Source organism: Neoarius graeffei, chromosome 4 (genome assembly GCF_027579695.1).
Source record: "Neoarius graeffei isolate fNeoGra1 chromosome 4, fNeoGra1.pri, whole genome shotgun sequence".
In the NCBI taxonomy this organism is placed as follows: domain Eukaryota; kingdom Metazoa; phylum Chordata; class Actinopteri; order Siluriformes; family Ariidae; genus Neoarius; species Neoarius graeffei.
Window position 1 is genome coordinate 17995255 of NC_083572.1, and position 144179 is coordinate 18139433.

Below are 144179 nucleotides of genomic sequence, written 5' to 3' on the forward strand. Positions count from 1 at the left end.
CAACGTAAGTAAATGATGCTAACTAGTCTGGCCCTAATTCACATTCATTGTTTTTTTTTTTTTCAGACCCTCCCTCCACACACACAAGCTGTGCTGGCTCACAGAAAGAGTAGGTCATCCTCATTATGGTCAAGGCTTCCTATAGCAGGTTCAGCAACTGAGGAAGCTGTCTTAAATGAGTAAGCAGCTGATGTGCCAAAGAGCTGCAAAACATCATCAGGCAGCTTGTGCTCAAAGCAAGCCTCACCAGACAGCTTCAGACCAAATCGGACATACAGCATGGAGTTAAGGGTCTGCAAGGACATCCGATTTCTAAGTTTGCTTTTTACCACACTCATCTGGCTGAATAATCTCTCAACTTCAGCATTCGAGTGTGGCAAAGACAACACAGACACAGCAGCCATGGCAAGTTCCTGAAACAGGTTGATATCAGCTGCATCCCTGAACTTCCAAATCTCACTCCAGAAGCCTACTGTGTTTTTTGTTTCATTCCACTTACTAAGATGGATGACACGCCATTGCTGGACAATCTTGTCCATCTGTGCAGGAGAGTAGCCAAGGAGCTTGGCTATTTTTTTATTTCTCCCAGGCTCTTATTGTGCTTCAGAGTTTCCTCTACATTGAAAACTGACATGTACTGCAATGCTTCGATGTTGTCCGGCAGTCTCACCCTCAACTCATTAGTGAGGGAGATGGTGAAGGCTACACACCACTTTCGGACATTGTCCTTCTCCTCAGGCGCAAGATGGAGCTCAGCTGCCTTTGACTCAAAAAGGTAACCAAGGTACGGTTTGGGACTGATGTATCCATCAATTGGCTCTTTGAGCACATCAATATTTGTCAGTGGATTCAGCACCCTGTTACTCATAGACTATCAGGCTAACCAAGCTGTCAAGAAGTTTAAGAGGATCTACCTGCTCTCCCTCAAAAGCCTTGATGGCCAACTGTACCTCACCCAGCACTGACTTAAAAAAAGTCAGATACAAGATGTTTTGAGGATCATTGTACATGGAGTATAAAACCTCAGCCATGTAGCAGTGTTCACTGACTTGGTGACTGCGAAATGCAGTTTAAGCGCTTCCCACTGGTCCAAAATGCGTGAAACCGCTGGTTCAATGGAGAGCCAACGTGTAGCACACACCTTGGTTATTTGTAAGGGTTTCTCCCCACAGTTGATGGTCTCATATAGTGCTTTGTAGGCCTCCCTGTGCTTTGGAGACACTGAAAACCAGTTATAAGTCTCCCATACCAAGTACTCCACACTACGGGGGATGGTGTCATTGAAAGCATGGCTCACAGCAAGCTGCAGAGAGTGACATACACAGCGAATAAGAACCAGATCTTTAAGGCCATACTCCTCCTTCAGCACTTTATGAACCCCATTGTTAATCCCCGTCATAACGGAGGCATTGTCAGTCCCTATCCCCAGGAGTTTCTCTTTTTTAAGACAACACTTCTCCAGGAAAGCCCCTCCAACTCAACTATCCCCAGAAATGTTGAGACAATTGTGTGTTTGGTATCACTGAAGTACCTTATCACAACCCCCAAGTACTTAGAAACACTTACATCCGTGGACTCATCGAGGAGGAGGCTGAAACGCTGGTCACCCACATCTGCAACCAACTTTTTTAGAAAGTATGGTTCTAGAACACCATTAATCATTTCCGTGCACTTTGTCCTGTGCATTTTGAAGTGAGTAGCAGCAGTGGAGTCTGAGAAAGCAGCTTTACATGCTCCCCCAATGTGATCACATGCCAGCAGGGAACAGTGTTCAGCAATAGCTAATGCCATGGTGGCTTCAGTCTTTTTTGCAGAGTCAATTTTTTTACACATTAATGGCAGCTTGCGTTGGGTGGAACTGTTATAAGGCTTTGCCTTTTGAGTGTTTTTGAGTTGCCATGTGCTTGTTTATGTCACAAAGTTTGGCATAGAAATCAGCCTTACAATACAGGGAGTATGCCCGTGTATCCTCCGCAATAAACTGTTTCAACCAGTCTTTGAATTCAGGGTTTGATTCCCACTCCTTTCTGTATTTCTGAGCATACAGTTTAGACTGAGACATGATGAGCTAGCTGCGTGCGCCTCAAACAGCATCTGACAACTAAGTCCAACTTCTGGCCTGATCATGTGGCTTAGCCTCTAAGTCCAGCGGAACTGCTTTTACTGACAGGAGAAGGGGCGAAGGCAGGTTTCTGGTGCCTCAAAACCAGATGCTTCAGGTAGACGGAGCTTGCCAGCCTTGGTAGGCAGTCCATCTAGGAGAAGGAAAACTCAAATTTCAAACTTTGCGGCCATATCCAGTTATGGAAAAGGCTTCAGGAGTAAACCTCGAGGAAAAATCCAGAGTCAGAGCCCCTAAGGCAGTTCATAGTTGTTGTCAACCTTGTTCTGGCAGCTCCTGCGATGGCGCTGGTGCCAAACTGTAGCAGCCCTGCTGCTCCTTTGGATCCATCAGTGACGAGGAGAGGGGGGACATGCTGCATGGGCGACAGTCTGTCCTCCATATCACACGGTTAACATCCATCAACCCACACCTGGAGAGGCCACTCCAGCTACAGTGGTGCTTGAAAGTTTGTGAACCCTTTAGAATTTTCTATATTTCTGCATAAATATGACCTAAAACATCATCAGATTTTCACACAAGTCCTAAAAGTAGATAAAGAGAACCCAGTTAAACAAATGAGACAAAAATATTATACTTGGTCATTTATTTATTGAGGAAAATGATCCAATATTACATATCTGTGAGTGGCAAAAATTTGTGAACCTTTGCTTTCAGTATCTGGTATGACCCTCTTGTGCAGCAATAACTGCAACTAAACGTTTCTGCTAACTGTTGATCAGTTCCTGCTTGGAGGAATTTTAGCCCATTCCTCCATAGAGAACAGCTTCAACTCTGGGATGTTGGTGGGTTTCCTCACATGAATGGCTCGCTTCAGGTCCTTCCACAACATTTTGATTGGATTAAGGTCAGGACTTTGACTTGGCCATTTCAAAACATTAACTTTATTCTTCTTTAACCCTTCTTTGGTAGAACGACTTGTGTGTTTAGGGTCACTGTCTTGCTGCATGACCCACCTTCTCTTGAGATTCAGTTCATGGACAGATGTCCTGACATTTTCCTTTAGAATTCGCTGGTATAATTCAGAATTCATTGTTCCATCAATGATGGCAAGCTGTCCTGGCCCAGATGCGGCAAAACAGGCTCAAACCATGACACTACCACCACCATGTTTCACAGATGGGAAAGGGTTCTTATGCTGGAATGCAGTGTTTTCCTTTCTCCAAACATAACGCTTCTCATTTAAACCAAAAAATTCTATTTTGGTCTCATCCATCCACAAAACATTTTTCCAATCACCTTCTGGCTTGTCCACGTGATCTTTAGCAAACTGCAGATGAGCAGCAATGTTCTTTTTAGAGAGCAGTGGCTTTTTCCTTGCAACCCTGCCATGCATACCATTGTTGTTCAGTGTTCTCCTGATGGTGGACTCATGAACATTAACATTAGCCAATGTGAAAGAGGCCTTCAGTTGCTTAGAAGTTACCCTGGGGTCCTTTGTAACCTCACTGACTATTACACCTGTTGCTGTTGGAGTGATCTTTGTTGGTTGACCACTCCTGGGGAGGATAACAATGGTCTTGAATTTCCTCCATTTATACACAATCTGTCTGACTGTGGATTGGTGGAGTCCAAACTCTTTAGTGATGGATTTGTAAGCTTTTCCAGCCTGATGAGCATCAACAACACTTTTTCTGAGGTCCTCGGAAATTTCCTTTGTTCATGCAATGATACATTTCCACAAACGTGTTGTGAAGCTCAGACTTTGATAGATCCCTGTTCTTTAAATAAAACAGGGTGCCCACTTACACGTGATTGTCATCCCATTGATTGAAAACACCTGACTCTAATTTCACCTTCAAATTAACTGCTAATCCTAGAGGTTCACATACTTTTGCCACTCACAGATATGTAATATTGGGTCATTTCCCTCAATAAATAAATGACCAAGTATAATATTTTTGTCTCATTTGTTTAACTGGGTTCTCTTTATCTACTTTTAGGACTTGTGTGAAAATATGTTTTCAGTCATATTTATGCAGAAATATAGAAAATTCTAAAGGGTTCACAAACTTTCAAGCACCACTGTATGCCTTTGGCATCGACACAACATGGGGAGCAACAGTCACTGCTTATAAGCCATTGCTTGATTTGCGTAGAGCTCGGTGCCAGGGGTTGCTCTCGACGGTGGGAGAGACCCTTGGATCTCACTGGACAGCTACCGCCCGCCTCCAGCTGGGCAGCCCCCAGCCAGTAAGGTGTTGTCTTGCCACAGTCTGCTTTCTTCATTGGGTGCATGGAGATTAGGAATTATCTGAACAGTAGACTGCAATTATCGCACCAAGCAAGAAGAGAAAAATTAGACAAAAGAGACCAGCTCTAAAACTGGGAAGTTGGAATGTCTGGACAATGTTGACCGGCCTCTCCAAAAATCTGCAAGACATCAGTGACATCAGAAAGACTGCTGTCATAAATGATAAGCTCAAGAGACTAAATGTTGACATAGCTGCCCTTCAAGAAATATGGCTACCTGAATCAGGCACACTGAAGGAAAAAAGCTACATTTTTTTCTGGCAGGAGAAGAGCTCAGATGAACCAAGAAAACATGGAGTAGGCTTCGCAGTCAGGAATGGCCTAGTGTGTATGGTAAAACCTGGTAGCAACAGCACAGCATAACTTTACTCTCTGCCTCAACACCACTGATGGCCCTTTGTCAGCATGTATGCCCCGACACTGTCTTCCATCCCAGATGCAAAAGATGAGTTCTGTGAGAATCTCGCATCCATCATCAGGAGCATCCCTAGCCATGAGCAACTTGTTCTCCTGGGCGACTTTAATGCCAGAGTGGGTGCAGACCATGACTCGTGGCCTTCCTGCCTCGGCCAGTTTGGACTAGGCAGGATGAATGAGAATGGACAATGACTGTTAGAGAAGTGCACCTACCACGACCTGTGCATTGCCAACTCCTATTTCAAAACAAAGCCTCAACACAAGGTATCCTGGAGACACCCGTGATGAAGTCGACTGCCACGTGGGACCAGGGACACCGGGGAATGGTCAGAGGATGCAGGAGACCCTGGGGATGCTGACATGGGTTCTTGCTTCTGGTGCACACTTCGCAGGAAAGGACGAATGACCTCACTTCCTTCTCCATGCTAGGCCACCAGAAGCGTCTTCTCAAAAAGTCCAGGGTCCTTCGAGCTCCCGGGTGGGCGGTGAGAGGGGACGAGTGACCCCACTGGAGAACCTTGGCCTGGGCTTGATGTGGGATGTACAAGAGGCCCGGTGGCCCCGTCCCAGGACCGGGGTCCTGGCGTTGGGCTCGTCGGACGGCCTCCTCAATACCCCAGCAGACAGGGGCCACAATCCGGGACACTGGGATAATAGGCCCAACTTCGCTGTCCCTGCTGGTGGGAGCGAACAGCCTGGAAAGTGCGTCAGGTTTGGTATTTTTGGAGCCGGGACGGTATGATAGGGTAAAGTCGAACCGACTGAAAAATAAGGCCCACCTAGCCTGTCGTGGATTGAGTCTCTTTGCCTGCTGGAGGTACTCCAGGTTCTTGTGGTCCATCCAGACAATAAATGGATGTTGCACTCCCTCCAGCCAGTGCCTCCACTCCTCAAGGGCCAGTTTAACTGCTAGCAGTTCTCGATCCCCCACGTCATACCGGGACTCCGCAGAACTCAGGCGGTGGGAGAAGTATGCGCAGGGGTGCAACCTTCCTTCCGAGCGTTGAGAGAGGACTGCGCCGACGCCACTGTCCAAGGTGTCCACCTCGACGACGAAGGGTTGCGAAGGGTCCGGGAGGACCAGAATGGGTGCCGTGCAGAAGCGGTGCTTGAGATCTTTGAACGCCTTTTCCGCCTGAGGAGATCAGACATATGATCCACCAGTCCCTTTGGTGAAGTCCGATATAGGCGCTGCTACAGAACTAAAGTTCCTGATGAACTTGTGGTAGAAGTTAGCAAATCCTAAGAACCGCTGAACCTCTTTGACGGACTTGGGGGTGGGTCAGTCCCGGACGGCCAGGGTCTTGGCTGGATCCATCTGGAGTTGGCCTGTCCATACAATAAAACCCAGAAAGGAGACCGCGGGAACATGAAATTCGCATTTCTGGGCCTTAGCGAACAGATTGTTCTGTAGCAGCCTCTGGAGAACCTGGCAGACATGGTGGCGGTGCTCCTGCACGGTCTTGGAAAAGATTAAGATGTCATCGAGGTAGACAAAAACGTACAGGTTAATCATGTCCCTCAAGACGTCATTGATTAGGGCCTGAAAAACAGCTGGTGCGTTGGTGAGTCCGAAGGGCATCACCTGGTACTCGTAGTGCCCAGACGGGGTGTTAAAGGCAGTCTTCCACTCGTCTCCCTGTCGGATACGGATGAGGTGGTATGCGTTCCATAAGTCCAATTTGGTGAAGACAGTGGCACCTTGGAGCAGATCAAACGCTGTAGACATCATTGGAAGGGGATAGCGGTTGCGTACAGTGATCTTGTTCAGACCCCTGTAATCAATACATGGCCGGAGCCCCCCATCTTTCTTGCCAACAAAGAAGAAGCCGGCACCAGCGGGTGAGGTGGAGGGTCGAATGAACCCAGAGGCCAAGGCTTCCTTGATGTACTCTTCCATGGCCTTGCATTCTGGCTGAGAGAGGGAAAACAGTCTGCCACGAGGAGGGTTAGTCCTAGAGAGCAAGTCGATGGCACAGTCGTAGGAATGGTGCGGAGGGAGAACGGCGGCCCTGCTCTTACTGAAAACTTCCTTGAGATCCCAGTACTCTGTGGGAACTTGAGATAACTCAGTGAGATCAGGAGGCTCGGCAGGAGACACAGGAGAGCTAGAGAGCAGACAAGAGGCATAGCAAGCGGGACCCCACTCCACAACCTGGCTAGTGACCCAGTCTATACGAGGGTTGTGGTGGGTAAGCCAAGGAAGACCTAGAATAACTGGGAACTCAGGTGAAGGAATCAGGTGCAGGGATATTTCTTCCTTGTGACCTTGAGACTGGAGGAAGACTGGAGAAGTTACTTGGGTGACTCTTCTGTCACCTAAGGCTTGGCCATCCAGGGCAGACACAGACAGTGGGACTTCAAGAGGTGCAGTCAAAACATTGATACTTTGGCGGTCCTTTTCCCGAGAGCTCGGGACAAGATGCTCAGAAATGGCCAGGCTTGCCACAGTAGATGCAGCACTTGTCCCTCCTTCTGCGCTCCCTTTCAGGTGTGGAGAGATGAGTACGGCCAACTTGCATGGGCTCTGGACAGTCACTGGAGGAGGTAGACAGGCTCCAGGTTGAGGCAGTGAGACCGGGGAAGCTCAGGACTCGGCGGCGCTCTCTAATCCTGTTGTCACGACGAGTAGAATGTGAGATCAGAGTTTCAAGGTCACTTGGGCATCTGATAGAGGCCAGGCCGTCTTTGATGGGGTCAGACAAACCATGGTGAAAGGCTGAAACCAGGGCAGTCTCATTCCATCCATTTACTGCTGCGAGCGTCCAGAACGAGATGGCATAGTCTGCGACGCTTCCTCCTTGCCGGATGGACATGAGCTTTCTGGCTGCGTCTGTACTGATGTCTGCTTGATCGAAGACCCGAAGCATCTCCTCTGTAAACAGCTGGAAATCAGAGCACTCGGATCCCTCTCTCTGCCAGATGGCCGTTGCCCAAGCCTTACCAGCTAACAAGGTAACAAAGGCAATCTTGCGGCAATCTGTAGTGTAGGCTGAAGCTCAAAGGTGAGTTGGCACTGGGTAAGGAACTCCTGGCACTCACCGTGCTTGCCATCATACCTCTATGGTGCAGGAAGGCTGGGTTCGTGAGGTGAAGGAGACAGCGTGGCGGGAGGCACTGGAGCGGGAGCCGGATCAGGAGATGTGGGCAGAGGTGTCAGCTGTGCCAGGGTTTTCCCAATTTGCTGAAGCAGTACCTCGTGGCAAGCAAGGACCTCACGTTGGCTTGTGAGCGTTCGTCCATGAGTGTCCATGGTCACTCCGAAGCGTGTCGGAGCTGCCATAATTCCCTGAAGGTTGGCCGGGTAGACAGTTGAAGCAGCCTCTGCTGAGTCGGTCATGACGGAGTCTTTCTGTTAGGGTTTTGCTGGGATTCGAACCCGGGTCACTGGTGTGATAATCCAGCAAACCCCCACTAGGCCGAGTGGAGAGGCAGAGGAGTGCAGAGGCAAGTGCAAAGTGCATGTGCAGAGGCATGAGGAGTAGGTAGAGTATCAAAAAACAGTTTATTTACAATATATACAATCTGTTGGAAAAAACAAAAAGAAAATCCAAAAGCTCAGATGTACGAGAAAAATAAAAAATCCAAAAGTTCAAAGTCAAAACAAAAAGCCAAAGATAAGAAAAGAAAAGGCAAAAATCCAAATGCTCAGAAGATCAAAAATACAAAGTCCAAAGAAAGCAAAAACATCAAAAACACAAGGACACAGGCAAGATACATGGGAGAGAGGAAACTAGCACTAGGCAACATAGCATAAAGACTCCGTGACTAGGGAACAAACAGAGGGGTATTTATACGCAAACTAATAAAGGAACAGGGCGGGGCAGGAAACAAGCAATCAAGACAAACACAAAACACAGTGGCGGCCTCTAGAGGCCAAAACAAACATGACAAGTTAAACATAACAGCGGCCTCTAGAGGCCAAAACAGTCCCAGTCCTAACATAAAAAGCGTATACACAAAACAAACAAACAAACAAAAAAAATGGTGCAATGGAGCACTTGCATGTGACGTCACAGCCGATCCAGATTGTGACAGCCGCCATCTTGTAGGTCAAACGCCATATTCCGCCTTCTACTTCTACTTCTGGTCCTACTTCTGCTTTTACTTCTACCTTTTCTTCTGGAAAACCCTACTATATACAATTCTACTACAATGGCTGCGGCTACAAGCTCTCCCTACCTGTGCACGTTTTTTATGTTTTTTGTGTGTTGTTCGTCTGTACTGGACTTCAATATCCACTACAACCATATGGACTTACTGGACATTGGTTTCCAGCAGAAAATGACGGTTTGTAGCGATTTCCATCGCATGCACAACATTCCGGACGAGATAGCAAGACCAGCGGGGTCTCCGTGGATTGTTATCGGAAGCAAAGCGAAGGAGGCGGCGTCGGGAGAGGAAGCAAAACCGAGGCTGTAGAGCCGGCCTGTTGACTAAGCTCAGAAAACAGCCACTCAAACCTCCACTGCCAAGCCTCTACCTCTCCAACGCCAGATCCATGTAAACAAGACGGACGATTTGGAATTACAGCTGGAATTACCTTATTCTATTCTATAATCGTCTGGTCAGTGCTATACTCAATACTTAAGTGACTTACAAAAAAAAAAAACTTAAGTGACTTACCCATCCAATGAGGATTCTTGTTTACAAGATGCCACATCTGAGTCGCTGACAAATCCTGAATTTCTGTAAAGATAACTGTCCAGAGATTTATAAGCACGCAGTGCTTAACCACTGAACAGTGAGGGAAAGTTAATAAGGTAATTATACACGTCTGGGTATTCCGCTGGCAGTTCAAAATCCGGTCGTGAAAACTCCGTCCGGTAAGCCATAAGGGTCACTAATCTGTAGATCGTTTATTTTAGACATATATCTAGTTATCTGTTCATTAGAAAAATGAGCCGTGTAGTCCATCGGTTGAAATTGATCCATTCTGTACACGAGTGCAGCAGTATTCAGCGGTTTTTTTGACCGACAAGATGGCGGTTGTGTACTTTCTGGTCACGTGACTGCAAGATCTCTATTGGTGCATAGTGCAAAGTAATCCAAGTAAGTCAAGTATGGAATAGATAAATATAAAGTATACAGTGTGCACAGAATTACGGTATGAGTGTGCAGATATTTTAAAAGTGATATTATTGATATATGAATCTGGATTTTAGCTGTTCATCACAGAAACGATTTTCCCTTTTGGTGCAATATAGTGCATAGTGCAAAGATGAAATAGTACAACCCTGATTCCAAAAAAGTTGGGACAAAGTACAAATTGTAAATAAAAATGGAATGCAATAATTTACAAATCTCAAAAACTGATATTGTATTCACAATAGAACATAGACAACATATCAAATGTCGAAAGTGAGACATTTTGAAATTTCATGCCAAATATTGCCTCATTTGAAATTTCATGACAGCAACACATCTCAAAAAAGTTGGGACAGGGGCAATAAGAGGCTGGAAAAGTTAAAGGTACAAAAAAGGAACAGCTGGAGGACCAAATTGCAACTCATTAGGTCAATTGGCAATAGGTCATTAACATGACTGGGTATAAAAAGTGCATCTTGGAGTGGCAGCGGCTCTCAGAAGTAAAGATGGGAAGAGGATCACCAATCCCCCTAATTCTGCGCCGACAAATAGTGGAGCAATATCAGAAAGGAGTTCAACAGTGTAAAATTGCAAAGAGTTTGAACATATCATCATCTATAGTGCATAATATCATCAAAAGATTCAGAGAATCTGGAAGAATCTCTGTGCGTAAGGGTCAAGGCCGGAAAACCATACTGGGTGCCCGTGATGTTCGGGCCCTTAGACGGCACTGCATCACATACAGGCATGCTTCTGTATTGGAAATCACAAAATGGGCTCAGGAATATTTCCAGAGAACATTATCTGTGAACATAATTCACCGTGCCATCCGCCGTTGCCAGCTAAAACTCTATAGTTCAAAGAAGAAGCCGTATCTAAACATGATCCAGAAGCGCAGACGTCTTCTCTGGGCCAAGGCTCATTTAAAATGGACTGTGGCAAAGTGGAAAACTGTTCTGTGGTCAGATGAATCAAAATTTGAAGTTCTTTATGGAAATCAGGGACGCTGTGTCATTCGGACTAAAGAGGAGAAGGACGACCCGAGTTGTTATCAGCGCTCAGTTCAGAAGCCTGCTTCTCTGATGGTATGGGGTTGCATTAGTGCGTGTGGCGTGGGCAGCTTACACATCTGGAAAGACACCATCAATGCTGAAAGGTATATCCAGGTTCTAGAGCAACATATGCTCCCATCCAGACGAAGTCTCTTTCAAGGAAGACCTTGCATTTTCCAACATGACAATGCCAAACCGCATACTGCATCAATTACAGCATCATGGCTGCGTAGAAGAAGGGTCCGGGTACTGAACTGGCCAGCCTGCAGTCCAGATCTTTCACCCATAGAAAACATTTGGTGCATCATAAAACGGAAGATACAACAAAAAAGACCTAAGACAGTTGAGCAACTAGAATCCTACATTCGACAAGAATGGGTTAACATTCCGATCCCTAAACTTGAGCAACTTGTCTCCTCAGTCCCCAGACGTTTACAGACTGTTGTAAAGAGAAAAGGGGATGTCTCACAGTGGTAAACATGGCCTTGTCCCAACTTTTTTGAGATGTGGTGTTGTCATGAAATTTAAAATCACCTAATTTTTCTCTTTAAATGATACATTTTCTCACTTTAAACATTTGATATGTCATCTATGTTCAATTCTGAATAAAATATGAAATTTTGAAACTTCCACATCATTGCATTCTGTTTTTATTTACAATTTGTATTTTGTCCCAACTTTTTTGGAATCGGGGTTGTAAATATAAATAAGTATAAATATAAATATGAGTAACAATGAGCACAGAATGACAGTATGAGTGTGCAGATATATTGCAAGTGATATTACTGATTTCCGGTATGAATCTGGATTTTAGCTGTTCATCACAGAGACAGCCTGAGGGAAAAAACTATTCTTGTGTCTGGTTGTTTTTGCATACAGTAGTCTATATCGCCTCCCTGAGGGGAGAAGATTAAACAGATTGTGACCAGGGTGTGATGAGTCCGCAGAGATGTTACCTGCCCATTTCCTGACTCTGGACAGGTATAGGTCTTGGATGGAGGGCAGGTTGACACCAATCATTTTCTCTGCAGACCTTATTGTCCATTGCAGTCTGTTCTTCTCCTGTTTGGTGACTGATCCAAACCAAACAGTGATGGAAGAGCAAAGAACAGACTGAATGATGGCAGAGTAGAATTGTGTCAGCAGCTCCTTAGGCAGGTTGAGCTTCCTGAGCTAGCGCAGAAAGTGCAACCTCTGCTGAGCCTTTTTGATGATAGTGACTGTGTTGGTCTCCCACTTCAAGTCCCGAGAGATTGTGGAACCCAGAAACCTGAAGCTTTCAACAGCAGTCACAGTGTTGTTGGTGATGGGCAGCAGAGTGTGTGTGTGTGTGGGGGGGGGGGGGCTCCTCCTAAAATCCACTGTCATCTCCACAGTTTTGAGCATGTTCAGTTCCAGATTGTTCTGACTGCACCCCCAGACCAGCCATTCAACCTCCTGTCTGTATGCAGACTCATCACCATCTTGGATGAGGCCAATGACCATTGTATTGTCCGCAAATTTCAGGAGTTTAACAGATGGATTTCTTGAGGTGCAGTCATTGGTATAAAGGGAGAAGAGCAGTGGGGAAAGCACACACCTTTGGGGGGCGCCAGTGCTGATAGACCGAGTGCTGGATAAGATGCTCCCCATCCTCACCTGCTGCTTCCTGTCAGTCAGGAAGTTTGTAATCCACTGACAGGTGGAGGAGAGCACAGTGAGCTGGGTGAGCTTGGTGTGGAGGATGTCTGGAACAATCATGTTGAATGCCGAACTGAAGTCCATGAACAGGATCCTGGCATACGTCCCTGCAGTGTCAAGGTGTTGCAGGATGTAGTGTAGACCCATATTTATTGCATCATCCACTGACCTGTTTGCCCAGTAGGCAAACTGCAGGGGGTCCAGCAGGGGTTCTGTGATGTCCTTCAGGTATGACAACACCAGTCTCTCAAAGGACTTCATGACTACAGATGTGAGGGCAACAGGCTTGTAGTCATTCAGTCCTGTGATATTGGTTTTCTTAGGAACTGGAATTATTGTGGAGCATTTGAAGCATGAGGGGACTTCACACAGCTCCAGGGATCTATTAAAGATCTGGGTGAAGATGGGAGCCAGCTGGTCAGCACAGACCTTTAGACAAGAGGGTGACACACCATCTGGGCCAGGTGCCTTCCTGATCTTCTGTTTGTGGAAAAGCTGACAGACATCCTCTTCACAGATCTTGAGTCCTGGTGGGGGGGGTCAGAGGCGGGGGGTGGCAGAATGGCAGGGGGTGTAAATGGGTCATTAATGACTGAAGGCGGGAGAGGTGTGAATGTGTCGAATCTGCAGTAAAACACATTCAGCTCGTCAGCCAGTTGATGGTTCACTGCAGTGTTGGTGGATGGTCTCCTATAGTTAGTAATGTTCTGCAGGCTTCTCCACACTGATGTTGGATCATTTGCTGAAAGGCTGTTTTTAATCTTATCAGCATAGCTCCTCTTAGCTGCTTTCACCTCCATTGTCAGTCAGTACGTTTACATGCGCATCCAAATCGAGCTGCTGTCGGTAATCGAGCAAAGGGTCCCAGCAGGGGTGCCAGAGAAATCCAATCCTACATGCATACTGTGAAATCGAGCTATTGTGTGAGGTGCATTGTGCACCCGGGCCACAGGTGGCGCTACACGCCCCATCGTGTTGGTACACTTCTGGTTGTCGTCATGAAGAAGAGCTATTCAAGAGTATAAACAAAGGGACTACAGGCGGAAATTAGCATGTACTGCTATAACCTGGTACAGACATCTGTCCTTACCACAAGGATAATGTTTAATTTGTACACTGTCCCTTTTAAAAATAAAATAAACTCTAAACTCTAAGAATAGTGTTTGTAGTTTGTATGTACGAACAGAAGTGTTCCTAATAAAGTGGGCGGCTAAGGTGAAGTGTCATGCCGACCGAGGCTGTTTTTTTTTTTTTTCCGACCGAGGCTGTTGTGTTTCCCGCTTGTGGTCTCGTCACTTGTCACTTCCGGAAGGGGCAGTGCTGAAGTAAGTAGCTGGACTACGTAGCTCGATAGGGTATACATGCACTAAGTAGCTCGGCAAAAATCGCATAATCTAGGTCGTGTAGCTCGATTCCGAGAAATCAAGTTCGGTTCAATTTCAGCCGAGCTAAGGTGTTTACATGCCATTTAGAACTTCGATTTCAGACGAGCAACGGCAGAAATTCGATTTTCTGTATGTGCATGTAAACACACTGAGTGTGTTTCTGGTCTGATTATACAGAACTCTGTCTCCACTTTTGTAGGCCTCTTCTTTGTTCTGGTGAAGTTGCCTGAGTTTTGCAGTGAACCAGGGTTTATTGTTGTTGTATATGGGGAAGGTTTTGGTAGGCACACACATATCCTCACAAAAACTGATGTAAGATGTCACAATACTTCTCCGGAGTATGTGACCAGCGAAGGAGTGCAAAAAACACAACAAATACACAAAAACATAGAAAGTACGAGAGAGCGAAGTACCGAGGCAACCGTCCGCGGCGTCACCTTGGAAGAAGAAGTGACAAAACCAACCAAACAAAAAATACTAGCATTAATGAGTTCAGAGATCATGACAAGTTCAATTGCCACAGCCATCTGTGGCCTAAGACAGCAAAATTGGGCCTTCCACTCTCAGGGAGAAATGGGTGGCATACTCTCTCCAACAGTAGCCACACTAACCAATCATGGGTGTCTGTGAGCTCAAGGATGCAGAGGTGGGCGGATAGTGTTTTCCTCTGACTGTGTTGCATTGCATGAGCAGCAGTTCAAAAAGTTACGGTTGGCTGGTGTCACGTACCTTGTTCCTTGGAAGAAGGTGCCTTCACTAGTTGGTAACTATTGTGTGATAGGGGAGAGCTGTCTTGGGCAGGATTTGGCTATGACTAAAGAAGTGTTGTCACAAATGGTCACAAATAACCATGAATAATCAAAATCAATAATAAAATTGATCGAGATATCTGTTTAGCATGCTTGAAACTGGTACATGTTGTTCTGATTGCTACTTGTTTTGGCTAGTTAAATTCGTGAGATTTATCTTCGCTTGCGCATCTGCTCACTGCTTATTTAAGGTTATCTTGACCAATAATGTCTCTCTTCTTTCATAAGGTTATCTTGACCAGTGATGCTTCATCACCCATTTACATGATACATAGATAACTTAGCTTCGTCAATCACATCATCATCATCATCATCATCATCATCATCATCATCCAATCACATAGCTACAACACACTCTTGAATGTGAACATATACTCATGTTTGTCCTACAATAAACTGAGAAACACCTCTGAACAGCTGTGTCTGTGTCAGTGACTGTTGCTCCTGGATTCATGAGGTAGAATCTTCTAGGCGGTAGAAGTCTACATTCCTAGATCACACTTTGTCAATTCAACCTCCTTTAGAACAGACAGATCAAAATCTATCAAAAATCATATTTCAGTGAGATGAAATTTGGGGGAGTTCGACTTTAAAGAGCAACTAAAGCAATTTACAGTCCTATTAGCTGGACACAGGGGACAATCTGAAATATTGTTGCAAAGCAATTGCAAAATTTGATGTGTACGTGACCCTCAATGTTTATTGCATGAAGAAATTTCTGGAATTTATACTTTGAAATGTCTACAATTTGTGTCCATGCAGTTTTAATTAAGTATGTAATGATGGATTAAAAAACCTGGGCTCTCTGTATGTTTTAGATCACATGTATGTAATTCCTTTCAATAATTTCACTTGTGTTACTCTTTAAACCTAAATTGATTGTTTTATGCAAGTATTTGTGGTGCTTGATGACAGAAGACAGGAGGAGAATGACAGGTGCATTAAAGTGGAGTAAGCTGACCATTGTGGTAAATATTTAAACGGCAGGTAATACAAACCAGGTAAGGATGTGTGGCTTGTTGTCGACTGGAAAAGACCACAAACAAAATAAGAAGTGTGAGGAGGAGAAGACACGCTGCTGTTTTCAGAGCTCCTGGGGTAAAAAAAAAAAGTAAGTCAAAGAAGCTGTTTATTAAACTAAATGTATTTATCAGCTTTAATTTTTTCACTGTATCTGTTAAGTTAATTTCCATGGCATCCATTAATCATGTAGTAATAACATTCTAACAACCACTTAAATGTAACATTTAAGTGTTTTTAACATTAATTAACTCACCTCAGTCATCATGGGGATAATCTGTGGTGTCAGTAAAACAACCCGGATACAAAGCAAGATGTCTTCTATGATATTAATGTAACTGTTGTGTGTCGGTTTGTTCACTTGTTTCTTTCTGGAAACAAAGCTGGAATAATTCAAACTCCATGCCTCCGCCTTGTCTAACACTTTATTATTTAGTTTAGCCAAACTTTCAGGGAACCTCAAGTCACTCACTGGACATCAAAGATGGAGTCTGGAGTAAGGTTGATGATATTTGAATTCAACGGCTGGCCAAACAAATACGAACTTCCCTTCAATGGTTCTTCAGAAGCTCCACTCCGCATTCTATGACACACTTGGGCTCGCTGCCAAAACAGATGAGCATAGAAGAGGTAGCATAAAAAATAATAAATCTGTAAAAGAATAAGAACATAAATCTTGAAAAATAATAAAATAAAAAAGGAAAATAAATACAGAAATAAAAATAAAAGAATAAGAAAATAAATAAAAATAAAAGAATAGGAGAATAAATGCAAAAATAAAAGAATAAGAAAATAAAATAAGAATAAAAGAATAGGAAAATAAATGCAGAAATAAAAATAGAAGAAGAATAAGTAGCTGTTATTTGTCACATGTACACTCAAGCAAAGTGAAATTCATCCTCTGCATTTAACCCATCTGAAGCAGTAAACACATGCATGCATGCACACACACAAGTGAGCAATGAGCACACACACATACCCAGAGTAGTGGGCAGCTATGCTACAGAGCCCAAGGAGCAGTTGGGGGTTAGGTGCCTTGCTCAAGGGCACTTCAGCCCAAGGCCGCCCCATGTTAGCCTAACCTGCATGTCTTTGGACTGTGGGGAAACCGGAGCACCCAGAGGAAACCCACACAAACACAGGGAGAGCATGCAAACTCCACACAGAAAGGCCACTGGGCTCGAACCCAGAACCTTCTTGCTGTGAGGTGACAGTGCGAACCACTACATCAAATAAATAAAATAATAAGAAAATAAATAAAAGTAAAAGAATAGGAAAATAAATGCAGAAATAAAAATAAAGAATAAGAACAGAAATTAAGAATAAATTAATCGGAAAATAAATGCAGAAATAAGAAAATAAATAAAAGTAAAAGAATAGGAAAATCAGTGCAGAAATAAAATAATAATTTCTTATTCTTTTACAGATTTATTGTTTTATGGCATGCCTATGACTCCATACCTTTTGGACAAAGACAGAGTGGCAATGCTTGACATGGGCAGTGCAGATGGTCTCGACCTTCCAGCCTTATACAGTGTGGAAGTGGATGTATCTTTTTCATAACTGAAGCAAAACAAACAATATAATATAAAACATCAAACGAATGATGTGTGTCTGTGTATAAGAAGGACAAGCACACATTGCAAAGTATAAAACCATATAGCCTACTGTAAATGGTATTTCATAAACTTGTACAGTACTTTTGATGTCACCACATTGTTCATCATGAAATACAGATTAAATTGATACCAAATATGGACTGATCTAAGTCATCAGATTCATTCCACGTAATCTCTCTCACCTCCATTCTGAACAGTTTTAATCTGACCAGTCCAGAATCAATTTACTGCCACAATTTGTACATTTTCTACAAGATAATCAAGAAAGAAACAACTGTTTTATCCAGTTACCAACAATGTAATGGATAATCCCTAGTTGCATGGATTAACAAATCCCTCATTTTGGTTTTCCTTTCTTTCTTTTTTTAAAAAAAAAGATAACAAACCTAACAGATATTTTAATTTGTGTCTAAACCTACGAATAAAAACAGGCCTACTTTTAAGAGTTACTGCAATGGATCTGGATGGAATAGGTGAGTTTGATAAGTCTACACTGTGCTGATTGGTTGCTTTGTGTGGAATGAAAGCCTGTGTATTTCTGCTATTTACATTATAAGAGAATGTGCCTAGTGTGTATCTGAGTGTGACATATTCAATAGACAGCCTGAGATGTTGTAGGATTCACTGCTATTCCATATCCTAGTTACGTTGACTGTGTTTTATAACACAAGGATTTAGTCCTCTTAGTTGGTATATAGTGCTCTGTGTGGGTGTCTTTGAAATATAAAGAGCTGCTTTTAAACTGTGGTTCTGGTTTCCTTTCCTATAGAAGGCCTGAACGATGCCTGTCCTGCAGTTTACCGTGCTGCAATGAAGCTTCGTTCCCTGCAGAAACTATGCCACAGTAAGTTATCTCTTAGTGTGTGTAAACACATTTGGAGAGTGGAATCATGTTTTCTTTACATAACACTCAGGATCATATGAGTATTGTTCCAACTGTAAAAAATAAAACATTCTATATGTTTTATATGTCATTATATAATATGAACACGAGTGTTTTACTAGGAAATACGCCACTCATATTTTTCACATGAGCTACATCCGGTACATGGAGAACCAAAACCGTGACATAAATCTCCATATGTCACTTGTGAGGAAATAAATGAATTGTTTTGATAAATTTGGGTTCTTTTTGTTTGTGAATGTGTCTATATAATAAAAAGAATACCACACGTTGGCTTGAAGATATGAAGTTTATCTTCTCATGTTGAAAAACTCACATTTTTCATTCAAAATACATCATGGATCTGAGTGACATATTTAAATAATATTGGCTGGCATTGAGTGGTATATCAGATATGTTCCATTCAGCTAGCATGATATTGAAAGAGTTGAAGACGAATTCAATATCATGCTAGCTGAATGAAACATATCTGATATACCACAAAAAAAGCCAGCCAATATTATTATTATACATGCTCCAGAGGGGCAGCACGGTGGTGTAGTGGTTAGTGCTGTCACCTCACAGCAAGAAGGTCCGGGTTTGAACCCCGTGGCCGGCGAGGGCCTTTCTGTGCGGAGTTTGCATGTTGTCTGTGTGGGTTTCCTCCAGGTACTCTGGTTTCCCCCACAGTCCAAAGACATGCAGGTTAGGTTAACTGGTGACTCTAAATTGACCGTAGGTGTGAATGGTTGTCTGTGTCTATGTGTCAGCTCTGTGATGACCTGGCGACTTGTCCAGGGTGTACCCCACCTTTCGCCTGTAGTCAGCTGGGATAGGCTCCAGCTTGCCTGCGACCCTGTAGAACAGGATAAAGTGGTTAGAGATACTGAGATGAGATGAATTTCATTATAATTATTCTCTTCTAATTTTAACTTGGCCTCATTTTCTATCAAATTTGCTTCAGAAATGAAAGGGTTACTGTCCTGAAAACATTAAAATAGAGTTATCCAATGAGATTTTTTTTGTTTGTTGTCTGTAGGCTGAGAAGAGTTTAGAGCTGGCTCACTCATTGGTTAGGACTTCATTGCCAGGACAGAAGGCCATGGCAGTATATGTTTATGTAGGAAGTGACAGATGAATTAACCAATCAGATTTTTTTGATTTATAGTGAGAGGGACCAAAAATGTATCACCCTAAGCATTCTCGAAGGCCAACGCGAGCTTAACCGTGAGTCTGCGCCTTCAGTGCAGCAGTGAAGTCACCTTCCAGCTAGTGTAGCGTTCATCAGTAGTGTTAGTGAATGCTAGTAGCAAGTAGCACAGACTAATGACTAAGAAACTAAGATTTCTGTCTCCAGACTCTTCTTCCACACACGCTCACCACAGTATTTTTCACTCAGACTTAAGTATTCATTTCCCTCTGTAGTTTATTGAATTACTTTTAAAATCAACATCGACAACTACACACAACAGAGCTGCCTGGCAGCCTGCCACTAATCCCTTACAAAATCCTTTGTCCTATTGCTTTTTTGGTGTCTGGCTAAGTTTTGATTGAGCTGAAGTCCCAGCTCTAATATTAACGCTTTGCCACTTCCATACATACTCTCTTTTCCAGTTTTTCGATGTCAGTTGGTATGTTTTTCTCTTGTAAGTGTGCGTGAAGAATATCTAATGAAGTTTTGGTTGCCTTTCAGGTGTTCAACATGTCTTTAGTTTCAGTTTTCAGTTTGTTTATTTATTTAGTGCTTAATTATAGTTTGCTAATCCTAGCACTGGATTAGCCTAGTCTTTCTCTTTCCCAGCGAACAAAGAAATGCTTCCGTGCATGTGCAGCAGAAAACTTTCTCATTGGATATTTGCATCAGCTCCGATGTGTGACATCATGTTGTCTTGACAACGTGCAATATCATACACCATATTGAATGCTCATTCTCCATTGGGTAGAGTGACATAATACATGTAGAATAAGCGATATGCTAACAATATTGCATGCTATAGAACCAAATGAATGAAACCCACTAGAAGGGAATAGAACACATGATTTTATTCCATGGAAGAAGTGTCCTGTATGGATAATAATTCCCGATATTTCACTCCAATGATGTTACTCCAAGTATTTTCCCGCTGACTAGACATGTGTTGTCAAAATGGCGAACCAGTTAAAAATAAAAATTCATTTGATTAATTTGCATATTTTTTGTGGCTGTGTCCATATCATATAAAGAACATGACATGGTGGTGTGAAGATATGAAGTTTATCTTTGTGTTGAAAAATATAGCACTCATTTGCTTTGCTCACTCATGATATATACATTCACCACTCAAAGATAAACTTCGTATCTTCACGCCACCGTGTAATATTCTCTACATATTTTACAATTTTTATACATTGGCAAAGTATTGCAGGCTTGTTATTAGTTATTATTAGTGATGATGTGTATCTGTGGCAAAATGTCAGGGGTGCGGTGTTAGGACTGGGACTGTTTTGGCCTCTAGAGGCCACTGTTATTTCCTGTTTTTTGTCTATGTTTGTTTTGGCCTCTAGAGGTCGCCACTGTGTCCTGTGTTTTGGGTTGGTGTTGATTGCCTGTTTTCATTAGTGTCACCTGTTTCCAATTTATTTTGTGTATTTATACCCCCTGAGTTCAGTCCTCTTGTCACGGAGTCTTTGTGCTGTTATGTTTAAGCTCCAGTTACCTCTGTTCCGATTTCCTCGTCTATGTCCTTGTGTTCTTTGTATTTTTGCTTTCTTTTGGACTTTGTGGATTTTGTTTTTGACTATGTGGATCTTCTGAGCGTTTGGTATTTTTGCCTTTTCTTTTCTAGTTTTTTTGGCTTTTGTATTGACTTTGAACTTTTGGATTTTTTATTTTTTCCCTTAGATCTTCTGAGCTTTTTGGATTATACTTTTTGGATTTTTTGTAAATATTGTAAATAAACCTTTTGATACTTTTTCTACTTCCGCCTCACGCCTCTGCATTTGAGTCATTCCCCTGGTGGCCTAGTGGGGGTTTGCTGGATTATCACACCAGCAAACCAGGTTTGAATCCCAGCAAAACCCTAACAGAAAGACTCTGTCATGACCGACTCAGCAGAGGCTGCTTCAACTGTCTATCCGGCCAACCTTCAGGGAATTATGGCAGCTCCGACATGCTTCGGAGTGACCATGAACGCTCACCAGCCAACGTGAGGCCCTTGCTCGCCCCGAGGAACTGCTTCAGCAAATTGGGAAAACCCTGGCACAGCTGACACCTCTGCCTGCATCTCCTCATCCTGATCCAGCTCCTGTTCCTGCTCCAGTGCCTCCCGCCACACTGTCTCCTTCACCTCGTGAACCCAGCCTTCCTGCACCACAGAGGTATGACGGCAAGCACGGTGAGTGCCGGGAGTTCCTTACCCAGTGCCAACTCACCTTTGAGCTCCAGTCTACCACCTACACTATGGATCACCGCAAGATCGCCTTTGTGATAACCTTGTGAGCTGGTAAGGCACGAGCTTGGGCAACAGCTATCTGGCAGAGATGGGGACCCGAGTGTTCTGATTTTGGACTATTTACTGAAGAGATGCTTCGGGTCTTCGACCAGGCGGACATCAGTACGACGCAGCCAGAAAGCTCATGTCCATCCGGCAAGGAGGAAGCGTCGCAGATTACGCCATCTCATTCCGGACGCTCGCAGCAGTAAGTGGATGGAATGAGACTGCCCTGGTGTCAGCCTTCCACCATGGTCTGTCTGACCCCATCAAGGATGGCCTGGCCTCTATTGGATGCCCAAGTGACCTCGAAACTCTCATCTCACATTCTACTCGTCTGGACAACAGGATGAGAGAACGCCGCCAAGTCCTGAGCCCCCCCAGCCTCCCTACCTCTACCTGGAGCCCGTCTACCTCCTCCAGTGACTGTCCAGAACCCATGCAAGTGGGTCGTACTCGCCTCTCCGCATCTGAGAGGGAGTGCAGAAGGAGGGACAAGTGCTGCATCTACTGTGGCAAGTCTGGTCACTTCCGAGCATCGTGTCCTGAACTCTCGGGAAAAGGACCACCCCGTCCAGCCGAGGGAGGGTTGTGATGGGGCCTACCCTCTCTCCCGGACTCCCTGGCCAAGGAATCTACATCCCGGTCTCCATCTCCTGGGGTGAGTCTGTCCACTCTTGTCAAGCTTTGTTAGACTCAGGGGTGGCTGGGAACTTTATGGATATTCACTTCGCCCAAAGTATCAATGTCCCGACTGCACCTCTTGAAGTCCCACTGTCTGTGTCTGCCCTCGATGGCCAAGCATTAGGTGATGGAAGAGTCACCCAAGTTACTTCTCCAGTCTTCCTCCAGTCTCAAGGTCACAAGGAAGAAATATCCCTGCACCTGATTCCTTCACCTGAGTTCCCAGTTATTCTAGGCCTTCCTTGGCTTACTCGCCACAACCCTCGCATAGACTGGGTAACAAGCCAGGTTGTGGAATGGGGCCCTGCATGCCATGCCTCTTGTCTGCTCTCTAGCTCTCCTGTGTCTCCTGCTGAGCCCCCTGATCTCATCGAGTTATCTCAAGTTCCCACAGGGTACTGGAATCTCAAGGAGGTCTTCAGCAAGAGCAGGGACGCCGTTCTTCCTCCGCACCGGGCCTACGACTGTGCCATCGACTTGCTCCCTGGGACTACCCCTCCTCGTGGCAGACTGTTTTCCCTCTCTCAGCCAGAATGCAAGGCCATGGAGGAATACCTCAAAGACACCCTGGTCTCTGGGTTCATTCAACCCTCCACCTCACCTGCTGGTGCCGGCTTCTTCTTTGTCGGCAAGAAGGATGGGGGGCTCCGACCATGTATTGACTACAGGGGCCTGAACAAGATCACTGTGCGCAACCGATATCCCCTTCCGCTGATGTCCACAGCTTTCGACCTGCTCCAAGGCGCCACCGTCTTCACCAAGTTGGACCTACGGAACGCATACCACCTCATCCGTATCCGACAGGGAGACGAGTGGAAGACTGCCTTTAACACCCCGTCTGGGCACTACGAATACCAGGCGATGCCCTTCGGACTCACCAATGCACCAGCTGGTTTTCAGGCCCTAATCAACGACGTCTTGAGGGACATGATTAACCTGTACGTTTTTGTCTACCTTGATGACATCCTTATCTTTTCCAAGACCGTGCAGGAGCACCGCCACCATGTCCGCCAGGTTCTCCAGAGGCTGCTACAGAACAATCTGTTTGCTAAGGCCCAGAAATGCGAATTTCATGTTCCCGATGTCTCCTTTCTGGGTTTTATTGTACGGACAGGCCAACTCCAAATGGACCCAGCCAAGACCCTGGCCGTCCGGGACTGGCCCACTCCCAAGTCCGTCAAAGAGGTCCAGCGGTTCTTAGGATTTGCTAATTTCTACCGCAAGTTTATCAGGAACTTTAGTTCTGTAGCAGCACCCATGTCGGACCTCACCAAAGGGACAGGTGGATCATATGTCTGGTCTCCTCAGGCGGAAAAGGCGTTCAAAGACCTCAAGGACCACTTCTGCACGGCATCCATTCTGGTCCTCCCGGACACCTCCCAACCATTCATCGTGGAGGTGGACGCCTTGGACAGTGGTGTCGGCGCGGTGCTCTCTCAACATTCGGAAGGAAAGCTGCAGCCCTGCGCTTACTTCTCCCACCGCCTGAGTCCTGCAGAGTCCCGGTACGATGTGGGGGATCGAGAACTACTAGCGGTCAAATTGGCCCTTGAGGAGTGGAGGCACTGGCTGGAGGGAGCGCAACATCCATTCCTGGTTTGGACTGACCACAAGAACCTGGAGTACCTCCAGCAAGCCAAGAGACTGAACCCACGACAGGCTAGGTGGGCCCTGTTTTTCAGTCGGTTTGACTTCACCCTCTCGTACCGCCCCGGCTCCAAGAACACCAAACCTGATGCACTGTCCAGGCTGTTCTCTGCCACTAACAGGGAGAGTGAAGTCGGGCCTATTATCCCTGTGTCCCGGATTGTGGCCCCTGTCCGCTGGGGTATTGAGGAGGCCGTCCGACGAGCCCAACGCCAGGACCCTGGTCCTGGGACGGGGCCACCGGGCCTCTTGTACGTCCCACATCAAGCCCGGGCCAAGGTTCTCCAGTGGGGTCACTCTTCCCCTCTCACCGCCCACCTGGGAGCTCGGAGGACCCTGGACTTCCTGAAAAGACGCTTCTGGTGGCCTAACATGGAGAAGGAAGTAAGGTCATTTGTCCTGTCCTGTGAGGTTTGCACCAGAACCAAGAACCTGCGACAGCGTCCCCAGGGTCTCCTGCATCCTCTGCCTATTCCCCGGCGTCCCTGGTCCCACGTGGCGGTCGACTTCATCACGGGTCTCTCTGAGTCTCAAGGTAACACTGTTATTTTGGTCATTGTGGACAGATTCTCCAAGGCCTGCCGCTTTATACCACTGTGCAAGCTCCCTTCTGCTCTTGAAACAGCTAAACTGATGTTTAATCACGTCTTCCGAGTCTTTGGTCTCCCACAGGATATCGTCTCTGACCGGGGGCCCCAGTTCTCCTCCTGAGTGTGGCACGGGTTTTGCAAGGTCATCGGAGCCACTGCCAGCCTCTCCTCTGGTTTCCACCCACAGTCCAATGGCCAGACGGAGAGGCTCAACCAAGACCTGGAAACCACCCTGCGAGGCCTGGCTATGGATAACCCGACATCGTGGAGCACCTGGCTGCCATGGGCTGAGTATGCCCACAACACCCTGCAGTCATCGGCCACCAAGCTGTCGCCATTCCAGTGCCAATTCGGGTTCCAGCCACCTCTGTTCCCGGACCAGGAGGAGGATGCGGGGTTGCCCTCGGTCAACCAATATGTGAGACGGTGTCGCAAGATCTGGAGCAAGGTCAGGAAGACCCTCATCCAGACCTCCAGAACCAACCAGACTCAGGCCAACCGCCATAGAAGACCTGCCCACACTTTCCGCCCTGGGCAGTGGGTTTGGCTGTCCACTAAGGACCTTCCGCTGCGGGTGGAGAACCGCAAGCTGGCTCCTCGCTACATTGGCCCCTTCAAGGTGGTGCACAGGGTGAACCCTGTCTCCTACTGGCTCCAGTTGCCCCGGACTCTGAGGATCAACCCCACATTCCATGTTTCCCTGTTGCGGCCCGTACTGACGTCCACATATGCCCCTGCCCCTAGGAACCCCCCACCCCCCGCATCTTCCAGGGTCAGACTGTGTTCACCGTGCATCGCCTGCTTGACTCCCGCCGGGTCTGCGGCGGGCTGCAATATCTTGTGGACTGGGAGGGCTATGGTCCTGAGGAGCGCTGCTGGGTTCCCGCTCGGGATGTCTTAGATAAAGAACTGTGTCGGGACTTCCATTCGGCCCATCCGGATTGCCCTGGGAACGTCAGGAGACGCTCCTGGGGGGGGTCCTGTTAGGACTGGGACTGTTTTGGCCTCTAGAGTCCGCTGTTATTTCCTGTTTTTTGTCTATGTTTGTTTTGGCCTCTAGAGGTCGCCACTGTGTCCTGTGTTTTGGATTGGTGTTGATTGCCTGTTTTCATTAGTGTCACCTGTTTCCAATTTATTGTGTATTTATACCCCCTGAGTTCAGTCCTCTTGTCACAGAGTCTTTGTGCTGTTATGTTTAAGCTCCAGTTACCTCTGTTCCGATTTCCTCGTCTATGTCCTTGTGTTCTTTGTATTTTTGCTTTCTTTTGGACTTTGTGGATTTTGTTTTTGACTTTGTGGATCTTCTGAGCGTTTGGTATTTTTGCCTTTTCTTTTCTAGTTTTTTTGGCTTTTGTATTGACTTTGAACTTTTGGATTTTTTTATTTTTTCCCTTGGATCTTCTGAGCATTTTGGATTATACTTTTTGGATTTTTTGTAAATATTGTAAATAAACCTTTTGATACTTTTTCTACTTCCGCCTCACGCCTCTGCATTTGAGTCATTCCCCTGGTGGCCTAGTGGGGGTTTGCTGGATTATCACACCAGCGAACTAGGTTCGAATCCCAGCAAAACCCTAACATGCGGTAGGAGACGGATGCAAGTGCAGAAGGAATGTTTATTTACAATAGTGAAAACACACAGGCAAACAATCCAAAATCGGCAGGCAATCTCATAAACATGAAACTAGCAAAAGTTCAGGTGAGACACAAACAAGCTGAATCAGGCAAAGACGAAAACAGGATCGGAAAACCAGGAAACCAACATGGGAATATGAGGCTTGGTAATGCGTGACTGGCGTGGCCTTTTGAGCAAAACATTTGATGAAAAATCAATGTGTATCCAGTGGGCCAGTAAATCATTTGCATAATGAAACACAGTGGCAAATCAATAAATTTTGGTCCATTGAATACACATTGGGCGGCACGGTGGTGTAGTGGTTAGCACTGTCGCCTCACAGCAAGAAGGTCCGGGTTCGAGCCCCGTGGCCTGCGAGGGCCTTTCTGTGCGGAGTTTGCATGTTCTCCCCGTGTCCGCGTGGGTTTCCTCTGGGTGCTCCGGTTTCCCCCACAGTCCAAAGACATGCAGGTTAGGTTAACTGGTGACTCTAAATTGACCGTAGGTGTGAATGTGAGTGTGAATGGTTGTCTGTGTCTATGTGTCAGCCCTGTGATGACCTGGCGACTTGTCCAGGGTGTACCCCGCCTCTCGCCCGTAGTCAGCTGGGATAGGCTCCAGCTTGCCTGCGACCCTGTAGAACAGGATGAGAGGAGATGAATACACATTGACAAAATTTTTGCTCAGTGAACAACTTTATGAGAGTTTGTTCCCCCCCATATTAGCGTGTAGTATTTTCATTATATAAAACAAGAAAACAGTGAGATATGGGAAGAAACAAAGAAACATTCACCAATGGCCAAAATGTACTACATCCCTCATTATTATCATTCATGTCTGTGTTTCAGTGCATATGGTCTTGATCCAGGATTTGCGCTTGGCTCTCTGGACTGTTGGGAACTTGGGGAATATTTCCCAGGAAAGCTTGAAGCAGAGCCTAGAACAGCTCTTCCAGGGGGTTTTACAGAAATTACCTGTTCAGGTGGTACAGGAAGCTACAGAGCAGACTTCCAGTCTTCTCTTCAAACTATATGACAGGTGAGAAAAGCCATCTACCCATTCAGTTAGCTTGAGTATGTATGCGTCATATGGCCATTTAGGTTTGGATATATTTTGTAGGGAGGAGACTGGCTTTGTCCTTCTCAGGTCTGTGGAAGCAGCACTGATAGTGCTTTCAGGAGACACACTTTCAGCCAAACACAGAGGTCTGAATCATGTGTTTAAAATTCATTGGTGTTTTTATCATATATAGCCAATATATGATAAAATTGATATAACTGATGTAATTATACACAACTGTATTTAATATGTACAACCATGAATCATTTTCTTAGTTTTTTTTTTTCTGCAGCTCTGTTCCAGCTAGCTGTCAGCTATAGCAGAATGCAAAGCACAGAGAATGCTTTTGTCAGCCGTGCTGGACTCAGAAACCTTTTGGATGACCTTAGTCAGGTGAGAATCCCTCATTTGTTGTCATCTACAAAATGAAGTCAAGTCAAGTCAGAGTCCCTCCTATGCCAGGACCTGGTCTTCCCAGGCAGTCAAGTCAAGTTTATTTTTTATAGCGCTTTTAACAATAGATATTGTTGCAAAGCAGCTTTACAGAAATTTAAAGACTTTAAATATGAGCTAATTTTATCCCTAATCTATCCCCAATGAGCAAGCCTGTGGAGATGGTGGCAAGGAAAAACTCCCTCAGACAACATGAGGAAAAACCTCAAGAGGAATCAGACTCAAAAGGGAACCCAACCTCATTTGGGTGATAACAGACAATATTATTATAAACAACTTGCTTCTATAACAGTGTCCTATGTAGTCACAAAGTATAACTGTGAAACCAGGAAATTCATTATAGTTTTAACATGAAGTCTGTTTTGCTGAAGTTATAAACTGTTCATTGATGGAAACTTGAGTACAAAACTGTTCATGACAACTGCAATCCTAAAGTTAGCAAGTTAACTGTAGTCCTCAGCCATAAAAGCATTACTGTAAGTGTCCAGAGCATCTTCCAAGTGCGACTTTCGACTGTCCATATAGGCTTGTCCTCCAGAGGAGCAATGTGATGAGACTCCAGCCAGACATAGGGCATTAGGATGGATCAGGCAGGTCCGAGGAGCAGAAGAGGTTAGCATCTCAGTCTCAGGATCGACATGTAAATCAGAGGGACAGACAGAGTGGGGGGGGAAGAGAGAGAGAGAAAACATAGGTTGTTAGGTATGCTCAATGTCACCTAATGAGTAAGAACAGTATACATTTTGCACTGAGTGCAAGAGGAGATTCCGGCAAAACTAATGATGACAGCATAACTAAAAGGGGAGAGCCAGAAGGTGACACAGGCATGAGGGTGCCCTGGGACATAAAGCAGCCAGCCACTACACCGTCAACAAACCCGAGTGAGCGAGTGAGTGGGGGGCTGACAGCATCCATACATCCCAGTTTACCAAAGCACTCTATGCTTGAGGACCCTCCAGATCTACTCCTTTACCTAATAAAACTATTAACAAAAGGCTTGACTAAACAGATATGTTTTCAGCCTAGACTTAAACACTGAGACTGTGTCTGAGTCCCAAACACTACTTGGAAGGTTGTTAGATAACTGTGGAGCTTTGTAAGAAAAGGCTCTGCCCCCTGATGCAGTCTGCCGTCCCAGTACTAACCAGTCTTTTGAGGCACATTGGATAGCACCGATCTCCATTTCTATAACCCTTGGCCTCTTGCCTATTATATAGCTAGGGTTACACCGAGGGTGCTGGTCCTCTGGTAATCATGAGAGTTTGACTCCCTACTTGCATCTCTATTGCAGCATGCCTTGCCAGATGGTACTGTAGTAGGCACCATTTTTATGATGGTCTTTGGTATGACCCGACCACAAGTAGAACTTGCGATCTCCTGGTTGAGAGGTGGACACGCTAACCACTAGGCCAGCTTGCGGTCACAATATGTAGTACCAGTCATCACTTAGAGATATTAGATGCCTGTTATTTGCTTTTATAAAAAGTATAAATAGTGAACTTTCCTAAGGTTCCCTGTCCTCCACCGCCACAGAAGATTGAGAGTGACTTTGACTTGGAGTAACTTCAGAACTACTCAAGTAATCCTGTTGGTTTACTTCCTTTCAGAGTACCAATAGCAACAGTGCCTATGATTGTGATCTTACAAAAATTTCCCTGCTAAAAGCTCTTCCTCAACCTGATGAAGAGAATCACTCACAGTTCTGACACTGTTCCCAAATAAGGATAGAAATCACTCAAAATTCTGATATATTTTTCCATACTTATGCTAAACCATTGACTTCCGTGTCAATTAAGCTCGTCACTGCTTTTTAAGGTGCCAGCTGTAGTTCAGGAGAGCCATGTGTTCGGTCCAGTGGAGGCTGCAATCCAATCCTGCTTCACTGGGGTATGTTCTACTTCTACAAATAGATGTACAGATGCAGACACATGCAGGAGCTCACTGTGTTTGCGACTTTACCTAGGTTATCAGTGGGAAGGCAGGAGAGGAGCATTTTGTGAGCTGGCTGCAAACGGAGCCTCGTTTGCTGTTGTGGCTTTCCACCCTCTTTAGACTCTCAGTGAGTGAGGGAGTACAGCACAGAGTGCGCTGCCACACTTGCAAAGCCTTTCCCATCACAGGCCTCAGGCAAGTTTGTGTGTGTCTGTGTAGTGGTGGATGTGTTTATTTTTGTACAAGGAGACATACAGTATGTCCTACATAAGCATCATGATTTTGTTAATTGAATGTAGTGGTCAAGTTGCTGAAAGGGCAGTGCTAGACATTTGGCATGTGAAGGTAGTAATATTTTGCAAGTGCAAACTTTTTTTTAATCCACTCAAAAGTGGAATCCCAGTCCCAATACACATCTCTAGTGTAGATAATGCCTTCAACTATATGACATGGAGAGTGATTGTGGAACTGAAATGCTGATTATACAATGTTCTTGAATAGTAGGCAGGCGACTGAGAGTTATGGTGTATACAGAAACTTTGTTATGGCAATTTATAGGAAGATAACATGGAAGAAGGTGGAGCTTCTTTAACTCTAGTTAATTTTGTAATTCTATAATGGATCTGTTTGTGTTTTCGCAAACAAAACCCAGAATATTATAAACATACCTTTACCAGCCATCCTTTGTATTTGAATCATTTGTATTTTATCCACACATAGGTGTGCACAGTCACATTTGCCATTGAGGTCTCCTTACACAGGATGCAATGTACACTATATGGCCAAATGTTTGTGGCCACTTGACCACCACACATATGTGAGCCTTCCCTAAACTATTGAAATCACACAATTGTCTAGAACATCTGTGTTTGCTGTAGCTAAAAGATTTCCCTTTACTGGAATTAAGGGGCCCAAACCTGTTCCAGCCTCTTTGCACAAAGTAAGGTTGAAGTGGAAGAACTCTAGTGACCTGCACAGAGCCCTGACCTCATCCTCACTGAATGCCTTTGGGATGAACTGCAGTGTCTATCATGAGTCAGGCCTCAGGCCTAACGTCTTCAGACCATGGAATATTACCTGTGCACTAAGGCTTCTTGCCCAACATCACTACCTGACTTCCAAAATGACTGCAAGTTGGCCTAGTGGTTAGTGTGTCCGCCTCTTGACTGGGAAATCATGAGTTCTACTCGCGGTTGGGTCATTCCAAAGACCATCATAAAAATGGTACCTACTACTATTTGGCAAGGCATGCTGCAATACAGATGCGAGTGGGGAAGTCAAACTCTCATGGTTACCAGAGGACTAGCCCTTCACTGTAACCCAAGCTATATAGGTGAGAGGCAGAGGGCTATCAAAACAGAGATTGGCGCCGCACCCATACACCTTAAAGAGTTGGTTAGTACTGCGACAGGAGACTGCCTGGGAAGACCAGATTCTGGTGTGAGAGGGACTTTGACTTGACATTCCAAAATATAATGGAAAGCCTTCCCAGAAGAGTGAAGCTGTTATAGCAGTAAAGAATGGGACGTTCAATTAGCACCTATGGGTGTGATGGTCAGGTGTCCACATTTTGGCCATATAGTGTATAACAAACCCATATCCAGTGGTGGAATTTACATTTCAAACACTCAAGCTTACCATAGTCTCTTTAAATTATCATATTATTTGTGACTATTGGAGGAGGTTGTAGGTGATGGGCTCACATGTGAAGTGTCTGCATGATGTGCAATTTATTTAACAAAGAATTTCATCCTAGGCATGAAAGGCTAACTGCTCCTTCATTTCCAAATTACTCAGGTTTCCATCCATTGTTGCTCTTCTTCTTAGTTGATTTTAGACTTTGTGTTGTTGCTCCACTATACTAATATTTTAAGTCAGCTGCCTAAAAACATCTAATTTGGTCACAGAATAAATGCATCATCCTCTTTCTCTGTAGTGACCATTCACACAGGAGCCCGACCAATAATTCTGACTCTGGCTTCACACTTCCTGAATAGCTACTGTTAAAATTTCTATGTACAAATGCACATGTACCCAGTTAAGCCTGAGCGTATCATAAGCTGTGGTAAGTTTGTATTTTTTTAACCTTGGGCAAGTGTGATCTCTTTGCAGGTATCGCTGTTTGAAGTGTTTGAATGTCCACCTGTGCCAAAACTGCTTCCTGACCAAGAAACATACAAGGATGCACAAGCCTTCACATCCAGTTCTGGAATATTGCACTCAGGTATTGTTGCCAGTACACTGGAAAAAAAAACATTATTTTATACTCAGCAAAACTAACTTAATACAGTAACTTACTGCCAGCATGGTATCATACGTAATTCCAATATGAAGGAATGCCTTACAGTGCCTTAAAGGAACAGTCCACCGTACTTCCATAATGAAATATGTTCTTTTCTGAATTGAGACGAGCTTATCCGTACCTCTCCAAGCTTTGCGCGACCTCCCAGTCAGTCAGACGTGCTGTCACTCCTGTTTACTCCTGTTAGCAATGTAGCTAGGCTCAGTATGGCCAACGGTATTTTTTGGGGCTGTAGTTAGATGCGACCAAACTCTTCCACGTTTTTCCTGTTTACATAGGTTTATATGACCAGTGACATGAAACAAAGTTCAGTTAAAAAAATTGAAACGTGGCGATTTTCTATGCTATGGAAAGTCCGCACTATAATGACAGGCGTACTAACACTTTCTGCGCGCTTCGACAGCGTATTGATACCTTCACTCAGGAGTGACGGTATCAATGCGCTGTCAAAGCGCGCAGAAGGTGTTAGTATGCCTGTCATTATAGTGCGGACTTTCCATAGCATAGAAAATCGCCACATTTCAATTTTTTTAACTGAACTTTGTTTCATGTCACTGGTCATATAAACCTATGTAAACAGGAAAAACGTGGAAGAGTTTGGTTGCATCTAACTACAGCCCCAAAAAATACCGTTGGCCATACTGAGCCTAGCTACATTGCTAACAGGAGTAAACAGGAGTGACAGCGCGTCTGACTGACTGGGAGGTCGTGCAAAGCTCGGAGAGGTACAGATAAGCTCGTCTCAATTCAGAGAAGAACATATATCATTATGGAAGTACGGTGGAGTGTTCCTTTAATATGTGGAATTCTGTTCTTCATGTCGAAAGACTCACTTAGCATCTTGTATAATTTTCATGAACAGCCCCGATTCCAAAAAAAGTTGGGATGCTGTTTAAAATGTAAATTAAAAAAAAATGATTTGCAAATCATTTTCAACCTATATTCCATTGAATACAATACACAGACAAGATATGTAATATTCAAAGTGATAAACTTTGTTTTTTTGTAAATATACACTTATTCTGAATTATTTGCTGCCTGCAACATGTTCCAAAAATGTTAGGACAGGGGTATGTTTACCACCGTGTTACCTCACTGTGGCAGCTGGGGCATGGTTGAGCATTGGCTGTGAAGGGCAAGGTGTCAGGTTAAACCAGTAGGTAAAGCCTCACTCACAACCCGCCGTAAGTGTTTTGGACACACACGGGTCGCAGGGTTTGGTAGCTCACAGCTGTGCCGCAGGGTCGCAGTGAACCCGGGGGAAAGTTTGGGGGAGGAGTACGGGCAAAGTACTTGTCAAGTACAGGTTGCACACCTGACTTCCTTGAGGCGTGGGAAAAATTGCGCCATAAGCCTGTGGAAAGCGTATATCTGACGCATGTGATCAGTGCGCGTTCAGTGAGTGTGGGGTGTGTGAGACTTGCATTCTACCAATTACCTGCGCTATGAGTTCGGGCCGCACTTGTGAAGCGTGTGTGATGCATATGATTGCATGTTACAATCACTCATAACTTGCGTGTGATGCAAGCCAGGAGTGGGTATAAAACCAACATGTCTGCAGCATTCTGCATCTCTTTTTCGACTGAAGAACATTGGATATTTTGTGGGAAAAATGTAAAAATTTTCAGTTTAAAGTTTAGAAAATGGGACCCAAGAAGAAGCAAGCAAAACTGAAGTAGCCCAGCCTGAAACAGCAAAGGGGGAGAGGGAGGAAGAATTTGTTGATGTAGGTAGCAGCATCGTCAAGCCCTGCACAGACAGGGAGAAGTATGCCTTCAAGCCGGGAGAAGGCACAGCACCCTGTTAGAGGTATTTTCACAGGTAAATACACACGCTTTAAACATTCATTTCAGTATCTATATGCTTATGTGATTAATATTATTGTAGTGAATCCCTGATGTGGGTGGAGTACAGAAGTACAGCAGGCAGGAACTGAAATTCTTACAAACTTATATATTTTTTCAGCTTCACTCACTCCCACACATGCACACACATGCATTCTGGTCAGGAGTCAGCTCTTCTCTGCTTTCCCCCTCCTTTTATGCTCCATCCCTGCAACAAACACACACCCACATTAATTGACACCAGGTGAAATAACTTAGCCACTTACCTTCCCTGGCCCCGCCCTCCATTCACAAACTGCTGCTTGGCCACGCTCCAGTTGCCACATACCCCCACCGCCTGACTCAGGCCAGGGAGCCGTCCAGCCTGAAGCAGACTCCCCCCCCGATGGGACAAGAAGTCCGCCACCACCATCTGCACCCCCGGCCTGTGGACCACCTCGAACTTAAACGGCTGGATGGTGAGATACCAATGAGTGATCTGCGCATTGGCGTCCTTCATGTGGTGGAGCCACTGGAGGGGGGCATGGGCCGAACAGAGAGTGAAAGGGTGCCCCAGCAGGTAGTATCGGAGGACAAGGACCGCCCACTTGATGGCAAGACACTCTTTCTTGATGGTGCTGTACTTGCTTTCACGCATCGAGAGTTTACAACTGATGTACAGCACGGGGCGCTCCTCACCCTCCACCTTCTGGGACAAAATGGCCTCCAGCCCTCTGTCCGATGTGTCAGTCTGCAAAATAAAGGGGAGAGAGAAGTCAGGGGAGTGCAAAAGTGGCCCCTACACAGTGCAGCTTTTACCTCAGAGAAAGCCTGTTGGCACTGCTCTGTCCACTGGACCGGATCTGGAGCCCCATTTTTAGTGAGGTCGGTTATCGGGCTGGTGACATCCGAATAATTGGGTATAAATCTATGATAATAGCCAGCCAGCCCCAGGAACTGTCTCACCTCCTTTTAGGTCTTGGGCCTCAGGCAGGCTGCAATCGCTGCAGTCTTGTTAATTTGGGGACGCAACTGCCCATGACCCAAGTGGAACCCCAGATACCATACTTCCTTCTGCCCCTCGGACCTGCTTGACCCATCCTGGTGCCCTGTGTCTGGTCGGAGTTTTATCGCATTGCTCCTGTGAAGGACGGCCCCGTGAGGACAGTTGAGGGTTATACCTGGAGGATGCTCTGGACTCTTACAGTAATACTTTTATGGCTGAGGACTAAAGTTGACCTGCTAACTTTAGGACTGCAGTTTTGCACTCAAGTTTCCATCAATGAAGAATTATAACATCAACAAAACTGTCCTTATTTTAAAACTGTTAATATTATAGTCATGGTGTCTGTTGTTGCCCAAATGAGGATGGGTTCCCTTTTGAGTTTGGTTCCTCTCGAGGTTTCTTCCTCATGTCATCTGAGGGAGTTTTTCCTTGCCACCGTCGCCACAGGCTTGCTCATTGGGGATAGATTAGGGATAAAATTAGCTCATGTTTTAAGTCGTTCAAATTCTGTAAAGCTGCTTTGCGACAATGTTTGTTAAAAGCACTACACAAATAAACTTGACTTGACTTGACTTGACTTCCACCCGCCCAAACCATCGCACACTTTTTCGGGTTAGCTGTGAGGCCCGCACGCCTCGGTGACTTTAGAATGGCCCTCAGATGTTCCAAGTGCCGTGGCCAATCATGGCTGTAGATTATTATATCATCTAGATATGTGGCCACATAGGCAGTGTGAGGGCGGAGGACCCTGTCCATGAGCTGCTGGAACATAGCGGGTGCCCCAAATAACCCAAAAGGGAGCATGACAAATTGGTGTAATCCAAACAGTGTGGAAAAGGCTGATTTCTCTTGGGATAGAGGAGTCAAGTGTCGAATAAAAGCAAGCAGCGCCTAACCGATCAAGCAACTCATCAATGCGAGGCATTGGGTATGCGTCAAACTTAGACACCGCATTGATCTTTCTATAGTCCACACAGAACCGGACCGACCCGTTGGTCTTGGGAACCAGGACCACTGGGCTGCTCCAGTCACTGTGGGACTCCTTGATTATACCCATTTCGAGCATGGCCTTGAGTTCATCCCGAACCACCTTTTTCTTATGTTCAGGCAAGCGGTAAGGGCGGCTATGGACTACCACCCCCGGGGACGTTTCGATGTGGTGTTCTATGAGGTGGGTATGACCGGGAAGGGGTGAGAACACATCAGAAAATTCCTTTTGCAACTTGGCCACCTCTGTGAGTTGGGCCGGTGAGAGGTGGTCTCCACAAGGGACCGGAGTGGTTCGAGATGTTATCTTTTTTACCTCTGGCTCCAGCTCCACCTTCTCCGGGACTACCGATGCCAACGCCACGGGGACCCCCTCATTCCAGCATTTTAAAAGGTTGAGCTGGTAGATTTGCAATGCCCTGCCCCTATCCATTCGCCTTACCTCATAGTCGACGTCCCTGACTCGCCGTGTGACCTCGAAGGGCCCTTGCCACTTGGCAATTAATTTAGAACTCAACGTGGGCAATAATATGAGCACTTTGTCTCCCAGCGTGAACTCTCTAAGGCACGTGCCCCTGTCATACAGTCGGATTTGAGGTTCTTGTGCCTGCCGCAAATTCTCCTGGGTTAGGTGCGCGAGGGTGTGGAGTTTTGTGCGCAAGTCAAGAATGTACTGAATTTCATTTTTGCTAGGTGAAGGTCCCTCCTCCCAATTTTCTCATAGCACATCCAAAATGCCACGCAGCTTACGCCCATATAATAATTCAAATGGAGAAAACCCTGTGGAGGCTTGCGGGACCTCTCATACTACAAATAACAGGGGCTTGAGCCATTTATCCCAATTATATGCATCTTCACTTACGAATTTCCAGATAATGTTTTTGGGGGTTTGGTTAAAACGCTCCACTAAGCCATCCGTTTGTGGGTGATAGACACTGGTGCGGATAGACTTAATACCCAGTAACCCATACAGCTCACACAGTGTGCGTGACATAAATGTAGTGCCTTGGTCTGTCAGGATTTCTTTCAGAATCCTGACCTGGGACATAATATGGAAGAGCACTTCTGCAATACTGCATGCTGAGATATTGCAGAGAGGCACTGCTTCCGGATATCACATTGCATAGTCCACCAGAACGAAAATAAAGCAATATCCTCATGCTGACCGATCTAATGGCCCGTGCTGACCGATCTAATGGATTTTTCGTGGATTGAGGTCTGATTACAGCCAGAGTCCACCAAAGCCTGATACGTATCCCCTTGGACATTCACCGGTATGCGATATGCTCCGGCCCGATCGAGGGTGGTTCCTGGCAAGTCGGGGATCTGGACCACCGCGCCCACCTCCATTACTGAGCACTGATGCTGGAGGTGCCCTGGCTCCCTGCAGCACCAGCAAACCGGCCCAGGCTCTCTCTCTGCACCGGCGTTCTGGGGCTCACTCACCTGGGGGGGGGGGAGAGACAGACTTGGAAGCTGGAAACAGGAGGGCACCGTGGGTGCGGTGGGCCGGCTGTGAGGGAGCCGGCCCCCGCTTCCGCGGTGGGGGAATGGGGCGAGGACAAGACACAGAAGGGGGGAGAGAGAGAGGAGAGAAGCGAAGAGGGGATCTGTGATCCTGCCATGGGAACAGCCGCCAAATGATCCTCTGCCAACTCGATGGCCTGACCTAGCGACACCGGATGATGGCACTGGACCCACTCTGCGGTCCCTTTGGGAAGTTGTGTGATGAACTGCTCCAGCGCCACCAGATCGACGATTCCTTCAGCGTCGCGGTTGTCAGCCCTCAGCCACCGCCGGCAGGCGTCCCGGAGTTGCTGGCCAAATGCGAATGGGCAGCCAACCTCCTCTAGGCGCAGAGCACAGAAGCGCTGTCGATGTTGTTCTGGAGTGCGCCCCACATGCTGGAGGATGGCCCGGCGCAGGTCCGCTTAAACCAGCCGGCTGTCGGCGGGGAGCTGTAGCACAGCCAGTTGCGCCTCGCCCATTAGCAGGGGGAGGAGGCATGCCGCGTGCTGTTCCACTGGCCAGCCCCAGGCCGTTCGAATAGCCTGCTTGTTCGAATAGCGCAAGGAAGGTCTCGGGGTTGTCATGCGGGCCCATCTTCATTAGGGTGAGGTAGGGAGGGCCCGCGGCGGTGGAGGTGGTGGACCCCGCCGACGCGAGGAGGTGCCAGAACGCCTGACGATCTTCCTGTTGTGCCAGCACCAGGGCCTCGAACCTTTGCTCTTGCTCCTTTTGGAGGGCGACCAGCACCTGGTGCTGGCTCTGTTGGGCCGTGGCGAGGGTGTGGACCAGGTCTGCGAAGGGGGAGGACTCTGTGGGGCTGTTCTCCTCTGTGCTCCAGGTCCCGGGTTTCGGCACCACTGTAGAACTTTGAGCGGGTGGGTGGAGCACAGAAGTACGGCAGGCCAGTACGGAGTTTACAAATTCTCTTTATTGTAGCACTTTTCAGTGTACACACTCTCCCAGACATTCAGACATGCACACACACATCATTTGTCTGGTTGGGGAGAGAGCTCCCTTCCCCCTCTCTCTCCCTCCTTATATAGGGCGCGGTCACTGGGGAAGACACACAAACACAGGTTAATTGACATCAGGTGCAGTGATTCTGCCACTTACCTTCCCTGACTCTGCCCTCCGGTCACAGACCGACGCTTGACCACGCCCCCGCTGCCACAGTGAGCTGCATTGAATACGAGTTCCCTACGGCTCTTTGTTATTAATAATTGGGTTATTTGTTCCCCAGTTTGAGTGTCCTGCATCACTCAGTACAATCTATTTTTAATAATAGCAAAATAAGGGAAGGCCGGTGTCGTGCTTGGCTGAAGAGTTTGACCATCAATTACTCTCACTTGGTCAAACGCATGCCGCAGAGTCTCGTCTCATGACTGCTCTAATGGGAAATCCTCAAGGGAATCCCCGAGAGAGGGAGGAGGAGCGGGCTGCTCCTCACTCTGACGTGGTGCTGACGTAGACGGCTCTGTGACAGCTTCTCCAGTCAATGCCACACTGGGATCTTCCTGTGACCTACTAGTGCAGGACCCACTACGTGTTAAATATTCCATCAGCTTTTTAAACCCTGGTCAATCGGTACCCAAAATCAACGAGTGGGTGAGACGAGGATTAATCGCCACCTTTATTCTATGCATTTGGCCCCGGAATAGAATATGGACAGTGATAATTGTGAACATCCCCGTGTGCACACAACACTTTCACTGCTTGTGCTCTCCCCAATGCCTCACCTTGTACCAGGCGTTGGTGAATTGAGGTCTGATTACAACCAGAATCCACCAAAGCATGATATGTATCCCCTTGAACACTTACCGGTATGCGATACATTCCGGCCTGATTGGGGGCAGTCTCTGGTGCGTCGGGGATCCGGATCACAGCTTCCACCTCCCTTGCAGAGCCCTGATTCTGGAGATGCTCTGGCTCCCCACCGTGCCAGCATACTGGCCCAGGCTTTCCCTCTGCACCGATGTTATGGGCGTCACTCACCTGAGGGGGGAAGGACACAGACACAGAAGAGGGAGACGGGAGGACACCACGGGTGCGACGGGCCGGCTGGGGAGGAATCGGCCCCTGTCTCCATGGTGGGGGAATGGGGGGGAGAAGAGAAACGAGAAGAGGTGCCTTTGTTTCGTCCGCCTGTTGTCAGAACCGCCACCAGATGGTCCTCCACCAACTCGATGGCTCGCTGGAGTGATGCTGGGTGGTAACACTGGACCTATTCCACCATCCTTTCCAGAAGTCGAGAGATGAACTGTTCCAGTGCCACCTGGTCGATGAGCCAGTTGGCGTTGCAGTCTTCCGCCCTCAGCCACCGCCAGCAGGCATCCTGGAGCTGTTGGCCAAATGCGAATGGTTGGCCAGATGCCGGAATGCCTGGCGATCTTCCTGCTGGGCCAGCATCAAGGCTTCAAAGCGTTGTTCTTGGTCCTTCCAGAGGGCGGTCAGCGCTTGATGCTGGTTCTGCTGAACAGCAGTGAGGGCATGGACAAGCTCCATAATTGGGGAGGACTCCATGGGGTGGTTCCCTTCCATACTCATGCCCAGGTTTTGGCACCACTGTAGTGAATCCCTGATGTGGGTGGAGTACAGAAGCACGGCAGGTGGGAACTGAAGTTCTTACAAACTTATATATACATCTTTTCAGCTTCACTCACACCCACACACACACATGCATTCTGGTCAGGAGTCAGCTCTTATCTGCTTTCCCCCTCCTTTTATACTCCATCCCTGCAACACACACACACACACACACACACACACACACACACACACACACACACACACATTAATTGACACCAGGTGAAATGACTTAGCTACTTACCTTCCTTGGCCCCGCCCTCCATTCACAAACTGCTGCTTGGCCACGCCCCTGTTGCCACGATTATATATGCTGATTTTCATGTATGTTTCAGCTAACGACGCCCAGAAGTAAGGACATTGCAATCCCATCATCGCTGTCAGGCCATTGTGCCATGCTCAGTGATAAGGACATCCTGACACCCCATCCCAACACTCAGCAGGAGTAGGAGCAGGACAGTAGTTCGGAGTCAGAGTATGTTTCAGTGCTCAAACTGTTGGGCTATTTAGTTGGGATTTTTTACAGTGTAATAAAATGCGTTATTCCCTTATACTCATGTTTTATTATTTGACATTTGCATGATAAATTAACATATACTCAAATAAAAACAGCAAATGAGGTGGTCTTCTTCCCTTGTACAATGCTACACTCTACATGATCGGTTCCTTGGTTCCTCCCCAATATATATACCCAGAGTCTTGCCCCTCGTGTCGCAGGTCGCGTGCACTGTGTACACACCACACATGGGGTAGAAAGTGAGATGTACTTCTGTCTTGGGGGCTGCACAAATAGCAAGTGTGGAATACTTGTGTAGTACTTCTGAGACACGTCACTCATACAATGACCATGCATCACTCATGAGTCTTACTGTCATTGCAAACAGCCCCTACTAGCCACACTGCTGACTTGGTTCAGGTGTACAAAGGAATACAGGTCCCGTACATAGTGTATGTGTTCTTGATTTGTCGCAAGACCCATAGAATTTCCATGTGCAGGACCAAAAGTCTCCACGGGCAGTCTGCGACCTTCTATGGCGCTGAACACACGCAAGTGTCGCACAAGTCTCAAGCACAATTTTGCCAAATTTTTTACCATAGACTGCCCATAGCAGCCTGTACGGCGGGTTGTGCGTGAGGCTTAACATGTGATGACGTGCACCTGTGTCTAATTCTTGGGTTTCACGTGGCGTCACATCTGCCTCCTTAGTTATTCAAAACTTTAGCTGGTGGTCTACCAAAGCTCAGTTGACAAAGTGTTTGTACAAAGATGGTGCATTACTTGCATGAAAAATGCCTTACACTTGCTTTGTTTTAGGTTGTTCGAATCAATCAAATCATGAAACTGATAAAAGTTTCTTCTAAGTTTCTTCTAAAAGTTCCCTAACTGCCTCCTCTCAGATGAATGCAGGAAACAATAAATGTTTAAAAACTGCTCGTACTAGTTTGAAGGAGTCTTGTGAATAGCGGTATTTCTGCTATTCACAAATTTGTAAATGCGGTCAAAATCTGGGTCAGCCATTGTTGTTGTATTGAAGAAAGAAAGCATGTAGAGCTAGCTGGCAACACCGATGTGGCGCGAAATTTTTAACATGGCGGCTGCCGATTCGTACATTGACAGATCATCATTTTTTCATTTTTAAAAAGTGTACGCCTGGTCATTAACCTCCCCCCCCCACGTACGGTTTGTACGCTCGTGATAATGATGAAAATTATGGATGACCCCTTACCCAGCCACATACAAAAAAGTTGTAAGCCTCCATACTCTTCCATGCTTTCATCTGTTTTGCGGTGTAGAAGGATGTCTGCAACACCAGATAGTTCAAGATGTCGGGGAACTCGACTAAAGGGTAGTTTTCAAGCTCATATGACAAATCCTTCTTTCCCAGACTGTAGGGGTCAATTAACTACGTACTTAACTACGGACACATCAGTGACCGCATAGCCACCATGGACCTATCACTTCCACTTAGAAATGGCAAAACCATAAAATGCCGAATCGTCAATGTATATGGCCCAACATCAGAGAGAGCTCAAGAAAATCCGTCACTAGTAGATACACTCTACAATGAACTGAGCCATGCTATCAAAGTCCCAGCCAGGTGGTCTCTATTCGTATGTGAAGATTTCAATGCTAAACTAGGGAGACTTAGCAAACCTGACAAAGATGCAGGACTAGACTTGTGTATAGGGTCATATGGAATAGGAAAGAGAAATAGCAACGGGGAAGCATTGGCATCCTTCATCAGCGCTAATGGCCTGTTTGCAACAAACACAGCATTCAAGCACCCAGCCCATCATAGAACAACCTGGGTTGGGCACATTGCTGACCACAAGGCAGGAGCAGGTTCCAAAGCCACAAAAGCCATCTTCAACCAAATAGACTTTATACTCTGTAAGTCCAAGAGCAAACCATTACTCAAAGACTCCTGCACATGCGGAGGCACAGATCTCAACTCAGATCACAAACCAGTGGTCACACATATTAGGATGGACAAAATTTATCTGGTCCATAAGAAAACACAGAGTCAGAATAGCCAGGTCAAGTATGACCTAGTGAGACTCATCAACAATGTCGAAACACAAGAACAGTATAAGAAAAGCTTGCAAAAGAAAATAGCTAACACAAACATTGAGCAAAATCCCAACAAAGCATTAAACTCCCTGCAAAAATGCATGGACCTGTCAGCTGCCAGCACCCTAGGAGTGCTAAAAGGCAACAGAGGCAGGAAACACATAGATGACTCTTTGGTAATGGAACTATCAGAGAAGCAAAAAGCACTGAGACTACACATCTACCAAAAAGGCCATGGCCAAAACAAAAGCAACCTCCGTAAAGAACGTAATAACATCCTTCGCAAAATAAACAAACATCTCAAGGAACTTGAGATCGCTACAGCAGACACCCTGGCCAGATCTCATCCACAGATGAATGCCGAAAGATGTTCAAGGCTGTCCGTGCCCTTAAAGTTGGTCTCCCCCAACCAGCGCTATCAGTGCACAACACAGAAGGCCAATTCATTGCTATGGACAGGGGAAAGGCAGAAGCAATCAGAGAGTGGTTCCAGGAACAGTTCACAGACCCAGAAGGCGAACAGCTGGAGCCATTCCAAGGGGAACCCAGACCCCTAGAAGCACCAATCACAGCGCTAGAAGTGAAAAATGCCATAAAGACCCTTAACAATGGATGCTCAGCAGGGCTGGATGGAGTTAGTAATGAACTGTATAAATACAGGAGTGATGCCATATCACCAATCATTACATCCATCATCAATTATGCCTTTGAACATCATCATTCAATTGAATCTATTGGTCAAGGAATCTTGATTGCCCTGCCCAAACCCAAAAAAAACACCTGGTCCACCCATGAATCTTCGCCCTATTGTCCTCCTGAACAGCATAAGGAAAATCCTGTCCACTGTTACACTGCACCGCATCAGGGACAAAATTGACAAGTTTACAGGATCTTATCAGAGTGGGTTCAAGAGGGGATGCAGTTGCGCAGATATCGTGTGGGCCCAGTGAATGCTCATTTCTGTGGTAATGATCAAACATTGGGACTTCTATAAGATGGGTATAGATATGCCTCATGCCTTCGACACCATCAAAAGATCCAAAATCCTGGAAGTGCTAGACCAAGCAGGGTGCAACGAAGATGAACTCCGACTGGTAAGATTTCTACTTGCAGGCACCAAACTGAAGGTTAGAGTCAACACCACCTACTCAGCAGATTTTGAAACAACTATTGGGTCCCCACAAGGAGACAGTCTGTCCCTGGTGCTGTTCATCTGCTGCCTTGCCTCTGCACTGTCATCCATACGGAGAAGTTCTACAAGACCAAACCCTCCAATTTCAGATCTAGGTATGCCACTAGAAATGGAATATGTGGATGACGTGGATTTTGTTGATGAGGAAAAGGACACACTGCAAAGACTCCTTCCAATAGCTGTCAAGAATCTGAAAGATTCAAACCTGTTTGTTAATGAGGGTAAGACAGAATTCACCCACATCTACTTAGCGGATACGAAGGAAAAAGGAGAGGACGACGAACCCCTCCGAGGAGTGGAGAGCTGGAGGAAAAGTAAGATCCTTGGATCCCTACTCTGCAGCTCCTCAGACATAGAAGCATGCTGTATCATGGCTAACATCGCCTTTCAATCCTTTTGGAAGCTATGGATCCATGGATCGAAAATTCCTCTGACAAAAAAGTTGCAAACATATAATGCAACTTGTGTCTCAATAATGCTGTACAACTGCAACAGCTGGGCAGTGCCAAAGACAGCCATGGACAAACTTGATGCCTGTCACCAAAAACATCTGCGCAAAATCACAGGGTATCAGTGGCCGCACAAGATTTCCAACAAGGTACTGTACAAGATGTGTAATACTATCCCACTGTCAACAAAAGTAACCCAACTCAGGTGGTGCATGTTTAGACATATCCTCCGAATGCCAGCAGACACTCCAGCACAAAAAGTGCTGGACTTTGCCATAGTGGGATGCAGCAGGTACCGTATAGGGCGAGAAGAGGAAGACAACTTACTAAGTGTCCTGAGGACAGACCTCAAAAACAAAGGGATGGGAAATCTCAGAACTGCAAAGAAACTCAGAGAGCTACGGCAGCTCGCAAGGAAGAAGACACAGTGGAATGAAAGGAAGAAAGACTGATTGCAGCCAGAAGTTGTTTCGACAGCAATACTGAGCTGCAGAATACAGTGGATCATCATCATCATCAGGGGTCAATTCCATTGCACACAGCAATCTTCTGAAAATATCTAAAGTGAGCAATTGCTTCTAGACTACAGGCATACTCTGATAAGTTATTGCTAGTTGTTTGCACTACAGCAGCCGTTTTGATTTGCTTGACCACCAGTTGTTTTACCGGAAGTGAAACCGGTAAGAAAAGTCACGTGACTGAAACCCAAGAATTACTGGCTGTCTATTAACCTGTGTCTCTGTGTGTCTTTCAGATAGCCAGGAATGAGAGAGAGAGAGAGAGAGAGAGAGAGAGCTGTGACATCTCTTCACGTGTGTTTGTGTTTAGTGTGTGTATGTTTTGTGAATAGCCACTGAAAACTGTGAACAACAAAAAGAACACACCTGTTCTGAAGCCTGCTCACAGTTCCTCTGTCAGAGAGTTGTTACACTCACTTTTTCTTTTAACACTCAGTAAGCGTTTGGGAACTGAGAACACTAATTGTTGAAGTTTTGAAAGTGAAATACTTTCCCATTCTTGCTTGCTATACGACTTCATTTGCTCAACAGTCCAGGGTCTCCACTAATGTATTTTGTGCTTCATAATGCACCACACATTTTCAATGAGAAGCAGTCAGGCCAGTTTAGCACCCGCACTTACTATGAAGTCACACTGTTATAACACGTGCAGAATGTGGCTTGGCATTGTCTTGCAGGACCATCCCTGAAAAAGACTCCATCTCCTGGATGGCAGCATATATTGCTCCAAAATCTGTATGTACCTTTCAGCATTCCTGGAGCCTTCACCAATGTGCAAGTTACCCATGCCATGGGCACTAACATACCCCCATACAATCTGTATGGTCTTTTTCCTCCTTAGCCTGGAAGACACAACAGCCATGATTTCCAAAAACAATTTGAAATGCGGACTTGTCAGATCACAGCACACTTTTCCACTTTGTGTCAGTCCATCTCAGACAAGCTCAGGGTCAGAGTTCTCGGTGGTATTTCTGGATGTTGTTGATATATGGATTTTGCTTTGCATAGGAGATGCAGTGATGAACTGTGTTTACTGACAGTGGTTTTCCCAAAGTGCTCCTGAGCCCAAGTAGTAATGTCCTAGTCATGTTGGTTTTAATGCAGTGCTGCCTGAAGGATCAAAGGTCACGAGGGTTCATTGTTGGTTTTCTTGCCCCTTACATCCAGAAATTTCTCTGGATTCTCTGAATCTTTTGATAATGATATGGATTGTTGACAGTGAAATCCCAAAATTCCTTGCAATTGTACATTGAGGAACATTGTTCTTAAACTGTTAGACTATTTGCCCATGCAGTTTTTCACAAAGTGGGGAACCTTGCCCCATCCTTGCTTGTGAATGACTGAGCCTTTCCAATTACCAACAAACCTGTTTATTTGTAGAATGCTCCAAATAGGTGTCTTTGAGCATTCCACAACTTACCCAGTCTTTTGTGTCCCTGTCCCAACTTTTTTGGAACATGTTGCAGGCATCAAATTCAGAATGAGGATATATTTACAAAAAATGTTTATCAGATTAAACATTAAATATTCTGTCTTTGTTTTGTATTCAATTGAATATAGGTCAAAAAGGATTTGCAAATCATTGCATTCTGATTTTATTTACATTTTACACAACTTCCCACCTTTTTTGCAGTCAGGGTTGTATTTAAATCTTCTTGGTTATGATAAGTATATTATACTTCACACCAGCCCTCATGGAAGGAATCAGTGGTATTATTGGCATCCCGTGCTCGCCATATTCTTCTGCCACGGCGCTACACCAGGAGAGAAACAGAGAGGAAGAGAGCTCTTATAGCTGTATCTAAAGGAAAGACAGATGAGAGGTACATAATAATATATGTTTGTATTCCTTAATGTACATTTTCATTCTTTAAGGTGTCCTCTTTCCTTCAGTAGTCATGTCTCAGGGCTGCAGCAGCAAGAGTATGCTGATAATCTGGAAGGTTTGGACATCACTGTCTCTGAAAATGTCCCTCCTCCTCCTCCTCCTCCTCCTCCGCAACTTAACATGGAGTCAAAATCACTCCAGACAGATGAGTCTGACGCCCAGCCTCAGGTATCACTTTACAAATGCAGCAGGGCTCTCTATTTTTCATTTTTGATGATGTATCTGAAACTAGTTTTGCATGTTACAGAGAAAGATATCATTACTCCAAAAGGACCTAAGCATCACACAAAACACCATGAAAGATCTGCAGAGAGATAAATGGTAGTAATGCTTTTGGACTGAATATTCATTATAGCATGTGTGCCAGTGGTCATATTTGACACTTATGGTGTGTGCCATCAGGCTTCTGGAGAAAGAATTTCAGGTATGGAAAGTAGCTGCACAGTCAGAGCATGACTCTCTGGAAGACAGGTGTACGGAGCTGGAGGCCACTATGGAGGCGCTGATCCAGCACAACCAACAGCTGGAGCAGGAGCTCGGACAAGTCAGACACGTGAGTGAAGAAAATCAGGGAGAGATAAATATGGTGATGATCATTTCAGGTATTTTTTTATGGAGAGGTTAACTATTGTGTATCCTGGTTTGTTCACTTAGCTAGTTAGCACAGAATATCCTAATGGCATAAGCTATTTTCATTAAAGGAATACATCAACAATTTTCATCCTTATTTCTGTCTTCTGTATGTTTTGTATGATTTACTATAGACACAAATTTCAATGGTACTGAAGCTGGTCTGTAGATTTTCCAAATTTCAATTCAGTAAAAAGTAATTAAGATAAGATAAGATAAGATAAGATAAGATAAGATAAGATAAGATAAGATAAGATAAGATAAGATAAGATAAGATAAGATAAGATAAGACTTTATCTTCATTGTAGTTGTACAATGAAACTTAGTTTGGTAGCACTCACAGAAAACAGCAGAAGTAAAAAGAATATAAATAAAATAAATAAAATACAAGATAAAGTAAGTGGGGGAATTGCAGTGTAGGCAGATATTGCACAATTATAATAGGTATATTTACATTCCTATGTGTAAAGTGATCAAGTAAGTACAACCCTGATTCCAAAAAAGTTGGGACAAAGTACAAATTGTAAATAAAAATGGAATGCAATGATGTGGAAGTTTCAAAATTCCATATTTTATTCAGAATAGAACATAGATGACATATCAAATGTTTAAACTGAGAAAATGTATCATTTAAAGAGAAAAATTAGGTGATTTTAAATTTCATGACAACAACACACCTCAAAAAAGTTGGGACAAGGCCATGTTTACCACTGTGAGACATCCCCTTTTCTCTTTACAACAGTCTGTAAATGTCTGGGGACTGAGGAGACAAGTTGCTCAAGTTTAGGGATAGGAATGTTAACCCATCCTTGTCTAATGTAGGATTCTAGTTGCTCAACTGTCTTAGGTCTTTTTTGTCTTATCTTCTGTTTTATGATGCGCCAAATGTTTTCTATGGGTGAAAAATCTGGACTGCAAGCTGGCCAGTTCAGTACCTGGACCCTTATTCTACGCAGCCATGATGCTGTAATTGATGCAATATGTGGTTTGGCATTGTCATGTTGGAAAATGCAAGGTCTTCCCTGAAAGGGACGTCATCTGGATGGGAGCATATGTTGCTCTAGAACCTGGATATACCTTTCAGCATTGATGGTGTCTTTCCAGATATGTAAGCTGCTCATGCCACACGCACTAATGCAACCCCATACCATCAGAGATGCAGGCTTCTGAACTGAGCGCTGATAACAACTTGGGTCATCCTTCTCCTCTTTAGTCCGAATGACACGGCGTCCCTGATTTCCATAAAGAACTTCAAATTTTGATTCGTCTGACCACATAACAGTTTTCCACTTTGCCACAGTCCATTTTAAATGAGCCTTGGCCCAGAGAAGACGTCTGTGCTTCTGAATCGTGTTTAGATACAACTTCTTCTTTGAACTACAGAGTTTTAGCTGGCAACGGCGGATGACACGGTGAATTGTGTTCACAGATAATGTTCTCTGGAAATATTCCTGAGCCCATTTTGTGATTTCCAATACAGAAGCATGCCTGTATGTGATGCAGTGCCGAAAGATCACAGGCACCCAGTATGGTTTTCCGGCCTTGACCCTTACACACAGAGATTCTTCCAGATTCTCTGAATCTTTTGATGATATTATGCACTGTAGATGATGATATGTTCAAACTCTTTGCAATTTTACACTGTTGAACTCCTTTCTGATATTGCTCCAGTATTTGTCGGCGCAGAATTAGGGGGATTGGTGATCCTCTTCCCATCTTTACTTCTGAGAGCCGCTGCCACTCCAAGATGCTCTTTTTATACCCAGTCATGTTAATGACCTATTGCGAATTGACCTAATGAATTGCAATTTGGTCCTCCAGCTGTTCCTTTTTTGTACCTTTAACTTTTCCAGCCTCTTATTGCCCCTGTCCCAACTTTTTTGAGATGTGTTGCTGTCCTGAAATTTCAAATGAGCCAATATTTGGCATGAAATTTCAAAATGTCTCACTTTCGACATTTGATATGTTCTCTTGTGAATACAATATCAGTTTTTGAGATTTGTAAATTATTGCATTCCATTTTTATTTACAATTTGTACTTTGTCCCAACTTTTTTGGAATCGGGGTTGTAAAATAAAGTGCAGTGTAAGAAGATATTGCACAGATTGTAATAATTGTGTTTACAGTCCTGAATGTAAAGTGATCAGTGCATTAGCAGCAACTTGGCAGTGTATTTGTGTGTGTGTGTGTGTGTGTGGGGGGGGGGGGGTTGGGGGTGTAATGGAGGCTACAGCTCTGGGAAAGAAGCTGTTCCTCAGTCTACTTGTGCGTGTTCTGATGGTCCTGTATCTTTTGCCCAATGGGAGGGGGACAAACAGTTTATGACCTGGGTGTGTTGAGTCCTTTTTAATGTTGTTAGCCCTCTTACATAAACGGCTATGTACAGATTTGGTAACTTATGGCCCTTTTCCACTACACTTTTTCAGCTCACTTCAGCTCGCTTCAGCTCACTTCAGCCTGACACGGCTCGCATTTCGACTACCAAAAACCAGCACGACTCAGCTCGCTTCAGCCCTGCTTAGCCCCTAAAACTCACATGGTTTTGGAGTGGGGCTGAAGCAAGCCAAAGCGAGCCGAGTGAGGCTGGGGGCGTGAGCAGACACTCCCCTGTGCGCTGATTGGTGAGGAGGAGTGTCCTCACATGCCCCACGAGCGCGCTGGGATCTGTAAACACCACAATCCCGGAAGGAGAATAATTACGAATTACGAGAATTTCTGAAGCCTTATGCGCCTCGCCTCATCTATACGCTCTTGCCAGTATCTGTCCGCGTTGTCGGTGACAACAAGCCACAGCACCAAGACCACCAACACTAACGACTCCATGTCCTCCATGTTTATTGTTTACTCTCCAGGTTGTGAGACTACCGCTTAAAAGATCACTGATGTCACTGTTTGCGCTGCTTAACGACATCACCTGACGTCCACCCACTTTTGCTAACTCCACCCAATGTGTCCACCCACTTCCAGCCAGCACGGTTCAGCGCGGTTGTAGTCGAAATGCAACTCCAACAGCCCCGTTCAGCCCGACTCAGCATGGCACGGCTCAGCCCGACTCAGCCGCGTTTGTAGTGGAAAAGCGGCATTAGTCCCTACAATCCTCTGTGCAGTCTTAACTATCCGTTCCAAATCTCTCCGGTTCTCTGCAGTACAGCTGGTGTACCAAACTGTGAGACAGTAGCAGAGCAAGCTCTCTATTGTGCTCCTGTAGAAGTTTACTAAGAGCTGAGAGGGGAGTCTGGCTTTTTTAAGCTTTCTCAGGAAAAAAAGCCCCTGTTGAGCTTTCTTCACCAGGTGTGAGGTGTTAAGGGTCCATGTCAGATCCTTTGTGATGTGGAGTCCCAGGAATTTTATGTCACTGACCCTCTCCATTCATGTAGAGGGGGGGAGCTGTTGTTTTCCTGGTTCTCCTGAAGTCAAATCAAATCAAAATCAAATCAAATCAAGTTTATTTGTATAGCGCTTTTAACAATAAACATTGTCGCAAAGCAGCTTTACAGAATTTGAATGACTTAAAACATGAGCTAATTTTATCCCTAATCTATCCCCAATGAGCAAGCCTGTGGCAACGGTGGCAAGGAAAAACTCCCTCAGACGACATGAGGAAGAAACCTCGAGAGGAACCAGACTCAAAAGGGAACCCATCCTCATTTGGGCAACAACAGACAGCCTGACTATAATATTAATAGTTTTAACAGGTATAACCCTCAACTGTCCTCATGGGGCCGTCCTTCACAGGAGCGGTGCGATAAAACTCCGATCAGACACAGGGCACCAGGATGGATCAAGCAGGTCCAAGGGGCAGAAGAGGCCAGCATCTCAATCCCAGGATCAACATGTAACTCAGAGGGACAGATTGGGGGGGGGGAGAGAAAGAAAACACAGGTTGTTAGGTATGCCCTAAAAATGACAAGTATTAAGTCCACAACAACCTCCTTTGTTTTGGTTGTGTTCAGTATCAGGTTACTGTCTGAACACCACTGGATCAAGTGTTGAATCTCCTCACTGTAAGACTTCTCATCATTTTCTGATATCAGTCCCACTCTAGTGGTGTCATCAGCAAACTTCACAATAGTGTTAGAGGAGTGGATGGATGTACAGTCATATGTGAATAGAGTGAAAAGGGCTGGGCTAAGGACATAGCCCTGTGGTACTCCTGTGTTCAGGGTGAGAGTGGATGATATGCGGTTGCCCACCCTGACATTTTGCGGTCTGTTAGTGAGGAAGTCCAAAATCCATGAGCAGAGTGTGGTCATTAATCCCAGGTTGCTGAGCTTGTTTACCAGTTCATGGGGGACTATAAAGTGCAGCTAAAATTGATAAATAGCATCCTGATGTATTTGTTGGGATGCTCTGGTTATTTATGCTTTCCAGAATGATGCACTTATGATCAGACCCATATTACTATGATGATATGCATCATTTCAAATTATACAGAATTAATCATTTCGGAATACCACTGAATGAGTAATTCATAAAAATATTCTACACAAATACATTTCACACATAATTTTTAATGGACTGACATGACTGCTCATGGCGGCACGGTGGTGTGGTGGTTAGTGCTGTTGCCTCACAGCAAGAAGGTCTGGGTTTGAACCCCGTGGCCGGCGAGGGCCTTTCTGTGCAGAGTTTGCATGTTGTCCGCGTGGGTTTCCTCCGGGTGCTCTGGTTTCCCCCACAGTCCAAAGACATGCAGGTTAGGTTAACTGGTGACTCTAAATCAGTGGCGGCTGGTAGTCTTTCAAACAGGGGAGGCTAGTCGGTTACGATATTTCCAGATTTTAAAAGAAAAAACACATCAATTTTGTCCATACTCTTGCCTCTGATCTGGCTGATTGTTGGCAGCGTCACAAACTGTGAAATAACAGGTTCTTTTGGCCCATTAGCCTACTGTCCAATATACATGATGGTGGTGTTGGGGGGAGGGGTATATTTTAACATTTTATATTTTAAAATTGTGGCATGTTGTTTAAAAATTGACCTCGGCTGTGTTTTTGTTTAAAAATGTTTTCCAAATTGTAGCGGTGTTTAATTCATATCCAGAAAAACATATATTCCAATATAATATACTCAGCATAAACATTTGAAATAGATTCTATATTTTTGGTCCATCCATGACATATTACTAAAGTAGCCTATTTATTGTTGTTGATGTGGGTCACTTGCTGTTAGCCAATTCACTTTCTCGTAGGAGAGCTGAAAGGAACGAGTATTATTCCCTACCTTTTTCACCAAGTCAAATTGAGGCGTTGGTCTGCCCTGCTCTTTAATTTTATCCTCGAAAGGAAGACTGGCAAATGGCTTCACCAAAATTAAATCAGCAATGCTTGGCATCCGTGCGCAGCTTTCTTGCTAGCTGACTAGCCCCCTCAAGTTTAGTCACTCAAATAAATGAAATTTCTGGAACTAAGATAGCAAACTTGACAACACTATATTTACACTTTATTTACAATGAAAATATATACAAACTAAAAAAGCTGGTAGAAACCGTATGTAATGAATGAAATCGAAATATAAGCCGATCTCTTACAATACACCACACCACTTGCGAATCCGCATGGGACTGAACTGATGTTGCCAGATACTGCTGACGTTATCCAGCCCAAAATATGTTCAAAACCAGCCAAAATGCACTTAAAACCGCCCAATTGGGCGGGAAATTGCCCAATCTGGCAACACTGTCCGCTGCCTGTCTATAGTTGAAACGAGCTGTCAATCAAAGAAAATATCCGGCCACTTTCACCAATCACCAGTCTCCTCACGGAAACTGCCATGTCCCTCCCATGTGAGGCTCGGAGTCTGTGGGCGGGCATTTTCGCAGTATTTGTCCAATAACCATCTTGCATTTTGAGATTGAAAAGCGCATAGCTCCCAAATGCCATTGAAGTCCATTGAGGCTGGGAGTCCGTGCGACTCCGTGGGCGGGCATTTTCGCAGTATTTGTCCAATAATCGTCTTGCATTTTGAGATTGACAAGCACATAGCTCCCAATCCACTGAGGCTGGGCTGCATCGCGCTGTCACGAGGGGGAAAAACTCACGCACACATTAGGCGAACTGGGGAAAGTTATAAGGGAATGATTTCGCACTGTAGTGGGTTGAGCACATATATTTCTATGATTCTGGATCTGAAATAGCAATGTTATAAGGTCGGCTATAACATAAGCCTAGCACAATTCATCCTACACGATGTTCGTCATTTTTAGAGGAGGCTGAGCCTCCCTCGTTGTCTTAGAGCAATCGCCCGTGCTCTAAATTGACCGTAGGTGTGAATGTGAGTGTGAATGGTTGTCTGTGTCTATGTGTCAGCCCTGTGATGACCTGGTGACTTGTCCAGGGTGTACCCCGCCTTTCGCCCATAGTCAGCTGGGATAGGCTCCAGCTTGCCTGCGACCCTGTAGAACAGGATAAAGCGGCTAGAGATAATGAGATGAGATGAAATGAGATGACTGGTCATTAAAATTCTGTTCTGAGTTTGGAGTCAAATGTTTTTTGTTCTTTACTCAGTATAGAGAAACATGTTGAATTTTGTATTTCACATATGCTACAAATGTTGTAGCTACAGATCAGGATGTACACTGGAGTATTCCTTTAGAACAGTATATTTTATCATTGTCAGTAAATCAGCTGAGAACACCCTGACTATAAACATGGACACCTCAAGCTACAACTCCCAAGTCTCACAGCGACCCCTGTCTCCCGATTATTGAACTCAGCTGACACTCATTTCCCTAATCACCGCTCTCCCCATTTAAGCCTCTCACACATGCCACTTCAGTGCGAAGTATTGTTCTGCTCTTTCCAGTACATACCAAGCCTTGTTTCTCGGACTTTTTATCATTCTCTGACTCTTTTTCTGCCCTTTCTTGTTTTTGCTCTTTGTCTCATCTCTACCAAGTTGTTCGCCGATCGCCCAACCCTCACTAGTCTCCAACCATGATTTCAGTCTCTTGTTTTGGCTTTGTTTACAGTTTGTTTCTCAACTTCTTCTGCCCGTACATCTGTAAGTGCCTGCAATCTGACAACCATCGTATCAATTATTACCCACATTATCTGCGCATAATTTCCTATACTTTCCCTGTGTCCTTGTGGGTTTTCTATGGATTATCTGATTTCCTCCCACCTCCCAAACAACCTGGTAGGTTGCTATCCCATCCAGGGTGTGTTCTTGCCTCATGCTTAGTGTTCCTGGGATAGGCTCCTGAAACACTAGGACCTTGACCAAGGTAAAGGGGTTGCTGAATATGAATGAATGATTTCTGAAAATTGGCACACAAACCTCCTTTATATATTTGAGGTTACTTGATGGCAGGAGATAGATGGGCATGGGACATTGACTAAAAACTTCATATTTATACCAGCCACTTTATTTGGCATTGCTACTCTGAAGCTAAACACAAACTGTGTGTCAGTTGTTAAAGCATTGTGCTACCAAGCAGAAGGTTGTGTGTTTAAATCTCTGCATTACCAAGCTTCCACTGTTGCGACTTGATCAAGGCCCTTAACCTCAATGGCTCAGTATCCTGCCTCACTTGCATGTCAGTTTAGATAGAAGCATCAATAAAATCTAAATGTTTCATCTCAAAGATATTGTAGGTGCAATAGGCTTATCGAATCAGTCTTATGTAAAAAGGGATCAGTATCATTAATCATTAATTCAAGTGTCTAATAGTTTATAGCTAAACTATTAAAATCAATGGAATAACTTAGTGGTGATGCTGCTATAGTTTTAGTGAGTATTGTAGCTCTAATGTAATACGTTTACTCTAGATCTATAACATTCATATAACAACCAAATGGGTGAAGAATTAAAATACTTGTTGGCAGAGGTTGGCACTCAGTGAATGTTGTAGCAATAGACAGGACACAGTTTACTCCAAAGGTACCATTTATTGAAATAGCTGACACAAATTAGCAAACTAATACTGATCAGATATAGCAACAATAGCAGCCAAGGAATAATTCAATATAAATGGTGATACAATGTATACAAGTAATAATCAGTAGTGTATAAAGCAATAGTCAGTAGTAAGTAGAATAAAAATCAGCAGTGAATATGATGATAACCAAGGCACTAATGGTGATCAGAAGTAATGGGCTATACACAAATGTTACAGTGTAGGGAACAAATGAGTGTAGGGGCGAGTGAATGTTAAAATGTGAGAGGGAAATCACGTGTTTATGTATGTCTGTGTGAGAGTGTGTGTGTGAGAGTGTGTGTGTGAGAGTGTAGGCATGTGCATGCGTGTGCACAGCTGCGCACTAATGAGATGAGGATGAGCTAGGAAGAGAGAGTGTGTGCAGGCGCACGACAAGGAGGAGGGGAGTGAGGGAACAAGGCTGTGCGCGGCATGCAGGTGAGAGATAGGTGTGATATGTGAATGTAGTGTGTGAGCCTTTGTGCTAGGCACTGCCTAAAGGGGGATGGGCAACAAGGAGAGCGCACGAGGGAGAGTAACAAAGGATCTGTAACTTAAGAGCTAGTCTCAATTAGGCCTTAAACCCAAACTTCTACCCAACCCTTAGCTACTCCTGAAATCCCAATGTTGAGGGGTGTAGTGCGACGGAGGGAGTTAAAAAGAGAGAGAGAGAGAAAACACATGCATGATCTAACTAATACGAATAGTAAACAAAGCAAATCAAACAACACATGGTCTAAGACCGACTTTCATGTGAATCAAAATGGGTACATTTAAACCATGAATGAATTCAAATAAACAACACTCTTTGCATTAACTAGCCACAGCTAAGACTAACAATTGCCCAGATACCAGCCTTACTTGAGATCGCTCTTGCTTGGCGACTGAAGGTCTTGCTTGTTATCTGAAGACAGCGCAGAATGCAGGAGAAAACAGTTCTGTTCCTTTTGCTTTTACAGCTCATCAGCTGAAGATCTGTGTCCCGTCGGTCGTCTGATGATCTGGAAGGAATCTTGCTTGTAGTTCGTCGACGTTGCGAAAGGGAAAAGGGATCCGGTCGCCTTTTCTCTTTTAAAATACTGCGTGGGCTGCAGTAACTAACCAGTTCAGTTATTATTACAACTATGCGAAGATCAAATACACTGAACTTTGGCTAAAGGTCCGGTATCAATAGCTTGTTCTTTGTTCTTCTTTAGCACAGATGCAATGAAGTCTCTTTCATGCGTGGGGATCCACCACTAGAGAGAAAGAATTTTGATTCCACCGCGGGTTTTAAAGCACAATCGTGTCGTCACTGTATTTGGTATCCGGTATCATCTCTGTATCCAATACCATTACAGTGAGTGTGAGAAGAATGGGCGGAGATAGAACATGGCATCGAGTACAGGGATTGTTGTGTTCAATGCTGTAACAGTGAAAGGGGAGAAGATGGGCCATAAAGTGAATCAGGGAATTGTGGGTACTATGGCTATGACATGGCAGCCCCCTACATTCCCCCCTTTGGTCTCAAGACTGGGGTTCTTCCATAGTCTTTGAGAGCAACAGAAAGCTGTATAGTTCATGTCTGTAGTCCACTCATGCTCTTTCAGTCCTGAAAACATTAGCAGTTTATACAGGCTTTGGCATGTGGGCAAATATAAGGCTGTGAGCATCTGGGCAAATGATTATGTCTAACTATTCGTGTAACTAAGCAATACTAAGTAACTATGAGATATTCCACACTTTAAAAGGTTACATTTCAAATACATTTTCAAACACATTCAACACATTTCAAGTATATTTTCAAGTATACCTGGAAAGAGAAACAAAGAGGTTTCTCTTTGTTATAGGAGTTAGCAAGCCTACTCTTTGGGAAGGTTAGTGGTGGCCTGCAATGAGGGGGTGTACCGGACACTGCAGCACTTCGAGCTGTCGGGTACATTGACTGTGGAGTCAAGTTTGGTTTGTAGTGTTTGTATAGCATGTATGCAATTCCTGCCGTGATGACCCAGCCACTGAGGAGGAGTTCCAGGACAACCAGACTGACAGGGTGTCCTAGATTAGATGACCGTCTGACTAATTGTTTAGAGAATATGGTTTTTAGTCCAGCTGGTTCCAGATTGAACTTTACCGTTTTAGTCCCTTCAGCCAGGAGCTGCTGTTGAAGGGTGTCATCAATGCTTAGGTCATGACCTTGGAATGCATCTATCATTTCAATCTTGGTGTCATATCTATCAGGGTTGAGGTGATGTAATGCAATGTCATCTATATGAATGGTAGCTCCCTGTGGGACATTGAGGAACACCGTCTGGTTGGGAATTTTCATCCTAGTGACTGTGTCATGCCGGGCGTAAGACATCAGGATTTCAGTGTTTGGGGTGTTAACCATCCATCAATTACCTACTCTTTCTACCCTAGTTTCAGCGCTCTCATCCTTGATGGACATACTACCGATGCACTTTTGTTCAGGGGCATCGGTTCTCAGTCCACACTCAGTATGGGCTCAGTTGTGTCCCTAATGAATGGGTTGCTTGGGCAGACCCAGTGTATATCTTTGGTGGAGGTGCACATGTTCAAGTTAGGGATGAGGTAGAGATATGGATTGTCATCGTGGTACACTAACATGGGTGGTGTTTTGATATGTATGTGGATGTTGTCTTTCCAGAAGCCTACATTTAGGATAGATTTCAACCTATAGATGTTCTGTCTCTCAATGATGGGTAGATTAAGTATGAATCCTATTTCCAGGTCTTGCGGGTTAACAAATATGGAAATAGCACTGCCAAGACTATATGCCAGGTGTACTTGTGAGGTATATGTTAGGGTTTTGCTGGGATTCGAACCTGGTTCGTTGGTGTGATAATCCAGCAAACCCCCACTAGGCCACCAGGGGGATGACTCAAATGCAGAGGCGTGAGGCGGAAGTAGAAAAAGAATCAAAAGGTTTATTTAAACTATATACACTATATACAGGGCAAAACAAAAGACAAAAAAAAACCAAAGCGTATAATCCAAAAGAAAAGCAAAGTGCAAAAATTCAAAAGCTTAAGAAGATCAAAAAACACAGTACAAAGGAAACTGGAGATAAACATAACAGCACAAAGACTCCGTGACAAGAGGACTGAACTCAGGGGTATAAATAGACAAACCAATTAAGGACACAGGTGAAGATAATTAGGCAATTAACACAAACACAAAACACAGGAACAGTGGCGGCCTCTAGAGGCCAAAATAAACACGACATGAAAAGGAAATAACAGCGGCCTCTAGAGGCCAAAACAGTCCTAGTCCTAACAGAACCCCCCCCTCTAGGAGCGTCTCCTGACGTTCCCAGGGCGATCCGGATGGGCCGAATGGAAGTCCCGACATAGTTCTTTATCAAGGACATCCCGAGCAGGAACCCAGCAGCGCTCCTCAGGACCATAGCCCTCCCAGTCCACCAGATATTGCAACCCGCCGCGGACCCGGCGGGAGTCAAGCAGGCGATTCACAGTGAACACAGTCTGCCCCTGGAAGATGCGGGGGGGGTGGGGGGTTCCTAGGGGCAGGGGCATACGTAGACGTCAGTACGGGCCGTAACAGGGAAACATGGAAAGTGGGGTTGATCCTCAGAGTCCGGGGCAACTGGAGCCGGTAGGAGACAGGGTTCACCCTGCGCACCACCTTGAAGGGGCCAATGTAGCGAGGAGCAAGCTTGCGGTTCTCCACCCGCAGTGGAAGGTCCTTAGTGGACAGCCAAACACGCTGCCCAGGGCGGAAAGTGTGTGCAGGTCTTCTATGGCGGTTGGCCTGAGTCTGGTTGGTTCTGGAGGTCTGTATGAGGGTCTTCCTGACCTTGCTCCAGGTCTTGCGACACCGTCTCACATATTGGTTGACCGAGGGCACCCCCGCGTCCTCCTCCTGGTCCGGGAACAGAGGTGGCTGGAACCCGAATTGGCACTGGAATGGCGACAGCTTGGTGGCCGATGACTGCAGGGTGTTGTGGGCGTACTCCGCCCATGGCAGCCAGGTGCTCCACGATGTCGGGTTATCCATAGCCAGGCCTCGCAGGGTGGTTTCCAGGTCCTGGTTGAGCCTCTCCGTCTGACCATTGGACTGTGGGTGAAACCCAGAGGAGAGGCTGGCAGTGGCTCCAATGACCTTGCAGAACCCGTGCCACACTCGGGAGGAGAACTGGGGCCCTCGGTCTGAGACGATGTCCTGTGGAAGACCAAAGACTCGGAAGACATGATTAAACAAAAGTTTCGCAGTTTCAAGAGCAGAGGGGAGTTTGCACAGTGGTATGAAGCGGCAGGCCTTGGAGAATCTGTCAACTAAGACCAAAATGACCGTGTTGCCTTGTGACTCAGGGAGACCCGTGATAAAGTCGACTGCCACGTGGGACCAGGGACGCCGGGGAATGGTCAGAGGATGCAGGAGACCCTGGGGACGCTGTCGTGGGTTCTTGGTTCTGGTGCAAACCTCACAGGACAGGACAAATGACCTTACTTCCTTCTCCATGTTAGGCCACCAGAAGCGTCTTTTCAGGAAGTCCAGGGTCCTCCGAGCTCCCGGGTGGGCGGTGAGAGGGGAAGAGTGACCCCACTGGAGAACCTTGGCCCGGGCTTGATGTGGGACGTACAAGAGGCCTGGTGGCCCCGTCCCAGGACTGGGGTCCTGGCGTTGGGCTCGTCGGACAGCCTCCTCAATACCCCAGCGGACAGGGGCCACAATCCGGGACACAGGGATAATAGGCCCGACTTCATTCTCCCTGTTAGTGGCAGAGAACAGTCTGGACAGTGCGTCAGGTTTGGTGTTCTTGGAGCCGGGGCGGTATGAGAGGGTGAAGTCAAACCGACTGAAAAACAGGGCCCACCTAGCCTGTCGAGGGTTCAGTCTCTTGGCTTGCTGGAGGTACTCCAGGTTCTTGTGGTCAGTCCAAACCAGGAATGGATGTTGTGCTCCCTCCAGCCAGTGCCTCCACTCCTCAAGGGCCAGTTTGACCGCTAGCAGTTCTCGATCCCCCACATCGTACCGGGACTCAGCAGGACTCAGGCGGTGGGAGAAGTAAGCGCAGGGGTGCAGCTTTCCTTCCGAACGTTGAGAGAGCACCGCGCCGACACCACTGTCCGAGGCGTCCACCTCCACGATGAATGGTTGGGAGGTGTCCGGGAGAACCAGAATGGGTGCTGTGCAGAAGCGGTCCTTGAGGTCTTTGAACGCCTTTTCTGCCTGAGGAGACCAGCCATAAGATCCACCTGTCCCTTTGGTGAGGTCTGACATGGGTGCTGCCACAGAACTGAAGTTCCTGATGAACTTGCGGTAGAAGTTAGCGAATCCTAAGAACCGCTGAACCTCCTTAACGGACTTGGGAGTAGGCCAATCCCGGACGGCCAGGGTCTTGGCAGGGTCCATTTGGAGTTGGCCTGTCCGTACAATAAATCCCAGAAAGGAGACCTCGGGAACATGAAATTCGCATTTCTGGGCCTTGGCGAACAGATTGTTCTGTAGCAGCCTCTGGAGAACCTGGCGGACATGGTGGCGGTGCTCCTGCACGGTCTTGGAAAAGATAAGGATGTCGTCGAGGTAGACAAAAATGTATAGGTTAATCATGTCCCTTAAGACGTCGTTGATTAGGGCCTGAAAAACAGCTGGTGCGTTGGTGAGTCCGAAGGGCATCACCTGGTATTCGTAGTGCCCAGACGGGGTGTTAAAGGCAGTCTTCCACTCGTCTCCCTGTCGGATACGGATGAGGTGGTATGCGTTCCGTAGGTCCAACTTGGTGAAGACGGTGGCGCCTTGGAGCAGGTCGAAAGCAGTGGACATCAGCGGAAGGGGATATCGGTTGCGCACAGTAATCTTGTTCAGGCCCCTGTAGTCAATACATGGTCGAAGCCCCCCATCCTTCTTGCCAACAAAGAAGAAGCCGGCACCAGCAGGTGAGGTGGAGGGTCGAATGAACCCAGAGACCAGGGCGTCTTTGAGGTATTCCTCCATAGCCTTGCGTTCTGGCTGAGAGAGGGAAAACAGTCTGCCACGAGGAGGGGTAGTCCCAGGGAGCAAGTCGATGGCACAGTCGTAGGCCCGGTGCGGAGGAAGAACGGCGGCCCTGCTCTTGCTGAATACCTCCTTGAGATCCCAGTACTCTGTGGGAACTTGAGATAACTCGGTGAGATCAGGGGGCTCGGCAGGAGACACAGGAGAGCTAGAGAGCAGACAAGAGGCATGGCATGCAGGGCCCCATTCCACAACCTGGCTTGTTACCCAGTCTATGCGAGGGTTGTGGCGAGTAAGCCAAGGAAGGCCTAGAATAACTGGGAACTCAGGTGAAGGAATCAGGTGCAGGGATATTTCTTCCTTGTGACCTTGAGACTGGAGGAAAACTGGAGAAGTAACTTGGGTGACTCTTCCATCACCTAACGCTTGGCCATCGAGGGCAGACACAGACAGTGGGACTTCAAGAGGTGCAGTCGGAATATTGATGCTTTGGGCGAAGTGAATATCCATAAAGTTCCCAGCCGCCCCTGAGTCTATCAAAGCTTGACAAGAGTGGACAGACTCACCCCAGGAGATGGAGACCGGGATGTAGATTCCTTGGCCAGGGAGTCCGGGAGAGAGGGTAGGCCCCGTCACAACCCTCCCTCGGCTGGACGGGGCGGTCCTTTTCCCAAGAGTTCGGGACATGATGCTCGGAAGTGACCAGGCTTGCCACAGTAGATGCAGCACTTGTCCCTCCTTCTGCGCTCCCTCTCAGATGCGGAGAGGCGAGTACGACCCACTTGCATGGGTTCTGGACAGTCACTGAAGGAGGTAGACGGTCTCCAGGTAGAGGTAGGGAGGCTGGGGGGGCTCAAGGCTTGGTGGCGTTCTCTCATCCTGTTGTCCAGACGAATAGCATGTGAGATGAGGGTTTCGAGGTCACTTGGGCATCCAATAGAGGCCAGACCGTCCTTGATGGGGTCAGACAGACCATGGTGGAAGGCTGACACCAGGGCAGTCTCGTTCCATCCACTTACTGCTGCGAGTGTTCGGAACGAGATGGCGTAATCTGCGACGCTTCCTCCTTGCCGGATGGACATGAGCTTTCGGGCTGCGTCGGTACTGATGTCTGCCTGATCGAAGACCCGAAGCATCTCTTCAGAAAACAGCTGGAAATCAAAGCACTCAGGTCCCTGTCTTTGCCAGATAGCAGTAGCCCAGGCTCGCGCCTTACCAGCTAATAAGGTGATCACAAAGGCAATCTTGCGGCGATCCGTAGTGTAGGTGGTAGGCTGAAGCTCAAAGGTGAGTTGACACTGGGTAAGGAACTCTCGGCACTCACTGTGCTTGCCGTCATACCTCTGTGGTGCAGGAAGGCTGGGTTCGCGAGGTGAAGAAGGCAGCATTGCAGGAGGCACTGGAGCAGGAGTGGGAGCTGGATCAGGAGCAGGAACTGGATCAGGAGCAGGAGATGCAGGCAGAGATGTCAGCTGTGCCAGGGTTTTCCCAATTTGCTGAAGCAGTTCCTCGTGGCGAGCGAGGGCCTCACGTTGGCTGGTGAGTGTACGTCCATGAGCGTCCATGGTCGCTCCGAAGCATGTCAAAGCTGCCATAATTCCCTGAAGGTTGGCCGGGTAGACAGTTGAAGCAGCCTCTGCTGAGTCGGTCATGACGGAGTCTTTCTGTTAGGGTTTTGCTGGGATTTGAACCTGGTTCGTTGGTGTGATAATCCAGCAAACCCCCACTAGGCCACCAGGGGGATGACTCAAATGCAGAGGCGTGAGGCGGAAGTAGAAAAAGAATCAAAAGGTTTATTTAAACTATATACACTATATACAGGGCAAAACAAAAGACAAAAAAAAACCAAAGCGTATAATCCAAAAGAAAAGCAAAGTGCAAAAATTCAAAAGCTTAAGAAGATCAAAAAACACAGTACAAAGGAAACTGGAGATAAACATAACAGCACAAAGACTCCGTGACAAGAGGACTGAACTCAGGGGTATAAATAGACAAACCAATTAAGGACACAGGTGAAGATAATTAGGCAATTAACACAAACACAAAACACAGGAACAGTGGCGGCCTCTAGAGGCCAAAATAAACACGACATGAAAAGGAAATAACAGCGGCCTCTAGAGGCCAAAACAGTCCTAGTCCTAACAGTATATACATTAGTGGTGGTAGTAGCTTTCAGTATGTTCTCGACCATGCTAAGAGGAACTAGGTAAGGAGGGATTTTTCCACCACTTAAGTTGTTAACTGAGCTATTAACTTCTCTCAGCAAGTCCTGCATCAGATCTCTAACTACACGCACATAGGTTATATCTGACCGTACAATTCTTGACAATGTGTCTAAAGCATGCAGGGTGTTATTTATTAATGCTGAGTGCATGTTGACTGTGAGAATGATTCCCTGCAGGGTTCTGCCTAGGCCCTGCAGCTGGTCCTGTTGGACAAGCAGCCTCTGTTGGATTTCTGGCATCTCATCCCTAAGAGCGCCCACTTCTCTTCTCTCCTAATAGCACTCAGGCTAACTGAATTGGCTGCAGAGAGACCAACTGAGAACAATGACCCAATCGCAGACACTGCTGTTAGCAGTCCTCCGAGGAATCTTTTCTGGCATTTGTTGCCCCCCAGTTCTTCCTCAGTCACTAAGAATTTCCACAACTGGTCCAGCATCTAGTCAGCTAGATGGCGCGGCTGCGTCCAGATGCCGTCGGGGTCGCTCTGTAGATTTTAACTTTATCTAACCTTATCTTTTTTGTTTTTACCCCTTTTAAGTTTTCACTGACCAGTTTTAAGTATGATTACATATGATCGTGGGACACTTCTAGAAATTAGAAACCAGTGCTTACCTGGCGACATGCCCTTTGACAACAACACGGCATTTCCACCTGAGATACTCTGGCACAGTGATGGGACTCAAGACGCAAGTAGGCCCAAGCGTCGGACCAAGAAACACAGGGGCAGACGAGCAGGCATCCGAAATCGACTGAGAAGTAAGGCAAACCGTCCACCTCTGCCCAGTATCCTGCTAGCTAATGTCCAGTCGTTAGTGAACAAGCTGGACGACTTGAGAGCAAGGATCGCCTTCCAGCGGGACATCAGGGACTGCAATGTTCTGTGTTTAACTGAATCCTGGCTGTCATCTTCAATACCGGATCACTCAATCATGCCTGCCGACCACTTTTCCATCCTTCGCATGGACAGAACCGAGGAGTCTGGGAAATCCAAGGGCGGGGGAGTTTGTTTTATGACCAACAACAGGTGGTGTGAGCCGAGGAACATCACTGTTCTCTCCAATGCCTGTACTCCTAATCAGGAACACTTGTCTATCTTATGCAGACCACACTTTCTGCCCCGTGATTTCACAGCAGTTATTATGACTGCAGTTTATATCCCCCCAAGTGCAAGCACTGATATCGCCATATCTGAGCTACAGGAGGTTATAAATAAACAACAGCATCGTCACCCTGGGGCTGCCTTCATCGTCCTCGGTGACTTCAATAAGGTTAAACTTTCCCGCGGTCTGCCAGAATTCAAGCAACACATCCACTTTCCAACGAGGGGTGATAATATCCTTGATCACTGCTATACTCCGTTTTTAGACTGTTATAAAGCCCTTCCAATGCCCGCTTTTGACAAGTCCGACCACGTTGCGGTTTTCCTAGTACCAAAATATAAACACAAGATCTTGCAGGAAGCGCCAGTGACGAAAGCAGTACAACGTTGGACTGACCAATCAGAAATGTTGCTTCAAGACGCGCTAGAGAACATGGATTGGGAGATTTTCCGGGTATCTTCAAATGACATCAGTGAATATGTGGACGCGGTTGGGAGCTACATTTACTTTCTTATCAATGACATCATACAAACTGTCAAAATAAAAGTTTACCCAAATCAGAAACCCTGGGTAGATAAAACTGTGAGGAAAGCACTTTCAGCTCAAACTGCTTCATATAAGGCTGGCATTCTATCAGGGGACATGACAGGCTATAAAGAAGCAGTTTATGGCCTAAGGAGGACTGTGAGGGCTGCAAAGCTCCGCTACAAGGACAGAGTGGAAGCTGACTTCCAGGCTGGTGATCCTGCCAGTGTGTGGAAGGGCCTTCGGGTCATGACAGATTTTAAAAACAAGCCCAGCTCCATGCATAGCTCTTACCCTTCACTTGCTGATGAGCTAAATACATTCTATGCTCGCTTTGACCTTGCTAACCCCATGGTAGCTGTGACTGAAAAGTCTAGTGGTAACGGGACACCTCCTTTCATTATCAGTGAGAGTGATGTGAGGGGAGTGTTCAGAGGCATAAATGGGAGGAAAGCAACAGGCCCCGATCAGATCCCTGGCAGGATTCTGAGATCCTGCGCTGATCAGCTAGCCCCTGTTTATGCTGAGATCTTCAATATGTCACTGGCTGAAGCCGTGGTTCCATCTTGCTTTAAAAAATCAATCATTGTTCCTGTGCCTAAGAACAGCAAGCTAGCAGGCCTGAATGACTACCGCCCAGTGGCCCTTACATCAGCGGTAATGAAGTGCTTTGAGAGGCTTGTGAAAAAACACATATGCCACACCCTGCCCAGTTCTTTCGATCCTCACCAATTTGCCTACAGAGCAAACAGAAGTAGGGACGATGCCATCTCAAGCCTACTGCACACTACACTGGTCCATCTGGATGAGGGGAGGGGAAATTATGTGAGAATGCTGTTCATAGATTATAGTTCAGCATTTAACACCATAATCCCCCTTCGCCTGGCTGATAAGATGAGGGCGCTGGGATTTAACACCCAGTTGTGCAATTGGGTGCTCAGCTTCCTCACGGATCGCCCCCAAGTGGTCAGATTGGGGGGGTGTCACTTCAGGGAAGTTGACCCTCAACATTGGCTTGCCCCAGGGTTGTGCTTTAAGTCCATTGTTCTATAACATCTACACACACGACTGCACAACCACCAGCAGTTCCACTTCCATCATCAAATTTGCTGACGACACCGTGGTGCTGGGTCTCATCTCACAAAAAAACGAGCAGGCTTACCTGAAGGAGGTGGCTGACCTAGCACTGTGGTGCCAGTCCAACAGCTTGGCCCTGAATGTCAGCAAGACAAAGGTAATGGTGGTGGACTTCAGGAAGGTGCAGAGCAGGACATATACATACACCATTAGCGGGGAGCCTGTGGAGAGGGTCCCCAGCTTCAAGTACCTGGGGGTACATCTGACTGAGAACCTCTCCTGGTCACTACAAACACAACACCTCACAGCGAAATCCAGGCAGCGGCTGTACTTTCTCCATCGACTGAGGAAGTTTAAGGTCTCCCCTTCCATCTTGACCACATTTTACTCCTCAGCGGTGGAGAGTGTCCTAACAGGCTGTATTACGGCCTGGTTTGGGAACTGTACAGCACGTGACCAGAAAGCACTGCAGAGAGTGGTGTGCTCTGCGGAACGGACGATCAGAGCCCCCCTACTGAGTCTGATGGACATATACACAAAGAGGGTGGGAGCTAGGGCCAGGAAAATCATGCAGGATGCCTCACACCCAAACTCTAACCTCTTTACCCTGCTGAATTTGGGCAGACGACTACGAAGTCTCCATGCACGAACAGAGAGACTGAGGAAGAGTTTTTATCCACAGGCAGTTAGACTGCTAAACTCAGTACATTTTAAATAATCCCTTTTACTACAGTTTTTATATCAGTGTTAGAGGACTCATTTTCCTCTTTTTAACTGTGCACATTTCATTTTAATCTTCTTGTTATCCCCAGGCTATTTTAACTTATTCGTTAGTATTTTAGACTTATTTTTTACATGTCATGCTTCAGGAGTCATCTTTTACTTTTCTAGTGCGGTTACTTATTTGCATATGTTGTTTTTATTCTTATTTATTTATTTATTTATTTATTTATTTATTTATTTATATGCTGAGCTGATGACCCCTTTAACATTTCACTACATGTAAAATGTATGTGACAAATAAAAGCACTTGACTTGACTTGACTTGACTTGAGTATGTCAATAGTGGTCCGCCGGGCATGTTCAATGGTATCCTGGGTTTGACCCTTGGGCCTACCTTCGGCCAACTTTGGGGGCACCTTGATATGTTTGCGATACACATCCTAGGGGTCTAAACGAACATATATCCACTGGGTGTAGATATGGCAGTTGGTAAGAAGTAGTCCAAGGGCTTCCTGGAGGGCAATGCCAGTGGGAGGTCCGGGTTCTACCATGTCACTGGACTTGCCCGATCATAGGGTGAGGAGGATGCCAAGGATCCAAGAGAGGTTCATTCTGCAATGAACAAAGGTTTCATTACCTTGAGTTGAGTGGTACTGGGTGAATACTTATCAGTGGGGCATGCCTATGGGGTTAGTGACACATGCAAGAAAAAAAAAGGTGGAGTGAGGCCGCTATGGGTTATCCACCCCCCTTTGGACTGGGGACTGTTTAAAGAGTCTGATTTGATTTATATGGACCCACTTATAAGCCGGTGTCTGGTTTGGTTTTGACATTCTGATACAATATGTGACTGGTGAAAGTTTGGCAGGAACTTTCTCAAGATTCCCACCGGCTTGGTGAAATTGAAGTACAAGACTTTATTACCTATCTGGTATTCGCAATCAGACACTTTCTTGTCATAGTATGCTTTCTGTCCCTTTACACTTGTTTCCAGGTTTTTCTAGGCCCAGGCAAATGTGGACTGAAGATGGTGTCGTAAGTCTACTACATATTGGTTTGCTGTGTATGCAGTGGCCATACTCACATCCTCAGGCCTGTACAAGAGATGCAGTGGGAGAGTCATCTCTCGGTCTGTCATCATTTCAAAAGGTGCGACTCCTGTAGTGCGATGTGGAGTGGATCTAATGGTCATCAGCACCAAGGGAAGTTTCAAATCCCAGTCTTTACCATGGCTGCCAACATACTTCCTGAGCATGCCCATGATTGTTTGATTGGCACGTTCCACCTGACCTGATGACTGAGGGTGGTAGGCAATGTGGAACCTTGCCTCGACACCTAACATTTCCCACAGAACCTTCATCACCCCAGCTGTGAAATGAGTGCCTCTATCTGAATCAACGGAGAGAGGGAGACCCAACCGGCTGAAGACGTGGTTCATCAGCAAGAGAGCTGTGGTTTCACCAGTGTCGTTGGGTGCTGGAAGGCACTCAACCCACTTGGTGAAGACACAAGTGATGGTGAGAACGTATCTGTTACCCCGCGAAGACTTAGTTATGGGACCTATCCAATCCACTTGGAGATTAGACCAAGGAAATATGGTCCCTCTAACCTGTAATGGGGCCCGATTTAACAGCTGATAGGGTCAGAACTGACAGCAGACTAAACACTCTTTGACATACTCAGTAATATCCTTGATCATGGAGGGCCAATAGACTACCTGTTGGAGGGTCTGATACGTGGCCCTGGTGCTCCTATGGCCCTTGCATGGGGTGTCGTGAGCATGCAACATCATGACCCCCCTATGGTCAGTTGGAACGACCCAATGGGATGGTCCCTTGCCATGGGGATGATACACTAGCAACTCTTTCTCCATTTTCAGGCAATGCTGTAAGTTCTGAAAGTGACTTAAATCTGGAGATTGTTGCAGCATGGGTGCCATGATGGGAAACTCCTGGGGGTCTGTGGCAAACTGTCAGATTCTTTGGATCACTAGGTCTTTTTCCTGCAGAGAAACTAAGTCAGCATCACCGGGCTGTCAACCAAGACGGACGGTCTGCAACTTAGTGTCGGAGTTCTTGCGACTCTCTCTGGCTTGTCGGCAGGTAATGGCATTTGCCGCGTAGCTCTGTTTGTCGGGGAGCCATTCCTCTTGAAATTCCCAAGGGGGACCATCCACAGCTCTTGCTTTTGCAAGGTGATCAGCCTCATCATTACCAGTTTTGTCAGGGCCTGGCATCTGAGAGTGTCTCTTTACCTTCTTCCAATACACGGTCATACCATGGTCCGTCACAGTTTTATCACAGGCCAAGAAAAGTTTGGAGTGCTTCACATCCTTGCCCCTGGCATTTTTCATACTGTTCTGCTTTCATATGGGGAAGTGAGAATTGAAGCTATGACGGGCGTAGTTGGAGTCAGAGCACATAACTAGCTGCATGATATCTGCCTTGTAGGCCTGTTGTAACACAATGAGCACTGCTGTGATCTTCACATACTGGCTGGTTTTTGCACTGAGCTGGTACTGTCGTGGTGCATCAACTGTACTATTCACCCAAAGAATGCCCACCCCTGCCTGCACTCTGCTCTCATGGTGGAATGAACAGCCATCTACATAGACCTCTGGGAGGTCCTCACAGGCATTCTCATCATAGTATGATGATTGGAAGGAAGAGAGAGAGCAGTGGCGAGGAGAGTTTGGTCCTCTGGTTTTCCTTCGCAGTCGCAATGGTGGCATCCTGCCAGACCCTGGCCTAAGGCCATCTTGTGGTTCTGAGCATACTTCACCTCAATGTCATAGCCTTATAGCGCCATCATCCATGCAGCGATGTGGCTGTTGGACACTCTCCCTTCCCTCAACCTTTGGCTGTTCAAGAAAGAGACCGGCTGATGGCAAGTTTCAATGAAAACTTTCTGACCACCAATGTAGCTGCAGAAATGCTCGATGGCCCAAACTGTTGTTAGCAGGGCTCTCTCACAGTCTGAGCACTTCAGCTCTATGCTACTCAGGGGGCGACTAGCGTAGGCAATGACCCATCTATCTTGATCATATTTCTGTGACAGGGCAGCACTCAGACTATGGGCCAAGAAGCTAGCTTCCAGATAAAACTCCTTATCGTTGTCAGGATAAGCGAGGCACAGGGCAGAGCAGAGTTTCTGTTTTAGCTCCTGGAAGGCTTGTTTGTGAGAGCTTTCCCATTAGAACACTATCCTTCCGGAGAAGTTCAGTAAAGGGTCTAGTAATCTCAGCATAGTCCTTGATAAACTGTTGAGAGTAGTTACACACACCTAAGAAGCTTCTGAGCTCCGAAATGGTGGTCGGAACCTTGTTATCTTGAATGGCCTGAACTCTCCCTGTTTGGGGTTCAATGCCATTCGCACCAACAAGTAGTCCAACATATTCGACCTTGGTATGGCACCATTGTCCCTTGGTGATTGACAGCTTTGCTCCAGCATTGGCAAGCTGGTTAAGCGCATGTCGGATCTCGATCAAGTGGGCTTTGAATGTTCGTGAGTGTATCAAAAGGTCATCGACATAGATCAAGTTTCCCCGAGCAGCGGTGTCACTCATGGCTTTGTGGAGGAATATGTTGAACTCTGATGGGGAGTTCGAATATCCGAACGGGCACCGATTCCATGTGAACTCTCGGTTGCCAAAGGAGAAGGCCAGCTTATACTGGTCTGTGGGGTCTACCTTCAGGGTCCAAAACCCACTACACACATCGGTGGTAGAGAAGAACTTTGTGTCTCTCACCTTTAAGAATTCCTGATCCAGATGCATCACTGGCCAGCGCAACTTGTTTATTTTAGCTGCCTGTAGTTAATAGTCAGGTGCCATTTACCATTTGGTTTCAGTACTGGCCACAAAGGTGAATTATATGTCGAGTTGCATTCCCGAATGAGCTGCTTCTCCAACAATGTATTTAACGTTTCCTGAATGGAATCATAGGCTGCTAGGGGAATTCTGTACTGGTGTACAAATGTTGGGGGCGCATTTGGGTCTGTTGGAATCCACAGAGTGTGGAGGTCTGTGACTCCACAATCATTGGAATCTCGTGACCAGATATGTTGAAAGTCATAGAAGAGCTCGCGGAGCGGCTGTCTCTGAGTATCCAGTGTTAAAGCATCAGCCTTACCAAGCTGTTGTTGGACTTCAAGCTCAAACCCAGGATAGGGTTCTCCTGGTGGAGGAGCAGTGGCATCTTGTGATGAGTCCTTACTGCCTGGATGGGCAGCAAGTGCATAGACAACCATGTCGCTTCCCGCATCTGGGTTGGCACCGCAGACATGTCCATTTTGCAGCAACTCATGTGGGACAATGGAAATCAACTTATTAGGAAAAGTGGAAAATGTCTGCCCAAGGCATCCACCAGTGCAAGTGGCAGTTCACCAATCACTGGTACAGTCAGTTCGAAGTCATGAAAGGAGTTATCAATCAATAACCCCAAGGCTTGGCATGCAGTCACGGGGAGTGAGGCACTGGTCAGGTTTTGCACCAGCAGATAAGCAGAGCGGTTATGCAATTCAAGCAAGGGGGTGCCACACATGGTTAGACTGAGTTCAAGGAAGAATGATGAAGATTGAAAGAATGTCTGTGAGCCGGGGAGCTCTTGTCCTTTCAGAATCACTAGTCTAAGGGGAAAACCAGCTGTTCTGGCAGGGATCACTACATCAAACTTACTCGCTACTTGGCATGCCTGGGGGATAGTCTGTCCAGACCGCATGCATTCTGGACCTGCAGTGAGGGGGTAACTCTTGATGTTAGCTTGGGTCCACAGTATATGGTTCACCATATCCAGCTGCGTCCCCAACCTGACGAGGATATCCGCCCCAACAAAGAGTGAATGAGGTAGCTGGGGGACTACACTCATGAAGTGTGTGAATTCCTTTGCTCCAATCTGCAGGGATAAAGCACAAACACTGATAGCTTTGACTGGAGTCTGTGGTTGACCCACAGAAAGAAGGCGGTGGCTCTTGTGCATGAAGAAAGGGCCAGGGGTTCATTGGCATAATCTGTCGTACAAGGTTTGACTTATAACAGACTTCTTGGACCAGAGCATTAAGGCAGCATTTTGTATTGCTACTCCATTGACCTTGACATTGCCCCTTATGAGTGGGCAATTCTGAGTTCCCAAAGGAACAAAGAAAAGATTCATGGTCTTCCAAAGAATGTTGGTCACCAGGGGGTGCAGGCTGCCGAAAGGGAAGAGGACTCGATGCCCCTGGTGTCTCAAGGCCCGAATACCGGAGATCAAGCATAGAGGGAACCTGGGCCCTAGGAAGGCTTTGCTGTATCTGGTGGGAGGCAATCCTGTCACAAAGAACGTGTTTGCATCCAGCTGGACCTGCAGGTCTCGGGACTGCAAGTTGTGCTCAGACCTTCCCACTCTGGCAGTCAATGAGTGGGGCCAGTCTGTCCAGCAGATCCTGACCAATGAGTAACGGCTTGGTGTCAAAAGAACAGATGTAAATTGGATGGGACAGAGTCATTCCCTGAAAAGTGAGCTCCAACCATGCTTGTTTTGTGATTGGTGCTTTGTTCTGGGTGTAGCTGATGAGGTTGATGTCACAAGTCTTTGTGCGAACTGGCTTACCACAGGAAAGCATCGCTTGGGCGACCTCAGCAAAGGTATCTGCACACATGAGGCTAATCTCTGACCCAGTGTCTAACAAGGCTTGGACATCTATAATACCTTTGACTAGCACGAACATGTAGATGCGCTTAGCATTACCTTTCCAGACCAGATCACCTAAGAACTGCAAAAGAGGTGCATTGTGGGTGCTAGACCTGAATAACAGAGGAGGCTCAACCCCTGGATGGGTTTCCAGCACTGTGTTTGGGTCTCCTTCCCAGCCCACATAGTAGACCCTTGGTGGAGGCAGGGAGGGATCCTGGCCTAGTCACATGGGAGGAGGACCCTTATCACCCTTCTTTGGGTGACCCTCTGGATCCTTGGGGGAGCATTTATATGACATAACAAGCTGCTTCTTGATGTCATCCATGAGCTCCTTCAAGGTTTCTATTTCTGCCCTAAGTTGGCCCTTGGGTTTGGTCTCTTTGCCTTTGAACCCGCGCTGGGGCCATAACTGGACCGATCATTTGGTCTGCTATCAAAATGATTTCTCTGCGGCTCACGGGGGTAACGATCTTGTTATCAATTACTCTTCTCCTGGTGGGTTGGTTCCCTTCGTGGGTGACGGCCATCCAGCTTGCTCAGGTCATTGGTACCATAACCAACAGCTCTCCTGGGCTCACTTCGCTGGATCTTCCACCCGCCCTGTTGGTGGTTTTGTGGGAAGCAGTTTTGGGTGGTTGGTTTTCTGGTTGACCCTTCTGACAGTACTTTGCAGCCCTCTAATTCCAATGGTATGCTACCCTGAGATTGTACGTTGAGCACCCTTACATCCTCATCTGGGTTGTCGGTTGGGCGCACAACTGTCTCCCATGTCATCTGGGCCATCTGTCTGATTTCCCACATTGTTTTCTTACCTTGTCGGCACGTTAGCGTGATGTGAATGCACACACATGGGTGAAGATTGTGCAGAAACAAGGATCTGAAACCTCAGTCTTCTTCCAGGCCTGGTGCATTTCTGCCTTGGAAGTAGGCATTCCTCAGTCGCTTGTAGTACTCCCGTGGGGGTTCTACTCATTTATGCTTAATTTGAATGGTGCTGATGGTCGCCGATGTCTTGTCTGTGTAAGCTAAGTACTCTTCACGCAGAACCTTGCAGAGTTTGGAGTACTTGTCGTGGATATGGAGCGGCTGGGTTTCGATGAATGCATGAACGCTTCTACTGGTTATCTTCCAGATAAGCTTCGATTTCTCCCTTGGTGTGGCCTGGGGCAGGTCAGAGAGGCAATGTTCCACTTCCCTGAGGTAATCTTCAATGTTGGAGTTGCAGCTGTCAGGGTCGAATCGCTTGATGTCCTTTGCAAAGGAGTCAAGCTGGCGCATACGGAGGCCAGGGGAACAGTTCCTCTGTGTCCTCCTTGACCTTTGGGGAGGTTCGCTCTCTGAGCTACTTGATGATGAGTTTGATGGAGGGGGATGGAGGGGGATACCTCACATGGTACTCATCAGAAGAGGAGAAGGAAGAGTGTGTTTGTAGGTGGGGTTTACCACCAAATACTTCTAATTTCTTCTTCTCCCTTTTAATGGTTGGGAGCTTTGGGGGCCCCTCAAGTGCAGGTGGGTGTGATTCCACTCCACCGGGATTGCGAGGGGGGCAGCAACCTGGCACTTTGGTTTGGAAAGGGGGCATTTGGCGGCCGACCAAGAAATCTTCGGAGTCTGTGTCAGACTCGGCCCCTCTCCCAGCTCCTGGATCTGTTTCTGCCTTTGCCTCCATGGATGGTGCATGAAGCACTGCTTGGGCCCTGGTGCGGGTTTTGCAACTTTCTTCCTGGGCCCGGTCGTTGGCAGCTTTCCTGCTAGACCATTCAGCTAGCTTGAGTCTACGGGCACACTCCTCTAGCGAATTGTTGGTAAACTTGAGTTCATCGCACAGGGTCTGATTCATTGCGTCTAGCCGGTCGCGGCTAGCGCTCAGCTCCCTGTTCTCCCCCTGGGGCGTTTCCAGCTCCAAACGGGTATGTTGGTGATGGAACAGAAATAAATTACCTACCACCTCTTGGATGGTGATGACATCGCGTTGGGGATTCTGGACGTATCGTATCAAGCTGTCAATCTCTGTCTAACACTCATCCTGGGTTAATTGCCCAAGTTCTTCCCTTTCCTTAGGAGAGATTTTGAGGAGATCAGAGATGAAGTCAGAGAGGGGGACGGATTCCAGAAGAGGAAGGCTATCCTCCTCACCTCCTGACGTATGTGGGGTATGGCAGCTCATCCTGACTGCCTGGTTCGGGCATGGACCTACACCTGATGAGCTAGTGATGTGGGCACTATTTCTCAGTCTACCCCTTTTAATGTAAGATAATGTCGTGGCTACGAGGCGATGACAGACAGGCTGTGCTCAAACAGCAAAAATAAGAAAATGCACAGGTGATGTTCTAACCTGTGGCTTGCACCAACAACTAGATAATGATCCGTGTTATTCCTGTGACTCTTGTTTACTATCACTCTCTCTCAAAGTATGCCAACTACAACCCCGATTCCAAAAAAGTTGGGACAAAGTACAAATTGTAAATAAAAACGGAATGCAATAATATACAAATCTCAAAAACTGATATTGTATTCACAATAGAACATAGACAACATATCAAATGTCGAAAGTGAGACATTTTGAAATTTCATGCCAAATATTGGCTCATTTTAAATTTCATGACAGCAACACATCTCAAAAAAGTTGGGACAGGGGCAATAAGAGGCTGGAAAAGTTAAAGGTACAAAAAAGGAACAGCTGGAGGACCAAATTGCAACTCATTAGGTCAATTGGCAATAGATCATTAACATGACTGGGTATAAAAAGTGCATCTTGGAGTGGCAGCGGCTCTCAGAAGTAAAGATGGGAAGAGGATCACCAATCCCCCTAATTCTGCGCCAACAAATAGTGGAGCAATATCAGAAAGGAGTTCGACAGTGTAAAATTGCAAAGAGTTTGAACATATCATCATCTACAGTGCATAATATCATCAAAAGATTCAGAGAATCTGGAAGAATCTCTGTGTGTAAGGGTCAAGGCCAGAAAACCATACTGGGTGCCTGTGATCTTCAGGCCCTTAGACGGCACTGCATCACATACAAGCATGCTTCTGTATTGGAAATCACAAAATGGGCTCAGGAATATTTCCAGAGAACATTATCTGTGAACACAATTCACCGTGCCATCTGCCGTTGCCAGCTAAAACTCTATAGTTCAAAGAAGAAGCCATATCTAAACATGATCCAGAAGCGCAGACGTCTTCTCTGGGCCAAGGCTCATTTAAAATGTCATGGTCCTACCTGTGGTTTTCCTCTCATCAGTTTACATTCCACTCCTCTCCACTCAGTATTACCTGCCACGCCCGTATGCTCCTTCCCCATCAGGCTCACCTGCTGTCAATTACCATCATTAACTCTCATTTGACTTTCAGTGGCTGTCATTGGCTGTTGCCTATCACCTGCTCCCTTCCCTGTGTGTATTTAAACTGCAGTCCTCCCAAGCTTCAGTGTCAGATCGTCTTTCAAGGCATCGACTCCGTCAACTCTTCAGCCCTGGTAACCTGACCCTGCATTTCTGTCTCCATTCTTGCTACCTGACCTGTGACTGTGTTTCAGCCTGTTCCCAAACTCCTGTCTGTCGTGCTGTCCTGTCTGCCTGCTGAGAGTCTGCTCGCTGGGAGACCACCTGAACATCAAGGGCTGTCAGCTTGCAGCCCAACTACTCTGACAATGCCTGATCTTGTCTGATCTTAGAAGCTAAGCAGGGTTGGGCCTGGTTAATACTTGGATGGGAGACCTCAGATGACATCACCATGCTCCCACCAGCCATCCTTGCCTCTCAGTCTTCCTGTCACTGAACTTCACACACACATCTTCCCAACTCCCTTTCCCCTGCTATCAATAAATTTAACATTTAACTTGCGCTCTTGGGTCCTCGTCTGTTTGTCCTGACAGAATGATCTGACCATCATGGACCCAGCACCCTTCCTGACCAGCATGGGAATTGAGCCCGAAATGACCGCCCTGCAGTGACTGGAATGCACAGAGGGAGACATAAACCGGATGCTCGGCGACATTGCATCTCTGCTCCAGCTTGGCCACCAACAGAAGCAGCAACAACTGTTCCAGCAGCAGCTAACCCAAGTACTCACCAATCTCACCGCTCCAGCTCCGTCTGCACCACCAAGCCCCTCTCCTGTGGCTTCTCCTCGAAATCCAGTTGTTCCAGTCCTGGTGGCACAGCCTCTAGCTCCCGGTGACCCAGAACCGAAGATCGGTAATCCGGAACATTTCAATGGTGACCCAAACCAGGTCCGGCCATTCCTGACCAGCTGCCGTATCCAGTTTTCTCTGCAGCCCAGGACCTTCTCGACGGAGGGAGCCAAGGTGGGGTATGTCATCACTCACCTGACCAGCCGGGCTTGGCTGTGGGGGACAGCAGAATTCGACCGGCAGACCCCGGCCTGTGCCTCCTTCGGTGCCTTCGCTGAGGAGATGTTAAAGGTGTTTGACCTGGGCTCGTCAAGAACAGAGGCGTCACGAGCGTTGATGAGTATCCGTCAGGGCAACCGGACGGTGGCGGACTACTCCATTGACTTTCGTACCCTGGCGAGGCGCAGTTCGTGGAACATGGCGGCACTAGTGGACGCCTTCCTCCACAGTTTGGCGGACTACGTCAAAGAAGAGCTCGTCTCCCATGAGCAACCCCCAACACTTGATGAGGCCATTGCCCTTGCCGTATGCATCGATCACCGTATCCAGATCCGCAGACGAGAGAAGGGGCGTCCGAGTCAACCTGCCACCCGCACTCGGGGTGAGTTTTCCGCTGCCCAGTTCCCGCCTGTCATGCCCCAAAGCCAACATAATCAGCCTGAGCCCATGGAGATCAACCGCGCCTCCCTCACCCCCGAAGAGCGACAGCACCGCCTAACCTCAAACCTGTGCCTCTACTGCGGTGGGGAAGGTCACCGTGTCACCACCTGCCCGGCAAAAGCCAGAGCTCACCAGACGTAGGGGAGATCCGGGTGAGCTCGACATATATCCAGTCTCCCTCCATCCGAAAACCCCTGCTTCAGCTCCGCCTTCAGTTTCCCGACACCACTTGTGCCCTGGCCGCCCTGGTGGACTCTGGAGCCGAAGCAAACATCATGGATACAGAGTTCGCATGGCAGCTGGGTGTGGGCCGTCACCATCTCACTCCACCCGTTCCTGTACAAGCGCTGGGTGGACATCGTCTCGGCACAGTGACACACATCACAGCCCCCGTGACTATGCTGCTGTCAGGAAACCACCAGGAGTCCATCCAGTTCCACCTCCTACACTCACCCGGCCAACCACTCATCCTAGGCTACCCGTGGCTCCATCAACACAACCCCCAACTTGACTGGGAGACTGGCACAATACGAGAGTGGGGAGGGGGCTGCCATCAGACCTGCTTAAAGGGAGCCGTCCTGCCAACCAACCAGGAGACCACCAGCTCCGCCCCTGACATATCCAAGGTTCCTGTCTGCTATCACAACCTGAGAGAGGTGTTCAACAAGTCCAAGGCCACGTCTTTGCCCCCACACCGACCATACGACTGCGCCATCAACCTCCTGCCAGGCACCGCACCCCCGAAGGGCCGTCTCTACTCCCTATCAGCCCCGGAAAGAAAGGCCATGGAGGACTACATAAATGACTCTCTTGCTGCTGGCATAATCTGTCCGTCGTCCTCTCCTGCCGGAGCTGGATTCTTCTTCGTGGGAAAGAAGGATGGTTCTCTTCGCCCATGCATAGATTACCGGGGCTTGAACGACATTACGGTTAAGAACTGCTACCCTCTGCCACTACTCTCCTCCGCCTTTGAACTGCTGCAAGGGGCCACAGTGTTCACCAAGCTAGATCTTCGGAATGCTTACCATCTGGTGCGAGTGAGAGAAGGCGACGAGTGGAAGACTGCGTTCAACACCCCGACAGGACATTATGAATATCTTGTCATGCCATTCAGTCTCACCAATGCCCCAGCAGTGTTCCAGGCGCTGGTAAACGACATCCTCAGAGACATGCTCAATAAGTTTGTTTTCGTTTACTTAGACGATATTTTGATCTTCTCAAAAACCCTGTCTGAACACACCCACCATGTCCAGTTGGTCCTGCGCCGCCTGCTTGAAAACTCGCTGTTTGTGAAAGCAGAGAAGTGCGAGTTCCACGCTCAGTGTGTCTCGTTCCTGGGATATGTGGTGACCGAGGGCAGCATTCAAATGGACCCTGCGAAGGTGTCGGCAATGACGTCATGGCTGGTTCCAGAGAGTCGTAAGAAACTGCAGCAGTTCCTGGGGTTTGCCAACTTTTATAGAAGATTCATCCGGGGCTACAACACCATGGCAGCCCCACTCACCGCACTGACCAGCATTAAACAGCCTTTCCAGTGGACTGCAGCAGCTGACAAAGCCTTTGAAACCCTCAAGGCCCATTTCACTTCAGCTCCCATCCTCCGGATGCCTGACGCCGAGCGGCAGTTTGTGGTGGAGGTAGATGCTTTGGATGTGGGAGTCGGGGCTGTGCTTTCCCAGCGAGCAGCAGAGGATGGCAAGATGCACCCCTGTGCCTTCTACTCCCAAAGACTGACCCCAGCAGAAAGCAACTATGACATCGGCAACCACGAGCTACTGGCTGTCAAGCTCGCCCTCGAGGAGTGGCGCCACTGGTTGGAGGGGTCTAAGGTTCCGTTTGTGGTCTGGACTGACCACAAAAACCTGGAGTATATCCGGACAGCCAGGAGGCTAAACTCCCACCAGCGCCGGTGGTCATTATTCTTCACCCGATTCAACTTTGTCCTTTCCTACCATCCTGGCTCTGATAAAATCAAGCCCGATGTACTCTCCTGGATGTTTCAGAAGGATGAGGCATCCAAGGAGGAATCAACACCCATCCTCCCAAGCCCCTGTGTCATTGCTGCCCTGACCTGGGACATCGAGGAGCAGGTTCGAGAAGCCATCAGGGACCAGCCAAGCCCCAGCGCTTGCCCCTCCAACCGTCTCTATGTCCCAGCCAGTCTGAGGTCTCAGGTCAGTCAATGGGGACATGACTCCCACCTGGCCTGTCACCCCGGGGTCACATGCACCCTCCATCTGCTGTCTCAGATGAGGTTGATGAGGAAGGACATCCAGGATTTTGTGAGAGCCTGCCCCACTTGCAACCAGCACAAATCCCCCAGTCAGCCCCCAGCTGGGTTACTCCAGCCCCTGCCAGTACCCATGCATCCCTGGTCCCATGTCTCCCTGGATTTTGTTACTGGTCTTTCTCCGTCGGAAGGTAATATGGTCATCCTCACCATTGTGGACCGCTTCAGTAAGATGACCCACTTTGTGCCTCTCCCAAAACTGTCAACTGCGAAGGAGACTGCCCGGGTCATCTTAGAACACATCTTTCGAGTCCACGGCCTGCCCAGGGATATCGTGTCTGACTGGGGACCGCAGTTCTCCACCAGTTTCTGGAAAGAATTCTGCCACCTCCTCGGGGCCACTGCCAGTCTCTCATCTGGGTTTCACCCACAGTCTAATGGCCAAACAGAGCGCATGAACCAAGAACTGGAGAAGGCACTTAGGTGTGTGGCTTCACGCAACCCCCACGCCTGGGCTCAACATCTGCTCTGGGTGGAATATGCCCACAACTCCCTCACCAGTTCTGCCACCAGACTCTCCCCCTTCCAGTGTGTGTATGGTTATCAACCACCTCTGTTTGCCAGCCAGGAGGGAGATGCCACCTGCCCGTCTGCTCTCGCCTACGTCCGCCGCTGCCGCCGCACGTGGGCCCAGGCCCGCACCACACTCCTGAAGTCCAGTACCAGCTATGCTATTGGGGCTAACCGGTGGAGGACCCCTGCACCTGTTTATCATGTCGGCCAGAAGGTATGGTTGTCTGCTCGAGACCTACCACTGCGGGTGGAGTCACGCAAATTGGCGCCTCGCTACATCGGACCCTTTCCCATACAGAAGGGCATCACTCCAATGGCAGTTCGGCTGCTGCTGCCCAAGACCATGAAGATACATCCCACCTTCCACGTCTCCAAACTCAAACCAGTGCACGAGAGCCCCCTGGTCCCAGTAACACCGCCGCCCCTCCCCCACGCTTCATTGATGGTGGACCTGTCTACACGGTCCGGCGACTGCTCCGCTCTTGACGGAGGGGTAGGGGCATCCAATACTTGGTAGACTGGGAGGGTTATGGTCCTGAGGAGAGGGCATGGGTCCCCACTGGAAGGATTTTAGATCCGGCCCTCATCGCCGACTTCCATCGCCTACACCCTGACCAGCCCTCCATCCGACAGGGTCAACGTAGGGGTTCTCACCGGGCGGATCCACTTCCAGACCCTGCCCCTGCTCCAGTGTCCGAGTCTGACACTGAACCGAATCCTGGGTGGGGGCCCTTGGATGACGAGTCTTCCGACAGTGAAGATGGTGTGGAGGCTATGGACACTGACCGGTCAGAGGAATTCTGACCCTCCACCGGTATTCCCCCTCCTCCCGCCCGTCTTGGTGGATCTGTGTCTAGGGACTTCTGGAGCCGTCCCTTGGGGGGGTTCTGTCATGGTCCTACCTGTGGTTTTCCTCTCATCAGTTTACATTCCACTCCTCTCCACTCAGTATTACCTGCCACACCCATATGCTCCTTCCCCATCAGGCTCACCTGCTGTCAATTACCATCATTAACTCTCATTTGACTTTCAGTGGCTGTCATTGGCTGTTGCCTATCACCTGCTCCCTTCCCTGTGTGTATTTAAACTGCAGTCCTCCCAAGCTTCAGTGTCAGATCGTCTTTCAAGGCATCGACTCCGTCAACTCTTCAGCCCTGGTAACCTGACCCTGCATTTCTGTCTCCATTCTCACTACCTGACCTGTGACTCTGTGTTTCAGCCTGTTCCCAAACTCCTGTCTGTCGTGCTGTCCTGTCTGCCTGCTGAGAGTCTGCTCGCTGGGAGACCGCCTGAACATCAAGGGCTGTCAGCTTGCAGCCCAACTACTCTGACAATGCCTGATCTTGTCTGATCTCAGAAGCTAAGCAGGGTTGGGCCTGGTTAGTACTTGGATGGGAGACTTTAGACATCACCACCATGTTCCCACCAGCCATCCCTGCCACTGAACTTCACACACACATTCTCTCAACTCCCTTTCCCCTGCATCAATACATTTAACTTGTGCTCTTGGGTCCTCGTCTGTTTGTCCTGACATAAAATGGACTGTGGCAAAGTGGAAAACTGTTCTGTGGTCAGACGAATCAAGATTTGAAGTTCTTTATGGAAATCAGGGACGCCGTGTCATTTGGACTAAAGAGGAGAAGGACGACCCAAGTTGTCATCAGTGCTCAGTTCAGAAGCCTGCATCTCTGATGGTATGGGGTTGCATTAGTGCGTGTGGCATGAGCAGCTTATGCATCTGGAAAGACACCATCAATGCTGAAAGGTATATCCAGGTTCTAGAGCAACATATGCTCCCATCCAGATGACATCTCTTTCAGGGAAGACCTTGCATTTTCCAACATGACAATGCCAAACCACATACTGCATCAATTACAGTATCATGGCTGCATAGAAGAAGGGTCCGCGTACTGAACTGGCCAGCCTGCAGTCCAGATCTTTCACCCATAGAAAACATTTGGCGCATCATAAAACGGAAGATATGACAAAAAAGACCTAAGACAGTTGAGCAACTAGAATCCTACATTAGACAAGAATGGGTTAACATTCCTATCCCTAAACTTGAGCAACTTGTCTCCTCAGTCCCCAGACGTTTACAGACTGTTGTAAAGAGAAAAGGAGATGTCTTACAGTGGTAAACATGGCCTTGTCCCATCTTTTTTGAGATGTGTTGTTGTCATGAAATTTAAAATCACCTAATTTTTCTCTTTAAATGATACATTTTCTCAGTTTAAACATTTATGTCATCTATGTTCTATTCTGAATAAAATATGGAATTTTGAAACTTCCACATCATTTCATTCCGTTTTTATTTACAATTTGTACTTTGTCCCAACTTTTTTGGAATTGGGGTTGTAACTATACAGGGTATTATGGCAACCGAACTTGTTTCTACCAATGGCTACTGGTGATACTGTTAGGGGTGGTGGAGATGTGGTGAGATAGGATCCAAAAGCAGAACATGACACAGACATTAATCCAATAAATAAGGGGGTTTAATCCAGGAAAAAAGGGCATGGCAAAAATGTAAACAAAGATGAAAAAAGTAGCAAAATATTCCAGGGGAAAAAGGAGACAAAAAACTTGACAAAAAAAATGAGGCAGACAAGGACAAGAAAAAAACGCTAGTGCAAAAAAACATGAACAAAAAACGTTAGTGCAAAAAACCATGAACGAGAAAAAATGCTAGAGGGAAAAAACCATGAAAAGCATAAATGGCACAGAAACAGCTAGAGTAGCAAAAGAGACATTCTGGCAAAGTCTGAGAATGGCGTTTAAACAGGCAGTGGCGAAAACCAGTCACTTACAGTCACTTACTCCCTACTAGCTGTGTTCACAGTATGACTGACACACAAGACTGTTAGTTAAACAACACTGGTAAATGACACTATCACCACCCTGTAATTAGCCCAAAATAAATCTCTGGTATAGCCTTGGCAATTCCACTTGACTAGCCTATTACTGAGTAGAGGCCTGGAATGGCTCAACACTAAATTTATCCATTATTGCTACAAAAATCACTGAGGCCAACAATACCAATCCTCACACGGGGCACCAAAATATGTAGGTGCAATAGGCTTATCGAATCAGTCTCATGTAAAAAGGGATCAGTCTCATAAATTCATTAATCATTAATTCAAGTGTCTAATAGTTTATAGCTAAACTATTAAAACCAATGGAATAACTTAGTGGTGATGCTGCTATAGTTTTAGTGAGTATTGTAGCTCTAATGTAATACATTTACTCTAGATCTATAACATTAATATAACAACTAAATGGGCGAAGGCAATTAGAATACTTGTTGGCAGAGGTTGGCACTCAGTGAATGTTGTAGCAATAGACAGGACACAGTTTACTCCAAAGGTACCATTTATTGAAATAGCTGACACGAATTAGCAAACTAATACTGATCAGATATAGCAACAATAGCAGCCAAGGAATAATTCAATATAAATGGTGATACGATGTATACAAGTAATAATCAGTAGTGTATAAAGCAATAGTCAGTAGTAAGTAGAATAAAAATCAGCAGTGAATATGATGATAACCAAGGCACTAATGGTGATCAGAAGTAATGGGCTATATGCAAGTGTTATAGTGTGGGGATCAAATGAGTGTAGGGGCGAGTGAATGTTAAAATGTGAGAGGGAAATCATGTGTTTGTGTGTGTCTGTGTAAGTGTGTGTGTGTGAGAGTGTGTGTGTGAGTGTAGGCATGTGGGTGCGTGCAGGGGCGCTGCCAGAAATTTTGGGCCCCATGAAAGATTAGAATTTTGGGCCCCCTAACTTTGCCCACCCTCGTCACAATTGCACTATTGTCATTATTTGACTTTTGATAGCCCATGGACCTTGAGTTTGTGACTTTGTTATTACATTTTATGTATTAACCTACCAGGGACTAGATGAAAACTGGTCAGTGACTAATTCTGGTGCATTTACAATCACAAATGAAAATTCAAGATTTTGCCACATGCCTTCTTGTGCTAGGACAATTGGTAGTGAAATGTGTGATGTGATGTGACTGCTAATAAATCATAGAAAAAGTTTTCTACTCCATACTCAGTAGCCTTACAAATGTTACCCATAAAAGATAGGAAACATCTTATTATAAATTTATTTCAAAGTGACACGGAGTGACATTTCAATTTGATCAATTACGTACGTATTTCTTCATATGTTGTAACCTCTATTCCTCTTTTATGTGTGCTGCGCTTTCTCCAGCTCCTCAATTTGAAACCAATGGTTTAGAACGTGTGAACATTCCACACACGTAACCATGTCAAACACTTGACTGGTGTCCGTTATTAGCAACACTTTAATCTAGCAAACTGTATATGGCGCTCGCTCATTAAAAACTTCAATCCTAAAGCATTTATGGGTTGTATTGCTGCTTAACTCCTTCTCCAAAGGGGGGTTCAGTGGTTTGGTAGGGCAGAGGTCCCCCTGAGGCTAAATCTGTGCACATTTAGGGCACCCCATTAGTTATGAAACTGGTTATTAGCACTAGTTATTAGCACCAGCATAACGTAATATTTCATCTTGTTTATCACACAAGTCAGTTCAGTTATTAAAATGGAAAAATGTCACTGTACAAACTGTAAAAGTGTTCTCTTGATAGGCTAATCCAACCACGTTCATACTGTTCATTTACCATTCACTAATATTTTGAACACACATGTGAGCGATTAGCTACCTTTCTTTGGGAAAAACTGAGTGACCAGTTGCCTGGCTCTCCAGTCCCTCTCAGCTTTCAGCTGCCTTTCTTTACGTTTTTGACAGCCACTCTTCATATTTAGCGATCATAGACTGTACGCACTCCACTGCTGGCTGGCTGGCTGCTGCACCGCGACACAGCAGCAAGTAGTGTTGCACTGATCAGCACACAGGTTTAACGCATCGCGCTTCTACCAGAACTGGACCATACCATTTCGCAAAAGGGGGAGGGTTAAATGACAATATGTTGAAGAACTCAAGAAATAGACAACCTTGTTCAATTAGCTCATTTTACCAGATGGAATATTGCATTGTTGTTATTTCAAAAGTCATATTAAAATCATTAAAAGCATATTATCAGCCCCTTAAAGGGCCCCATGGCAGTGCTGGGCCCCTAGAATTGTTCTAACCTTTCCCCCCCGGCGGCGCCCATGGGTGCGTGTGTGCAGCTGCACACTAACGAGATGAGGAGGAGCTAGGGAGAGAGAGAGTGTGCAGGTGCACGACAAGGAGGAGGGGAGTGAGGGAACGAGGCTGTGTGTGACATGCAGGCGAGAGATAGGTGTGATATGTGAATGTAGTGTGCGAGCCTTTGTGCTAGGCACCGCCTAAAGGGGGGATGGGCAACAAGGAGAGCGCACGAGGGAGAGTAACAAAGGATCTGTAACTTAAGAGCTAGTCTCAACTAGGCCTTAAACCCAAACTTCTACCCAACCCTTAGCTACTCCTGAAATCCCAATGTTGAGGGGTGTAGTGCGACAGAGGGAGTTAAAGAGAGAGAGAGAACACATGCACAATCTAAGTAATACGAATAGTAAACAAATCAAATCAAACAACACATGGTCTAAGACCGACGTTCATGTGAATCAAAATGCGTACATTTAAACCATGAATGAATTCAAATAAACAACACTCTTCACATTAACTAGCCACAGCTAAGACTAACAATTGCCCAGATGCCAGCCTTACTTGAGATTGCTCTTGTTTGGCAACCGAAGGTGCGTCGTCTGTTATCTGAAGACAGCGAGGAACGCAGGCCCAAGGAGAAAACAGTTCTGTTCCTTTTGCTTTTACAGCTCGTCAGCTGAAGACCTTCGGTGTCCCGTCGGTCGTCTAATGATCTGGAAGGAATCTTGCTTGTAGTTCGTCGATGTTGCAAAAGGGAAAAGGGATCTGGTTGCGTTTTCTCTTTTAAAATACTGTGTGGGCTGCAGTAACTAACCAGTTCAGTTATTATTACAACTATGCGAAGATCAAATGCATTGAACTTTGGCTAAAGGTCCTCTATCAATAGCTCGTTCTTTGTTCTTCTTTAGCACAGATGCAATGACGTCTCTTTTACGCATGGGGATCCACCACCAGAGAGAAAGAATTTTGATTCCACCGCAGGTTTTAAAGCACAGTTGTGTCATCACTGTATTTGGTATCTGGTATCATCTCTGTATCCAATACCATTACAGTGAGTGTTAGAAGAATGGGCAGAGATAGAACATGGCATTGAGTACAGGGATTGTTGTGTTCAATGCTGTAACAGTGAAAGGGGAGAAGATGGGCCATAAAGTGAAGCAGGGAATTGTAGGTACTATGGCTACAGCATGGCAGCCCCCTACAATATATAGTTTTAGAAGGTTTCCATTTTCAGTAATAATTTAGTTCGGCTGAAGAGAACATACATGGCTAACTCGTGAAACATTCCTGATTTTCATCCTGTGCAGGCATTGAGCGTGAGAGGAAGAGATGAGTTTACCAGTGACAACCCCACCCCTCCTCCACAACTACACAGCGGAGATGACACCAGTGAGAAACAGTTCACAGAAGCTGAATGTCCAGCTTCATACACCAGCTCCACTACAGAAAAGGATCAGGAAACATCAACAGTGGAAGTGAGTGAGAGAGAAGAGCAGATGGAGGAGGAAGAGACTCTGAATCAAGTGCAAGAGGAAGGGTATAGAGATGGAATAGATACTGAAACCAGTGTGACTGAGACAAAGAAAGAGGTCCAACTTGTAGAGGAGTGTGAAGAAGAAGAAGAAGAAGAGGAAGAGGAAGAGGAGGAGCCACACATTTACAGACAAGAGCTTATTGGAAAAGATACAACATTAGACAGATCCATCATTGTGCAGGATTCTGGGACAGATAACTCAGATGAGGAAGAAGAACTACTTTGTGACCTCGTGCAGAAACTTCAGGTTGCACTCCTATCTCCACCAACAGGCAAGTGTACAGGGTGAAGGTCACTTGCATACCTGAATCGGTTTGCAACATTGAAATGCCACTTAATTTTCCAATATCCCTTTTTGTAATGGGAGATGCTTAAAGGCAATTAACAAAATCACATTCAGTCATGACATGAAAATTACACACTAATATGTGTGAAGATTAATTACTTATTCACAGTGTATCTTTATAAATTGGCATTCTTGGCTCTATGGTATGATGTGAAATGGCTGTCTTCAAATGAAGACTATAGACCTGCCTCTTCACAGAGTATTTAAAGGAGCAGTAATGAAATAGTTGCTGCACTAGTTTACAGTGGTGCTTGGAAGTTTGTGAACCCTTTAGAATTTTCTCCATTTCTGCATAAATATGACCTAAAACATCATCAGATTTTCCCACAAGTCCTAAAAGTAGATAAAGAGAACCCAGTTAAACAAATGAGACAAAAATATTATACTTGGTCATTTATTTATTGAGGAAAATGATCCAATTTTACATATCTGTAAGTGACAAAACTATGTGAAACTCTAGGATTAGCAGTTAATTTGAAGGTGAAATTAGAGTCAGGTGTTTTCAATCAATGGGATGACAATCAGGTGTGAGTGGGCACCCTGTTTTATTTAAAGAACAGGGATCTATCAAAGTCTGATCTTCACAACACATGTTTGTGGAAGTACATCATGGCATGAACAAAGGAGATTTCTGAGGACCTCAGAAAAAGTGTTGTTGATGCTCATCAGGTTGGAAAAGAAGCCAGAAGGCTTTTGAAAAAATGTTTTGTGGACGGATGAGACCAAAATAGAACTTTTTGGTTTAAATGAGAAGTGTTATGTTTGGAGAAAGGAAAACACTGCATTCCAGCATAAGAACCTTATCCCATCTGTGAAACATGGTGGTGGTAGTATCATGGTTTGGGCCTGTTTTGCTGCATCTGGGCCAGGATGGCTTGCCATCATTGATGGAACAATGAATTCTGAATTATACCAGTGAATTCTAAAGGAAAATGTCAGGACATGAACAGGACATGAACTGAATCTCAAGAGAAGGTGGGTCATGCAGCAAGACAATGACCCTAAGCAAACAAGTTGTTCTACCAAAGAATGGTTAAAGAAGAATGAAGTTAATGTTTTGGAATGGCCAAGTCAAAGTCCTGATCTTAATACAATTGAAATGTTGTGGAAGGACCTGAAGCGAGCAGTTCATGTGAGGAAACCCACCAACATCCCAGAGTTGAAGCTGTTCTGTACAGAAGAATGGGCTAAAATTCCTCCAAGCCGGTGTGCAGGACTGATCAACAGTTACCGGAAACGTTTAGTTGCAGTTATTGCTGCACAAGGGTGTCACACCAGATACTGAAAGCAAAGTGTGGCAGTGGGGGCATGGTCAAGCGTCGGTCTGTGACCGCAGGGCGGAGTCAGGGAAGGTAAGTGGCAGAATCACTGCACCTGATGTCAATTAACCTGTGTTTGTGTGTCTTCCCCCATGACCATGCCTTATATAAGGAGAGAGAGAGCAGAGGAAGGGAGCTCTCTCCCCACCCAGACAAATGATGTGTGTGCGTGTCTGTGGTACTGGGAGATTGTGAAGGCTGAAAAGCTGAAAATAAAGAGTTTTGAAAACTCAGTTCTGGCCTGCCGTACTTCTGTGCTCCACCCATTCAAAGTCTTACAGTGGTGCCGAAACTTGGGGCCGGAGCACAGAGGAGAACAGCCCCATGGAGTCCTCCCCCTTTGTGGACCTGATCCACGCCCTCGCCACGGCCCAACAGAGCCAGCAGCAGACGCTGGTCGCCCTCTGAAAGGAGCAATCGCAAAGGCTTGAGGCCCTGATGCTGGCGCAACAAGAAGATCGTCAGGCATTCTGGCACCTCCTCGCCAGAATCCCTCGTCAGAGTCCCCAATTTTGGGGACTGATTGGCCGGGATTTCGGGAGTTAATGACTCATTTAGTGAAGAGTGGGTCCTGCCATAGTTCAGCAGGGGGAGGTCCCGGTGTGGCATTGGTGGGAGCAGCTGTCACAGAGCCGTCTATGTCATCACCGTGTCAGAGTGAGGAGCATCAGGCTCCTCCTCCCTCTCTCGGGGAATCCCTTGTGGATTTCCCGTTAGAGCAATTGCGAGATGAGACTCTGCGACATGCGTTTGACCAAGTGAGAGTAATCAATGGTCAAACGCTCCAGCCAAATGCCACCCCATCCTTCCCCTATTTCTCCATTATGAGGGACAGATTATAGCAAGTGACGCAGGACACTCAGACTAAGGAGACGATCTCACAACTTTTGATCCCAAATAGCCGCCGGGAACTGGTATTCCAGGCAGCTCACTTTAATCCCATGGCTGGGCACTTGGGGCAGGATAAGACACTAGCCCGAATAATGGCCCGGTTCTATTGGCCAGGGATTCGCGGCGATGTCCGTAGGTGGTGTATGGTATGCCGTGAATGCCAGTTAGTAAATCCAGCAGCCATTCCAAAAGCGCCTTTGCGCCCTCTACCATTAATTGAGACCCCGTTCGAAAGAATTGGGATGGATCTCGTCGGGCCATTAGATCGGTCAACACGAGGGTATTGCTTTATTTTAGTTCTGGTGGACTATGCAACGAGATACCCGGAAGCAGTGCCTCTTCGCAATATCTCAGCACGTAGTATTGCAGAAGCACTCTTCCACGTCATCTCCCGAGTCGGAATCCCCAAAGAGAGTCTGACTGATCAAGGCAGTTCATTTATGTCACGCACACTGCGCGAACTGTATGGGTTATTAGGAATTAAGCCGATCCGCACCAGCGTTTATCACCCACAAACGGACAGTTTAGTTGAACGATTCAATCGCACCCTAAAGAATATAATTAAAAAGTTTGTACATGAGGATGGATGCAATTGGGATAAATGGCTCGAACCCCTGTTATTTGCAGTGCGAGGGGTCCCACAAGCCTCCATGGGGTTCTCCCCGTTCGAATTATTATATGGGCGTAAGCCATGTGGCATCCTAGATGTACTGCGGGAAAATTGGGAGGAGGGACCTTCACCGAGCAAAAATGAAATCCAATACGTTATTGACCTGCGCGCAAAACTCCACACACCTAACCCAGGAGAATTTGTGGCAGGCCCAAGAACGGCAAATCCGCCTGTACGACAGGGGTACGCGCCTTAGGGAGTTCACACCGGGAAATAAAATACTCGTACTGTTGCCCACGTCGAGCTCCAAATTGATCGCCAAGTGGCAAGGACCCTTTGAGGTCACACGGCGAGTCGGGGACGTTGACTATGAGGTGAGGTGAATGGACAGGGGTGGGGCGCTACAGATTTACCACCTCAATCTGCTCAAACTCTGGAACGAGGAGGTCCCTGTGGCGTTGGTGTCGTTAGTTCCGGAGAAGGTGGAGCTGGGGCCGGAGGTTCAAAAAGGGCCATTGACATCGCTTACCTCTCCGGTCCCCTGTGGAGACCACCTCTCCCCGACCTAACTCACGGAGGTTGCCCAGTTGTAGACCAAATTTTTGGACGTGTTCTCGCCCCTGCCCGGCCGCACCCGCCTCATAAAACACCATATTGAGACACCCCCGGGGGTGGTAGTGTGCAGTCGCCCTTACAGGCTACCCGAACACAAGAAGAAGGTGGTTCGGGAAGAACTCGAGGCCATGCTCGAAATGGGCATCGTCGAGGAGTCCCACAGTGACTGGAGCAGCCCGGTGGTCTTGGTTCCCAAGACCGACGGGTCGGTCCGGTTCTGTGTGGACTATAGAAAAGTCAACGCAGTGTCTAAATTCGATGCGTACCCAATGCCTCATATTGATGAGTTGCTGGATCGACTAGGCATGGCTCGCTTTTATTCGACATTGGATTTGACAAAGGGTTATTGGCAGATCCCCTTGACTCCACTATCCCAAGAAAAAATGGCCTTTTCCACACCATTTGGCTTACAGAAATTTGCCACACTTCCTTTTGGGCTGTTTGGGGTGCCCACTACGTTCCAGCGGCTTATGGACAGGGTCCTCTGCCCCCACGCCACCGCATACTTGGACGATATTATAATCTATAGTAATGACTTGCTGCGGCATCTGCAACACCTGAGGGCCATCCTTGGGTCGCTGAGGTGAGTGGGTCTCACAGCCAACCCGAAGAAGTGTGCGATTGGGCGGGTGGAAGTACGGTATCTGGGCTTCCACTTGGGCAATGGGCAGGTGCATCCCCAAATTAATAAGACAGCAGCAATTGTGGCCTGCCCAAGACCAAAAAGGGGGTGAGACAGTTCCTGGGGCTGGCTGGCTACTATTGTAGGTTTATACCTAATTATTCAGACGTCACCAGCCCGCTGACTGATCTCACTAAAAAGGGAGCACCAGATCCGGTCCAGTGGACGGAGCAATGCCAGCGGGCTTTCTTGGAGGTGAAGGCTGCACTGTGTGGGGGCCACTGTTGCACTCCCCTCACTTTTCTCTCCCCTTTATGTTGCAGACGGACGTGTCGGACAGGGGGCTGTTCTGTCCCAGGAGGTGGAGGATCGCCCTGTGCTGTACATCAGCAGGAAGCTGTCGGTGCATGAGGGGTGCTACAGCATGATAGAGAAGGAGTGCCTAGCCATCAAGTGGGCGGTCTTTGCCCTCCGCTACTACCTGCTGGGACGCCCTTTCACCCTCTGTTTGGACCACGCGCCCCTCCAGTCGCTCCACCGCATGAAGGATGCCAACGCGCGGATCACCCGTTGGTATCTGGCACTCCAGCCCTTTAACTTCAAGGTGATCCACAGGCCGGGGGCACAGATGGTCGTGACGGACTTCCTCTCCCATCGGGGGGGGGGGGGGGGGAGTCGGCTGCAGGCCGGATGGCTGCCCGGCCTGAGTCGGGTGGTGGGGGTATGTGGCAATGGGGGCGTGGTCAAGCGTCGGTCTGTGACCGGAGGGCAGAGTCAGGGAAGGTAAGTGGCAGAATCACTGCACCTGATGTCAATTAACCTGTGTTTGTGTGTCTTCCCCAGTGATCACGCCCTATATAAGGAGAGAGAGAGCAGAGGAAGGGAGTTCTCTCCCCAACCAGACAAATGATGTGTGTGCACGTGTCTGTGGTACTGGGAGATTGTGAAGGCTGAAAAGCTGAAAATAAAGAGTTTTGAAAACTCAGTTCTGGCCTGCCGTACTTCTGTGCTCCACCCTCCCACTAAAAGTCTTAAGGCCAATTTATGCTGACAACGCAGTCCTCACAGACGGTGTCGCAGATAGCATCTGCATAGCCCCCCCACCTTCGCAGACGCTCTGCGCGCACCTCCCAAAAATTGTGACCATCGCAAAAGCCTCTCAGACAGCGTCACAGACAAGAGGGCTCTGATTGGTCCACTCTACATCCGCTGTACATGCACTTCCACTTACCTACTTTCCCGGTTTGTTTTGTTTTCACGACCGGCATTTTTAAACACAAGAGCGAAGATGGAGCAGCACGAAGAGCAGTTGATCGAGGAAGTGAGGAAGTACATACATCTATATGACTCCAGTTCTAGTCATTATAAGTAACCAGAGGATAAACACTCCACTAACCACACCCACCAACTACTCCTAGCGATTTTGTGCCCCCTTGCATTGTAGTGGTGAATAACATCGCGCACGCCTATTACTCCCCGCTCAACGATAAATTACAACTGTCTGTGAAAAGCTATCTGCGAAAGCCTTGTCGCAAGAGCATGCAGAGGCCTTTACACAAAGGTTCACATACTTTTGCCACTCTTTGATATGTAATATTGGATCATTTTCCTCAATAAATAAACAACCAAGTATAATATTTTTGTCTTATTTGTTTAACTGGGTTCTCTTTATCTACTTTTAGGACTTGTGTGAAAATCTGATGATCTTTTAGGTCATATTTATGCAGAAATATAGAAAATTCTAAAGGGTTCACAAACTTTCAAGCACCACTGTATATTAACTCTCCTTTAGCAGGGTTTTAGCTTGATTGTACATTATTCTCAGACACTTACCTATTTGTATTAACATGAAGATACTTTTTTGATGGAAGCTAGAAAGCTTTACTATAAGTCATTCTGGATAACAATGTCTACTAAAATGCTGTAAATGTACACTACCGTTCAAAAGTTTGGGGTCACCCAGACAATTTTGTGTTTTCCATGAAAAGTCACACTTTTATTTACCACCATAAGTTGTAAAATGAATAGAAAATATAGTCACGACATTTTTCTGGCCATTTTGAACATTTAATCGACCCCACAAATGTGATGCTCCAGAAACTCAATCTGCTCAAAGGAAGGTCAGTTTTATAGCTTCTCTAAAGAGCTCAACTGTTTTCAGCTGTGCTAACATGATTGTACAAGGGTTTTCTAATCATCCATTAGCCTTCTGAGGCAATGAGCAAACACATTGTACCATTAGAACACGAGTGATAGTTGCTGGAAATGGGCCTCTATACACCTATGTAGATATTGCACCAAAAACCAGACATTTAGTAGAATTTAGCTAGAATAGTCATTTACCACATTAGCAATGTATAGAGTGTATTTCTGATTAGTTTAAAGTGATCTTCATTGAAAAGAACAGTGCTTTTCTTTCAAAAATAAGGAAATTTCAAATGCCACTTTTCCACTACCAACGCGGCTGAGCCGGGCTGAGCCGTGCCGTGCTGAGTTGGGCTGAGTCGAGCTGAGCGGGGCTGTTGGAGTTGCATTTCGACTACAACCGCGCTGAACCGTGCTGGCTGGAAGTGGGTGGACACATTGGGTGGAGTTAGCGAAAGTGGGTGGACGTCAGGTGATGTCGTTAGGCGGCGCAAACAGTGACATCAGTGACCTTTTAAGCGGTAGTCTCACAACCTGGAGAGTAAACAATAAACCTGGAGGACATGGAGTCGTTAGTGTTGCTGGTCTTGGTGCTGTGGCTTGTTGTCGCCGACAACGCCAACAGATACTGGCAAGAGCGTATAGATGAGGCGAGGCGCATAAGGCTTCATAATTCTCGTAATTCTCCTTCTTCCGGGTTTACGGTGTTTACAGATCCCAGCGTGCTCGCGGGGCGTGTGTGGGCGTGTGAGGACACTCCTCCTCACCAATCAGTGCACAGGGGAGTGTCTCCTCACGCCCCTAGCCTCACTCAGCTCGGTTTGGCTCACTTCAGCCCTACTCCAAAACCGTGCGAGTTTTGGGGGCTGAGCAGGGCTGAAGTGAGCTGAGTCGTGCTGTTCTTAGATAGTCGAAACGGGAGCCGTGTCGGGCTGAAGTGAGCTGAAGCGAGCTGAAGTGAGCTGAAAAAGGGTAGTGGAAAAGGGCCAAAAGTGACCCCAAACTTTTGAACGGTAGTGTAAATAAGGGTATCATAAAATAGCTAACATTAATTTTATTTATATTTGTTTCTTCTCTCTCTTGCTATACAGAGTGTGGTTCGTGTCAGACAGAGGCACTGTTACAAGCAGCAAGAGGGGTTGAAGATTCAGTATTTTATCTTGTTACTTCTCTCAAATCAATCACCTCACCTGGACAGGACATGGAACTGGGCTCAGCAAACAGTGGTCCGCACGACAAAGACTTGCGCTACCAAGGAAATTTATTTTCCCACCAATGAAACAGGAACATTTTCTTCTTTTGCTTTAGAAATTTCAGAGAGAAACGAAGGATTTGGATGTTTACACAACAGACTTACAGGATCAATGAAATTTGGCAGTTTGGCAGTAAGAATTTATGACTCATATTTAGTCATTGCCCATTTGCACACATCCCATACTAACTGGCCTATTTTGTTTCTGTCAGCTGAGAGACTCCTGTTATTACCAAGCAAAAATCACTGCAATTAACCAGGAAGACAAATGCCATTCCTCCCACCACAGAACAGGGCCAATTTTGTAAATGACTTTGGTGTTATCTGGATTTGAATCTCCCATACAGACAGTTGCATGTTATTCTTTGCACAGATGCATTTGGGAAAATGTTTAGGCTGTTAGAAATAATCTTTTTACGGAAACACCAAACTTATTATTTGAGGCCTGTAATACTGTAGGGTATTTATTGCTGCCAGGCTCCTTCTTCCAAACCATGTTGGTTGCCCAACACCCAATCCCTGACACACACACACATACGTTTCATACCTTTTTAATCATTCTTAACCAAACCATACCATGCAACACTCAACCCTACTTTAACAGTTGTTGCAGAGCCAATGTTCTGTTTATAACTCAGAAGTCATCAGTTCCAGTTCTGATGGGCCAGAGTTCAGCACAGAAATACCTTATTCAATTGAATTAAATAAAACTGTCAATTAGTGGGTGCAGTTGTGTTGAAGTGAATGGTGGTGTAGTGGTAAGCACTATTGCCTCACAGCAAGAAAGTCCTGGGTTCAAGCCCAGTGGCTGACAAGGGCCTTTCTGTGTGGAGTTTGCATGTTGTGGGTGTGCTCTGTTTTCCCCCACAGTCCAAAGACATGCAGGTTAGGCTAATTGGTGGCTCTAAATTTGAGTGTGAATGGCTTTTTTTTGTCTGTATGTGTTAGCCCTGCGATGACCTGGTGACTTATCCAGGGTGTACCCCGCCTCTCATCCATAGTTAGCTGGGATAGGCTCCAGCTTGCCTGCGACCCTGTACAGGATAAGCGGCTATAGAATAAGCAGCTGGGTGGGTGAATTGTCATGGACTTAAATCCTTCAGGAATTTGCGATCCTTGGTCTAACCAGAAAAACTTGAAACATGTACATAACGAAACTAAAAATTTGTCTGAACACGGTACACTCATGACAATGTGTCACACCTGCACATGTTGGCCTGCGCAACAGACTTTCTCTCACATGCGCTCAGAACAGTGCAAGCAATGAATGGACTCACACGCACTCTGAACAGCGTATGCCTCTAATTACTGACACTTGTTTCAGATAAATGCGCAATCAGAACACTTATAGAAGGACACTGAGGACTCATTCACGTTGCAAAGTATTGCGCTATGAGTCACACATTACCAAGCCTTAGTTGTTGTGTTGACTTCCTGGTTTCCTGATTCTAGTTCTGTTTTTTGATTCTGATATTGTCTAGCCCAGCGTTTCTCAACCTTTTTTCAGTCACGGCACCCTTCAGAAGTATGCAAATTCTCAAGGCACCCCCATATAAAATATATGCAGTCATGTTGACCATACGCTGACCTTGGCAGTGACATTGTGACATGGGAAAGGGGGCTGTGAGACAAATTTTGATGATGCATGAGGCGGCGATGATCTGCATTAGTGTAACTATCGTTTTTTGGAATTTTAATTAATTTTATTTATTTCAACGTTAGAATATATAATTTTTTGACGGCACCCCTAACGAAGCCAGATGGCACCCTGGTTGAGAAAGGCTGGTCTAGCCTGTTTGTGCCTCACCCAACCTGTTCCTCGACATTAATTCAGCTTGCCGTTTTTAACTGTTTGCATGTGTGTCTCTTTTCAGTAAAGACTATCTTCCGCACATACATCTGTCTCCAATCCTATCTACCTGCATCCCAGTATACTTCGCCTCAGTGATAGCATGCCTTGCCGGACTGACACAATGTCTTTATCAGTAGCTTGTGATATTTTTGTATGATTGTCATATGAATAAAGAAACTTAAAAATTAAATCTTTTTTTTTTAAAGATTCTTTTTGGGCTTTTTCCACCCCCATTGGATAGGACAGTGCAGAGACAGGAAATGAGCAGGAGAGAGACCAGGAAATGACCCCGGGCCGGAACCGAACCCAGGTCCCCAGACCCATGGCACCCCATCCACCCGAGCCACGGCGCCCCAAATAGTCTTAAAATAAAAATAAAAAAAACTACACCGAACTGTTCATTTTAATACTCGTTTTAATTTTTTTTTTCTTGCTAGACTCCCAATCATGGGTGTCACTAAACAGACAGCAAGAGAACATGTTTATAATGAGCATTTCATAATGAGCATTCCAGCTATTTTCAAGTTTCAAGGTTTATTGTCCTTGTCAAGGACAAAATTGTACTAGCCCAGTTTTAGCAAATTCTTTACATTTCTGTTTTATTCATGTGAGTTAAGAGTAAATTTATAGTGAATCTATGATGTCAAATTTGGTGTTGCTTTAAACCATATGTGAACCTTAATTTCTATTCATGTCTGCAAGCATTTGAAAAAAAAATTAAGCAACTGCTAATTATATACTGTGAGCCATAATCATGTATAAAAGAGGAAAGCAACTTAAAGAATTTGAAAAAAAAGTCTTTATTTACAGGTCATTTTTTTTTAAACTTGGTTTTTGAAGTGTACCTGGAAAAAAACATACAGTACTGGTCAAAAGTTTGGACACACCTACACATTCATAGGTTTTTCTGTATTTTGGCTATTTCCTACATTGTAGAACAATACTAAAGACATCAAAACTATGAAATAACACATGGAACATATATGGAATTATGTGGTAAAAAAAAGCTAACCCCCCTCCACACACGTGTTTCATATTTTAGATTATTCAAATTAGCCATCGTGATGACACTTTGCACACTATTAGCTTAACCAGCTTCATGAGATAGTCACCTGGAATGCTGTTCAATTAACAGGTTTGTCTTGTCAAAAGTTAATTAAAAGAATCTCTTGCCTTCTTAACATGTTTAAGACCAAACAGTAAATAACATACAGTAAATAGGTCTATTCAAAAACTGTAGCATCAAAGATGCAGGTGACAGATGGATATAAAAGTAGTAGAGTTTTAATGAGGCAAAGCTGGCAGACAAATTCAAAAAAGGCAAGGCACAAACATGTTATCAGAGGCAATATCAAAAAGGTAAAGTCCAAAGTAAAGTCAAACCTAGACTATCAGCACACTAATATACAGTTTCATAACATCAGGTAAAGATACACTGAATATTTACTTCACAATGAACTTCTTCTTCTTCTTCTTTGGGGTTTTAAGGCAGCCGGCATCCTAAAAAGTTGCATTGCTGCCACCTACTGAACTATAAACGCAGCGCACTAAATTCTACCGTATAGGCCAGTGTCCATTAAAAACTGGAAAAAAGGTCTTCTTCCCTTCCCACTTGACCCCATGTCCAACACACTTTTCAAAGAAACCTCTTCCAGACCAATCTCCATCAGCTGTCTGACCAGTTCTTGCCTTTGGCAATCGTATTTCCCACAAGAGAGTAACACATGCCGTACAGTCTCCATTTCCTGGCAGGAACAATTGGTGCATAATCCAGTCTGATGTTTTCCCAAAATAAATAAGGTACTATTCAGAAATGTGTGTCCAATTCTCAATCTAGAAATAATAACATTTTCCTTCCGTTTGCCTCCTCCTCTTTTGTAAACCTGAACTGAGTCTGTTACTCTACTAGCAAGTGAAAAAAGGTGTCTGCCCTTCTGTTCTTGCTCCCAATGTGACTGCCAACTCAAAATAATCTCTTGCCATACAATGCTTTTACCCTCTGACTTAGATAGGTGTATGTGGACATCAATTGTGTCTTTTTTGGCTGCCTTCTTGGCCAACTTATCAGCCTTTTCATTTAATGAAATGCCCACATGTGCCGGGACCCATAAAAATGACACCTCCACGCCCCTCCTCTTGGCATCCCTAATTTCCATCAGGACTTCATAGATTAAATCTTGCCGGCTCTTTGACAACCCCTTACCAAGACTACTGATAGCTGACACACTGTCACTACAAATCAGCACTTTCTTATTCTGGAGTTGTTCGGCCCACTGCACAGCCATCAGGATGGCATATAATTCTACTGTATAAGCACTTAAAAAGTCTGAGGTTCGCTTACAAGCATGAATATTAAACCTTTGAACAATGAAAGCTGCACCTGTAACACCTGTGTCTTGGTCTTTTGATCCATCAGTGAATACTAAAATATGATCCCTATATCTTTCACCCACATGACAATGAAACTCATGTATTAATCCACTTCAGGATTATCACACTTGATTCTAAGCAATCCTAGATCAGTCTCTGGGGCCTCCAATTGCCACAAAGGTATAGAAGGCCACACTACTCCTAAACTAAAAGACTTATCAAGGACCTTCAACTCCTGTGCTACAGCTTCCCCAGTCCACCCAAAGCTTAATAATCTTGCCCCCGCTCTCTCCCAGCTTGGCTGAATTACACTTTTTACTGGGTGGTCAGGTTTCTGACCCATCAAATTCACCCAATAGTTTGCTTGAAGCTGCTTCCTTCTCAACTCAAATGGCATTTCACCTGTCTCCACCTGCAAGGAACAGACTGGGGATGATCGCACCGCTCCTATACAAATCCTCAAAGCCTTAGCTTGGATAACATCCAATCCAGCTAACACTGATTTGGCTGCAGACCCATAGACTATGCATCCATACTCAATCCTTGCCCTGATTAAATAACTATAAATTTGCTTCAGAGAGGCTACATCAGCCCCCCATTCCAGTCGAAAGACATCTCATTAAGTTGAAGACCTTTTTACTTTTATCTATGACTTTTGATATATGTTCCCTCCATGTCAGCCTTTCATCAAAGACAACACCAAGGAATTTAAAACTTTTCTGCCTTTCTAGGGGACTTCCATACAAATGCAATTGCAAACCCTCATCAATTTTCTTTTTTGTAAAAAACACCACTTTAGTCTTTTCCACTGAAAATCTAAACCCCCATTTCCTACCCCAGTCCTCTACTGTACTGAAAGATTCCTGGACCTTCTTCAGAGCATACTTTACATTTTTCCCCCTCTTCCACAGACTACCATCATCTGCAAACAGCGACTTTCCAATTCCTGTCTGAACATTATTAAAGACATCATTAATCATAATATTGAACAAAAGTGGGCTTATCACACTTCCTTGAGGAGTTCCATTTTCAACCAAGCATTTTCTTGATACATCATTCCCTATCTTAACCTGAATACTTCTGTTATTCAAAAAATCTAACACCCAGTTAAACATGTTCCCGCCAATTCCAAGTAAGTGCATTTTAATTAAAAGGCCATCAACCCACAGCATATCATACGCCTTCTCCACATCCAAGAAGACTGCCACCACAGTTTCCTTATTTAACTGTGCCTTCCTTATATCATCTTCTAGACAAATTATGGAATCAGTGGTACTTCTTCCCTTTCTAAAGCCACTCTGACAACTAGCCATAAGCCCCTTTTCCTCAATGAAGTGCATTAGCCTACAATTTACCATCCTTTCCATCAATTTTCCAAACTGAGAGGTTAATGCTATTGGTCTATAGTTTGCTGGATTGCTAGCATCTTTTCCTGGCTTCTTAATTGGTACAATAATGGCCTCCTTCCACCCTGTAGAAATTTTGCCTTCCTCCCAAACTTTATTATATAAATTCAACACCTTCTGAATACTTGTATCACTCATGTGATAACATTTTATAGCAAATGCCGTCTTTACCAGGGGCTGAGTTTCTGCACTGCTCCAAAGCATTTCTCAGTTCTCTAATAGTAAAAGGAACATTATATTTATCCTCGGGGCGGCACGGTGGTGTAGTGGTTAGCGCTGTCGCCTCACAGCAAGAAGGTCCTGGGTTCGAGCCCCGGGGCCGGCGAGGGCCTTTCTGTGCGGAGTTTGCATGTTCTCCCCGTGTCCGCGTGGGTTTCCTCCGGGTGCTCCGGTTTCCCCCACAGTCCAAAGACATGCAGGTTAGGTTAACTGGTGACTCTAAATTGACCGTAGGTGTGAATGTGAGTGTGAATGGTTGTCTGTGTCTATGTGTCAGCCCTGTGATGACCTGGCGACTTGTCCAGGGTGTACCCCGCCTTTCGCCCATAGTCAGCTGGGATAGGCTCCAGCTTGCCTGCGACCCTGTAGAAGGATAAAGCGGCTAGAGATAATGAGATGAGATGAGATATTTATCCTCCAGCTTTCCCTTCTTTTGAATAGCATCAGCATACAAACTCCTTGTTTCCTCTCTACTTCTTTCTTCATCTGTCAAGTTCCTAGAACTATGTACTATGCTCAATGTGTTCATCATTTCTGCTTTTTCCATGTTAGTGACAGTCAACTGATCACCCTCTGACAAGATCGGGTAACTCCACTCTCTCCTATTACCTTCCATTCTCCTAATCATTCCCCACACATCATTAATGTTAACATCACTCCCAATGATGCTACAGTACTCCCTCCAGTATGCTCTTTTCCTCTGTCTTATCACCCTCCTCACCACTGCATGAGCCTGCTTATAAGCAATTAAATGTTGAAAGTTATGTGTCCTTTTTAGCTGTCTAAAGGCTCTGTTTCTTGCCCTCACAGCCTCATCACATTCAACACTCCACCAAGGGATTGCTCTTCTACCCAATCTTCCTGAGCTTTTAGGAATGGTGGCTGCTGCAGCCATAGGTGGTGTTTACATTAGACCGTATCAGCGGATCATCAGATTAACGTTTTTAAAACGATTCGCGTGCACACAGCAACGCCAATACATGGATACGCTAATCACATGACTAATTAGACGGCACGCAAGTTGAAATGTGTCAGTGCGGCTCAGCGCTTCCTCCTCAGCGGCTGCGCTCCAAATCACTCCGCCCTGAACAGCGAGTGCCCTCTGGAGGGTGCGCACTCCGGCCCTGCGCAGCTCACAGAGCGTGCGAGTGAAGCGCACGAGCAGTGATTCGGGACTGAGCCGCTGTGTGTGTGATCCCAGTGCATATCGGGCATGCGCAAGTCACTCACCACTTGCAAGTGGAAGGATGGCAAGCCTAAAGACAATCATAACTACACAATGGGCAGTATTTGCATCTTACCATGAACAACATTAAGAATGACAAAGCAAAGCATTATATTCATACTTTTATACTCTTTAATGAAAAACAAAAAGGTGATACAAGGCGGAAACAATAGCAGGAAGTGAAGTCCACGCCGTTTTTCATCAGTCGCGTCACATGACCAACGTGGCATGAACAACACCAGCAAATCAGGAAGGTGGATGTCACAGTGACGTTGTCCAATGACGACGTCAGCTAGAGATCAGCACTGCATTTCCTCGTATCTCAATGTTTACACAGCACCGGATCAGATACGAACTGGGTTGAATACGTGGACCCTGGCGGATTCAAGTTGTTCCGCCTGTGGAGTCATTTCCCGGCGTTTTAATGTGAACGGACAGTGCATCCGTGACAAAAATGAGACAGATAGGGTCTAATGTAAACACCACTTAAGCTCAGCCTTACATCAATGCCTACTTTACATACGGTAACACTGGATAGTGATCACTACCAATAGTGCTGTCTCTATTCACTTCCCATTCGCACTTTGGGGCCAACCTATTCGACAAGAAAGTTAGGTCTAGTACTGACTCTTTACCTGTCCTAACATCAATCCTAGTCCCACTACCATCGTTTAAGCAGACTAAGGCTACATCCACACGACAACGGCAACGAGATGTTATTTAAAAATATATCGCGTCCAAATGGGCAACGATCAGTAAAATATCAGGTCCATATGGCAATGCAACGCTTGCTGAAAATGATGCAATACACATGCCACACCTCTAGGGGCGCTGTAAGACGGTCCCTTCGGAAACACCAGAACAATAGAAGTAGTAAGGACGCATGCGCATAAACTATTATGCGCGAGACTTCATATTAGCCACAAAGTCAGGAAAATCTGTTCGTAAAATTACATTACAATGACCAAATACAATGAAAAGTATTTTTCCAGTCTCACCTGTGAAAGGTAATCCCATGTGATCTCGTTTGGACGGTAAACCTGTTGGTACAGTTAAAGGCAGCACATGAATCTTTATTCTCCGCTTTGACCTATCCAATATGGCGGCGAGGATGACGTATGATTCTATGCGGAAGGCGGCGTCTTTAATGGTCCGGAATAAATTGAATGCTACACGTTGATGGATTAATTTGCTCCTCTACGCCCTTTTTGAGGAATGTATTGTAGGACTAAAACCAACATCTGAAGAGGTGAAATCGCTCCTTTTTTTCCCTATTTTTGCTGGCGGGATTGACTCTGCCCTAAGGGCAGAGTTTCTCTCTCTCTCTCTCTCTCTCTCTCTCTCTCACTTTGCACCATTACACAATAAATATTCACAGTGAAAATATTTTGTAAGCATGTTTCATGAACCAAGTTATAGGATTTGTTGACAACTCGCATCGCATCGCAATGAGAAGATCATTGGCACTACTGGTGTTAAGAATCAGACCATTTCATAAATGAATATTTTGCTGTAGAGCTGCAGTGTTTGTACAATTGCATGTTTTTGCTTCACTATTACTGTCACAATTCTGCTTCTTGCATTACTACTGTGAACTAACACTGAACATAATAATAATAATAATAATTAAAGCCGCAAGCGGCCTCGACGGGCCCTCGCGCCAGCGGCCAAGGGGGGCGGGGGCATGCGTCCCCGCGAAATAACTTCCACAGCTTCTTCGGCAAGAGACATTACTCCCACAATGGCGACAAAGCACAGAATTGGACACATGGTAACAATAGGGTCTCACACTGCACGGTGCTCGGGGGGCGCTATAGAGGCCCTGAGGCCCGCCTGGATCTGGGCTTCTGGTTCTCAGTAGCGGTGGCAGTCTAAGAAAAAGGAGCCAAATTTCGTGCGTTGTCGACCATGGCAAGCGCCCCAGTAAGGGTCTTGTAAAGAGTTTGCTTGCCAAGTTTGACAAATCAGAAGCTGCAATATCTTTTTTGCCATAACCAGCACCCCCAGGGGCGAAAGTGCACAAAATTTGGCGTATATGTCAGGCGAGCTATGAAGAGTTTGTGTATGAAGTTTGATGACAATTGAGTAAATAGAAGATGAGATATAGATTTTTGAAGAATAAATTTTTTGGTTTTTCCCATGTCAGTAGGTGGCGCTATGCTGTACATGAGCGATTATGAGTTGGAAAAATAAGTGTCCACAACAGCAACGTACTATCACAAGGTAGTGGTGTGAAGGAAAAGCATTATGGAAATATTTACCAAAAACCCGTTATGGAGCAATTGCGTCGGCAAAAAACAGCGCCCCCCATGGACGAAAATTCCCAAGATGTGGTAGACATGACATGGGAGGTAGTAAGAGGGTGGCCGTGAAGTTTGACCAAATTTGAGGAAAGATTGGATTTTTTGCCCAAAAATAGCGCCCCCAGTGGCGAAAGTGCACAAAATTTGGCGTATATGTCAGGTGAGCTATGAAGAGTTTGCGTATGAAGTTTGATGACAATTGAGTAAATAGAAGATGAGATATAGATTTTTGAAGAATAAATTTTTTGGTTTTTCCCATGACAGTAGGTGGCGCTATGCTGTACATGAGCGATTAAGAGTTGGAAAAATAAGTGTCTACAACAGCAACGTACTTTCACAAGGTAGTGGTGTGAAGGAAAAGCATCATGGAATTATTAACCAAAAACCCGTTTTGGAGCAATAGCGTCGGCCAAAAACAGCGCCCCCCATGGACGAAAATTTCCAAAATGTGGTATACATAACATGGGAGGTAGAAAGAGGGTGGCCGTGAAGTTTGACCAAATTTGAGGAAAGATTGGAATTTTTGCCCAAAAATAGCGCCCCCAGTGGCGAAATATCACAGAAATTGGGTAACATGTCAGAAGCCCAATGAGTGATTTGCATGTGAAGTATGAGCAGTTTTGAGCAATCAGAAGATTTGTTATGAATTTTTAAGCATGTAAAATTTTGCATCGAAAAGTGATTGACGTATAACTTCTGAACGGTTAATCCTACGTGAAACGTATTTAGTAACTTTTGTCAGCCATGTCTGTAGATGATGTGTATCAATTTTGGTGACATTCCTATGAACAGTCTAGGAGGAGTTGCGCCGTCTTCGTGGCCATGCATTTCGCACAAAAGTGAAATTACCTCACTTCCTGTTGGGCGTGGCTAATGCATTGGCATTACATTTTTGTCCGGCTTAGTGAGATACATATGCGTACCAAATGGCATGCCACTACTACAAACTACATGGCACCCAGGCACCTTAATGCGGGAGGCCAAAATCACAACGACTTAGGGGGCGCTATAGAGGCCCTGAGCCCCGGCCAAGTTTGGGCTTCTGGTTCTGAGTAGCGGTGGCAATTCTCGGAACTGGTGCCAAATTTCGTGCGTTTTCGCCCATGGCAAGTGCCCCGAAAATGGCCCAACAGCGGAGAAAAATAAAGAAGAAGAAGAAGACGGAAGAAGAAGAAGAAGAAGAAGAAGAAGAAGAAGAAGAAGAAGACGGAAGAATAATAATAGTGAACTCTTACAAGAACAATAGGGCCTTCGCCCATAGGGCTCGGGCCCTAATAATAATAATAATAATAATAATTAAAGCCGCTAGCGGCCTTGACGGGCCCTCGCCCATGTGGTTCCGCAACCCAGGACATTCCGCCACCCAACAAAACAGTCACATGTCATATATTCATCAAATGTTCAAAGGTGATGTGCATGTTGCAAATGCCATGACTGCTTGACGGACGAGAGACAGACAGACAAACACTAAAGTATGTGTGTGTGTGTGTGTTTCTGTGGTGTGAAAATGTACATTTATATATGTACAAAACTATACATGTGTCTCCTCCTTATCTCCATCTCACGCTGTAATCTTAAGTCATCTTAGCTTCCCTGAGTCTGCAGTGTGTGTGTGTGTGTGTTGCTAGGACAACTGTCATGATTCATGTCATTTTTGAACTGATCTAAGGGTTCTGAGTAAGATTCTGGCCATAAGTTCTGAAGAGATTTGTTTCAATTAGGGGGCGCTATTTAGTCCCTGGGCCACGCCCGGGGCCAAACGTCTGTGGCTGAGAAGCGGTTACAATGACTGATGTGTGTATCAAATTTCATGAGTTTTCGTGCATGGGGAAATGCCTCAAATAAGGTCAAATGCGACAGAAAAATAATAATAATAACCCCCAGGGTCGAAAGTGCACAAAATTTGGCGTACATGTCAGGTGAGCTATGAAGAGTTTGCGTATGAAGTTTGATGACAACTGAGTAAAGAGAAGATGAGATATAGATTTTTGAAGAATAAATTTTTGGGTTTTTCCCATGTCAGAAGGTGGCGCTATGCTGTACATGAGCGATTATGAGTTGGAGAAATAAGTGTCTACAACAGCAACGCACTATCACAAGGAAGTGGTGTGAAGGAAAAGCATTATGGAATTATTTACCAAAAACCCGTTTTGGAGCAATTGCGTCGGCCAAAAACAGCGCCCCCCATGGACGAAAATTCCCAAAATGTGGTATACATGACATGGGAGGTAGTAAGAGGGTGGCCGTGAAGTTTGACCAAATTTGAGGAAAGATTGGATTTTTTGCCCAAAAATAGCGCCCCCAGTGGCGAAATATCACAGAAATTGGGTAACATGTCAGAAGCCCAATGAGTGATTTGCGTGTGAAGTATGAGCAGTTTTGAGCAATTAGAAGATTTATGAATTTTTAAGCATGTAAAATTATGCATTGAAAATTGATTGACGCATAACTTCTGAACGGTTTATGCTACGTGAAACGTATTTAGTAACTTTTGTCAGCCATGTCTGTAGATGATGTGTATCAATTTTGGTGACATTCCTATGAACGGTCTAGGAGGAGTTGCGCCGTCTTCGTGGCCATGCATTTCGCACAAAAGTGAAATTACCTCACTTCCTGTTGGGCGTGGCTAATGCATTGGCATTACATTTTTGTCCGGCTTAGTGAGATACATATGTGTACCAAATGGCATGCCACTACTACAAACTACATGGCAACCAGGCACCTTAACGCGGGAGGCCAAAATCACAACGAGTTAGGGGGCGCTATAGAGGCCCTGAGGCCCGCCTGGATCTGGGCTTCTGGTTCTCAGTAGCGGTGGCAGTCTAAGAAAAAGGAGCCAAATTTCGTGCGTTGTCGACCATGGCAAGCGCCCCAATAAGGGTCTTGTAAAGAGTTTGCTTGCCAAGTTTGACAAATCAGAAGCTGCAATATCATTTTTGCCATAACCAGCACCCCCAGGGGCGAAAGTGCACAAAATTTGGCGTAGACGTCAGGTGAGCTATGAATAGTTTGCATATGAAGTTTGATGACAATTGAGTAAATAGAAGATGAGATATAGATTTTTGAAGAATAAAGGTTTTGGTTTTTCCCATGTCAGTAGGTGGCGCTATGCTGTACATGAGCGATTATGAGTTGGAAAAATAAGTGTCTACAACAGCAACGTACTATCACAAGGTAGTGGTGTGAAGGAAAAGCATTATGGAATTATTTACCAAAAACCCGTTTTGGAGCAATTGCGTCGGCCAAAAACAGCGCCCCCCATGGACGTAAATTTCCAAAACGTGGTATACATGACATGGGAGGTAGTAAGAGGGTGGCCGTGAAGTTTGACCAAATTTGAGGAAAGATTGGAATTTTTGCCCAAAAATAGCGCCCCCAGTGGCGAAATATCACAGAAATTGGGTAACATGTCAGAAGCCCAATGAGTGATTTGCGTGTGAAGTATGAGCAGTTTTGAGCAATCAGAAGATTTGTTATGAATTTTTAAGCATGTAAAATTTTGCATCGAAAATTGATTGACGTATAACTTCTGAACGGTGTATCCTACGTGAAACGTATTTAGTAACTTTTGTCAGGCATGTCTGTAGATGATGTGTATCAATTTTGGTGACATTCCTATGAACGGTCTAGGAGGAGTTGCGCCGTCTTCGTGGCCATGCATTTCGCACAAAAGTGAAATTACCTCACTTCCTGTTGGGCGTGGCTAATGCATTGGCATTACATTTTTGTCCGGCTTAGTGAGATACATATGTGTACCAAATGGCATGTGACTACTACAAACTACATGGCAACCAGGCACCTTAATGCGGGAGACCAAAATCACAACGACTTAGGGGGCGCTATAGAGGCCCTGAGCCCCGGCCAAGTTTGGGCTTTTGGTTCTGAGTAGCGGTGGCAATTCTCGGAACTGGCACCAAATTTCGTGCGTTTTCGCCTATGGCAAGCACCCCGAAAATGGCCCAACAGCGGAGAAAAATAAAGAAGAAGAAGAAGAAGACGGAAGAATAATTAAAGCCGCAAGCGGCCTCGACGGGCCCTCGCGCCAGCGGCCAAGGGGGGCGGGGGCATGCGTCCCCGCGAAATACCTTCCACAGTTTCTTCGGCAAGAGACATTACTCCCGCAATGGCGACAAAGAACAGAATTGGACACATGGCAACGATAGGGTCTCACACTGAACGGTGCTCGGGCCCTAATAATAATAGCGCCCTAATAAGGGTCTTGTAAAGAGTTTGCTTGCCAAGTTTGACAAATCAGAAGCTGCAATATCATTTTTGCCATAACCAGCACCCCCAGGGGCGAAAGTGCACAAAATTAGGCGTACATGTCAGGTGAGCTATGAAGAGTTTGCGTATGAAGTTTGATGACAATTGAGTAAATAGAAGATGAGATATAGATTTTTGAAGAATAAAATTTTTGGTTTTTCCCATGTCAGTAGGTGGCACTATGCTGTACATGAGCGATTATGAGTTGGAAAAATAAGTGTCTACAACAGCAACGCACTATCACAAGGTAGTGGTGTGAAGGAAAAGCATTATGGAATTATTTACCAAAAACCCGTTTTGGAGCAATTGCGTCGGCCAAAAACAGCGCCCCCCATGGACGAAAATTCCCAAAATGTGGTATACATGACATGGGAGGTAGGAAGAGGGTGGCCATGAAGTTTGACCAAATTTGAGGAAAGACTGGAATTTTTGCCCAAAAATAGCACCCCCAGTGGCGAAATATCACAGAAAGTGGGTAACATGTCAGAAGCCCAATGGGTGATCTGCGTGTGAAGTATGAGCAGTTTTGAGCAAGTAGAAGATTTGTTATGAACTTTTAAGCATGTAAAATGTTGCATTGAAAATTGATTGACGTATAACTTCTGAACGGTTTATGCTACGTGAAACCTATTTAGTAACTTCTGTCAGCCATGTCTGTAGATGATGTGTATCAATTTTGGTGACATTCCTATGAACGGTCTAGGAGGAGTTGCGCCGTCTTCGTGGCCATGCATTGCGCACAAAAGTGAAATTACCTCACTTCCTGTTGGGCGTGGCTAATGCGTAGGCATGACATTTTTGTCCGGCTTAGTGAGATACATATGCATACCAAATGGCATGCCACTACTACAAACTACATGGCAACCAGGCACCTTAATGCGGGAGGCCAAAATCACAACGAGTTAGGGGGCGCTATAGAGGCCCTGAGGCCCGCCTGGATCTGGGCTTCTGGTTCTCAGTAGCGGTGGCAGTCTAAGAAAAAGGACCCAAATTTCGTGCGTTGTCGACCATGGCAAGCGCCCCAATAAGGGTCTTGTAAAGAGTCTGCTTGGCAAGTTTGACAAATCAGAAGCTGCAATATCATTTTTGCCATAACCAGCACCCCCAGGGGCGAAAGTGCACAAAATTTGGCGTACATGTCAGGTGAGCTATGAAGAGTTCGCGTATGAAGTTTGATGACAATTGAGTAAACAGAAGATGAGATATAGATTTTTGAAGAATAAATTTTTTGGTTTTTCCCATGTCAGTAGGTGGCGCTATGCTGTACATGAGTGATTATGAGATGGAAAAATAAGTGTCCACAACAGCAACGCACTATCACAAGGTAGTGGTGTGAAGGAAAAGCATTATGGAACTATTTACCAAAAACCCGTTTTGGAGAAATTGCGTCGGCCAAAAACAGCGCCCCCCAAGGATGAAAATTCCCAAAATGTGGTATACTTGACATGGGAGGTAGAAAGAGGGTGGCCATGATGTTTGACCAAATTTGAGGAAAGATTGGATTTTTTGCCCAAAAATAGCGCCCCCAGTGGCGAAATATCACAGAAATTGGGTAACATGTCAGAAGCCCAATGAGTGATTAGCGTGTGAAGTATGAGCAGTGTTGAGCAATTAGAAGATTTGTTATGAATTTTTAAGCATGTAAAATTTTGAAGTGAAAATTGATTGACGTATAACTTCTGAACGGTTTATCCTACGTGAAACGTATTTAGTAACTTTTGTCAGCCATGTCTGTAGATGATGTGTATCAATTTTGGTGACATTCCTATGAACGGTCTAGGAGGAGTTGCGCCGTCTTCGTGGCCATGCATTTCGCACAAAAGTGAAATTACCTCACTTCCTGTTGGGCGTGGCTAATGCATTGGCATTACATTTTTGTCCGGCTTAGTGAGATACATATGTGTACCAAATTGCATGCCACTACTACAAACTATATGGCAATCAGGCACCTTAATGCGGGAGGCCAAAATCACAACGACTTAGGGGGCGCTATGGAGGCCCTGAGCCCCGGCCAAGTTTGGGCTTCTGGTTCTGAGTAGCGGTGGCAATTCTCGGAACTGATGCCAAATTTCGTGCGTTTTCGCCCATGGCAAGCGCCCCGAAAATGGCCCAACAGCGGAGAAAAATAAAGAAGAAGAAGAAGACGGAAGAAGAAGAAGAAGAAGAAGAAGACGGAAGAATAATTAAAGCCGCAAGCGGCCTCGACGGGCCCTCGCGCCAGCGGCCAAGGGGGGCGGGGGCATGCGTCCCCGCGAAATACCTTCCACAGCTTCTTTGGCAAGAGACATTACTCCCACAATGGTGACAAAGCACAGAATTGGACACAGAGTACACGGTGCGCTGAGATGTTGTCATGGACAGAACATTTTATGCCATGGCCTCCCAACCAAATTAATGTATTTACCTCATCAGTCACCAAGCTAAAGCTACATAGGATTGTCTTCTGTTAGACATCTATTAGTCTGTATGTAACGCTACAACACTTGCTCCCGACTGCCTACCCATTCCCCACAAGTCATGTGTTTTTAAGGCAACCAAAACAACATACTCCTGGTGCCTCATGATTGTAAACACCTCTCCTGCAACTGCTACAGCGCAATGAGCGCCCCCAGTGGTCCACAAGTCATGTGTGTTTAAGGCAACCAAAACAACATACTCCTGGCGCCTCATGATTGTAAACACCTCTCCTGCAACTGCTACAGCGCAATGAGCGCCCCCAGTGGAGAAAGTTCACCAAATTTGGTATACATGTCAAGGGACCTATGAAGAGTTGTTTTGTAAAGTTTGATCAAGTTTGACCAGTCAGAAGCCGAGATATAAATTGTTGCCTGAAAACAGCGCCCCCAGTGGCAAAAGTTCACAAAATTTGGCATATATGTCAGGTGATCTGTTAAGAGTGTGCCTATCAAGTTTGATCAAGATTGAGAAAATAGAAGATGAGATATTGATTTTTGAAGAATAAATTTTTTGGTTTCTCCCATGTCAGTAGGTGGCGCTATGCTGCACATGAGCGATTATGAGTTGGAAAAATAAGTGTCTACAACAGCAACGTACTATCAGAAGGTAGTGGTGTGAAGGAGAAGCATTATGGAATTATTTACCAAAAACCTGTTTCGGAGCAATTGCGTTGGCCAAAAACAGCGCCCCCCATGGACGAAAATTCCCAAAATGTGGTGTACATGACATGGGAGGTAGTAAGAGGGTGGCCGTGAAGTTTGACCAAATTTGAGGAAAGATTGGATTTTTTGCCCAAAAATAGCGCCCCCAGTGGCGAAATATCACAGAAATTGGGTAACATGTCAGATGCCCAATGAGTGATTTGCGTGTGAAGTATGAGCAGTTTTGAGCAATTTGAAGATATGTTATGAATTTTTAAGCATGTAAAATTTTGCATTGAAAATTGATTGACGTATAACTTCTGAACAGTTTATTCTACGTGAAATGTATTTAGGAACTTTTGTCAGCCCTGTCTGTAGATGATGTTTATCAATTTTGGTGACATTCCTATGAACGGTCTAGGAGGAGTTGCACCGTCTTCGTCGCCATGCATTTCGCACATAAGTGAAATTACCTCACTTCCTGTTGGGCGTGGCTAATGCATTGGCATTACAGTTTTGTCCGGCTTAGTGAGATACATATGCCTACCAAATGGCATGCCACTACTACAAACTACATGGCAACCAGGCACCTTAATGCGGGAGGCCAAAATCACAATGAGTTAGGGGGCGCTATAGAGGCCCTGAGGCCCGCCTGGATCTGGGCTTCCGGTTCTCAGTAGCGGTGGGAGTCTAAGAAAAAGGAGCCAAATTTCGTGCGATGTCGACCATGGCAAGCGCCCCAAAAAGGGTCTTGTAAAGAGTTTGCTTGCCAAGTTTGACAAATCAGAAGCTGCAATATCATTTCTGCCATAACCAGCACACCCAGGGGCGAAAGTGCACAAAATTTGGCGTACATGTCAGGTGAGCTATGAAGAGTTCGCGTATGAAGTTTGATGACAATTGAGTAAACAGAAGATGAGATATAGATTTTTGAAGAATACATTTTTTGGTTTTTCCCATGTCAGTAGGTGGCGCTATGCTGTACATGAGTGATTATGAGATGGAAAAATAAGTGTCCACAACAGCAACGCACTATCACAAGGTAGTGGTGTGAAGGAAAAGCATTATGGAACTATTTACCAAAAACCCGTTTTGGAGAAATTGCGTCGGCCAAAAACAGCGCCCCCCAAGGACGAAAATTCCCAAAATGTGGTATACTTGACATGGGAGGTAGAAAGAGGGTGGCCGTGAAGTTTGACCAAATTTGAGGAAAGATTGGATTTTTTGCCCAAAAATAGCGCCCCCAGTGGCGAAATATCACAGAAATTGGGTAACATGTCAGAAGCCCAATGAGTGATTAGCGTGTGAAGTATGAGCAGTGTTGAGCAATTAGAAGATTTGTTATGAATTTTTAAGCATGTAAAATTTTGAAGTGAAAATTGATTGACGTATAACTTCTGAACGGTTTATCCTACGTGAAACGTATTTAGTAACTTTTGTCAGCCATGTCTGTAGATGATGTGTATCAATTTTGGTGACATTCCTATGAACGGTCTAGGAGGAGTTGCGCCGTCTTCGTGGCCATGCATTTCGCACAAAAGTGAAATTACCTCACTTCCTGTTGGGCGTGGCTAATGCATTGGCATTACATTTTTGTCCGGCTTAGTGAGATACATATGTGTACCAAATTGCATGCCACTACTACAAACTATATGGCAATCAGGCACCTTAATGCGGGAGGCCAAAATCACAACGACTTAGGGGGCGCTATGGAGGCCCTGAGCCCCGGCCAAGTTTGGGCTTCTGGTTCTGAGTAGCGGTGGCAATTCTCGGAACTGATGCCAAATTTCGTGCGTTTTCGCCCATGGCAAGCGCCCCGAAAATGGCCCAACAGCGGAGAAAAATAAAGAAGAAGAAGAAGACGGAAGAAGAAGAAGAAGAAGAAGAAGACGGAAGAATAATTAAAGCTGCAAGCGGCCTCGACGGGCCCTCGCGCCAGCGGCCAAGGGGGGCGGGGGCATGCGTCCCCGCGAAATACCTTCCACAGCTTCTTTGGCAAGAGACATTACTCCCACAATGGTGACAAAGCACAGAATTGGACACAGAGTACACGGTGCGCTGAGATGTTGTCATGGACAGAACATTTTATGCCATGGCCTCCCAACCAAATTAATGTATTTACCTCATCAGTCACCAAGCTAAAGCTACATAGGATTGTCTTCTGTTAGACATCTATTAGTCTGTATGTAACGCTACAACACTTGCTCCCGACTGCCTACCCATTCCCCACAAGTCATGTGTTTTTAAGGCAACCAAAACAACATACTCCTGGTGCCTCATGATTGTAAACACCTCTCCTGCAACTGCTACAGCGCAATGAGCGCCCCCAGTGGTCCACAAGTCATGTGTGTTTAAGGCAACCAAAACAACATACTCCTGGCGCCTCATGATTGTAAACACCTCTCCTGCAACTGCTACAGCGCAATGAGCGCCCCCAGTGGAGAAAGTTCACCAAATTTGGTATACATGTCAAGGGACCTATGAAGAGTTGTTTTGTAAAGTTTGATCAAGTTTGACCAGTCAGAAGCCGAGATATAAATTGTTGCCTGAAAACAGCGCCCCCAGTGGCAAAAGTTCACAAAATTTGGCATATATGTCAGGTGATCTGTTAAGAGTGTGCCTATCAAGTTTGATCAAGATTGAGAAAATAGAAGATGAGATATTGATTTTTGAAGAATAAATTTTTTGGTTTCTCCCATGTCAGTAGGTGGCGCTATGCTGCACATGAGCGATTATGAGTTGGAAAAATAAGTGTCTACAACAGCAACGTACTATCAGAAGGTAGTGGTGTGAAGGAGAAGCATTATGGAATTATTTACCAAAAACCTGTTTCGGAGCAATTGCGTTGGCCAAAAACAGCGCCCCCCATGGACGAAAATTCCCAAAATGTGGTGTACATGACATGGGAGGTAGTAAGAGGGTGGCCGTGAAGTTTGACCAAATTTGAGGAAAGATTGGATTTTTTGCCCAAAAATAGCGCCCCCAGTGGCGAAATATCACAGAAATTGGGTAACATGTCAGATGCCCAATGAGTGATTTGCGTGTGAAGTATGAGCAGTTTTGAGCAATTTGAAGATATGTTATGAATTTTTAAGCATGTAAAATTTTGCATTGAAAATTGATTGACGTATAACTTCTGAACGGTTTATTCTACGTGAAATGTATTTAGGAACTTTTGTCAGCCCTGTCTGTAGATGATGTTTATCAATTTTGGTGACATTCCTATGAACGGTCTAGGAGGAGTTGCGCCGTCTTCGTCGCCATGCATTTCGCACATAAGTGAAATTACCTCACTTCCTGTTGGGCGTGGCTAATGCATTGGCATTACAGTTTTGTCCGGCTTAGTGAGATACATATGCCTACCAAATGGCATGCCACTACTACAAACTACATGGCAACCAGGCACCTTAATGCGGGAGGCCAAAATCACAATGAGTTAGGGGGCGCTATAGAGGCCCTGAGGCCCGCCTGGATCTGGGCTTCCGGTTCTCAGTAGCGGTGGGAGTCTAAGAAAAAGGAGCCAAATTTCGTGCGATGTCGACCATGGCAAGCGCCCCAAAAAGGGTCTTGTAAAGAGTTTGCTTGCCAAGTTTGACAAATCAGAAGCTGCAATATCATTTCTGCCATAACCAGCACACCCAGGGGCGAAAGTGCACAAAATTTGGCGTACATGTCAGGTGAGCTATGAAGAGTTCGCGTATGAAGTTTGATGACAATTGAGTAAACAGAAGATGAGATATAGATTTTTGAAGAATAAATTTTTTGGTTTTTCCCATGTCAGTAGGTGGCGCTATGCTGTACATGAGTGATTATGAGATGGAAAAATAAGTGTCCACAACAGCAACGCACTATCACAAGGTAGTGGTGTGAAGGAAAAGCATTATGGAACTATTTACCAAAAACCCGTTTTGGAGAAATTGCGTCGGCCAAAAACAGCGCCCCCCAAGGACGAAAATTCCCAAAATGTGGTATACTTGACATGGGAGGTAGAAAGAGGGTGGCCGTGAAGTTTGACCAAATTTGAGGAAAGATTGGATTTTTTGCCCAAAAATAGCGCCCCCAGTGGCGAAATATCACAGAAATTGGGTAACATGTCAGAAGCCCAATGAGTGATTAGCGTGTGAAGTATGAGCAGTGTTGAGCAATTAGAAGATTTGTTATGAATTTTTAAGCATGTAAAATTTTGAAGTGAAAATTGATTGACGTATAACTTCTGAACGGTTTATCCTACGTGAAACGTATTTAGTAACTTTTGTCAGCCATGTCTGTAGATGATGTGTATCAATTTTGGTGACATTCCTATGAACGGTCTAGGAGGAGTTGCGCCGTCTTCGTGGCCATGCATTTCGCACAAAAGTGAAATTACCTCACTTCCTGTTGGGCGTGGCTAATGCATTGGCATTACATTTTTGTCCGGCTTAGTGAGATACATATGTGTACCAAATTGCATGCCACTACTACAAACTATATGGCAATCAGGCACCTTAATGCGGGAGGCCAAAATCACAACGACTTAGGGGGCGCTATGGAGGCCCTGAGCCCCGGCCAAGTTTGGGCTTCTGGTTCTGAGTAGCGGTGGCAATTCTCGGAACTGATGCCAAATTTCGTGCGTTTTCGCCCATGGCAAGCGCCCCGAAAATGGCCCAACAGCGGAGAAAAATAAAGAAGAAGAAGAAGACGGAAGAAGAAGAAGAAGAAGAAGAAGACGGAAGAATAATTAAAGCTGCAAGCGGCCTCGACGGGCCCTCGCGCCAGCGGCCAAGGGGGGCGGGGGCATGCGTCCCCGCGAAATACCTTCCACAGCTTCTTTGGCAAGAGACATTACTCCCACAATGGTGACAAAGCACAGAATTGGACACAGAGTACACGGTGCGCTGAGATGTTGTCATGGACAGAACATTTTATGCCATGGCCTCCCAACCAAATTAATGTATTTACCTCATCAGTCACCAAGCTAAAGCTACATAGGATTGTCTTCTGTTAGACATCTATTAGTCTGTATGTAACGCTACAACACTTGCTCCCGACTGCCTACCCATTCCCCACAAGTCATGTGTTTTTAAGGCAACCAAAACAACATACTCCTGGTGCCTCATGATTGTAAACACCTCTCCTGCAACTGCTACAGCGCAATGAGCGCCCCCAGTGGTCCACAAGTCATGTGTGTTTAAGGCAACCAAAACAACATACTCCTGGCGCCTCATGATTGTAAACACCTCTCCTGCAACTGCTACAGCGCAATGAGCGCCCCCAGTGGAGAAAGTTCACCAAATTTGGTATACATGTCAAGGGACCTATGAAGAGTTGTTTTGTAAAGTTTGATCAAGTTTGACCAGTCAGAAGCCGAGATATAAATTGTTGCCTGAAAACAGCGCCCCCAGTGGCAAAAGTTCACAAAATTTGGCATATATGTCAGGTGATCTGTTAAGAGTGTGCCTATCAAGTTTGATCAAGATTGAGAAAATAGAAGATGAGATATTGATTTTTGAAGAATAAATTTTTTGGTTTCTCCCATGTCAGTAGGTGGCGCTATGCTGCACATGAGCGATTATGAGTTGGAAAAATAAGTGTCTACAACAGCAACGTACTATCAGAAGGTAGTGGTGTGAAGGAGAAGCATTATGGAATTATTTACCAAAAACCTGTTTCGGAGCAATTGCGTTGGCCAAAAACAGCGCCCCCCATGGACGAAAATTCCCAAAATGTGGTGTACATGACATGGGAGGTAGTAAGAGGGTGGCCGTGAAGTTTGACCAAATTTGAGGAAAGATTGGATTTTTTGCCCAAAAATAGCGCCCCCAGTGGCGAAATATCACAGAAATTGGGTAACATGTCAGATGCCCAATGAGTGATTTGCGTGTGAAGTATGAGCAGTTTTGAGCAATTTGAAGATATGTTATGAATTTTTAAGCATGTAAAATTTTGCATTGAAAATTGATTGACGTATAACTTCTGAACGGTTTATTCTACGTGAAATGTATTTAGGAACTTTTGTCAGCCCTGTCTGTAGATGATGTTTATCAATTTTGGTGACATTCCTATGAACGGTCTAGGAGGAGTTGCGCCGTCTTCGTCGCCATGCATTTCGCACATAAGTGAAATTACCTCACTTCCTGTTGGGCGTGGCTAATGCATTGGCATTACAGTTTTGTCCGGCTTAGTGAGATACATATGCCTACCAAATGGCATGCCACTACTACAAACTACATGGCAACCAGGCACCTTAATGCGGGAGGCCAAAATCACAATGAGTTAGGGGGCGCTATAGAGGCCCTGAGGCCCGCCTGGATCTGGGCTTCCGGTTCTCAGTAGCGGTGGGAGTCTAAGAAAAAGGAGCCAAATTTCGTGCGATGTCGACCATGGCAAGCGCCCCAAAAAGGGTCTTGTAAAGAGTTTGCTTGCCAAGTTTGACAAATCAGAAGCTGCAATATCATTTCTGCCATAACCAGCACACCCAGGGGCGAAAGTGCACAAAATTTGGCGTACATGTCAGGTGAGCTATGAAGAGTTCGCGTATGAAGTTTGATGACAATTGAGTAAACAGAAGATGAGATATAGATTTTTGAAGAATAAATTTTTTGGTTTTTCCCATGTCAGTAGGTGGCGCTATGCTGTACATGAGTGATTATGAGATGGAAAAATAAGTGTCCACAACAGCAACGCACTATCACAAGGTAGTGGTGTGAAGGAAAAGCATTATGGAACTATTTACCAAAAACCCGTTTTGGAGAAATTGCGTCGGCCAAAAACAGCGCCCCCCAAGGACGAAAATTCCCAAAATGTGGTATACTTGACATGGGAGGTAGAAAGAGGGTGGCCGTGAAGTTTGACCAAATTTGAGGAAAGATTGGATTTTTTGCCCAAAAATAGCGCCCCCAGTGGCGAAATATCACAGAAATTGGGTAACATGTCAGAAGCCCAATGAGTGATTAGCGTGTGAAGTATGAGCAGTGTTGAGCAATTAGAAGATTTGTTATGAATTTTTAAGCATGTAAAATTTTGAAGTGAAAATTGATTGACGTATAACTTCTGAACGGTTTATCCTACGTGAAACGTATTTAGTAACTTTTGTCAGCCATGTCTGTAGATGATGTGTATCAATTTTGGTGACATTCCTATGAACGGTCTAGGAGGAGTTGCGCCGTCTTCGTGGCCATGCATTTCGCACAAAAGTGAAATTACCTCACTTCCTGTTGGGCGTAGCTAATGCATTGGCATTACATTTTTGTCCGGCTTAGTGAGATACATATGCATACCAAATGGCATGCCACTACTACAAACTATATGGCAACCAGGCACCTTAATGCGGGATGCCAAAATCACAATGACTTAGGGGGCGCTATAGAGGCCCTGAGCCCCGGCCAAGTGTGGGCTTCTGGTTCTGAGTAGCGGTGGCAATTCTCGGAAGTGGCGCCAAATTTCGCGCGTTTTCGCCCATGGCAAGTGCCCCGAAAATGGCCCAACAGCGGAGAAAAATAAAGAAGAAGAAGAAGAAGAAGACGGAAGAAGAATAATTAAAGCCGCAAGCGGCCTCGACGGGCCCTCGCGCCAGCGGCCAAGGGGGGCGGGGGCATGCGTCCCCGCGAAATACCTTCCACAGCTTCTTTGGCAAGAGACATTACTCCCACAATGGTGACAAAGCACAGAATTGGACACAGAGTACACGGTGCGCTGAGATGTTGTCATGGACAGAACATTTTATGCCATGGCTTCCCAACCAAATTAATGTATTTACCTCATCAGTCACCAAGCTATAGCTACATAGGATTGTCTTCTGTTAGACATCTATTAGTCTGTATGTAACGCTACAACACTTGCTCCCGACTGCCTACCCATTCCCCACAAGTCATGTGTGTTTAAGGCAACCAAAACAACATACTCCTGGTGCCTCATGATTGTAAACACCTCTCCTGCAACTGCTACAGTGCAATGAACGCCCCCAGTGGTCCACAAGTCATGTGTGTTTAAGGCAACCAAAACAACATACTCCTGGTGCCTCATGATTGTAAACACCTCTCCTGCAACTGCTACAGCGCAATGAGCGCCCCCAGTGGTGAAAGTTCACCAAATTTGGTATACATGTCAAGGGACCTATGAAGAGTTGTTTTGTAAAGTTTGATCAAGTTTGACCAATCAGAAGCCGAGATATAAATTGTTGCATGAAAACAGCGCCCCCAGTGGCAAAAGTTCACAAAATTTGGCACATATGTCAGGTGACCTGTTAAGAGTGTGCGTATCAAGTTTGATCAAGATTGAGAAAATAGAAGATGAGATATTGATTTTTGAAGAATAAATTTTTTGGTTTCTCCCATGTCAGTAGGTGGCGCTATGCTACAACACTTGCTCCCGACTGCCTACCCATTCCCCACAAGTCATGTGTGTTTAAGGCAACCAAAACAACATACTCCTGGTGCCTCATGATTGTAAACACCTCTCCTGCAACTGCTACAGTGCAATGAGTGCCCACAGTGGTCCACAAGTCATGTGTGTTTATGGCAACCAAAACAACATACTCCTGGTGCCTCATGATTGTAAACACCTCTCCTGCAACTGCTACAGCGCAATGAGCGCCCCCAGTGGTGAAAGTTCACCAAATTTGGTATACATGTCAAGGGACCTATGAAGAGTTGTTTTGTAAAGTTTGATCAAGTTTGACCAATCAGAAGCCGAGATATAAATTGTTGCCTGAAAACAGCGCCCCCAGTGGCAAAAGTTCACAAAATTTGGCACATATGTCAGGGGACCTGTTAAGAGTGTGTGTATCAAGTTTGATCAAGATTGGGTAAATAGAAGATGAGATATTGATTTTTGAAGAATAAATTTTTTGGTTTCTCCCATGTCAGTAGGTGGCGCTATGCTGCACATGAGCGATTATGAGTTGGAAAAATAAGTGTCTACAACAGCAACGTACTATCACAAGGTAGTGGTGTGAAGGAGAAGCATTATGGAATTATTTACCAAAAACCTGTTTTGGAGCAATTGCGTTGGCCAAAAACAGCGCCCCCCATGGACGAAAATTCCCAAAATGAGGTGTACATGACATGGGACGTAGTAAGAGGGTGGCCGTGAAGTTTGACCAAATTTGAGGAAAGATTGGATTTTTTGCCCAAAAATAGCGCCCCCAGTGGCGAAATATCACAGAAATTGGGTAACATGTCAGATGCCCAATGAGTGATTTGCGTGTGAAGTATGAGCAGTTTTGAGCAATTTGAAGATATGTTATGAATTTTTAAGCATGTAAAATTTTGCATTGAAAATTGATTGACGTATAACTTCTGAACGGTTTATTCTACGTGAAACCTATTTAGGAACTTTTGTCAGCCATGTCTGTAGATGATGTGTATCAATTTTGGTGACATTCCTATGAACGGTCTAGGAGGAGTTGCGCCGTTTTCGTGGCCATGCATTTCGCACAAACGTGAAATTACCTTACTTCCTGTTGGGCGTGGCTAATGCATTGGCATTAGATTTTTGTCCGGCTTAGTGAGATACATATGCGTACCAAATGGCATGCCACTACTACAAACTACATGGCAACCAGGCACCTTAATGCGGGAGGCCAAAATCACAATGAGTTAGGGGGCGCTATAGAGGCCCTGAGGCCCGCCTGGATCTGGGCTTCTGGTTCTCAGTAGCGGTGGGAGTCTAAGAAAAAGGAGCCAAATCTCGTGCGATGTCGACCATGGCAAGCGCCCCAAAAAGGGTCTTGTAAAGAGTTTGCTTGCCAAGTTTGACAAATCAGAAGCTGCAATATCATTTCTGCCATAACCCGCACCCCCAGGGGCGAAAGTGCACAAAATTTGGCGTACATGTCAGGTGAGCTATGAAGAGTTTGCGTATGAAGTTTGATGACAATTGAGTAAACAGAAGATGAGATATAGATTTTTGAAGAATAAATTTTTTGGTTTTTCCCATGTCAGTAGGTGGCGCTATGCTGTACATGAGTGATTATGAGATGGAAAAATAAGGGTCCACAACAGCAACGCACTATCACAAGGTAGTGGTGTAAAGGAAAAGCATTATGGAATAATTTACCAAAAACCCGTTTTGGAGAAATTGCGTCGGCCAAAAACAGCGCCCCACATGGACGAAAATTCCCAAAATGTGGTATACATGACATGGGAGGTAGTAAGAGGGTGGCCGTGAAGTTTGACCAAATTTGAGGAAAGATTGGATTTTTTGCCCAAAAATAGCGCCCCCAGTGGCGAAATATCACAGAAATTGGGTAACATGTCAGAAGCCCAATGAGTGATTAGCGTGTGAAGTATGAGCAGTGTTGAGCAATTAGAAGATTTGTTATGAATTTTTTAGCATGTAAAATTTTGAAGTGAAAATTGATTGACGTATAACTTCTGAACGGTTTATCCTACGTGAAACGTATTTAGTAACTTTTGTCAGCCATGTCTGTAGATGATGTGTATCAATTTTGGTGACATTCCTATGAACGGTCTAGGAGGAGTTGCGCCGTCTTCGTGGCCATGCATTTCACACAAAAGTGAAATTACCTCACTTCCTGTTGGGCGTGGCTAATGCATTGGCATTACATTTTTGTCCGGCTTAGTGAGATACATATGCATACCAAATGGCATGCCACTACTACAAACTATATGGCAACCAGGCACCTTAATGCGGGAGGCCAAAATCACAACGACTTAGGGGGCGCTATAGAGGCCCTGAGCCCCGGCCAAGTGTGGGCTTTTGGTTCTGAGTAGCGGTGGCAATTCTCGGAAGTGGCGCCAAATTTCGCGCGTTTTCGCCCATGGCAAGCGCCCCGAAAATGGCCCAACAGCGGAGAAAAATAAAGAAGAAGAATAATTAAAGCCGCAAGCGGCCTCGACGGGCCCTCGCGCCAGCGGCCAGGGGGGGCGGGGGCATGCGTCCCCGCGAAATACCGTAAAGAGTTTGCTTGCCAAGTTTGACAAATCAGAAGCTGCAATATCATTTGTGCCATAACCAGCACCCCCAGGGGCGAAAGTGCACAAAATTTGGCGTATATGTCAGGTGAGCTATGAAGAGTTTGCGTATGAAGTTTGATGACAATTGAGTAAATAGAAGATGAGATATAGATTTTTGAAGAATAAATTTTTTGGTTTTTCCCATGTCAGTAGGTGGCGCTATGCTGTACATGAGCGATTATGAGTTGGAGAAATAAGTGTCTACAACAGCAACGCACTATCACAAGGTAGTGGTGTGAAGGAAAAGCATTATGGAATTATTTACCAAAAACCCGTTTTGGAGCAATTGCGTCGGCCAAAAACAGCGCCCCCCCATGGACGAAAATTCCCAAAATGTGGTATACGTGACATGGGAGGTAGTAAGAGGGTGGCCGTGAAGTTTGACCAAATTTGAGGAAAGATTGGATTTTTTGCCCAAAAATAGCGCCCCCAGTGGCGAAATATCACAGAAATTGGGTCACATGTCAGAAGCCCAATGAGTGATTAGCGTGTGAAGTATGAGCAGTGTTGAGCAATTAGAAGATTTGTTATGAATTTTTTAGCATGTAAAATTTTGAAGTGAAAATTGATTGACGTATAACTTCTGAACGGTTTATCCTACGTGAAACGTATTTAGTAACTTTTGTCAGCCATGTCTGTAGATGATGTGTATCAATTTTGGTGACATTCCTATGAACGGTCTAGGAGGAGTTGCGCCGTCTTCGTGGCCATGCATTTCACACAAAAGTGAAATTACCTCACTTCCTGTTGGGCGTGGCTAATGCATTGGCATTACATTTTTGTCCGGCTTAGTGAGATACATATGCATACCAAATGGCATGCCACTACTACAAACTATATGGCAACCAGGCACCTTAATGCGGGAGGCCAAAATCACAACGACTTAGGGGGCGCTATAGAGGCCCTGAGCCCCGGCCAAGTGTGGGCTTTTGGTTCTGAGTAGCGGTGGCAATTCTCGGAAGTGGCGCCAAATTTCGCGCGTTTTCGCCCATGGCAAGCGCCCCGAAAATGGCCCAACAGCGGAGAAAAATAAAGAAGAAGAATAATTAAAGCCGCAAGCGGCCTCGACGGGCCCTCGCGCCAGCGGCCAGGGGGGGCGGGGGCATGCGTCCCCGCGAAATACCGTAAAGAGTTTGCTTGCCAAGTTTGACAAATCAGAAGCTGCAATATCATTTGTGCCATAACCAGCACCCCCAGGGGCGAAAGTGCACAAAATTTGGCGTATATGTCAGGTGAGCTATGAAGAGTTTGCGTATGAAGTTTGATGACAATTGAGTAAATAGAAGATGAGATATAGATTTTTGAAGAATAAATTTTTTGGTTTTTCCCATGTCAGTAGGTGGCGCTATGCTGTACATGAGCGATTATGAGTTGGAGAAATAAGTGTCTACAACAGCAACGCACTATCACAAGGTAGTGGTGTGAAGGAAAAGCATTATGGAATTATTTACCAAAAACCCGTTTTGGAGCAATTGCGTCGGCCAAAAACAGCGCCCCCCCATGGACGAAAATTCCCAAAATGTGGTATACGTGACATGGGAGGTAGTAAGAGGGTGGCCGTGAAGTTTGACCAAATTTGAGGAAAGATTGGATTTTTTGCCCAAAAATAGCGCCCCCAGGGGCGAAATATCACAGAAATTGGGTCACATGTCAGAAGCCCAATGAGGGATTTGCGTGTGAAGTATGAGCAGTTTTGAGCAATTAGAAGATTTGTTATGAATTTTTAAGCATGTAAAATTTTGCATTGAAAATTGATTGACGTATAACTTCTGAACGGTTTACGCTACGTGAAACTTATTTAGTAACTTTTGTCAGCCCTGTCTGTAGATGATGTGTATCAATTGTGGTGACATTCCTATGAACGGTCTAGGAGGAGTTGCGCCGTCCTCGTGGCCATGCATTTCGCACAAAAGTGAAATCACCTCACTTCCTGTTGGGCGTGGCTAATGCATTGGCATTACATTTTTGTCCGGCTTAGTGAGATACATATGCGTACCAAATGGCATGCCACTACTACAAACTACATGGCAACCAGGCACCTTAAAGCGGGAGGCCAAAATCACAACGAGTTAGGGGGCGCTATAGAGGCCCTGAGGCCCGCCTGGATCTGGGCTTTTGGTTCTCAGTAGCGGTGGCAGTCTAAGAAAAAGGAGCCATATTTCGTGCGTTGTCGACCATGGCAAGCGCCCCAATAAGCGTCTTGAAAAGAGTTTGCTTGCCAAGTTTGACAAATCAGAAGCTGCAATATCATTTCCGCCATAACCAGCACCCCCAGGGGCATAAGTGCACAAAATTTGGCGTACATGTCAGGTGAGCTATGAAGAGTTTGCATATGAAGTTTGATGACAATTGAGTAAATAGAAGATGAGATATAGATTTTTGAAGAATAAATTTTTTGGTTTTTCCCATGTCAGAAGGTGGCGCTATGCTGTACATGAGCGATTATGAGTTGGAAAAATAAGTGTCTACAACAGGAACGCACTATCACAAGGTAGTGGAGTGAAGGAAAAGCATTATGGAATTATTTACCAAAAACCCGTTTTGGAGCAATTGCGTCGGCCAAAAACAGCGCCCCCCATGGACGAAAATTCCCAAAATGCGGTATACATGACATGGGAGGTAGTAAGAGGGTGGCCGTGAAGTTTGACCAAATTTGAGGAAAGATTGGATTTTTTGCCCAAAAATAGCGCCCCCAGTGGCGAAATATCACAGAAATTGGGTAACATGTCAGAAGCCCAATGAGTGATTTGCGTGTGAAGTATGAGCAGTTTTGAGCAATTAGAAGATTTGTTATGAATTTTTTATCATGTAAAATTTTGAAGTGAAAATTGATTGACGTATAACTTCTGAACGGTTTATCCTACGTGAAACGTATTTAGTAACTTTTGTCAGCCATGTCTGTAGATGATGTGTATCAATTTTGGTGACATTCCCATGAACGGTCTAGGAGGAGTTGCGCCGTCTTCGTGGCCATGCATTTCGCACAAAAGTGAAATTACCTCACTTCCTGTTGGGCGTGGCTAATGCATTGGCATTACATTTTTGTCCGGCTTAGTCAGATACATATGCCTACCAAATGGCATGCCACTACTACAAACTATATGGCAACCAGGCACCTTAATGCGGGAGGCCAAAATCACAACGACTTAGGGGGCGCTATAGAGGCCCTGAGCCCCGGCCAAGTTTGGGCTTTTGGTTCTGAGTAGCGGTGCCAATTCTCGGAACTGGTGCCAAATTTCGTGCGTTTTCGCCCATGGCAAGCGCCCCGAAAATGGCCCAACAGCGGAGAAAAATAAAGAAGAAGAAGAAGACGGAAGAATAATAATAGTGAACTCTTACAAGAACAATAGGGCCTTCGCCCTATAGGGCTCGGGCCCTAATTAAAGCCGCAAGCGGCCTCGACGGGCCCTCGCGCCAGCGGCCAAGGGGGGCGGGGGCATGTGTCCCCGCGAAATACCTTCCACAGCTTCTTCGGCAAGAGACATTACTCCCGCAATGGCGACAAAGAACAGAATTGGACACATGGCAACGATAGGGTCTCGCACTGTACGGTGCTCGGGCCCTAATAATAATAGCGCCCTAATAAGGGTCTTGTAAAGAGTTTGCTTGCCAAGTTTGACAAATCAGAAGCTGCAATATCATTTCTGCCATAACCAGCACCCCCAGGGGCGAAAGTGCACAAAATTAGGCGTACATGTCAGGTGAGCTATGAAGAGTTTGCGTATGAAGTTTGATGACAATTGAGTAAATAGAAGATGAGATATAGATTTTTGAAGAATAAAATTTTTGGTTTTTCCCATGTCAGTAGGTGGCGCTATGCTGTACATGAGCGATTATGAGTTGGAAAAATAAGTGTCTACAACAGCAACGCACTATCACAAGGTAGTGGTGTGAAGGAAAAGCATTATGGAATTATTTACCAAAAACCCGTTTTGGAGCAATTGCGTCGGCCAAAAACAGCGCCCCCCATGGACGAAAGTTCCCAGAATGTGGTATACATGACATGGGAGGTAGTAAGAGGGTGGCCGTGAAGTTTGACCAAATTTGAGGAAAGATTGGATTTTTTGCCCAAAAATAGCGCCCCCAGGGGCGAAATATCACAGAAATTGGGTCACATGTCAGAAGCCCAATGAGGGATTTGCGTGTGAAGTATGAGCAGTTTTGAGCAATTAGAAGATTTGTTATGAATTTTTAAGCATGTAAAATTTTGCATTGAAAATTGATTGACGTATAACTTCTGAACGGTTTACGCTACGTGAAACTTATTTAGTAACTTTTGTCAGCCATGTCTGTAGATGATGTGTATCAATTGTGGTGACATTCCTATGAACGGTCTAGGAGGAGTTGCGCCGTCCTCGTGGCCATGCATTTCGCACAAAAGTGAAATCACCTCACTTCCTGTTGGGCGTGGCTAATGCATTGGCATTACATTTTTGTCCGGCTTAGTGAGATACATATGCGTACCAAATGGCATGCCACTACTACAAACTACATGGCAACCAGGCACCTTAAAGCGGGAGGCCAAAATCACAACGACTTAGGGGGCGCTATAGAGGCCCTGAGCCCCGGCCAAGTTTGGGCTTTTGGTTCTGAGTAGCGGTGCCAATTCTCGGAACTGGTGCCAAATTTCGTGCGTTTTCGCCCATGGCAAGCGCCCCGAAAATGGCCCAACAGCGGAGAAAAATAAAGAAGAAGAAGAAGAAGACGGAAGAATAATAATAGTGAACTCTTACAAGAACAATAGGGCCTTCGCCCTATAGAGCTCGGGCCCTAATTAAAGCCGCAAGCGGCCTCGACGGGCCCTCGCGCCAGCGGCCAAGGGGGGCGGGGGCATGTGTCCCCGCGAAATACCTTCCACAGCTTCTTCGGCAAGAGACATTACTCCCGCAATGGCGACAAAGAACAGAATTGGACACATGGCAACGATAGGGTCTCGCACTGTAAGGTGCTCGGGCCCTAATAATAATAGCGCCCTAATAAGGGTCTTGTAAAGAGTTTGCTTGCCAAGTTTGACAAATCAGAAGCTGCAATATCATTTCTGCCATAACCAGCACCCCCAGGGGCGAAAGTGCACAAAATTAGGCGTACATGTCAGGTGAGCTATGAAGAGTTTGCGTATGAAGTTTGATGACAATTGAGTAAATAGAAGATGAGATATTGATTTTTGAAGAAAAAATGTTTGGTTTTTCCCATGTCAGTAGGTGGCGCTATGCTGTACATGAGCGATTATGAGATGGAAAAATAAGTGTCTACAACAGCAACGTACGATCACAAGGTAGTGGTGTGAAGGAAAAGCATTAAGGAATTATTTACCAAAAACCCGTTTTGGAGCAATTGCGTCGGCCAAAAACAGCGCCCCCCATGGACGAAAGTTCCCAAAATGGGGTATACATGACATGGGAGGTAGTAAGAGGGTGGCCGTGAAGTTTGACCAAATTTGAGGAAAGATTGGATTTTTTGCCCAAAAATAGCGCCCCCAGTGGCGAAATATCACAGAATTTGGGTAGCATGTCAGAAGCCCAATGAGTGATTTGCGTGTGAAGTATGAGCAGTTTTGAGCAATTAGAAGATTTGTTATGAATTTTTAAGCATGTAAAATTTTGCATTGAAAATTGATTGACGTATAACTTCTGAACGGTTTATCCTACGTGAAACGTATTTAGTAACTTTTGTCAGCCATGTCTGTAGATGATGTGTATCAATTTTGGTGACATTCCTATGAACGGCCTAGGAGGAGTTGCGCCGTCTTCGTGGCCATGCATTTCGCACAAAAGTGAAATTACCTCACTTCCTGTTGGGCGTGGCTAATGCATTGGCATTAGAATTTTGTCCGGCTTAGTGAGATACATATGCCTACCAAATGGCATGCCACTACTACAAACTACATGGCAACCAGGCACCTTTATGCGGGAGGCCAAAATCACAATGACTTAGGGGGCGCTAAAGAGGCCCTGAGGCCCGCCTGGAGCTGGGCTTCTGGTTCTCAGTAGCGGTGGCAGTCTAAGAAAAAGGAGCCAAATTTCGTGCATTGTCGACCATGGCAAGCGCCCCAAAAAGGGTCTTGTAAAGAGTTTGCTTGCCAATTTTGACAAATCAGAAGCTGCAATATCATTTTTGCCATAACCAGCACCCCCAGGGGCGAAAGTGCACAAAATTTGGCGTATATGTCAGGCGAGCTATGAAGAGTTTGCGTATGAAGTTTGATGACAATTGAGTAAATAGAAGATGAGATATAGATTTTTGAAGAATAAATTTTTTGGTTTTTCCCATGTCAGTAGGTGGCGCTATGCTGTACATGAGCGATTATGAGTTGGAAAAATAAGTGTCTACAACAGCAACGTACTATCACAAGGTAGTGGTGTGAAGGGAAAGCATTATGGAATAATTTACCAAAAACCCGTTTTGGAGCAATTGCGTCGGCCAAAAACAGCGCCCCCCATGGACGAAAATTCCCAAAATGTGGTATACATGACATGGGAGGTAGTACGAGGGTGGCCGTGAAGTTTGACCAAATTTGAGGAAAGATTGGATTTTTTGCCCAAAAATAGCGCCCCCAGTGGCGAAATATCACAGAAAAAGGGTAACATGTCAGAAGCCCAATGAGTGATGTGCGTGTGAAGGATGAGCAGTTTTGAGCAACTAGAAGATTTGTTATGAATTTTTAAGCATGTAAAATTTTGCATCGAAAATTGATTGACGTATAACTTCTGAACGGTTTATCCTACGTGAAACGTATTTAGTAACTTTTGTCAGCCATGTCTGTAGATGATGTTTATCAATTTTGGTGACATTCCTATGAACGGTCTAGGAGGAGTTGCGCCGTCTTCGTGGCCATGCATTTCGCACAAAAGTGAAATTACCTCACTTCCTGTTGGGCGTGGCTAATGCATTGGCATTACATTTTTGTCCGGCTTAGTGAGATACATATGCGTACCAAATGGCATGCCACTACTACAAACTACATGGCAACCAGGCACCTTAATGCGGGAGACCAAAATCACAACGACTTAGGGGGCGCTATAGAGGCCCTGAGCCCCAGCCAAGTTTGGGCTTTTGGTTCTGAGTAGCGGTGGCAATTCTCGGAACTGGCACCAAATTTCGTGCGTTTCCGCCCATGGCAAGTGCCCCGAAAATGGCCCAACAGCGGAGAAAAATAAAGAAGAAGAAGAAGAAGAAGAAGACGGAAGAATAATATAATAGTGAATTCTTACAAGAACAATAGGGCCTTCGCCCTATAGGGCTCGGGCCCTAATTAAAGCCGCAAGCGGCCTCGACGGGCCCTCGCGCCAGCGGCCAAGGGGGGCGGGGGCATGCGCCCCCGCGAAATACCTTCCACAGCTTCTTTGGCAAGAGACATTACTCCCACAATGGTGACAAAGCACAGAATTGGACACAGAGTACACGGTGCGCTGAGATGTTGTCATGGACAGAACATTTTATGCCATGGCTTCCCAACCAAATTAATGTATTTACCTCATCAGTCACCAAGCTATAGCTACATAGGATTGTCTTCTGTTAGACATCTATTAGTCTGTATGTAACGCTACAACACTTGCTCCCGACTGCCTACCCATTCCCCACAAGTCATGTGTGTTTAAGGCAACCAAAACAACATACTCCTGGTGCCTCATGATTGAAAACACCTCTCCTGCAACTGCTACAGCGCAATGAGCGCCCCCAGTGGTCCACAAGTCATGTGTGTTTAAGGCAACCAAAACAACATACTCCTGGTGCCTCATGATTGTAAACACCTCTCCTGCAACTGCTACAGCGCAATGAGCGCCCCCAGTGGTGAAAGTTCACCAAATTTGGTATACATGTCAAGGGACCTATGAAGAGTTGTTTTGTAAAGTTTGATCAAGTTTGACCAATCAGAAGCCGAGATATAAATTGTTGCCTGAAAACAGCGCTCCCAGTGGCAAAAGTTCACAAAATTTGGCACATATGTCAGGTGACCTGTTAAGAGTGTGCATATCAAGTTTGATCAAGATTGAGAAAATAGAAGATGAGATATTGATTTTTGAAGAATAAATTTTTTGGTTTCTCCCATGTCAGTAGGTGGCGCTATGCTGCACATGAGCGATTATGAGTTGGAAAAATAAGTGTCTACACCAGCAACGTACTATCACAAGGTAGTGGTGTGAAGGAGAAGCATTATGGAATAATTTACCAAAAACCTGTTTCGGAGCAATTGCGTTGGCCAAAAACAGCGCCCCCCATGGACGAAAATTCCCAAAATGTGGTGTACATGACATGGGAGGTAGTAAGAGGGTGGCCGTGAAGTTTGACCAAATTTGAGGAAAGATTGGATTTTTTGCCCAAAAATAGCGCCCCCAGTGGCGAAATATCACAGAAATTGGGTAACATGTCAGATGCCCAATTCGTGATTTGCGTGTGAAGTATGAGCAGTTTTGAGCAATTTGAAGATATGTTATGAATTTTTAAGCATGTAAAATTTTTCATTGAAAATTGATTGACGTATAACTTCTGAACGGTTTATTCTACGTGAAACGTATTTAGGAACTTTTGTCAGCCGTGTCTGTAGATGATGTCTATCAATTTTGGTGACATTCCTATGAACGGTCTAGGAGGAGTTGCGCCGTCTTCGTGGCCATGCATTTCGCACAAAAGTGAAATTACCTCACTTCCTGTTGGGCGTGGCTAATGCATTGGCATTACATTTTTGTCCGGTTTAGTGAGATACATATGCGTACCAAATGGCATGCCACTACTACAAACTACATGGCAACCAGGCACCTTAATGCGGGAGGCCAAAATCACAACGAGTTAGGGGGCGCTATAGAGGCCCTGAGGCCCGCCTGGATCTGGGCTTCTGGTTCTCAGTAGCGGTGGGAGTCTAAGAAAAAGGAGCCAAATTTCGTGCGTTGTCGACCATGGCAAGCGCCCCAAAAAGGGTCTTGTAAAGAGTTTGCTTGCCAAGTTTGACAAATCAGAAGCTGCAATATCATTTCTGCCATAACCAGCACCCCCAGGGGCGAAAGTGCACAAAATTTGGCGTACATGTCAGGTGAGCTATGAAGAGTTTGCGTATGAAGTTTGATGACAATTGAGTAAACAGAAGATGAGATATAGATTTTTGAAGAATAAATTTTTTGGTTTTTCCCATGTCAGTAGGTGGCGCTATGCTGTACATGAGTGATTATGAGATGGAAAAATAAGTGTCCACAACAGCAACGCACAATCACAAGGTAGTGGTGTGAAGGAAAAGCATTATGGAATTATTTACCAAAAACCCGTTTTGGAGAAATTGCGTCGGCCAAAAACAGCGCCCCCCATGGATAAAAATTCACAAAATGTGGTATACATGACATGGGAGGTAGAAAGAGGGTGGGCGTGAAGTTTGACCAAATTTGAGGAAAGATTGGATTTTTTGCCCAAAAATAGCGCCCCCAGTGGCGAAAAATCACAGAAATTGGGAAACATGTCAGAAGCCCAATGAGTGATTAGCGTGTGAAGTATGAGCAGTGTTGAGCAATTAGAAGATTTGTAATGAATTTTTTAGCATGTAAAATTTTGAAGTGAAAATTGATTGACGTATAACTTCTGAACGGTTTATCCTACGTGAAACGTATTTAGTAACTTTTGTCAGCCATGTCTGTAGATGATGTGTATCAATTTTGGTGACATTCCTATGAACGGTCTAGGAGGAGTTGCGCCGTCTTCGTGGCCATGCATTTCACACAAAAGTGAAATTACCTCACTTCCTGTTGGGCGTGGCTAATGCATTGGCATTACATTTTTGTCCGGCTTAGTGAGATACATACGCATACCAAATGGCATGCCACTACTACAAACTATATGGCAACCAGGCACCTTAATGCGGGATGCCAAAATCACAACGACTTAGGGGGCGCTATAGAGGCCCTGAGCCCCGGCCAAGTGTGGGCGTTTGGTTCTGAGTAGCGGTGGCAATTCTCGGAAGTGGCGCCAAATTTCGCGCGTTTTCGCCCATGGCAAGCGCCCCGAAAATGGTCCAACAGCGGAGAAAAATAAAGAAGAAGAAGAAGAAGACGGAAGAAGACGGAAGAATAATTAAAGCCGCAAGCGGCCTCGACGGGCCCTCGCGCCAGCGGCCAAGGGGGGCGGGGGCATGCGTCCCTGCGAAAAACCTTCCACAGCTTCTTCGGCAAGAGACATTACTCCCACAATGGCGACAAAGCACAGAATTGGACACAGAGTACACGGTGCGCTGAGATGTTGTCATGGACAGAACATTTTATGCCATGGCTTCCCAACCAAATTAATGTATTTACCTCATCAGTCACCAAGCTATAGCTACATAGGATTGTCTTCTGTTAGACATCTATTAGTCCGTATGTAACGCTACAACACTTGCTCCCGACTGCCTACCCATTCCCCACAAGTCATGTGTGTTAAAGGCAACCAAAACAACATACTCCTGGTGCCTCATGATTGTAAACACCTCTCCTGCAACTGCTACAGCGCAATGAGCGCCCCCAGTGGTGAAAGTTCACCAAATTTGAAAGACATGTCAAGGGACCTATGAAGAGTTGTTGTGTCAAGTTTGATCAAGTTTGACCAATCAGAAGCCGAGATATAAATTGTTGCCTGAAAACAGCGCCCCCAGTGGCAAAAGGTCACAAAATTTGGGAGATATGTCAGGTGACCTGTTAAGAGTGTGCGTATCAAGTTTGATCAAGATTGAGTAAATAGAAGATGAGATATTGATTTTTGAAGAATAAATGTTTTGGTTTTTCCCATGTCAGTAGGTGGCGCTATGCTGTACATGAGCGATTATGAGTTGGAAAAATAAGTGTCTACAACAGCAACGTACTATCACAAGGTAGTGGAGTGAAGGAAAAGCATTATGGAATTATTTACCAAAAACCCGTTTTGGAGCAATTGCGTCGGCCAAAAACAGCGCCCCCCATGGACGAAAATTCCCAAAATTTGGTACACATGACATGGGAGGTAGTAAGAGGGTGGACGTGAAGTTTGACCAAAATTGAGGAAAGATTGGATTTTTTGCCCAAAAATAGCGCCCCCAGTGGCGAAATATCACAGAAATTGGGTAACATGTCAGAAGCCCAATGAGTGATTTGCCTGTGAAGTATGAGCAGTTTTGAGCAATTAGAAGATTTGTTATGAATTTTTAAGCATGTAAAATTTTGCATTGAAAATTGATTGACGTATAACTTCTGAAAGGTTTATGCTACGTGAAACATCTTTAGTAACTTTTGTCAGCCATGTCTGTAGATGATGGGTATCAATTTTGGTGACATTGCTATGAACGGTCTAGGAGGAGTTGCGCCGTCTTCGTGGCCATGCATTTCGCACAAAAGTGAAATTACCTCACTTCCTGTTGGGCGTGGCTAATGCATTGGCATTACATTTTTGTCCGGCTTGGTGAGATACATATGCGTACCAAATGGCATGCCACTACTACAAACTACACGGCAACCAGGCACCTTAATGCGGGAGGCCAGAATCACAATGAGTTAGGGGGCGCTATAGAGGCCCTGAGGCCCGCCTGGATCTGGGCTTCTGGTTCTCAGTAGCGGTGGCAGTCTAAGAAAAAGGAGCCAAATTTCGTGCATTGTCGACCATGGCAAGCGCCCCAATAAGGGTCTTGTAAAGAGTTTGCTTGCCAAGTTTGACAAATCAGAAGCTGCAATATCATTTCTGCCATAACCAGCACCCCCAGGGGCGAAAGTGCACAAAATTTGGCTTACTTGTCAGGTGAGCTATGAAGAGTTTCCGTATGAAGTTTGATGACAATTGAGTAAATAGAAGATGAGATATAGATTTTTGAAGAATAAATTTTTTGGTTTTTCCCATGTCAGTAGGTGGCGCTATGCTGTACATGAGCGATTATGAGTTGGAAAAATAAGTGTCTACAACAGCAATGCACCATCACAAGGTAGTGGTGTGAAGGAAAAGCATTATGGAATTATTGACCAAAAACCCGTTTTGGAGAAATTGCGTCGGCCAAAAACAGCGCCCCCCATGGACGAAAATACCCAAAATGTGGTATACATGACAGGGGAGGTAGTAAGAGGGTGGCCGTGAAGATTGACCAAATTTGAGGAAAGATTGGATTTTTTGCCCAAAAATAGCGCCCCCAGTGGCGAAATATCACAGAAATTGGGTAACATGTCAGAAGCCCAATGATTGATTAGCTTGTGAAGTATGAGCAGTTTTGAGCAATTAGAAGATTTGTTATGAATTTTTAAGGATGTAAAATTTTGAAGTCAAAATTGATTGACGTATAACTTCTGAACGGTTGATCCTACGTGAAACGTATTTAGTAACTTTTGTCAGCCATGTCTGTAGATGATGTGTATCAATTCTGGTGACATTCCTATGAACGGTCTAGGAGGAGTTGCGCCCTCTTCGTGGCCATGCATTTCACACAAAAGTGAAAGTACCTCACTTCCTGTTGGGCGTGGCTAATGCATTGGCATTACATTTTTGTCTGGCTTAGTGAGATACATATGCGTACCAAATGGCATGCCACTACTACAAACTATATGGCAACCAGGCACCTTAATGCGGGAGACCAAAATCACAACGAGTTAGGGGGCGCTATAGATGCCCTGAGCCCCGGCCAAGTTTGGGCTTTTGGTTCTGAGTAGCGGTGGCAATTCTCGGAACTGGTGCCAAATTTCGTGCGTTTTCGCCCATGGCAAGCGCCCCGAAAATGGCCCAACAGCGGAGAAAAATAAAGAAGAAGAAGAAGACGGAAGAAGAAGAATAATAATAGTGAACTCTTACAAGAACAATAGGGCCTTCGCCCATAGGGCTCGGGCCCTAATTAAAGCCGCAAGCGGCCTCGACGGGCCCTCGCGCCAGCGGCCAAGGGGGGCGGGGCATGCGTCCCCGCGAAATACCTTCCACAGCTTCTTCGGCAAGAGACATTACTCCCACAATGGCGACAAAGCACAGAATCGGACACAGAGTACACGGAGCGCTGAGATGTTGTCATGGACAGAAAATTTTATGCCATGGCTTCCCAACCAAATTAATGTATTTACCTCATCAGTCACCAAGCTATAGCTACATCAGATTGTCTTCTGTTAGACATCTATTAGTCTGTATGTAACGCTACAACACTTGCTCCCGACTGCCTACCCATTCCCCACAAGTCATGTGTGTTTAAGGCAACCAAAACAACATACTCCTGGTGCCTCATGATTGTAAACACCTCTCCTGCAACTGATACAGCGCAATGCGCGCCCCCAGTGGTCAAAGTTCACCAAATTTGGTATACATGTCAAGGGACCTATGAAGAGTTGTTGTGTCAAGATTGATCAAGTTTGACCAATCAGAAGCCGAGATATAAAATGTTGCCTGAAAACAGCGCCCCCAGTGGCAAAAGTTCACAAAATTTGGGAGATATGTCAGGTGACCTGTTAAGAGTGTGCATATCAAGTTTGATCAAGATTGAGTAAATAGAAGATGAGATATTGATTTTTGAAGAAAAAATGTTTTGGTTTTTCCCATGTCAGTAGGTGGCGCTATGCTGTACATGAGCGATAATGAGTTGGAAAAATAAGTGTCTACAACAGCAACGCACAATCACAAGGTAGTGGTGTGAAGGAAAAGCATTATGGAATTATTTACCAAAAACCCGTTTTGGAGAAATTGCGTCGGCCAAAAACAGCGCCCCCCATGGACAAAAATTCCCAAAATGTGGTATACATGACATGGGAGGTAGAAAGAGGGTGGGCGTGAAGTTTGACCAAATTTGAGGAAAGATTGGATTTTTTGCCCAAAAATAGCGCCCCCAGTGGCGAAAAATCACAGAAATTGGGAAACATGTCAGAAGCCCAATGAGTGATTAGCGTGTGAAGTATGAGCAGTGTTGAGCAATTAGAAGATTTGTAATGAATTTTTTAGCATGTAAAATTTTGAAGTGAAAATTGATTGACGTATAACTTCTGAACGGTTTATCCTACGTGAAACCTATTTAGTAACTTTTGTCAGCCATGTCTGTAGATGATGTGTATCAATTTTGGTGACATTCCTATGAACGGTCTAGGAGGAGTTGCGCCGTCTTCGTGGCCATGCATTTCACACAAAAGTGAAATTACCTCACTTCCTGTTGGGCGTGGCTAATGCATTGGCATTACATTTTTGTCCGGCTTAGTGAGATACATACGCATACCAAATGGCATGCCACTACTACAAACTATATGGCAACCAGGCACCTTAATGCGGGATGCCAAAATCACAACGACTTAGGGGGCGCTATAGAGGCCCTGAGCCCCGGCCAAGTGTGGGCGTTTGGTTCTGAGTAGCGGTGGCAATTCTCGGAAGTGGCGCCAAATTTCGCGCGTTTTCGCCCATGGCAAGCGCCCCGAAAATGGTCCAACAGCGGAGAAAAATAAAGAAGAAGAAGAAGAAGACGGAAGAAGACGGAAGAATAATTAAAGCCGCAAGCGGCCTCGACGGGCCCTCGCGCCAGCGGCCAAGGGGGGCGGGGGCATGCGTCCCTGCGAAAAACCTTCCACAGCTTCTTCGGCAAGAGACATTACTCCCACAATGGCGACAAAGCACAGAATTGGACACAGAGTACACGGTGCGCTGAGATGTTGTCATGGACAGAACATTTTATGCCATGGCTTCCCAACCAAATTAATGTATTTACCTCATCAGTCACCAAGCTATAGCTACATAGGATTGTCTTCTGTTAGACATCTATTAGTCCGTATGTAACGCTACAACACTTGCTCCCGACTGCCTACCCATTCCCCACAAGTCATGTGTGTTAAAGGCAACCAAAACAACATACTCCTGGTGCCTCATGATTGTAAACACCTCTCCTGCAACTGCTACAGCGCAATGAGCGCCCCCAGTGGTGAAAGTTCACCAAATTTGAAAGACATGTCAAGGGACCTATGAAGAGTTGTTGTGTCAAGTTTGATCAAGTTTGACCAATCAGAAGCCGAGATATAAATTGTTGCCTGAAAACAGCGCCCCCAGTGGCAAAAGGTCACAAAATTTGGGAGATATGTCAGGTGACCTGTTAAGAGTGTGCGTATCAAGTTTGATCAAGATTGAGTAAATAGAAGATGAGATATTGATTTTTGAAGAATAAATGTTTTGGTTTTTCCCATGTCAGTAGGTGGCGCTATGCTGTACATGAGCGATTATGAGTTGGAAAAATAAGTGTCTACAACAGCAACGTACTATCACAAGGTAGTGGAGTGAAGGAAAAGCATTATGGAATTATTTACCAAAAACCCGTTTTGGAGCAATTGCGTCGGCCAAAAACAGCGCCCCCCATGGACGAAAATTCCCAAAATTTGGTACACATGACATGGGAGGTAGTAAGAGGGTGGACGTGAAGTTTGACCAAAATTGAGGAAAGATTGGATTTTTTGCCCAAAAATAGCGCCCCCAGTGGCGAAATATCACAGAAATTGGGTAACATGTCAGAAGCCCAATGAGTGATTTGCCTGTGAAGTATGAGCAGTTTTGAGCAATTAGAAGATTTGTTATGAATTTTTAAGCATGTAAAATTTTGCATTGAAAATTGATTGACGTATAACTTCTGAAAGGTTTATGCTACGTGAAACATCTTTAGTAACTTTTGTCAGCCATGTCTGTAGATGATGGGTATCAATTTTGGTGACATTGCTATGAACGGTCTAGGAGGAGTTGCGCCGTCTTCGTGGCCATGCATTTCGCACAAAAGTGAAATTACCTCACTTCCTGTTGGGCGTGGCTAATGCATTGGCATTACATTTTTGTCCGGCTTGGTGAGATACATATGCGTACCAAATGGCATGCCACTACTACAAACTACACGGCAACCAGGCACCTTAATGCGGGAGGCCAGAATCACAATGAGTTAGGGGGCGCTATAGAGGCCCTGAGGCCCGCCTGGATCTGGGCTTCTGGTTCTCAGTAGCGGTGGCAGTCTAAGAAAAAGGAGCCAAATTTCGTGCATTGTCGACCATGGCAAGCGCCCCAATAAGGGTCTTGTAAAGAGTTTGCTTGCCAAGTTTGACAAATCAGAAGCTGCAATATCATTTCTGCCATAACCAGCACCCCCAGGGGCGAAAGTGCACAAAATTTGGCTTACTTGTCAGGTGAGCTATGAAGAGTTTCCGTATGAAGTTTGATGACAATTGAGTAAATAGAAGATGAGATATAGATTTTTGAAGAATAAATTTTTTGGTTTTTCCCATGTCAGTAGGTGGCGCTATGCTGTACATGAGCGATTATGAGTTGGAAAAATAAGTGTCTACAACAGCAATGCACCATCACAAGGTAGTGGTGTGAAGGAAAAGCATTATGGAATTATTGACCAAAAACCCGTTTTGGAGAAATTGCGTCGGCCAAAAACAGCGCCCCCCATGGACGAAAATACCCAAAATGTGGTATACATGACAGGGGAGGTAGTAAGAGGGTGGCCGTGAAGATTGACCAAATTTGAGGAAAGATTGGATTTTTTGCCCAAAAATAGCGCCCCCAGTGGCGAAATATCACAGAAATTGGGTAACATGTCAGAAGCCCAATGATTGATTAGCTTGTGAAGTATGAGCAGTTTTGAGCAATTAGAAGATTTGTTATGAATTTTTAAGGATGTAAAATTTTGAAGTCAAAATTGATTGACGTATAACTTCTGAACGGTTGATCCTACGTGAAACGTATTTAGTAACTTTTGTCAGCCATGTCTGTAGATGATGTGTATCAATTCTGGTGACATTCCTATGAACGGTCTAGGAGGAGTTGCGCCCTCTTCGTGGCCATGCATTTCACACAAAAGTGAAAGTACCTCACTTCCTGTTGGGCGTGGCTAATGCATTGGCATTACATTTTTGTCTGGCTTAGTGAGATACATATGCGTACCAAATGGCATGCCACTACTACAAACTATATGGCAACCAGGCACCTTAATGCGGGAGACCAAAATCACAACGAGTTAGGGGGCGCTATAGATGCCCTGAGCCCCGGCCAAGTTTGGGCTTTTGGTTCTGAGTAGCGGTGGCAATTCTCGGAACTGGTGCCAAATTTCGTGCGTTTTCGCCCATGGCAAGCGCCCCGAAAATGGCCCAACAGCGGAGAAAAATAAAGAAGAAGAAGAAGACGGAAGAAGAAGAATAATAATAGTGAACTCTTACAAGAACAATAGGGCCTTCGCCCATAGGGCTCGGGCCCTAATTAAAGCCGCAAGCGGCCTCGACGGGCCCTCGCGCCAGCGGCCAAGGGGGGCGGGGCATGCGTCCCCGCGAAATACCTTCCACAGCTTCTTCGGCAAGAGACATTACTCCCACAATGGCGACAAAGCACAGAATCGGACACAGAGTACACGGAGCGCTGAGATGTTGTCATGGACAGAAAATTTTATGCCATGGCTTCCCAACCAAATTAATGTATTTACCTCATCAGTCACCAAGCTATAGCTACATCAGATTGTCTTCTGTTAGACATCTATTAGTCTGTATGTAACGCTACAACACTTGCTCCCGACTGCCTACCCATTCCCCACAAGTCATGTGTGTTTAAGGCAACCAAAACAACATACTCCTGGTGCCTCATGATTGTAAACACCTCTCCTGCAACTGATACAGCGCAATGCGCGCCCCCAGTGGTCAAAGTTCACCAAATTTGGTATACATGTCAAGGGACCTATGAAGAGTTGTTGTGTCAAGATTGATCAAGTTTGACCAATCAGAAGCCGAGATATAAAATGTTGCCTGAAAACAGCGCCCCCAGTGGCAAAAGTTCACAAAATTTGGGAGATATGTCAGGTGACCTGTTAAGAGTGTGCATATCAAGTTTGATCAAGATTGAGTAAATAGAAGATGAGATATTGATTTTTGAAGAAAAAATGTTTTGGTTTTTCCCATGTCAGTAGGTGGCGCTATGCTGTACATGAGCGATAATGAGTTGGAAAAATAAGTGTCTACAACAGCAACGTACTATCACAAGGTAGTGGTGTGAAGGAAAAGCATTATGGAATTATTTACCAAAAACCCGTTTTGGAGCAATTTCGTCGGCCAAACACAGCGCCCCCCATGGACGAAAATTCCCAAAATGTCGTATACATGACATGGGAGGTAGTAAGAGGGTGGCCGTGAAGTTTGACCAAATTTGAGGAAAGATTGGATTTTTTTGCCCAAAAATAGCGCCCCCAGTGGTGAAATATCACAGAATTTGGGTAACATGTCAGACGCCCAATGAGTGATTTGCCTGTGAAGAATGAGCAGTTTTGAGCAATCAGAAGATTTGTTATGAATTTTTAAGCATGTAAAATTTTGAAGTGAAAATTGATTGACGTATAACTTATGAACGGTTTAACCTACGTGAAAGGTATTTAGCAACATTTGTCAGCCATGTCTGTAGATGATGTGTATCAATTTTGGTGATGTTCCTATGAACGCTTTAGGAGGAGTTGCGCCGTCTTCGTGGTCATGCATTTCGCACAAAAGTGAAATTACCTCACTTCCTGTTGGGCGTGGCTAATGCATTGGCATTACATTTTTGTCCGGCTTAGTGAGATACATATGCGTACCAAAGGGCATGCCACTACTACAAACTACATGGCAACCAGGCACCTTAAAGCGAGAGGCAAAAATCACAACACGTTAGGGGGCGCTATAGAGGCCCCGAGGCCCGCCTGGATCTGGGCTTCTGGTTCTCAGTAGCGGTGGCAGTCGAAGAAAAAGTGGCAAAATTTCGAGCGTTGTCGACCATGGCAAGCGCCCCAATAAGGGTCTTGTAAAGAGTTTGCCTGCCAAGTTTGACAAATCAGAAGCTGCAATATCATTTTTGCCATAACCAGCACCCCCAGTGGCGAAAGTGCACAAAATTTGGCATATATGTCAGGTGAGCTATGAAGAGTTTGTGTATGAAGTTTGATGACAATTGAGCAAATAGAAGATGAGATATAGATTTTTGAAGAATAAATTTTTTGGTTTTCCCATGTCAGTAGGTGGCGCTATGCTGTACATGAGCGATTATGAGATGGAGAAATAAGTGTTCACAACAGCAACGTACTATCACAAGGTAGTGGTGTGAAGGAAAAGCATTATGGAATTATTTACCAAAAACCCGTTTTGGAGAAATTGCGTCGGCAAAAAACAGCGCCCCCCATGGACGAAAATTCCCAAAATGTGGTACACATGACATGGGAGGTAGTAAGAGGGTGGCCGTGAAGTTTGACCAAATTTGAGGAAAGATTGGATTTTTTGCCCAAAAATAGCGCCCCCAGTGGCGAAATATCACAGAAATTGGGTAACATGTCAGAAGCCCAATGAGTGATTAGCGTGTGAAGTATGAGCAGTGTTGAGCAATTAGAAGATTTGTTATGAATTTTTAAGCATGTAAAATTTTGAAGTGAAAATTGATTGACGTATAACTTCTGAACGGTTTATGCTACGTGAAACGTATTTAGTAACTTTTGTCAGCCATGTCTGTAGATGATGTGTATCAATTTTGGTGACATTCCCATGAACGGTCTAGGAGGAGTTGCGCCATCTTCGTGGCCATGCATTTCGCACAAAAGTGAAATTACCTCACTTCCTGTTGGGCGTGGCTAATGCATTGGCAATACATTTTTGTCCGGCTTAGTGAGATACATATGCATACCAAATGGCATGCCACTACTACAAACTATATGGCAACCAGGCACCTTAATGCGGGAGGCCAAAATCACAACGACTTAGGGGGCGCTATAGAGGCCCTGAGCCCCGGCCAAGTTTGGGCTTGTGGTTCTGAGTAGCGGTGGCAATTCTCGGAACTGGCGCCAAATTTCGTGCGTTTTCGCCCATGGCAAGTGCCCCGAAAATGGCCCAACAGCGGAGAAAAATAAAGAAGAAGAAGAAGAAGAAGAAGACGGAAGAATAATAATAGTGAACTCTTACAAGAACAATAGGGCCTTCGCCCTATAGGGCTCGGGCCCTAATTAAAGCCGCAAGCGGCCTCGACGGGCCCTCGCACCAGCGGCCAAGGGGGGCGGGGGCATGCGTCCCCGCGAAATACCTTCCACAGCTTCTTCGGCAAGAGACATTACTCCCACAATGGCGACAAAGCACAGAATTGGACACATGGCAACAATAGGGTCTCGCACTGTACGGTGCTCGGGGGGCGCTATAGAGGCCCTGAGGCCCGCCTGGATCTGGGCTTCTGGTTCTCAGTAGCGGTGGCAGTCTAAGAAAAAGGAGCCAAATTTCGTGCGTTGTCGACCATGGCAAGCGCCCCAATAAGGGTCTTGTAAAGAGTTTGCTTACCAAGTTTGACAAATCAGAAGCTGCAATATCATTTTTGCCATAACCAGCACCCCCAGGGGCGAAAGTGCACAAAATTTTGCATATATGTCTGGTGAGCTATGAAGAGTTTGCTTATGAAGTTTGATGACAATTGAGTAAATAGAAGATGAGATATAGATTTTTGAAGAATAAATTTTTTGGTTTTTCCCATGTCAGTAGGTGGCGCTATGCTGTACATGAGCGATTATGAGTTGGAAAAATAAGTGTCTACAACAGCAACGTACTATCACAAGGTAGTGGTGTGAAGGAAAAGCATTATGGAATTATTTACCAAAAACCCGTTTTGGAGCAATTGCGTCGGCCAAAAACAGCGCCCCCCATGGACGAAAATTCCCAAAATGTGGTATACATGACATGGGAGGTAGTAAGAGGGTGGCCGTGAAGTTTGACCAAATTTGAGGAAAGATTGGATTTTTTGCCCAAAAATAGCGCCCCCAGTGGCGAAAGTGCACAAAATTTGGCGTATATGTCAGGTGAGCTATGAAGAGTTTGCGTATGAAGCTTGATGACAATGGAGTAAATGGAAGATGAGATATAGATTTTTGAAGAATACATTTTTTGGTTTTTCCCATGTCAGTAGGTGGCGCTATGCTGTACATGAGTGATTATGAGTTGGAAAAATAAGTGTCTACAACAGCAACGCACTCTCACAAGGTAGTGGCGTGAAGGAAAAGCATTATGGAATTATTTACCAAAAACCCGTTTTGGAGCAATTGCGTCGGCCAAAAACAGCACCCCCCATGGACGAAAATTCCCAAAATGTGGTATAGATGACAAGGGAGGTAGGAAGAGGGTGGCCGTGAAGTTTGACCAAATTTGAGGAAAGATTGGATTTTTTGCCCAAAAATAGCGCCCCCAGTGGCGAAATAACACAGAAATTGGGTAACATGTCAGAAGCCCAATCAGTGATTTGCGTGTGAAGTATGAGCTGTTTTGAGCAATTAGAAGATTTGTTATGAATTTTTAAGCATGTAAAATTTTGCATTGAAAATTGATTGACGTATAACTTCTGAACGGTTTATGCTACGTGAAAGGTATTTAGTAACTTTTGTCAGCCATGTCTGTAGATGATGTGTATCAATTTTGGTGACATTCCTATGAACGGGCAAGGAGGAGTTGCGCCGTCTTCGTGGCCTTGCATTTCGCACAAAAGTGAAATTACCTCACTTCCTGTTGGGCGTGGCTAATGCATTGGCATTACATTTTTGTCCGGTTTAGTGAGATACATATGCCTACCAAATGGCATGCCACTAGTACAAACTACATGGCAACCAGGCACCTTAATGCGGGAGGCCAAAATCACAACGAGTTAGGGGGCGCTATAGAGGCCCTGAGGCCCGCCTGGATCTGGGCTTCTGGTTCTCAGTAGCGGTGGCAGTCTAAGAAAAAGGAGCCAAATTTCGTGCGTTGTCGACCATGGCAAGCGCCCCAATAAGGGTCTTGTAAAGAGTTTGCTTGCCAAGTTTGACAAATCAGAAGCTGCAATATCATTTTTGCCATAACCAGCACCCCCAGGGGCGAAAGTGCACAAAATTTGGCGTACATGTCAGGTGAGCTATGAAGAGTTTGCGTATGAAGTTTGATGACAATTGACTAAATAGAAGATGAGATATAGATTTTTGAAGAATAAATTTTTTGGTTTTTCCCATGTCAGTAGGTGGCGCTATGCTGTACATGAGCGATTATGAGTTGGAAAAATAAGTGTCTACAACAGCAATGCACTATCACAAGGAAGTGG

General features: G+C 45.7%; 1 protein-coding gene across 1 annotated transcript; it reads left to right on the plus strand.

Moving 5' to 3' along the window:
• Window positions 1–17899: 17899 nt before the first annotated feature.
• dytn (dystrotelin) lies at window positions 17900–94513 on the plus strand. Its single transcript, XM_060918046.1, has 14 exons — window positions 17900–17918; window positions 18215–18289; window positions 27183–27372; window positions 27454–27539; window positions 27686–27786; window positions 29662–29733; window positions 29810–29973; window positions 31891–32002; window positions 46409–46542; window positions 46613–46775; window positions 46855–46928; window positions 47010–47160; window positions 86460–86958; window positions 94326–94513. The coding sequence occupies exons 1-14, from the start codon at window positions 17900–17902 to the stop codon at window positions 94511–94513; spliced, it is 2028 nt and encodes a 675-aa protein (XP_060774029.1).
• The last annotated feature ends 49666 nt before the right edge of the window (window positions 94514–144179 follow it).

Bases quoted from the DNA above. Each gene is read 5' to 3' on its own strand.
- dytn (XM_060918046.1), top strand. The intron at 18,290-27,182 runs GTAAGTTATCTC...TCTGTGTTTCAG, and splicing joins CCTGCAGAAACTATGCCACA to TGCATATGGTCTTGATCCAG. The intron at 27,373-27,453 runs GTGAGAAAAGCC...TATATTTTGTAG, and splicing joins CTCTTCAAACTATATGACAG to GGAGGAGACTGGCTTTGTCC.